Raw genomic sequence first — 144,179 nt, 5'->3', positions numbered from 1 at the left:
GCTAAAGATGCAAACCCGAGGGGCAGCAGAATGGATGTTAATCCCCTCATGAGTTTCTATTCTTAACCGTTCAGCAAATGGGGGCAGAATGTGTTGTTTCCAACAATGAAAGAGTAATGAGCTGGAAAAACAGATGGCTGAAGGCCTGACAGGCCTGACAGGGTTAACCCAGCCCATGGCTGCAAGAGGGAACGGTGCCATCTCCGGCTGAGTTTTATTCGCAAACTCCAAGTAGAACTCATTCTTTTTTTCTGGGGAGAAAAAAAAAGGCCTCTTCTGGGAAGAAAGATTAAAATCTGGAAACACTAACAAAAAAGGGAGAAATACTGAGCTCTGTTACGGGTGGAAAAACGGATCGGTGCCAGTTCGGATTTCGATTAAATGCCCGGTGTGGCTGCTTTCCTCCAGGGAGGGAGTGGAATTTAAAGAAAACCCTAGGCTGCACTACCCTTCGTGGGCTGCACTATCCAGGATGCAAATTCTCACCAGACCTCTCTCCTCTTTCTAATGACCTTTGTGTGCAGAATTTGGCATATATAATTAATTCATCCTCTGTGAACATCTAGGTCCTCTATAAAATGTTAATGGGAACTAAATACCCCGAGGAAAGGAGGACTTCCCCCCATGAACACTGGAACTTTGGAGACAAAACTGGAAACTGGAGGAAATGGCTGGGACTGATCTGTCCTTTTGCCTCCTGAATGTCATTTTAACAACACACAGGGAACACAATACTAACAATAGCTAGCATTTTAAGGTTTGCAAAATACTCTCCAATCATTATGTCATTTGATCCGTGTAACCATTGGAAGTAGATGCTGTTATGTCCTTTTCACACATGAGGAAACTGAGGCAAAGTGACTTGATCAAGGTCACACACTAGTGAGTGTCGGAGGCCAGATCTGAACTCAAATCTTCCTGACCACAGGGTCAGCACTCCATCCACTGGGATGCCTACCTGCCTATAGAGCTGGAGGAGATATCAGAGAGATGTCTCTGATACATGTATAAACCAAAAAATAAATTTTTTGCTGAGAAATTCCAGTGAACCAAAATCTAAGGCTAAAAAGACCCATTTGGTTCAGGAATGTCAGCAAAAGATAAGACACAAATTAATGAGTCCAGCTTCACATTACACTCAGCACTCCATCCATTGGGATGCCTAGATGCCCACAGAGCTGGAGGAGCCATCAGAAAGACAGTCTCTGATGACACGGTCTGAATGGTGTCTTAGATAAAGACTGTTACCAAGAATAGATAGATTGAGGGAGAATAGGAGAGAATAAATTGAACAGATCTGGGTTAGGATTAAATGCTTGGCACTCCTTGAACCTACAATATAGTAAGTATTTATTAAGTGCCTACTACGTCCAAACGTACTGTACTTGGTACGGATATATAAAAAAGTGAAAGGCTCATTCCTGAATTAATGAATGAATGAGAGAATGAATGAATGAATAAATGAACGAACAAGCATTTATTAATCTCTTAGTGTAAAATACTGTGCTTACCTTCTATTTAGGGAATGTTATCTACAAAAAAGAAAATACAAAGTAATTTCAAAAGAGAGAAAACAATAAGTGGGATGGAGTTGGGAGTGGGGAAGAGGAAAGGCCTCATGTAGAAGACCTGACCTATATTTTGCCGGAAACTTGGGGATCTAGAAGGAAGAGGTAAGGAAGGAGTACCTTTGGCTCTAGAATAAACCAAATGCTTCTACAAATCCCTGTGTCGATAATGGCTGATTTATATAATGCTTTAAGGCTTGCAAAGTGCTTTGCCAATATTATCTCATTTAACCCTCACAACAATGCTGGGAGGTCAGTGCTATTACAGATGAGAAAACATTCTAGACCTGTTTTGAAAAAGCAGTTGTGTTTCTTGAAGTCCTGGTAGGGAGGCTTCTGCTGAAGGCTGCTTTGTGGAGGCCAATGGGGCTGTAAATTTTTCAGGTGTTTCCAGCCCCCAAGTTTTATCAGTGAATCTCAACTTTCATCTCTGTGATATACATATCACCAGTGACTGCACGCTCTTTACACCTCCTTATTGGGAATTTCCAGTGAATCGCAGCTACCCAGAGAAGGAGTTACTACACAGAGACAAGGCAAGGATACCTTTCGTACTCTTTAAAGCAAGCTGGCCTATGATGGCCATGTTTGTCTTTCTTCTCTCAGTTCTGGAGAACGTTCTTTCCTTTATCACTTATGGGAAGTGCATCTATGAATACCTCGAGTACTGTCTATACCTCTAGTACTTGAAGAAACAGAAGGAACTCTGATGAAATTAACTAGGCTACAGCTTCTGAGGATTAGCAGGGGAAGGTTACCTTCCTCCATTTTTACTCCGATGAGTTTATAATCTCAACAACACAGACATTCACTATACAAGAGCGGACAGCGGTTCTTTTGTACCTTCTCACGCTCCAATTTTTGTCCACGTCTGTTTCTAACCATACCATGCTTCTGACTGAGCAGTCATATTCTTAAATATAAGCCTCTATTAGCTTGTAGGATCGCAGATTTAGAGCTGGAAGGGTGCCTAGAGGCCATTCTGAGGCAGGATTTGAATCCAAGTCTTTGTGATTCCAAGTCCAACATCCTATCCTCTACACCTACCTCTGCCTTTCTCTAGTGACTGAAATGACAACCCGATTCAGCCCACAATTTGTTTAGCCATTCTGTATGTACAAACCAAAAATTAACCTAAGATTTTTGCTGAGAAATTCCAGTGAACCAAAACCTAAAACTAAAAAGATCCATTTGGGTCAGGAATGTCAGCAAAAGATAAGACACAAATGAATGAGTCCAACTTCACATTACATATGGCTACTATTGTCTAGAACTATTAGTGTCTATTAGCTATTAGTGTCTAGAATATTGTACCTAGAACATCTAGAACACTAACAGTTTACTCAATAGAACAGACAGCCACTCAGCTGGACATGTGGAGATAATGTCTACCAGAAACAGCTACTGTATCTTTAGCTAAAGAGGAGGAATAACTACCACCACCACCACTACTACTACACCTATGATACCTACTGCTACTACTACCACTACTACTACTACTACTACCACTACAACTACTACCACTACTACTACTGCTAGTATTACTACTACTACTACAACTACTACTACTACAACGACTACTACTGCTACTACTACCACTATTGCTACACCTACCGGACCTACGACTGCTAGAAAGTAAGAGTGTTACTCAGAAGATGAAGGGAAGAAAAAGGACAACTGCATCATTAGGACTTAAAAACAGACATAAGGCTCTTCCTGAAGAGAAGGAAGCTGAAGGTTCCAAGGAAGAGGATACTGTTTTTCCTTCAAAGAATGACATATAAAAACTCTCAGGTAAAAGATTAGCCAGTAAGAGTCAGAAGAGTCAGAAGAGTCAGAGTCAGAAAAAGAAGAAGAAGAAGAAGAAGAAGAAGAAGAAGAAGAAGAAGAAGAAGAAGAAGAAGAAGAAGAAGAAGAAGAAGAAGAAGAAGAAGAAAGTAGTGGTAGTTCATCAATTAGTCAGTCAATTAGCATTTATGAAGTGCCAACTCTGCCCAGTACTGTGTTGTGCTATGTATGTGCTGGAGATACAACGAAAGGAGGAGAAAAAAAAATAATAAAACAGTTCTCATTCTCAAGGAGCTCAGAGCCTAGTGGGGGACACAGCAAAGAAGTAGTTACATATAAACAAGACATAGACAGGACAGTTTGAGGGCAGTCCCAGAGGAGTAAGATTAAGACAGGCTGGGAAGGGCTTTTTGCACAAGGTGAGACTGTTAGCTGGTGATTCCCTGCTTAGGGCTACCAAAACAAGTGTTTATATACCTGATGACAATAATAGAGAGTCTATTGTCTTCCTGAGGCATGCATCCAAGACATAAGAGGGAAATTCCCAAGACTTATCTAATTGCTCTGATAACTATCCAATTGTGGTGATTCACACGGGCACAAATGATACTTCCCAAAGGAACCTACAAAATATTGCCAATAATCACAAAATCTTGGGCAAGCAACACAGACCACAGAAGCACAAGCTGCATTTTCTTGACCACTGCCTATTGAAGGCAAAGGACCCAGAAAAAAAAATTCACTTTGAAAGTGAATAACTGACTGAGAGGAAGGGGATTTCTGTTTCATTATTTAAAATACAGAGATGACCAACTCCTTACCAGAGATGGAGTATACTTAACAAAAGTGGTTAAAAATGTATTTTCTGGCTGTCTTGCAAAATTGATAAAGAAAACTTCAAACTAAAATGAATGGGGAAGGAAAAGACTACGTGTATATGTGTATACATATATTTGCCGATATGAATATATACATAGACACACTGCACATATAATACAAGTATACATGATATGTGCATGTTTGGGGTGTGTATGATATATGTATATACATATGAGATATATGCATTTATTGTGTAATTTATGAGAGTATATTATATGTACTCTGTGATATCTAACTTGGATGACATATATATGTATGTGTGTGTACACACACACACACACACACATATAATATATATATATATATACATATATATATATATTTAACTTGGGTGAGATATAGGGATGTGTATTTACACACCCCTATATCACCCAAGTTAAAACACCATAGGGAGTAGTTAGAGAGGGGGAAGAATTTGACCCCACAGGTATAACGGAGACTTTATGGCATAAAACTCGTGATGGTGCCACAGCTTGGGATGATTGTATGTTATTGAGACATTCGGAAACTGTTTAACACTCAACCTTAAGAAGAAACGTATACACTTAACAGTAGTATGGAAAGAATACTGAGCAAGGATATAGCCCTAGTTCAGGTAAATGCAAGCCTCTGCCCTAGCGCCACCCATACAGAAGGGCTTCTGGTCAGAAAGATGTATTGGGTCAGAAGACTCGTGATTCACACAGTAGTGGAACATCTATCAAGTGTGAAAGGCACTGAGTCCTCATGGGCTGGCCTTTTTATACCCTAGGCAACAAGAAAAACATCAAGTACACTATCAGACACACTTTTTTTCTTTCCAGAAATTTTATTTCATTTTTAAAATTTATCTCATTTGTTTTAATTTGCATTTCTCTAATCAATAATGATTTAAAACATTTTAATATGACTATAAGTTGTTTTGATTTCTTCATTGGAAAAGTGCCTGTTCGTATCCTTTAACCATTTATCAATTGTGGAATGACTCATATTTTTATAGATTAGACAAAGTTCTTTATATATTTGAGATATGAGACCTTCATCTGAGAAACTGTTCATAAAAATTTTCCCTAATTTTCTGCTTTCCTTTTGATCTTGGCTACATTTGCTTTATTTGTGCAAAACCTTTTAATTTAATGTAATCAAAATTATCTGTCACCTCTAACTTTTCTATCTCCTGTTTATTCATAAATTGTTCACCTATCCATAAGTCTGATAAGTAATGTGTTCTATGTTCTTCTAATTTTCTTGTAATCTCTTTATATCCAGGTCATGTACCCATTTTGACCTTATCTTGGTGAATGGTGTAAGATATTGGTCTACGTCCATTTGCTACCATACTACTTTCTACTTTTCCCAACAACTTTTACCAAATAATGAATTCTTATCCCCAAATCTTAAGTCTTTACATTTGCCAAATACAAGGTTATTATATTTATTTGATGCTGCAAATTGTATGTCTACTCTATTCCATTGATTTGCCTTTATTTTTCTTAGCCAGTACCAGATTGGTTCAATAATCACTGCCTTATAATAGAGTTTAAGATCTGGTACTGCTAAAACTCCTTCCTTTACATTTTTTTTTCATTGTTTCCTTTGATATTCTTGACTTTTTGTTCTTCCAAATGAATTGTGTTACTACTCCTTTTTCTAATTCGGTAAAATAATTTTTTGGTAATCTAATTGGGATGGCATTGAATATATAAATTAGTTTGGGTAAAATCATCATTTTTATTATACTGACCCTGCCTACCCATGAACAATTAATCTTTCTCCAATTATTTAAATCTGATTTTATTTGTATAAAAAGTTACTGGTGTTTATACACACACATATATGTATGTATGTACATACATACATACATACATGCATACATACATACAGTTCCTAGGTTTGTTTTGGCAAGTGTACTTCCAGGCATTTTATAGCAGATGCACTCTTACCACACCATTGAAAAGATGAAGAAGGTCCAGAGGAGAGCAGCAAGGGTAGTGAAGGCCCTCAGGTGTTTGTGCAGTGAGGATCCATGAAAGAAATCAGGGTTGTTTAGGATAGAGAAATAGATGACTTCGCTCAGGAGCAGCGGAGTAGGGTTAGGAGGAGCGCCTAATGCTATGTATATGCAGGCACTGAAAAACTATCATATGGAAAATGGTTTGGACTTGTTCTGGTTGGTCCCACAAGACAGAACTGGGAGCAATGGATAGACATTGGGAAGAGTAAGGTCTAGGCTTGATGTAAAGAAAGACTTCCTGATAAGGAAGTAGATCCCTTCTACGGTGAATTAAGGCAAACACAGTTAAGTGACTTGCTCAGGGTGGCACAGCTAGTGTCTGAGGCTAGATTGGAACTCATGTCTCCCTGACTCCAAACTGAGTGCTCTATCCACTGAGCCACCAAGCTGCCTCCTTCCTAATAAGCAGAGCAGTACTAGAACAGAAGACACTCTCTAGGTCTTTCCTCTTACTTGAGGTCTTTGAGCAACAGGCTTCATGACCATTTGTTAGGCTGCTCCTGGTGGAGGGCATTCTCACTCAAGAACAGTGAACTGGGCATCTTCTGATTCTGTGATTGGGAGTAATCTGGGTAGTATAGTCATTTTTACTGTAGCAATGCCATCTAACTATGAACATTGAGTGAGTCACCAACTACTCTAGTCTTCTTTTACTGCCACAAAAATCTATTTTACCTACTCATTAATTCTACCATGGCCTTACCTCCTATTCTTCAAAAGATCTAAGATTTTATTGTTGTGAATGACCCTGCATTGGATCTTGCAGTCATAGCATATCTTCCTTAGGAGAAAGAGGATTGATGCATTTCTCAAAGTTGATCACCTGATGGCCAATCTGTCTGGTGATGACGTTGTTCTCTACTTTTAATGGAGCTTATCCTTGAACAATGAAGACATAGTCTGTCAGTAGGCCTAAACCTGATGTTTTTAATCCCAGAAGTACTTGCCAATCCTAATCCTAGTGAAGGGCTATATACAGTATGCTTCATGAGAGGCTTCATGGGAGACTGCTGGAATTGGAATCACAGGACCTTGGTTCAAGTCATTTAATCTCTTTGGGCCTCAGCTCCCCACACGTGGAAGGAGAAGATTGGACTAAACACTTTTTAAGATCCCTTCTCAAGTCATGATCCTATGATCTATAGAAAATACTCTATCTATATAAGTTTACTATGACTTTATCCCAAGTTTTTCACAACATTTCTATCATACATGAGAATGTAAGATGTAATACTTTTTAGTTGTTTTTTTTTCTCTGTGGACTTCAGAAAATGACAAATGAAAAGCCCAGCACCACAAGGTGGGGACATTAAATAGGCAGGATGGTGGCAAAGGTGATGGACCAATGGCCTTAGCACCAGTAAGAGCTGAGTTCAAATCCTATGACACTCACTTAGAAGCTATGAACCCTGGGCAAGTCTTGTAACTTCACTTAGCCTTAATTTCTTCATTTGTAAAGTAGGAATAATACTGCCAAGGTAACCAATGGTTCCACATAAGGATAGTGCACTCCCATGGAGGTCAGAAGAAGTGGTACAAGGATACTCTCAAGCTCTCCCTGAAGAACTGTGGAATTGATTGTGAGACACACACAGGACTGCCCAGCATGGCATGCCCACATCAAAGAAGGCACTGCGCTCTATGCGCAAAGCAGAACTGTAGCAGCCCAAAAGAAACCTGATATGTACAAATTTAGAGACATCTCTACTCCAAAAGTTCATATGGACTATTCATGCATGACCTCTACTATGGTAGAGTCTTCTGAGCGTGTGTTGGTCTCATCAGCCATGGTTAGACACACTGTACCTTCACCTCAATATAGTGATGTCATTCTGGTCTTCTTCAAGCACAAATGACAACAACCAACCTCATAAAGTTGTCAAACGAGATGATATATGTTAAGTGTTTGGCAAACCTTAAGGTGTTGTAAAGATGGTGAGCTATTATTATGACTGTCATTATCTCTGTGATCATTATTAGTTCCAATGCTTTAGGAATCCATGATTTTCTCGATGCATGCACTCAACACTCAGGGTATAATCAGGGGTGTGCTGGAGCTAGCTCCTACCAGCTTTTGAGAACAGATTGTTAAATTTTCAGTGGGAACATTTACACCTCAGAAATCCGCAAATGCTACACATCAGGGCTTGATTTATTGTTTTGCTGATTGTCTAGACTTAAGAAAGTGACAGCAAAAATGTTAACAATGCAGAATAAATTTAAGCATCGCATGTCTACATTTTTTCTAAGGGAGTTGGTTGCTAAATGTTTACCAGCATACCCATGGGTATAATCTCTAAGAATAGTTGTGGCCTAAATATTCATCAGCTCTCTGGCCAACCTGGTGGTGAGCCTCTCCACACTGAGTTTAGCTGGTCATTGGATAACAGATAGAAAGTCCATGAATTTATCCTAAACCTTTCCCATCAAAGCTTGCCCTCCACTAACATAGCCTTTGGGAACCAAATGTTACATCTATCTCATGATAAGCCACTTGAGAAAGACTCTAGCGGGGACACAGCCTCCACTCTGGTGCAGGCCCTCATCACCTCACACTTGGATGACTGCAATAGCTGCTGGAGGGGCTGGAGTCACTAGTATGATTTTCCTAAAACAAAGGTCTGAGCATCTCACCCTCCTACCTCCATCACCTCCAGGAGCAAATACAGAATGCTCTCCCTGGTATTCAAAGCCCTTCCTAACCTAGCCCCCTCCTACCTTTCCAGTCTGCTTGCACCTTACTCCCTGATACATATTGATCCAGGGACACTGACTTCTTGGATGTTCCCTGAACAAGACCCTACACCTCTCAGCTCCAGGAATTCTCTCTGATTATCCCCCAGGCCTGGAATGTTCTCCCTCCTCCATTCTGACTACTGACCTCCCTGGCTTCCTTTAAGTTCTTCCTAAAATCCTACTTCCTACAGAGAAGCCTTCCCCAACCTCTCTTAATTCCAGTGCCTTCCCTCTGTTAATTATTTCCTATTTATCCTCTACATAGCTTGCTTTGTTTATATGTGTTTTCATGTTGTCCCTCCCCTATTAGATTGTAGGCTCCTTGAGGGCAGGGACTATCTTTTGCCCCTTCTTGCATCCCCAGATCTTAATATAATGCCTGGCACATAGTAGGCATTTCATAAACGTTTATTGAATTGAATCTCTAATAATTAAAGATTATTATATCAACTATATACTCAAAACCTCAAATGGATCTGTGATCTCATCAATTTGGTTACTCCTTTTGACAAGCAGATCACAACCCCTCCATGCCTGCCCATCCTGCATTTCTTTTGTCCTGCCATAAGTTCCCCACAGACTGTCCACCCAATGTGCTGGAGAATACCAATGGACCACTGGCTGTCCTTCTGTTCTTCACTCTAGCCCATCTTCTCTTCCCACCATAGGTTTCCCTGATGACACCTTTTTAGTCCTGTTTTTTCTCAGAGTTCCTCACTGGTTATTTGTTGCTATCTATACACAGCCCCTCATAGGCCTCTCCATTACTTCTGTGTGATGCTCATTTTGAACTCATCACAGTGCGTAGTATACCAGGTCTCATAGTTAGCCACACTCTGAGAGTGTTGGCATAAAAAGCTGGACTTCTGTTTCCAGGGGAAGCTTGGGGCCATTAAAAGAACTTTGCTATGTCTTAAAGCAACCCAAAACCAAACTAAGATGATACCCAAATTAAATAGGCAGTTAGGAAGATATCTAACTCTCATCCCTTTCCTCCATCTTACCCTCTACCTCCATGAGTTATTCCCTAGATAGCTGCCGCCTTGGTAAGCCCTAGTCACAGCTCTTCTTCCAGGGTATATCCTGGAATCGAGGTATCAGTTAGTATACATTCACTCCTAAATTTTAGAATGTCTACATTCCTCAAACTTCATAATAAATAGCACAATTCTAAAGCACCTTGTAAATCATCTAAAATTCAGGTTTAGCGTTGTAAATATTTACTAAGTCAGCTAAGTGGCATGAAGAGTATTAGACTTGGAGTAAGGAAGACCTGAGTTCTAATCTCATCTCAGACACTCAGGTAACCTTGTTTCCTTTGGGTAAGTCACTTAAATTCTCTCTGCCTCAGTTTCCTCACTTGTAAAAATGGAGAATATAGCTCCTACTTCCCAGGGTTGTTGTGAGGATCAGGTGATGCTATAGGCCAAGTGTTTTGCAAATCATAAAGAGTTATATAAATGTTAGCTATCATTATATTCTTGTGTATTCCAATTATTTGAAATATAGTTATCTATGCATAGCCTAATTAACATTTATCAATATTCAAAGTTCGTGAGTCTATCAGGGGAGGTGGTCCCTCCACACACACAATTTGCAACCCATCTAAGCCTTAGTAGATGGTCTTCCTTGAGTGACAGCAAAGAAAAAATTCCATTACCCAATGGTCAAACTTGGGATGAGTCTCTGAATTCAGCACCACTTGATTAGTTCTACAGCATTAAAAGTTCATGATTACTTTACAATTTTCTATTTGGTTCTGTTGTTTATCCTTCATTCTTGGAGACAACCAATGACATTACGAAGGTGATGCCTTGACTTCTGTGTGAACTGAATTTAAGTACGAGCTATGCAAAGTCATCAGCCTCACTCTTCTCCAGAGTCACAGAAGTCCTGTGGCAACACAAACATCATGGCCTATCATGCAGTGGATCACCTTGGCCTTTCTAAATAAAGGTCTTTCCCAGGCCTCAGTTTGTATGATTTATAGCTTGGACTAGTCCAGCTTCATTGGTAATTGGTCTCTAGCCCTGACATAATTTGGAATGAAGGATTAGCAAAGTGACTCAGTCCCTGTGCGGGTCACCTATTAGACTACTGTCCAAGGTGACATAACACCAGGTGGGTGGGGTAGGGTTGAATATTCAAGGTTTTAGATGGTTTCTAGTACCATGAGTCAGCAAAAGTCAGTAGGACTGAACCAATCAACTTTTAGCACTACCAAGTAATTCAATCCTAAGCCAAAAGGAGTGTGTTCTAATCATAGACAAGCATTACAGGATTCTCCAAGAGGGTAGGGTCTCAAATAGGAGTGTGTTCTCAGAGATATGTTAAAAGCAGGCCAGGGCATAACACACATCCTCTGCCTTGAGGTGGGGGTGGGAAGGGAAGGAGGACTCATCTGGATCCAATATAGCCCAAGAAAGAAGCCATTCCAGGGACTGACAGGGCAAATAATCCTTAGTGGCTAAATGCTAGATAAATCAGGGGAAAAAAGCCATGCTATAGGCCACAAAGACCTTCAATGATCAAGTCCTCTGGATTGCTACAAACTAAAAATGGCTTAAAATCATTTAGATATTTGTAATGCATGAAATACCTTTCCAATGTGGAGTTAATTATAGTTTTAGTTCTGTGTCTCTCTCCATTTGCTCCACCTACCTACCCCTCAGCCTGTTTCTCTGCCTGGCCTCCAAATCATTAATGGTATTCTTCACACATCTAGGATCGTAAAGCTACATTTGCTTTCTCTTTAAAGCCATCTCTGCCTTTACAACCAACGTGACTTTCAATAGACATTAAAGGTTTAAACTTGGATACAAAATGAGTAGATGCATTGTTCTGGTCTCTGTTAAGCTCTGTAATCACAGGGGAGAAATTCTGCCAAGATGAGGATAAATAGCTCTGAGAGGGATAGAGAGAGAGAGGGAGAGAGAGAGAGACACAGAGAGAGAGAGAGAGAGAGAGAGAGAGAGAGAGAGAGTGAGACAGGATGGGAGAGACAGAGAAAGAGGGAGAGAGAGAAAGAGAGCGAGACAGAGACACAGAGAGAGAGAGACAGAGGGAGAGGAGGGGAGGGGAGAAGAGGGGAGGGGAAAGGAGGAGAGGAGAGGGAAGGGGAGGACAGGAGAGGGGAGGGGCGGGAAGGGGAGGACAAGCGAGGGGAAGGGAGGGAAGGGGAGAATGAAAATGACTTAGCCAAAATGATCCTTAAAAGCCTACAGAAGAGAATGAAATGATCAAAACTGCTGTTGTTGACTTGGCAACTGTACAATGACAACCTCTTCCATGCCCGATGTTGGAACATAGCATACACTGATTATAGAGGGGCAGTATTCTATTTCTAGGATTTCCCAAATCTGGACCAATCTCCTTTTCAGAGAGAAGCTTCAGTCCTTCAAAATGCCCCAGATCTATTTGGTAAACAAAACCCCTTTATGTGTTTGTTTTGACATTTTTTGTCTCATAAAATTAGGACCAATCTTCATATCTCTTTATATTGGAGACATGGATTTCATATTGAATGCATGCATTTTGGGGAATTATTGGCCATCTGTCTTTGTAAGCATCTGCGTACATGTATTCAATTTTCTGACTCTATATAGAGAAGGAATTCTTAACCTTTTGTGTGTCCAAAACCTCTCTGCAAGTCTATGAAGCCTATGGACCCTTTCTCAGAATCGCATTTTTAAATATATAAAGTGTTTATATTTACAAAAGAAGTCAATTATATTGAAGTACAGTGATCAAAATATTTAAAAAAAAACAAATTTACAGACCTCAGATTGAGAACTCCTGATCTTGAAGTGTTCATTTCCATAAAGTCCTACTCTAATGTTTCATGGTATCATGGAAGCAACCCTGGGCTACATTATTGGAACCCAGTCTTTTGGAGGTTATACCATCCCAGGAAGGCTTCTGTAGAATCTTGGCAACAGACTGAATCTGTTTTGCCAAGGGCCAGTGTAACTGAGTATGGAGAGACTCATCACCAGCCTGGTCACTCGATGATGGTTTCTTTGGCCACGGCAACTCAAAAAATAAAGGAAAAATGTAAAATCCAAGCAATCCTATGTGGCGCACTCCTTCTTCTATAGTACTAGAATTATGGGAAGGGCAAAAGGTGCTAAGAATCCCACAGTTTTTAGACCATCAATTTCCTTTTTCTCTTGGCACTCTAAATGTGAGGTCCTTGCCTGATGACTAGTGAGTAGACATACTACTGGAGGGAATAATTTGTATCAATCTTGATATTCTTGCTATAAACAAAAGCAGAAGAAAGAGTGCAGCTGAACATAATGAAAGGGTGTCTCCTAGCTTCTTCTTGGATAGGAAATAGAGAAACTGCATGAGTTGCTTTTATTGTACACCCAAAGGCAACAAGACACAACATTTCATGAAAAGTTTGGTGATCTCATGTTGCATTGTTCATGATAATTATTGGCAAAAAAAAAATCATGAAAATAATTGCAGATCATGAACCAGTGCCTGCTGCACAGGATGAAGATGAAGAGAAATTCTACCCCCAAAATTGATAAAATTCTCCAAATTAAATCAACATAATAGTAATGAGAAAAATACTAGTGAGAAATTATGATCCCTATCACTGCAAAAAACAGAGAGAGAGAGGAGTGGAGGATTAGACTATTTCAAAGAAAGCCTTGAGAGAGAACCAAATAAGTAAGCAAATTCAACCTGAGGGCATGTAAGGATGAAGTGAAAATAGAACAAAGGCCAAGACGCAGAAGAGTGAAAAAGATGTACAAAAATTTTAATAGCACACTTTTTTTTTTCTTCACCAAGGACAGTGGAACCACTTGGATCCTGACATCGCAATACCAAATATGTTTACAGAGGAGCTAGGACTAGCACTACAGAGAATAAAGATGAGAAAAGTGACCGGATTAGACCAAATGTGTGTAGAGATTTGTGCTGGAGGCAATTATGAGACCAATGAGGAATCGATTCCCAGGGCATCTGAAGGAAGGAAAGAAAGCAAAATTTCAGAGTTTATTAATGCTTACAAAGGCAATTAAGATAACATCAATTCCTAAACCCTATGCCTACTTTCCCATCAATATAACTTTTGATAAGAATCATCTTCATATACATCAAAGGTATTTATTCATAGGGGATAGACATGCAGTCACAAGCAATATTCCACCATAGACCACATCTTTAACAACCCACAGTTGGCTGAAATATGTAAAGAATACAAGATCCCACTGTTATTAATGAAAACACACACACACACATGCACACGCATGCACGCACGCACACAATCCTGTACAGCAAAAGGCCAACTTATAGGCTCTTTTCCAATATGGTGTCCCCTCTGCACATGTTAATATTATTCGCGATTCCTTGAAAGACATAACAGAGATAAATAATATTATCCAATGACACTCTGGTAAATAGCAGGCAACACAAAACAACAACAACAGCAAAACAACAACAGGGAGGAATGTACTTGCCAAAGGCATTGCCACTATCATGGAAGGCATCCAACCGGAATCCGAGTTATCCCAGGTACATGGTGAGATCCTCCTGATGCCTTTCTTGTAGACAACATTATGCAGATTGCATCAAGACTTGTAACACTGGGAGGGGATCTGAAACCACTCAAAAAAATGTGACCTGACCATCCACACAGGAAAAGAAAGGGGTAAATAATATCTATGGCCCAGATTATGCCATTATGACATCCATTTAGGTGTACAAACTGTAGAGTGTATATGTGATATGTATGGGTGCGTGCATACACACATACATGTATGTATATATGTGTTTGATATTCATATGGGCGAGACAGTACAAATGGACAAGTTGGGCCCAGAATTTAACAGAAGGAAAGCAGGATGAATAGCTTTCAGAAAATTCAAAACTCCTCAAACATCTTCCAGAAAAAAGGCTTTGTCTCTTAAGCATCAATATGCTACTGCTTGTTACATGGCTATGAGTCCTGGAAAACTAGTCTCTAAAGAATTTAAAATGAGTTCCATGTAAGAGACAATGAATAGACATATCTTAGATGAAAGTTGGCTGCAGCATGTAACAAACGCCTAGTATGCAGTAAGTGATTAATAAGTGCTTGTTGATGACTTCCTTGGTGACAAGGAACTCTGAGGATATAAGGTAAAGGATATGATCCCGCAAAAGCATAATTGAAAAAAGAATATGAACTGGCCCTAGAGCCAGAGGGAGGTGCACGGGTTGGGAGTTCTACTGGTAGCCTCTTTTTTATTGATAAAAAGCATTTATCTAAAACCATAAGCAAGTATTATTTGGTATACTCTTGATGTCAAGAGCAAGTAATGTTGGGTGAGGCCCCTGTCATAGAATTATGGGGGAACGTGGACAGGTTCACTCAGGACTGAGCGGTATGGATGAGTTGCGATCTGTACCATTGGAGGGAACATCAACTCAAAATCACAGATCCATTTGCTTACGTAGAGGTCAAGGTAAAGCCAGATCAAAATACTCATGATCAATTCTATCCACGTAACTAGCTAGCTAGACAGGTACACAGAGAAGAGATAAACAAATGGACATAAAAAGACAGTTGTAGTCTATATAGATACAGATAAAATATAAAAAGATAGTAGATATAGATAATATAGACAGATATAAATCAATAGATATAGAACAATGATGGTTTATAGAAAATAACAGATTATTTGTAGACATAGATTGATAGTGATATATGATAGAAAAATAGATGCAGACTAACAGAAATAGATGATAGAGTTATAGACAGATAGATGCATAGAAAGAGAGGGAGGGAGGGAGGAAGGAAAGAAGGAAGGAAGGAAAGAAGGGAGGAAGGAAGGAAGAAAAGAGCAAGGAAGGAAGGAAGGAAGGGAGAGAGGAAGGAAGGAAAGGAGGAAGGGAAGGATATAAGCTAAATAGGTATCAAATTAAAAAAAAAAATTTTCTTGTCTCTCTAGAGCAAGAGTGTGAGGTATTATGTGTAAAATAAGCTATTAAGCACCTACAAGTGCTTTAGATAGATTGACCAAGGTAAGTACTAGAGATATAAATACAAGTAAACAAGATTATCACTGCCCTTAAATTCTAATGGGGGGAAGACAATACACAAAAGGGGAACTGGAAATGGGTGGAGGAAGGGTATGGTATGGTGTGGAGCTGGTTCTGGGCAAGATAAGATAAAAGCTCTACTCTCAGAGCTATGAAACCTGGGGATGGAATCTCAAATTTCAAGGGAAGGAGAGGGGGGAGGAGAGGGAGAAGTGAGACAGAGCAGTGAGGAGATACCAGCAAAGGTGAACATCTAGAGGTTAGCAAATTACATATCAAGGAGTCACCCTTCAGATGCGAATTTCCAGTGCAATCAATTGTGATAATATGAATTGGAATCTCCAAGTGTTTTCTAATCATTTTTCCAGGCAGGATAGATATTTATGTCCCAGTGTAACTCTGAGAACCTATCTAGACTACAAGAACCATTTTACTGAAGGGCCAGGTTCAGCATAGATTCTTTTTGCTTCACTAGGTTTGTTAGCTAGGTGGCCCAATGGATCCAGAGTTCAAATCTAGCCTCAGATACTTCCTACCTGTATGACACTGGGCAAGTCATTTAAACTCTGCTTCAGTTTCTCAAACTGTAAAATTAAGATAACAATAGCACCTACCTTCTGGGGCTGTTTCAAGGATCAAATGAGGAAAATATTTTTAAGATGCTAGCCTGACACACAGTAGGTACTTAATAAATGCTTGTTTCTTTCCTTGTTTCCTTCCTTCTTTATTGATGTAAGTATTCCTTTTATCAGTACATAGCTCGTGGCACTGAGGAATGTGATGGAGCTTGCTCAGACCAGTTCTCAAGAAGTGATTATTAAATTTTCAAAAACCCCGTGATTCTCCGTTTCATCATCAGACACAGAGTGGCCCCAGAAATAGCCTGGTAGTAGTATCATCCACACCCACCCCTTCACCCAAGTTCAGTCATTCCCAGGAGAGCCCATTGTATGATTGGGAAACACCCTCCACATGACAGATCAGGGAAAAGCAGTGATTCAGATATTGAACAGACAATCAAGCAGGCATCAAGACTTACCTAGATTCTAGGACTACACATATAACCACCAGAGATGAGAGCAGTAAAATAATAATCATAAAAATATAAACAGGCAGTAGATAAACAACAAAGAGTGGAGGGAAGCAAGCAGATGGCCATAGGGATGTATCTGGATGAAATGAACCAAGGGAACCAAGCCATATGGGGGAGTGAACCCACATAAGACACCAGTGTCCATCAAATGTAAAGTCAATTCCTCTCCCAGCCTTAGGCTTCTTATATATTACTTACTGGAGTGCAGAATAATCCCAAGGATTTGATTTTCCTAATGTCTGTAGGTGGAAGCAGGGAGATTATTGCACTAGGCTAGAATATAGAAAAATAAGAGCAGATTATGACAAATACCCTCTACTTGGATACCATTCATCAGGAAATACCTATGGACAACAGGCCCGAGACACTGACGGCATTCCAGTTTGTTGTACATTTATCCCTCCACATCATAGGGGTTACAATGCTGTGCACCTGCGATCTGAAAAATCCATGTAAAATGTTTTGGCCCTCCCTTCCTACCAGAGAATGAGTCTGAATTTTTTCTTTATCTTTTATGAGGTGTTTAAAATTCCTTATTGTAAAATTTGGGTTAAGTATTTGGTCATAGTCCCTGTGTCTTCTGCTGGCTTTTGCGTATCTGCGGCTTCTGCAAAACTCCCCCAAAATTTCCACTTCATTTCATATGCCGACCTGCAATATATCAAAGCTGCGAAACCGCAGTGCGGAAAGTCATACTGAGAAAGGGATAAAAGTACCGTATCATTCTTTTCCCAAACTCACCTCTCTTTAGCCCCCAAAGCCCAGTTGCTTTGCATTCTCATTGGGATGATTTCACATTTAGAGTGCTTATCGCAGTTTTACAAAGCACTGTCTTCATGTCACGAATTAGCTAGGGCACCATTTTACAGATGAGGAAATTGGGATGCACAAAGGTCTAATGACTTGGCCAGGATCACAGCAAGGAAGTTAATTAGGTTGCCGTGCACTGCGACATGGACCAGGACTCCCTGACAACACATCTGTGATGCGGGGTAGTTTAGCCCTGGATCCATGGGATCTGTGGTTCAAAAACAAGAATAAGAGTTTTTCATGGTCATAGACTCAATTCTTTCTACTTATGTAGGAGGACTTGTTTCCTTTGGGAAAATGGAGAATATGTCTCCTTTTCCCTACCACCAATAGAATGGGATCCTTCTTAAAAAACTGGGCTTGCAGTGAACTGCTGATTTTAACACTTCAAAACAATGGGGTTAGATTCTCAATTCTAATAACTATGGGAACTGAGTAGAATTATGAAGTGTTTCTTTTTTTTCCATCATACAATTTCACAGACGAAAAATCAAAAGGCAAAAATGAATACAAGCTAACATTGAATGAAAACTGCCCAAGAAGTCCAAAGTCAAGGCTAGAATAATCATGAATAGAAGAATGTTGACCTTGTTCTCAGTCTCTGTAGACTTGTTTCATCACCATTTCAAATCAAATCTGAACTCATCTTCATCTTTAAAATTTCCCCACATTCAGCTGCCTAAATACTGAAGAAGGCATTACCATTGCCCCAAGCACAGAAACTTGGAATTGTTTCTGATTACTCACTCTTCTCTCCCCACAGCTCCTCCTCCTCCCCTCCCCCTTCCTCCACCCCATCCCTAGCATCTAAAAGATCTTTCTGTAATTTAATCAAGAGTCCAGACCTAAGCAAAGATTATAACCTCTCAGATACCCTGGTCACACTTCTTTAATTCTATTACTGGCTGATTTTTAAACTCCTCCTCTGACCAACCCTATGTAACAGTATCTGGTTCATTCCTGAAATGTTCATACGTCATGTTCTCTAGTATAGTTTAAAAAGAAAGAGAAAAAAAAAACCACAATACTGGATCTGAAGTTAAGAAACCTGGGCTCACACATTGGCCCTGAACCATAACAGCTTTGTGATCTTCAAATCACTTATCACTTTCCTTGTTTATGAAATCAGTTGATGCTACTTGCCCTCCTCACCTCACAGAGTGGCTGGAAAAACATTTTGTGAATCATAATGTACTATCAGGCTATGGCTGTTGTTGTTACGATAGACTTTTAGATTTTGATGTTATTTTGGATTGCGGACTGATCTTGACCCTTTTCCCTCAGGCTATCCTCCAAGTTTAGAATTATTCTCTTTGATAGGTCAACAGAAGGAATTCTTTTTTCTGAAGACTAAAGTTGTAGTTAATTGTCAAGACTTTTTGCCTAACTTGGGACCACAGTATCCCTTACAAAGCCATCCCATTGAGGGTGTCTTTTATAGAAATGGCTTTTTCCCCAAGTCCTTAAATTGTTCGAAGTGATCCAGAAATGGAAAAAACTTGAATTATATTTGCTATGTAATACCAATTTATGCTAATTATAAAACAACTTTAAATAGTTTATATACATATGATAAATATGTTCATTATATTACATTTATAGTATTATATTATATTGTTTATAAATATTGTTATATTTATATTATGTATGCATATGTTAAATGTGTTTTACATACGTAAGTATGTGTATATGTATATACATATGCATATATATCACACTGAGAGGTAGCATGGTATGGTGGAAAGACACTGCATTTGGAGACAGAAGACTTTGTATCAAATCCCAAGCCTGAAGGTGAAGGGCTGACATTAGCACAAGGAACTTAACCTATCTGGACCTCAGTTTCCTCATCTGTAAAATGAGGGGATGAAATTAAAACAACCTCGAGATATCATTTTACGCTGACTAGATTGGCTAAAGTGACTGAAGTGGAAAGCAAAAAATGTTGGAGGGGATTTAAAAGAAAAATTGGGATACTGATTCATTATTGGTGGAATTGTGAACTGATGCAAAAACCACTTTGGAGAACAATCCGGAATTATGTCCAAATTGTTGTTAAACTACCTATACTCTAGAGAAAAAGGAAAAGAACCTAAATCACTACTAAGAGAAATGTAAATGAAAACAACTCTGAGGTTTGTTTCACTTTGCACCTGGAAAACTGAGAAAGATGACAAGAAACAAAAATTGTCACTGCTGAGAGGTTGTTGAACCAGAGGCACCTAATGTACTATGGTGAAGGTGTAAAGTGATTCAGCTTGTCTGGAAGGAAATTTGAAATCATGAGGAGAAGAAAGTGACTAAAATGTCTAGAACAGGCCTCCTCCTCCAACCCTGTTCTCTTATCCCTGACCTTCCCCCTCAACACAGGAGGTCAATGAAAAAAGAAAAGTACCATTTACTCCCAAATATTTATGGTGGTACTTTAAGAGTAGCTAAATAAGCTATTAGAATATTACTATTTTGTAAGAAACAATGAATATGATAAATTCAGAGAAATATGGGGAGATACAGTATATGGATTGATATGAAAAAGAACCAGGAAAACAGTATACACATGAAAATGGAAAGAGTAGCAAAACAATCAAAACTATATTCTAGGAAACTGAAATTACTAAGCTAGGTGTCAAAAAAAAGTTTTTAAAAATATATTTTGTTAAATATTTCCCAATTACATATAAAGATTTTAAAACATCAATCTTTTTAAATTTTGAGTTATCATTTCTGTCCTTTCCTCTCACCCCTCTCCCATCAAGAAGGCAAACAATATACTGATTATACATGTGAAGTCATGCATATTCCCATGTCACAAAAGAAAACACACAAAAGAAAAAAATATTTTTCTTTAAAGTTTGCTTTAATCTTACTGAGAGTTAATCAGTTTTCTCTCTAGAAGTGAATAGCATTTTCCATCCTGGGTCCTTTGGAATTGTCTTGGATTATTAGCATAATCACAGTAGCAAAGTTTTTTACAGCTGATCATCCTTAAATTATTGTTGCTGCTATTCTGGTTCTGCTCACTTCACTTTGCATCAGTTCATAGAAGTCTTCTCAAGTTTTTCTGATACCATCCTGTTCACCCTTTCTTATAGCACAATAGTATTGCATCACAATCATATATCACAGCTTGTTCAAACATTCCTGTTGATGGGCATGCTCTCAATTTCCAATTCTTTGCCATCACAAAAAAGAGCTGCTGAAACTATTTTTGTATAAATAAATCTCTTTCCCTTTTCTTTGATCTCTTTGGGGCACAGACCTAGTAGTGGTATTGTTGGCTCAATGGGTATAAATAGTTTTATAGCCCTTCGGTGTAGCTCCAACTTGTTGTCCAGAATGGTTAAACCAGTTCACAACTCCACTAATAGTTCATTAGTGTCCCAATTTTCTATTTTGGTCTTTAATTGAGGATTTTAAATTTGTTCTTTTTTTCTAGTTTTTTTTTTTTAAGTTCCATGCCCAATTCATTGACCTGCTGTTTCTTTTATTAACGTATGCATTTGGAGATATAAATTTTCCCCTAAGTATTGCTTTGGTTGCATCCTACCTATTTTGGTGTTTTTTCTCATTGTTGTCATTCTCTTTAATAAAAGTATTGGTTGTTTCTATTTCTTCTTTGAGTCACTCATTCGTTAGGTACAGTTAAGTTTCCAATAAATATTTAGTCTATTCTCTACTGCCATTTATTAAATATAATTTTATTGCATTACAGTCTGGAAAAGATACATTTAATATTACTCCTTTTTATATTTGGTTATGAGGTTTTTATGCCCTCATACAGGGTCAATTTTTGTGAAGGTGCTATGTACAGCTGAGAAAAAAAGATATACTCCTTTCTATTCCCATTCAATTTTCTCTGGAGTTCTATCACATTTAAGATTTATCCATCTCCTTAAGTTCCTTTTATTTATTTTATAACTAAATTTCTCTAGCTCTTAAAGGGAACCAAGTTGAGGTCCCTCACTAGTATGATTTTACTATTTCCTCCTGTAATTCATTTAACTTTTCCTTTAAGAATTTGAGTGCTGGAAGAAATTAAAGATATCTACAGGCATATGAAAAAACGCTCTAAATCACTATTGATTAGAGAAATGCAAATCAAAACAACTCTTAGGCACCACATCTCTCCTGTCAGATTGACTAACATGACAAAATAGGAAAATGATAAATGCTGGAGAGGATGTGGGAAAACTGGAACATTAATACATTACTGGTGGAGTTGTGAACAGATCTAGCCATTCTGGAGAGCAATTTGGAACTATGCCCAAAGAGCTATAAAAATGTGCGTACCCTTTGACCCAGCAATACCACTCCTAGGGCTATATCCCAAAGAGATCACACAAGTGGGAAAGGGGCCTGTAAGTACAAAATTATTTATAGCAGCTCTTTCTGTGATAGCAAAGAATTGGAAACCAAGGGGATGACCATCAATTGGGGAATGGCTGAACAAGTTGTTGTATATGAATGTAATGGAATACTATTGTCCTGTAAGAAATGGGGAAGATATGGACTTCATAATAACCTAGAAAGATCTACATGATATGATGCAGAGAGGAGCAGAACCAGGAGAACATTGTACACAACCACAGACCTATTGATTTCTGTGATGACTAACTTTGATAGACTTGGCTCTTCTCAGCAATACAAGGCTCAAAGACAACTCCAAAGGACTCAGGATGGAAAAAGCTATCTACATCCAGAGAAAGAACTATGGAGTCTGAATGCAGATTGAGGCAAACTATTTGCTCTCTTCATTTTTGGTTTTGTTTCTTCTCTCTCACGATTCATTCCATAATTCTTTACAACTTGACTATTGTGCAAATAAGTTTAATGTAAAGGTATATATAGAACCTACATCAGACTACATGCTGTCTTTGGGGGGGGGGGGGAATAGGAAGGGGAGGAGAGGGAAGAAAATTTGAAACCCAAGATCATGTAGAACTGAGTGTTGTAAACTAAAAATAAAAAAAAAAAACCTAATAAAAAAGAATTTGGGTGCTATGCCATTTGGTGCATATGTGTTTAGTATTGATATTACTTCACTGTCTATGGTTCCTTTTAGCAAGATGTAGTTTCCCTGTCTTTCCCTTTTAATTAGGTCTATTTTTGCTTCTTCATCTGAGATGATTACTACCCTTGCCATTTTTACTTCTGAAGCATAAGAGTCTGTTCTAACCCCGTATTTTAACTCTGTGTGTCTGTTACAAGCATGTTTCTTATAAACTATTGTTGGATTCTGATTTCTAATCCATTCTGCTATTGACTTCCATTTTATGGATGAGTTTACGTCATTCACATTCACAGTTATGATTACTAACCGTGCATTTCCCTCTATTCTATTTTCTTCTGTTTATCATTTTCTCTTTTTAAACTGTCCCTACTCTAAAGTTTGTTTTGCTTCTGACCACTGCCTTCTACCCGCTTCCTCTCCTGCTTCCTTGTGGGGTAAGATAGATATCTATTACCAATTGAGTGTGTGTGAGGTTCAAGCACTGCCTCTCTCCTCCCACCATTTTCCCCTCCCCTGTAAAAGCTCTTCCTTGTGTGCCTCTTTTATGAAATTATTTTCTTCTTCCCTGTTTCCCCTTCTCTCAAGCCATGCCTTTCTCACCTATCCATATTTTTTTCATATCATGCCAACATAATTGACTCATCTCACATCCCCTATGTAGAATCCTTTTAATAGCCCTAATAATGACATAGTTCTAAGAAGAAACACATATCATCTTCCATATAGAAAGGTAAACAGATAAACCTTTATGACTCCTTTACGATTTCTCTTTCATATTTGTCTTTTTATGCTTCTCTTGAATCTTGTATTTGAAAGTTAAATTTTCTATTCAGTTCTGGTCTTTTCATCAATACTTGAAAGTCCTCTATTTCATTATATATCCCTTTTTTCCCTCAAAGAACTATACTCAGTTTTGCTGGGTAGGTGTATTGGGAATCAAGATGGGCTCTTAGCACTTATTCAACCAAGTGCCCTTGAAGAGTTTGGCCTTTGTTTCCTTGATTAAATTAAGAGTCTTCGATGACCTCCTTGCCTCAGGTGAAAGCCTAGTTTACATGGGTTTGAGTGACATGTTTGTGACATCAGAGGCTTTTAGATCATGTGGGTTTAAGTCGCATTTTTGTGACAATTTTAGGTCACATGGGTGAGTCGCATGTGTGACTCACCTTTGACCCCGAACAAGATATATAAAATCAGAGGTTGGCTTTCTTTTTTCAGAGCTCTGAGCTGCAGCAGTAGTGACACGTTACTCTGAGTCAGTCTGAGCCAGCCATTGTCGAGCTCCCGGCTGAACTCAGATGTTGGTAACTATGAATTGTATTTGGTCTGTTTATAAATGTATGTTTGTAATTAGTTTGTATTTGCTCTGAAGTTCAGGGTGCTGGCTTTTTCCCCTGAACTAAGTGAATGATATTTGTATGCTGGATTAAAGTAAGATTGTTAACCCTTTAATGTTGCTTTCCTTAGTAAAGCAGATCAAAAGAACCTGGGCTTGCAGTGTTCTGTGAGCTGGTTGTTGTTGGTTTTACACCCCCCACAGCAGCTGCTAGCCAGATTGTTGAAACAGCAGGTCATTCTTGGCTGTAATCCCAACTCTTTTGCCTTCTGGAATATCATATTCCAACCCCTCTGTTCTTTGTAACATGGTAGCTGCTAAATCTTGTGTGATGCTGACTTGTGTGATGGCTCCATGGTATTTGAATGGTTTCTTTCTGGCTGCTTGAAATATTTTCTCTTTGACTTGGGAGCTCTGGAATTTGGCTATAAAATGCCTGAGAACTATCATTTTTGGATCTCTTTCATGTGGTGATTGGTGGATTAATTTCTATTTTACATCTAGATCTTAGATATCAGGGTGGCTTTCCTTTATAATTTCTTGAAATATGATGTGTAGATTCTTTTGTAGATCACTGCTTTCTGGTAGTTCAATAATTTTTAAATTACCTCTCATCTATTTTTCAGATCAGTTACTTTTCTGATGAGATATTTGATATTTTCTTCTATTTTTTTCATTCTTTTGACTTCATTTTATTGTTTTGTGATGTCTCATGGATTATTAGCTTCTATTTGTCCAATTCTAATTTTTAAGGTATTATTTTCTTCAGTGCACTTTTATAACTCTTTTACCATTTGAGTATTTCTCCTTTGCAAGGAGTTATTTTCATCAATGAAGTTTTTTGTACCTTTTCTTTCCATTTGTTCAATTGTTTTTTAAGGTGTTTTCTTTAGGTTTTTTGTGCCTGTTTTACAAATTGCTTTTCATAATCTTCCTTTGCCAATCAAAACTCTTTTACCTAATTTTTCCTCTACCACTAATTTGGAATGTTTTTTTTTAACCTCTTCCAAGAATTCTTGTTGGGTTTGTGTCCTATTCACATTTTTTCCTTTGAGGCTTTGCTTCTGGTTGTTTTGACTTTGTTATCTTCTTCTGAGCTTTTCTTAATCTTCCCTGTTACCACAGTAATTTTCGTAATGGCCACGTTCTTTTTGTTTGCTTATTTTTCCACTCTAGTTCTTGATTTTGAACTTTGTTAATGTTGGGTTCTGTTCTCTCCATGGGAAGGGAAGGGGCACTGTCCCAAGCCTCAGGCTTTTTTCACACTACTGTTTTCAGAGATAGTTCTGGAAGTTTAGAAGTTTTTTCATTGCTTCCAAGGTGGTGTGAGCTGCAGAGGCATGGTCACTGCTCTCCTGTTCCTTACCCAGAAAGGGCCCCTGATCCCTTGAGATTGCAAATGATACTGTTCTTCAAAGCCCCTGCCAACTTGGGACTGGAAGTGATACTGCTCTTCAGCATCCTTGTATCCCAGTATCCCTGATCCCTTGTTACCCAGTGATGCTGTTCCTCAGGGGCCCCTGCTCCTTCTTGATCCTTGAATTGTGACCCAGAAGTGGACATAGGCAGTGGAGTTGCCAAACAGTGTCCAGTCCTATGTTCTGTCTTAAAACAGGGGTCACTTGTAATCTCTTTCTGACCAGCTACCAAGTCCCCTTACTGGCCCTGGCTTGAGATGTCCCAAAGCTGCTTTTGTTTGTTGCTGCCCCTTCGTCCCACTTTGTGTTTCTCCCACATGGGCTCTGAGCCAGTTTTCACACCCACACCCACCTCCTGTATAACAGATCTCCCCTTCCAAACCTCCTAAAAGTTGTCTTGGGCATGAATAATGTCTCAGTCTGACCTTTTTATTGGTTCTGCCACTCCAGAATTCCATTTGAGCCATTATTTTAAAGTTGTTTGTAGGGGAATTTTGAGAGCTCAGTTCAGTGCTTTCTCCGCTCTGCTGTCTTGGCTTTCTCTCCACCTCAAAAATAAAACATCAAAAGGGAATTCCCCTGCATTTTTTGAAAAGGTAAGGGACCACTACTGGTATTGAATGCTGCATATTTCAGCCTTTTATGATGCGTTGATTAATTTTGCTAAATTTTAAAGAAAAAAATTAACAAGGGATGCTTTTCTGGGAGGAAGAAGGGCATACGTTTGAAAATGTAGGTGATGTAAAAATGAAATATACCAAAAAAATTAAAAGATAAAATGCATAGTTTGAACCAGATGATCTATAAAATCCATTCTAGTTCTAATAGTATGATCTTATGAGGCTATGGATCTTTAGGAAGATGATATTTAAAAAATTATAGATTAATTTCTTATCAATTTACATTGAGTAAATCCATTAATTATAAATCTCAAAGGAAATATCCTGCTAGTTTCATGGTGACTTCTGACAAATACTGTTCTGTATTGGTTGGTGTGCTATAAGGAGGCAAGGGGGAGGGAGTAAAGGACATGATAAAAAGGGTTCAGCAATTATCCAATGAGGAATAAAAAGACAAAAATACTATGTAGAAGAGAAATTATCATGGCTTGGCATCAATCATATATTCTGGATTTAAAGTGACCATACTTCTTTGTCCATCAGAAATCCATACGTATCTTATTTGAATCCCTGTAATTATGGAATAGCAGTACAGATGATCAGATAAAGCCTAGAATGAACAATAGAGCTCCTTTAAGAAATTATTAGAAAGGCAGGAACCCTATTTCAATTGCCTTTTTCAATATCGATTTCTTCGTCTCTAATCTTCCCATTCAAAAATCATGTAGTTATTCTGGAATTTAAAATGCATAGTTTAAACATACATTGTAGAGAACTTCATACTTCATTCTTAAGTTGGCCTAAAATGTGAAATGAAAACAGTACAATGTTCACTGCAAAGCAAATATATTTATTATGTACTTTCATATACATAAGGATTTTGCTTAATATAATACAAGGAATAAAATAAAAAATTTTACAATGTGAAATTCAATGTACATTATAGGCTATTTACAACCCAAAGCCAGGGATAAAAAAAAAAAAAACAATAGTTTGAAAACTAAATTTGCTGAAAAGTGTGAGTGGAGGACCTTAAACATAAACAAACAACATTTGCATAGCAGAAACAATATTGTGAAAAGTAATAGCTTGATCTTTTGAGTGAACAATAATACTTTCAGTAAGAACTTAGGAGAGAGAAGACTAAAGGCATCTTTACTGTCCTTTGCTACTATTTTTGTTTTGATATGTTTTCCTCCAAAACCTTTCTCGAGGTGCATACAGATGTTAAACGTTTTCTATACATCCTTTACAGGTTCCCAAAGAAGTGGGATGATGGAGAAGCAACTGCAGAGATAAGTCTTGAAAGATTCAAATTTCAAGAACATCAGAACACTCTGAAACAACTGTTTTTGTTTGTTTTGTTAGGCAGAATAAAGGCCCCAGTGACCATGCCATTCAGTCACACAAATATACACCCTTCACAGAGCAGTTAACGTCTCACTGCAGAAAGAGAATTTACACAAAACATCTGTAGGAAAATTCACTTTTGGAAAATCATACCTTCCAACAGGTCTTTTTTGGTTGTTTTTCGGTTACTGACTTTGTGAAGTTCCTACCAAGTTTCAAGTGTAAATGGTATGGATATGGAAACATTCAACTCTGAAAAACAAGCCTTCGTGAAATTAATCATATTCTTTGCCCTTTGGCCACAAGGTGCATTTTTTTGTAACAAATACAATAAAATTAAATAAATAGAATCCAAACAACTCAAGGTTAATAGAAAACTGGCAGCTTTCACGGTTCTCTTTCTAAAGAAAAATACACCTAATGAGTAGAGCTTAATCTAAAACATTGTAAATGTACTAAGCTTGAGGAGTCAAGTCTGTGCTAATACTAGAATGTGTCCATATTTACTTAAGGAACCATTAACACTCTTAAGGCTATTTTGCAAGAGTTTTATTTTATAAATGTCCCATAGGGACAAGAAATTCAGTACTTGAAACATTCACATTAGAGTTATCAATATTGCCATGTCACCTTAACAAATTTTAAAACTTATCCTGCATTTCTGATTATTTTAGATTTATAACTGATGTCATAAGTAATGAGCTGCACTGATTTAAAAGTGAATTTTAAAATAAGATTAAATGGAAAATAGTAACCAATTAAACCTTTCCATGGCCTTGAATATTCAACATATCACATGTACGTGTATGAAGATGACCCTGCTGATCTCCTGTAAGTAAAACGGACTTTGTTTTCATGGTAGTGGTGATGGATTTGTGCTAGCTCATCCATACTCTTACCTGTCTGGTCAGTGGCCAACAAACAGCACACATCTCGACAAATGGAAAGCCAAAGGTTGAAGTTTGTGGTCAAAAAAGTATTTCTTTGTGCAAGGCTAGGTAGCCCATACCAGGATCAAAATCATGCACCTGGCTTTAACCATGACCATGTTCTAACTAGTTAAGCTAAATGTCACCAAGAAAAAATATACACACACACATCAGTTAACTCGATAGGCTTAAGGTACTGCTACGCAATCAGCCAAAGTTGTAGGTTTTAAACTCACAGTGTCTGATTACCTTTCCTTTATTTCATGATCACACAGTGATCTTGGCAGCTGTCTCAGGAAAGTACAAAGAAATGGGAAAAGTTCATGGAAGTGTATCAAAACTACCAGCCAAAGAACTGCCACACAGCTCTAATGTTGGTCCGTCTGCAGTACCGTCTATGGAGGATGGCATACATCACATTCATCTCAACACAGCCTAGTAAATAGGGCCCTGGATCTGCAGTCAGGAAGATCTAGGTTCTAATTCTACTTCAGACACCAAACTAGCTGTGTGACCTAAAGCAAGTCACTTAACCTCTATGGGCCCCTGATTCCTCAGCTGGAATATGACAGGTTGAACTTAATGAATTGTAAGGTCCCTGCCAGCTCTAATTCTATGATCCTATGATTTCAAGAATATTCACTCAACCAATTAAAAGTCAATACAAAAAAATGTTTTTAGGAAGCTATGTGGTTGCATACTGAATTATAGGATAGAAATAGCTGAGATACATGACTTTAGAATTAACATTGTGGGGGGAAAATATTTAATTTGGAAAGAATAAATATGATAGTGGTCAATGAACTGTCTGTTCTACACGTGTAGTTTCCATTTTACAGACAGATGCCTTTCATACTCCACACAGACACCTGAAGCATGGATTTGGCCCTGAGAATTTTCATGCCTTAAGAAGAATGGTATACGTCATTGGGGGTGGAATGACCAGAGGAAGGTTAAAGTGCGACTCAATGAATGAAACGGCACCCTGATCTGCTTGCTTTCTTGTTTTCTGATGCCCTTAAACACAGATGAGAGGAACTGTCAGGGAAAATTCATACTTAATTATTTAAAACAGTTCCTTTGATTGCTTAAGGATAATTAAATAATTCCTTATCAGTGAAGTTTTTTTTTCTTTTTCTTTACCTACCCTGTGGCATTTTAAGTGTAATCTTGATTTTATCCAATGAGCAATAAAGTACAGAGAACATGAGGTGACTTATCAAATAATGTAAAATTTGCTTTTCTTGGAAAAAAAAATTAATGACAGGAGAAATAAACCATACACTACAACAATGCAAATGTTATTTGATATGTATGTCTAGTTTCTTTTGCCACAAAAAGAAAAATAAATACAAGGAACACTTGACTGTGGCACATGCACATATATCAAATCTTCTTGAACTATTAACTCAAAATTGTTTACTCAAATTTTTTTCAGCTTGTGTCAGGGAAATGCAGTCAATATGTATCTGCATTTAAGAAAAAAAGTGCTTATTCTGTGTAGTGAATACAAAGTACACAAAATAAAATTCTGAAGCACAGAAGATTACACTGAGAAGGCAGCCTTAAAATGTAGGCACGTTACAGTAATGAAGGTAACTGTACTGCAGAGATCACAGTCTTCATTTCTCCAGCCGTTCAACAGGCATTATATGCTTTTGTCCCAGGCAGCCGATGAACCATGCTAGTGACAAATGTCTCTGTTTCACAGAAATGGGAACTGGTGCAAACATCAAAAAAAAAAAGTATAGATAATTAATTTGGATATTTAAAAAGCACATTAACATTTACTATCATACAAAGATAATATTATGAAAGCAAAAACAGGGCTAAACAGGTAAAATTGCTGAATTGGCCAACTGATCTTTAGCAGAAACTTACATTAGATCCTCAGATCAGTCCATAAATATTCTGCATCTTGAAACACTGACTACATTTGCAAAGGAGGCTCTAAATAGTGGAAAGAATTTATCATTGGATTTCAACTCTGTTCAAAAGCCTTGTTAAACATCCCTTAACACTACACCTAAGTAGGAGAGAGGACTACCTTCTGCTGGAAGTTGTGAACACCCAATTAGAACAACCTTCCCCCAGCCCCACTGAGCAGCCTGAATTCCGATGACAGTATAAAAGGACTTCAGCACTCAAGACTGAGTAAAAAGTGAGATGGAATCGGGGTGCGGGAAAAAGGATAAAAGTGATGAGAACAAAATATCCTTGGTGAAAAGTAAATTTTTCAAGAACTACATACTAGACTTTATACAAAGAACACTTGTTCTTAATGTAAAACTATGTTGATAAACTCTTGCCCCCCTTCTCCCCAGTTACAATTAATAAACATTCATATGGGGGGAAACAGGTTTTTATTTGGTAGATTGGCTGACCTTAACCATACTTTTTAAGACACCTGCTGATCCCTGAATTTCTCCCCTTTGCCAATCCATAAATACATTTTCATATGCCCTCAGCCACTACACATTTTGCTCCTTTTCCTTCCACTCACAGAAATTTTTTAATGGCATTTAATTTTCTGTCATCTTTAAGTGAAACTATCTAAGTTAGCTTGGAAACTAAAGGCAATTTCCTTTCTAAGTCTTTTTTTGCATTCTCCCTTTTTCTTCTTCTCATCCCTGGATGCTCACAGATATGCAACAAAGAAAGTTTATATACATACATACATACATACTTGTGTGTATGTGTATATATGTATATATGTGTGTGTATATGTATACACATATATATACACACATATATATGTTTAATACATGGTCTGTTTTCCTACTATCTGAATGGAATTGTAGCCCCTATTTTTTTTAAATCTATAACATGGTTAGATTACATGATCTCTAATACCCCAATAAATTGTAGGAATAAAATTCAATTGAAGGAATACCTAAGCAGTATTAACTATATAACAGACTTAGTCTCTCTGAAGAACATGCTTGTCTTCTGGCGAGTTTCAATTTAGCTCAACAAACATTTCTTAGACAACACAGGCCTACATTATGTACTCCATTAAGCACTGGGGATCTATAAGACCCAAATGAAATAGCCAATGCCTTCAAACAATTTATATTCTATTGTTTGGGGGGAACTGTAGAAGGGAGATGCAACATACAGGAAAAGTCCCCATGGTCCCTTCCTCTGTGTGGTCAGTTCTTAGAACGTCCATTTCAAGGAGGGGCCTGGGCCCAGGCAATCTCTGCTCACTCTTCCACCAAGAGGACTTGAGTATGACTCTCGGATCTAACACTTATTCACTATTTGGCCTTATACAAATCACTTAAAGGCTCTCTGTATCTAAGTTTCCTCCAATCAATAGAGGGAACCCAGTGAGGTGACTGCTGCACAAGTCCAGGAGAGAGATGACGAGAGGCTGAAAGAAGATGGCTGTGATGTGAAAGATGAAATAGAAAGATGTGAGAAATATTGTAGAGACAGAACTGACAGCATTTTGTAATTGTTTGGATGTGGGGGGGTGGGGCACGGTAAGTAGAAGAACTGAGGATGAGTTTTATGCCGCAAACCTGGATGACTGAAAACTGTGATGTCCAAGACAGAAACAAGGAGCTCTGGGTGACTTGGGGGCAAAGATAATGAGTTAGGTTCACGACATGTTGAATTAGAGATTCTGACTAGGTATCTATGTGAAGATCTCCAACAGGCAGGTGCAGATAAAGGGGCCAAAGATCTGAAATAAGATGAGGGATGGAAGTGATTCAGGACTCGTCTGAAGAGGAACAACAGTCAAGCACACAGGAGTTACTGAGGTCAAAAGTGAAAGCTCAGGGAGAAACAGAGGCCCAGGACCAACTGTGACACACTGCCACATGGGAGGCAGAATACCAAAAAGGACCCTGCAAAGAAGATACTTTCACTAGCTCTTCTCTCATGAAATGTGTTGTAAAATGATCCTTCAACAATTTCAGGAAGGCAAAATGACTGACATTGTCAGCAATTCCATCAAAAATTCAGAATGAGTAGCCATGAGAACCCAGAAGATGATTTAGATCCAGAACTGGCAGGAGGCCAATGAAGAAAGAAAAGCAAACAGTTGTGTTCTATAATGATCTACTTTCATTATCAGCGACAACAAATCTTCACATTTGGATGCTGATATGACTGAGGTTTCAACGCACCTCTTGTAGGACCAGGAGCCAAAAGGAATGTCACAGGCTAACCCCCCTCACCATTTGGGCTCAGGAAACTCAAGGGCCTCGTCGAGGTCATACAGACAGTATTTGCTGTCGTGCCAAAGAAACTGAAATAGTATTTAGAAGATCCAGTGGCTGGACTATAATGCATACTCATGGGGGAAAATACATTCTGAAGGCATTATAATCTTGAGAGAGTTGAAGAAATGTTTATCAAAATATCACAGGGAGGAAAGAATAACAAAAGGACTAACCATACAATTAACAACTATCTGTTGTGTGCCAGACACTGTGCTAGACCCTAGGGATACAAAGAATGAAACCATCCTTACTATATCCTAAAAAGGTAATAATATTTATTTACAATAAGTAAATCTATAAGTATACATAGATATAAAAAGATCAATACAAATAAATACAAACCAATTAAACACAAGGTAGTTTAAAAGGTAGGGGCCTAGCAGCTAGAGGGACCAGGAAAAGCACCATATACAAGGCAGTATTGAGCTGCATAGTCTTTGAGGCAGAAAGAAAAGAGCACATTTTAGGCACCAGTGTGGCCAGCAAAAAGCAGGAAGGTGAAAGATGGAGTGTCCTGTGAAAAACAGAGAAGGCCAACTCTGCCGGGCTTCTGGCGGAGGATGGGCCAGGTGGGAAAGGGCTATAAAAGCTCAACAGAAGAGTTTTTATTTGATCCTAGAGGCAATAGGGAAGCAATGATCAGCTGAGTAGGGGAGTGACACGGTCAAACTTGAACTTAATGAAAATCACTTTGGCAAAGTGTGGAAGATGGACTGGAGGCAGAGAGACCAATTGGGAGGCCGTGGCAAGAATCTGGAGAAGTGATGACCAGCTGAATGAATGTTAAGTAGAGAAAATGGGATGGATCTAAGACTTACTGTAGAGATATAAATGGTAAGATGTGACAACTGATTGAGCAAATAGAAGGAAGGGTCAAGAATAATGTCAATGTTACAATTCTGGAAGAATGGCAGCACCTTGAGCGGAAACGGAAGTTTGGTAGAGGTAAAGATTCACAGAGGAAGAGTTTGGTGTTAGGTATGCTGGGTATACTTAGTCTTTGAGACATCCAATGTGAAATTTCCAATAAGCAACTGGGGATAGGAGAATGAAGCTCGAGTGACTGATGGGGGCTGAATCTGTAGACCTGGGAAGTAGCTGCACAGCACTGAAGCAATGGAAGCTGATGGGGTCAACAAGAAAGAAAGAAGGCCTAGGACAGAGCCCTGTGGTACACGGACACAAAGTAGGTAGAACACAGAAGATGATCCTGCAAAGGAGCCTGAGAGGGAGGGTTCAGATAGGTGGAAGAACCAGAAGACAGCAATGTCATGAAAACCCAGAGAGATGAGCATATCTAGGACGCAAAGGCAGTCAACAGTGTCAAATACAAGCAAGAGGTCAAGGTTTAAGAAAAAAAAATCAGAATAGGGCAAAAGTCACAGATGGTATTAATACTCTCAAGAGGACATGAATAACAACCAACTCATCTGGCTACACACATATCAATGTAAGTGCTTATTGAATTGTTGCTAAGTTGTCGTCCAGTCGTGTCCGACTCTTCGTGACTCCATTTGGGATTTTCTTGGCAGAGATCCTGGAGTGGATTACCCTTTCCTTCTCCACCTCACTTTTACAGATGAAGAAACTGAGGCAAACATGGTGAAGTATTTTACCCAGGGTCACATTAAGTATCTGAAGCCAGATTCAAAATCGGGAAGGTGAGTCTTCCTGACTCCAGGCCCAGCATTTTATCTAATGGCTGATTAAAAGATGCAGAGAACAAAAGAGCCCTAAAAGTTCTTCTCCAAAAAAAGCCATTCTCTTAGGCATGCATGAGAATATACAGGATTTTTGGACAAATTAAACCACAGAGAAAACTTAAATGTCCTTTGGTTTTTAACCTTAAGTGAGGCAAAGAATCAGGGAGATTTATTTCGTCAAAGATATTTGCCACTGTCAGGGAGGATGTCTTAGATTTCAAAAAAAAAGCAATTATCTCTTAGGCAAGACACTGAGAAAAAAGATTCCTTTTAGATGGTGAAATCCTCCACATGCTCTTATTCTTACATTCATGCAATCATTTGGTAAACTTTTAGTTAACACCTATGTGCCAGGCACTGTGTTAAGCATTGGCGATACAAAAAAGGCAAAAGATAGTCCCTTCCCTCAAAGAGCTTACAATCTAATGGGAGAAACAACATACAACAAATATATACAAAGTAAGCTATGTACAGGATAAATAGGAAATAATTAAAATAGGGAAAGTACTGGAATTAAGAAGGGTAGAGGAAGGCTTCCTGTAGAATGTGAGATTTTAGTTGGGACTTAAAGGAAGACAGGAAGGTCAGCCATCAGAGTGGGGAAGTAAGAACACTTAAGGGATGGGGAACAGCCAGAGAGAATGACCAAAGCCGAGAGATGATATGTTCCACTCACAGAATAGCCAGATAAGATTTCATCAAGTCTCAAAACATTACAGGGCCTTCATAATAAATACCATAAGTTCATAAGATGCCTGATTCAAAAGGAATAGGCTAAATAATCTAGGCATGAAACACTACTTGGATGAAAAGTATATGCTGTCCAGACAGTGGTATGCTTGTTATGTTTAACGTACATGCATCTGGGGCAGGAATTACAGATGGACAATGATGCCCAGGAATGCATAGCTGGAAGAAAATGAGTAATACTGATTTAGTGCTTCTAATGATCCAAAACTATACTGTAATACACACACACACACACACGCACATACATGTGTGGACACATACAGACACATACATTTTTTAACATGTTGTGCATCTAGGAATACAAGTCTCCAATGAGTCACTGTTGTACCTGACCTAAAGAACAATGGAGAGATGCATGGTGAGCATATATAGACTGCAATATACTTTAAACAGAGACTCATATGCTATAAAGTGGTACAAGGAATAAAATGAAGCAGATGCACAGTAAGAAAAGGAAGTAGCCCAGTCACTAAGTGAGAGACTAAGAATAACAGATGAATGGTCTAAGTGCTATAATAGCATTTACTTCATCAAACAGAGCTAGATGAAGTCCTCCATTAGTCTGGGTATAGCCTCTACCAGGGATGCATAAGAGAACACGGAGAAGAATTGCAAGATGAGAAGGCGTCCCTAGGGATGATCAGATCTAGTTAATAGTTACCTGCCCAAAGCTCGCACTATTACTAACTGATTCTAAGTCCAACACTCCATCCAATACACCACACTGCCTTCTAACATCTCTTGAATTACTTTTCTTCTTTCTATTCCCAATGCTTTCACCATAGTACAGGGACTCATACATTACCCTGCAACAGCCTAAGTAGCCTGTTTCTAGTTTCTTTTCCCTCCAATTCACCCTTCAATTGTTTTGCAGTGGCCCTCCATATTAGAAATCTGATCATGTCAATTCTATGCACAAAATTCTTTGACTATTCCTTACTGCCAACCATCTATCACCTGACCCTGAAATTCAAGGTCCTGCTGCCTCATAACCTTTCTAGCCTTACAGTAGACACAGCTAGCTTACCATCCCTTATCTGTCTCCTGGTCCCTACTTCTATGCTTTTGTGGAAACCATCCCTTATCTACAGAGTACTATATATTTATGTATGTGTCAAAACCTAGAACACCAAACTGAGAAAATAAATATGAATATGCCATTTTTATTTAATCACTGGACTCACATCCTAGGAAAAACACAGAAAAATATCTATTCATCACAGATGTAGGAGATAAAATGGTACCCTAACAATATTACAGTGATACTGAATGTTTCTTTGTATTGTGGTTAAGGTATATTTACTTTCATAAGACCAGAGATTTGGAGATCAAGAAAGACATTAGGAATCATAGTCAAAGCCTCTAATTTTACAAATGGTGAAACTGAGACACTGAGAGACTAAGTGAATTGTCCAAGTAATGAATCAAGCAGACCTGGGATTTAAACATGAGTGTGTGAATTCTTGATCCCATGCTTTTTCCATGATTCTATTCAGCCTCTGCAAGATTAAGGATGATTCTTTCAAGATACCATTAACACCCTTTATTTTCAAGAGATGGAAAAAACTAAAAATGTGAAGGGGGGATGGGGGAGAAACATTGCAATTAATGTTTATGTGTAAAAACCAGTGCCTCAGAAACTAGAACAAATATTGTGGTCTTTAAAAAATTCTACTTTTTTGCATTAATAACTGCAACCCTGCAACCTACAAAAGATATGTAGATGAATCAAGACTTAAGAATAAAATTAATCTTCACCAACATAAAATAGTAATTAGATTAGAAAACTGGCTTAAAAATATTTTATGTTAATGCATTTCATAAAGACTTCTGTTTTTTAGAATATTCTTTTAGGAATTCAGTCACATAAATTATTTTACTTCTTAAATTCTGTTTTTCATAACCCCCGCAAAAGCCTTTTAAGACTAGAGGATTATGCTGAACCTAAAAAGCCAAAACATTTTTCTTTGAAACCTCCTTGAAGTACTGCTGTACATAAGACAACTAATAAATAGGTTACATAATACACAGTATCTTATCATATAGTTTTTAAAGTCTTAAAAACTATATAAAGCCTTTTAAAAAGTAAAATGTCCATCCTATAATATATACACATTTCCTTGAGGAATTTGATAAATATGCACCTCTCCAAATATAGAATACACTCAAAGTAATGAAAACTGTCATAGTATTTTTGTAGACATCTTTAAATTAAAAAACCCTGAAAATTATTATATTTTACTTATTATAATGTAAAGAATTTGTAATTTCATGTGTCGATATTCAACTCCTTTTATTAAGGCAGGCTGAAAGGTCTTCGTGACTAAGTAGATGAATTTCATTTGTCACCAAGGCCAAAAATTTCATGACTATAACTACAACTGTCATACCTGTGAGCCCTTCTGAACTTAGCTTAGTTGGTCCTTTGGACAACAGACACAGTTCATCACCAGGTTTGCATTCAAAAATTTTGTAGCTTTGCATACGTTTTCTGAGTTTATGCTAATGTTGGTATAACCTATGAGAACCCACAGTCACCTCTATGTCATAATGAGGCTTCATGGTAGGACATTAGTAGAGGAATTACTTATATTCAACACTGAAGCTAACAGAGCAGAGACTTATGATTAAATAGTATCGAAAAAGATTTAAAAGTCTCTGGGCAAATCACTTAACTTCCAGATACTCCAAGGATGTTCCAAAGATTCTATAAGATGAAGAACGGCTGAGGATTGATGTGCCTTGGGTGGATGGACTATCACATTGGGCACTTTCTATGCTGATAAAATCACAGAACCAAATCCATGGTGCCTTCCCAAAATGCTTAGGCTTATAAATATTTGAACACGCAGTAATGAATGCACCTGAATGCCAAAGTATACTTTTTCAGTCACTAAAAATAACTTTATCTGTTTCACAGCATACTTATAGATGGCCCCATTAAGCCAACTTATTCTAACAGCTATTTAACTATATTACAACTCAAACCAAAAATGTCAAAGTATAAACCCTGTTGTAACACATAATGTGGCCTCTCCACATCAGGATCAGAACAGGTCCCACTGAATGTTTTCAGAGACCTTTTTCATTTAGAATCATGTTGGTATTGATGAAAATTTACCTTTTATAAGGGTGTTTCCTTTTTGTAGTTGAAACTTGGATCAGAACCATCAATCTGAAGCTTCAGGGCTTGTTTAAGGCTTAACTCTGTCTCTGCAGAAGGATAGCCTTCTAGAACTTCCTGATGCCCTCTGTCCTGTATTGTTCGTGGGACTGAAACCCTACCAAGGAAAACCTGATTGTTTTGTAGGTGGTAATTTGGATTCGTCATTATTCCGTTTCTCTTCTTCTGTTCACCACTTTGTTGATGAATTAGGAACTGCTGTTGAGATCGTCCAACTTCCTGCTGAGCTGGAGGAACCATAATTTTACACTGGGATTCTGTTGGCATCTGCTTAAGTGGTGTACTAGTCCCAGATTTGGCAACAGGTATCCTTTTATCAAACTGAGTCATTTCATATTCTAAAACTTTTGGCTGTGAAGAATTGCTAAGTTTAGGTTTCCTCCCAGCAGAACTAGATTTGCTAGAATTTTCTGATTTCCCCCCCTTATTTGCTTTAGTTGATTTCAAACTGGGCTTTACTTGACTCCACTCAAACTCACTACTTGGTGAATTATGACTCTGTCCTAAGGATTGCGTTGTAGAAGATGGGGAAACAATTGACTGTCTACTTCGGCTTCGTGGTAATGAATGCTGCTGTATCTGCTCTGTAAAAGACATATTGTGGAAGCTATCAATGGGGACTGTCTGAGCAGTTGCTGTAGAGGAAGTAGTTCTTAAAGAAGAATTTTTGGAACTTTTAAGGGAATTATTTGACAGTGATGATTTCTGGCGATCAACTGTGGAATCTGGAGATTCTGAAGGAGAGCTGAATGCATGAGTGGGTCCGTTAGATAAGCTACGCAATGTAGGCTGCATATCTCCTCCACCAGTACTCCCAGAACTATTTGATTTTATTGTTAAAGATTGCATTTTTGAGGATACTGACTGCAGGGGCTTTTGCTCCATTGTGTGAACAGGAGATGGCGAGCAACCATTCAAACTAGATGCACCGTATTTTTCTAATAATTTAATTATCTGAGAATGTCCATTTTTGGCGGCCACCCGCATAGCAGTACGTCCAAATTGATCCGCATGGTTTGGGTCAGCACCGTGTTCTAGCAATATCTGCACAGCATCAATGTGTCCTTCTTGAGCAGCAATGCAGAGAGCAGTGGCACCTTGGTTACATGTGTGGTCAACTACAGCCCCATGTTCAATCAAAACCTGAACCACCTTTACATGGCCCTGCCAGGCTGCAGACTGCAGAGCAGAACGCTTTTCATTGTCTGCAGCATTAATATCGGCATGGTATGTCATCAGAAGCTGCACCATTTCCAAATGGCCCTGCCAGCAGGAAACATGCAGTGCCGTCCTCCCTTCTGCATCACTCGCTTCCACATTTGCACCATTTTCTAAAAAGTACTCCGCCATCGTCAGCTGGTTTTCAAGAGCCAGGATGTAAAGCGTGGGGCGGCCGTCAGCGTCTTTATAGTCAACATCAGCTCCATGGCTGAAAAGTAGTTCAACAATGTCCCTGTGACCCTCTAAAGCAGCAACCCGCAAGGAATTCCTTCCATCATATCCTCTTTGATCAATGTTAGATTTATTTTCCAATAATATCTGTACGCAATCATAATGTCCCTCTTGGGAAGCTAAAATGAAAGGTATACGGCCATCATTATCTATTTCATTTGTTCTGGCTCCTTGCTCAATGAGCGCTTCACAAATTAACCTGTGACCTTCAAAAGCTGCCATGTGCAATGGCGTCCATCCTGCGTCATCTCGGTGATTTTCATCTAACCCTCTGTCCAGCAGAGTTCGTACCACCTCAACGTTTCCTTGTGCTGAAGCTATGCTGAGAACTGTCCTACCTTCACTATCGATGCTATCAATAGCAGCACCCCAGAATAAAAGCGTGTTTACTACTGAAGCATGACCCATAGAAGCTGCTGCTAAAAGGGGCGTTCGACCATTGTTATCTGTATGATCCACATCTGCTCCCCCTTCTAGAAGCAAGTCAACAACATCTACATGTCCTTCATAGGCAGCTACCAACAAGGGAGTCATGCCATCTTTATCACAGTGATCCACTTCAGCACCACGATCAATTAAGAGACTAACTACTGATGCATGCCCTTTACTGGCAGGAACACAAAGTGCAGCCACAGACAGTGCAGTCCTCCCATCCACATCCTCATGATTCACTTCTGCCCCATGGTCCAGCAAGTGCTCCACAATCTCTCTGTGTCCCATGTATGCTGCAGCTATCAGAGCAGTACGCCCTTCGTTATCGGCTTTGTTAACTTCAGCACCATGCTGAAGTAAGTTCAGCACAATATCTTCATGCCCTCCCCAGGCTGCTGCTCTCAAGGCTGTTCGACTATCAGCATCTGCACAATCAACTTTGACTCCAGCATAAAGAAGAGCAGAGACGACCTCAGTGTGACCTCCCCAAGCAGCAGATCGTAATGCTGTCCAGCCATCGTGATCATTGTGATTAATATTAGCTCCACAGCCAATCAAACAGTTAACCACCTTGGTATGCCCCTGTCGAGCAGCTAGAGTCAGTGCTGTCTGTCCATGAGCATCTTCAATCTCCAAATCTGCTCCCCTGGAAATGAGTAAATTAACAACATCGAGATTACCACTATATGCAGCATTAGCCAACAAAGTTCTGCCATTTGAATCACACTGGTTTACAGAAGCTCCATTATCTAATAAGGTTCGAATAGAATCTTCCCTTTCTAAAGCTTGCCGGATGATACAAGACGTACGATCATCTTCACTGTGGACATGGGCACCTGCTTTAACCAGCAACTGCAGGACTTCTTGTTCTTTGGGGATTAAAGTAGACAAAGAATCTCTGACAGGTGTACCATTCCAAATCATCCAGAGAGCTAACTCAGAAGTCTCTAATTGTAAGTTTGAATTAATCAAATGTAATGCAAATTCTTGAGCTTCTAAAGGAGTTAAATCTTTTGCCTGACAGGTATAACTCATTGCAAGCATTCTGTGTCCCTCCGCCGCATTACATAAATATTTTTGTGTGCAATGTTTGACATCCAGTAGCCACTCTGCAAAACTATAATGAAACAATATTTTAGTATTTCCTAGTCCATCAACAAGAAGTTTTGAGAGTACATCTAGTTTGCGCTGGAAGTCTTCTATGGTCAATGACATGTTTTTGGTCCATACTGCATGATATAATTCTGTTATGGTTAGTGGTCGACATGCTGCAAGAATTACATTCAGAATAGGCTGAACTTTTGCAAACTGTTTCCTCACAAAAAGTCTCTGACAGAGCCAGAGGTATAGCCCATTGAGGGTTCCAGGGATATCACGGATTTCTCTTAGCATAATAAAATTTTCCACAACTCCATCTAGAACTCGTTCTAGATAAAGAAAACATCCGCTGCTTTTGATATGAAGCTGATTCAACATTTCTGCAGTTTCCTTTGTGAGATGCTGTCTCAAGGCTTCTTCTTGATCTAGACGATGCAGAATGTACTGTTGAACATCCTTGACAATGTAAGCCTTCCGAAGATCATCGAGACTTATTTTTCGAAAGCCTAGAGAAAAGAAAGAGAGATGTGTCAAAGAATACTTTCTCAAGCCTGAACAATCATCAAGGTATCAGAGAAGCATTGGCAAAGGGATATAAATCCTATACAAAAGCAAATTAACTGCTTTAATGAAGAAAAACAAGTTAGAAAGTTGTGAACTTCACTCAAGACAAAAGCTGAAAATGAAGAGCATTGATGTATAAGTACATCAACTTTAATTGCCTTTAAATTAACCATATTTAATTGGACAATCAAATCAAAATCCCTGTCTTTCAGAGAGCAAAATTAACCATGTAAAATTTAACTTACTCTAATTACATTAACATAATTCCCATATTTATTAATAAATCTAAACTGATAGAAGAGCATGCCCACTAATGAAAGCACAGCTCCATGAGAATTCTAAAATAAGTATGTCTTATTAAATTATGAATCAACAAACTTAAAATATATCATTTCCAATTCCTCTTTTTCTAAACAGTCTTAAAAAAAAACAATACTTTTTCCCCCCTAAGGTCAAAACAATGGTAAATAATAGACATGGCTAAATAAAACTATCAGATAGCATGTGCTATAAAGAAAAAAAAAAGCTGGCATTCTATACTTAAAATCAATAATGTTTTTCAGCATTCACTGTATGAAAGTGTTTTCATAGTGTTATGAACTGATTTTTCTTTTTAAGGTTTATTATCTTTTGGTTTTAGACCACAGTCAATTTTCCCTTAACTACTGCCCAATAAGGCTTCCTTGTAACAAAGAAATTTAAGTAAAAAATATTTAAGTAAAAATCCAAAAGTATTTACTCAAAAATCATTATGTCACAATACACAAAGCCAGTCTTGCATGCCTCAACTGACAGGACGGAGGTATGTTTATTCCATCATCAGTTAAGTAGGACTAGGAATGGTAACCAGAATTAATCAGCATTTAACTTCCTTGTAGTATCATTTTCCTTCACATTATAGTCATTGTGTATATGATTCTCCTGGTTCTTCTTACTTCATTCTCTATCTGTCCACACAAGTCTTCCCTCATTTCTCTGAATTAGTTTCTTAAAACATAATAGGAATATTTTCCTCCATCCATGTTGTTAGCTACTATATTCCCCAACTTTGTTTCAAATTTATAATTACCCACCAAACTTTTAAAAAATGAATGTTAAAGATAAACAGCTAAATAATTAAACAAATAAATAAAAAAGTTTATAGCTATCACAAAGTGCCATTAAAAATGTTTTGATCTCGACTGGACCCTAAATGCAGCCTGGCCACTGCTCCCTCTGGGGCTGCAGCCAGAGCAGAAGAGAAAGTTGTTACCCCCAAAGTCCCTGGCAAACGGTTCAATATCAGAAACTGACAGGATTTCATTAGTGTAGATGGAATGAAGGAAAAAGGCTTTTCACTAGCTGCTTTGCTGCAGCAGCACCTTAAGTAACATAAGACCTTTCTATCTGACTTGCAGCAGACACCTATATGTCTTGTCTCCTTCAGTGGAGAGTTAGTCAATACACACTTATTAATGGCCAACTATGGGCCAGGCACCAGGCTAAGGGCTGGAGGACAGAAAGAAAGGTGACAGACAGTCTTTGCTATTGATCTCATCCATGATCTAATGGGAGAGACAATGCACAAATAGTTATATACAAACACTGATATACGAGATAAACTGATCTGCTCCGCAGAGAGAAGGCCCTGGAAGGTAAGCTCCTCACTACAAGGACTTCAAAGCTTGTTCTCTCGGTTTAAGCCAGCACTTGGTCCCCAAAATTAGCTTTGCACATGCTAATCTGAATCAAGTATTCACCCATGGTACTTGGCACATAATAAAAGGCTTAATAAATGCTTCATTCATTAATTCACCTCAATAACAGAACTAACAGAGTAATAGAATCATCGCACTATGTGTGGTGTCTTTAAGTGGTATTATTGTCAAGCTTAATTAGACGACTTTACTTTTTCCTTGTCTGAAAATGTCATTAAAACACTTATTCTTTTGACATCACCTGACACAAACTATTACAGCTCCTCATTCATCCCACATGCTATTATTGTTAGGTTTGTTCTCTCTGTTTAAGCCAGCCCTTGGTCCCCAAAATTAGCTTCACATATGCTAATTTGAATTAAGTATTCACAGTACCATCCCTCATCTCCACCCAAGCTTCTAGTCTCATCACTACTTATTAGAACTTGAAGCATATGCTCCTTCTCCTCTTTGCTTGTTAATGCCCAAATGAGAATAGAATACAGCATCTTTCATGCCCCCAAATCCCATCAACTTTCAAAGTCAATTCCATTCTAGTACCACTAATGAAATGATAATATACTTCAGCTCCATTCTTCTTTCTCTATTAATTTCTGAAATTTCATCACCATTCTCAGGCTATTCACTTATTTTTTCCCTTTATTCTTTCTATACTGTTCATATGAAATAAGGCCTTCTGGGATGGGGGGGAAAAACCAGCTCAGTTCAGTTCTCTTCTGTCTCATTATCAGCACAGTCAGAAATGACAACCAGCCCTCCCTTTAACATTTTCTCCAGGGTCTTTATTTGATAAGCCTCATTCCCCCAAATCGAATTCATGAAGGACTCACTGGATATACTGATAGACACTCTCATTCCAAAATCATAAGGCCCTGATTTAATTCCAGGTCCCTACATACATTGTTTAGCTATCCTAGGAGCAATATATGTTAACTCTGGACTTATGACTCATTAACCACCCTGGACACTGGTTGCCCCCTGGGATGGGATAGAGGTTTCCTGAAATACCTACCTAAGCAAAACTTTGGGAATCCTACTATTAAGCATCTATTAAGCATTAAGTGCCAAGTCCTGGAGATAAAAAGAAAAATTGTAACAGTCCTTGCCCTCGGGAGGTTTATATTCTATTGGGAGATAATCTACACACAGTCAACACAAATATGACAGGACCCAGCCCACTCCAAGGCAGACTCCAAGGGTCACCTCTCTGACTCCTTGTTCCTACCTGGAGTTACTCTAGGAATACCCAACACACTTGGGATAGAGGTTGTGTTTACACCAAATATGGCCAGAGGAGGCCCCTTTCCGTGTATATTTAATAGGGACATAAGGGAGCATATACATCTTGGGTACAGAATAGCCTTTATTTTAGCCTACAGAAAAGTACTAAATGCAAAGGGAGTCACAGCAACCAATAAACAGAAATTACAAAATGTACACAAATGGATTAACAGTCCTGGACTAAAGTCATGGAAAAGGGGACTCGGAGGCTCAGACAACCCTTTGGATGTTCCTATGAGCTCCTCTTTTTGAGAGCCTCACCCTAACACTAGTCATATCCACTCTGGAGTTTGCCCTTCCCCCAAGCCCCCAAACTAAGCATATTTGGGGGACTGCTGGACAAGCCATGCCCTCTCCTACCAGACCTATACTGTTCAAGTAAGTAAGGGCTTTGTTCTCCAGGTGGATAAAATGAAGTAACAGTATGTGTTCTATCTACTTCTTTCTCCAAAGAGGTTGGTTAATTAGGAAAGCCCTTTTTCTCTCCATCTTGGGAAATCTTGAGACTGGTTGTTTCCCATAAGGAGGTAACGCTCAGGATATCTCAATTCTCTGGCTACAAGGCTAGATTCCAGGCTGACACTACATAGGGAATTAAAAGTCCCATCCCCCACCCCCTACGCCCACCCCTCCTCTCCACAGTAGGTTAGGATTTGGAACTACTCTCTCAGGCTACATGTAAGCACATGTCTATCTCTGCCATGTGTTTCTGCCACAAGTTGACATTCCTAGAGTAGGAGGGGGATGGAGGAGATGCCCTTCCAGAAAACCCTTACTGAAATCCAGAAGATGGTATACAAGGACAGGAAAAATATTAAGAGCTCATTTTCCTAGATCACTAAAAGGACAGCTTGAAGCCAATCTACCTGAGTTCAAATGTCTTTTTTAGAAGCATCTCCAAACAAAGAAGTATTCTGTATCCACTAAGGTGGAAAGGGGTCCCAAATGGAGGTGCTGCTCAGATGTCTTCAAAGGTCCTAAACTCATTAGGATGAGTAGGGAGCTCATGAAATTGGTCAGTTAAACATTAGCAATTGTTCATTAGGCACAGTTTTTAAGACAATCCAAATTAATGGTTTTTCATGAGAGCACAAACATTCCATAGCAGGTGGGCCTGAAGATTACATTCACCTCCAAACACATAATTAAACAAATTCGACAAGTAAAGTTTTACCAAGTTCCTATGGCTCACATCTGCTTTGCTGCTTGTAAGGGCCTGTCCCAACACAAAATAGTTATGAAAGTGCTTTCATGTTCTATCCCCAACCCCCAACCTAGGATGAGTGAGACATTCCTCCAACTACTTTATGTCATATGCCTTCCCTCCAATGCTCTTTCCATACCATTCCATATTCCCCCAGAGATGACAGATCACTTCTCCCTCTCCTCTCCAAGTCAGGCTGAGGAGAACTGCAACTATGACTTCTTCCTATCAGTTGTTTTTTCTTCTTCTCACCCAGTCCTTTACCGCCCCCCCCCACACACACTTATGAGGTAGTATCAATTTTTTTTATCCAGAAAATGTTAATTCAGTTTTTTATTTCCTCCTTCTTCTGACTCTTTTGTACCATTCATATTTAGTTCCTTGCTATTACTAACCACCCACCCCCATATCTGTTTGTTTGCTATTAACCAATGTAAGGATTTTTTTTTCTCTTTAAGGAATAAAAGCCTTGCCTTTTCCAGATGACTGAAAGAGTAGAGTTCTTGGTTTAGGTTTTTTTTTTTTTTAACTGTACTTATATGGAACTTTCTTGTGTTTGTCCCACATGAAACATCTGCATGTTTGATACAAGGGTTTTATTTTTCTACTTTAATGGGAAGGGAGGGGAGATGTAGGGACAAAGTAAGGGAAGGAGGGAGGGAAGGAAGGAAAGAAGGAAGGGAGGAAGAGAGGAAAGGTTTATTGCAGAATTAAAAATATATAAAACACACTGAAAAGAAACCTAGAAAGAATCACAAGAAGGGCATATTTGAAAGTGACATTGAATATTTAAATTTAAAAGGAAAACAACTCTACATAATAGTGATTTGCAGTTTCATTAATAACCCTTTGTCTATTCTATTATGTATATAAAAATATCCATTTTATTTAGTATTTGTTAAGATTGGAATTTTTCTTAAATTTTGATATTTCAAAAACAATGCATCTATAGCTCACCTGCTTTTTTAATATCCATGTTATTAGGCACTAGAATTTTACAGATTTATATAATTGTTCCTTCTAATTTCATGAAGGCAATTCCAGGGGAACACAAGGGCTGACCCTCATCCCCTCATGCCTGTGCTGCTTGGTCTTCCTGCCTCAAGTCCTTCTCCACTCCAGTCCATCCTCCGTTCAGTTTTTCAAGGGATTTTCCTAAAGTACAGATCTGACCATGTCAGCCCACCCTACTCAATAAACTCCAGTGGCTCCCTATCACTTCCAAGATTAAATAGAAAATTCTATATTTGACATTCAAAGCCCTTTACAACCTGGCCCCCTCCTAGCTTTCCAGCCTTTTTGTATCTTTCTCTCCCCCACATACTCTTTGGTTCAGGAACACTGGCCTCCGGGCAGTGGGGGAGTTGGAATACTCATTGTTCTCCAGGGCCACTTGCAGAAGAGAAGGGCCATGACAGAGACCTGAGGAACACCCACCTTCTACGAGAATCACCTAAAGATCCATTAGTAACCTTATATTTTATAGGGAGAAAAAACCATGAATAACATGCATACTGTTTCATATATAAAAAGAAAGCACATATCCAATATATTCAGGAAAACTACAAGACAATTAATAAATACTAAATAAAAGCTTAACTAAAACAAATAAAAAATGTCAGTGACCCAAAAAAGTCAGGCTAAGAAGCATTATATATCATCTCCAATGAATCTTATATTCAAGTGTTTTTTTTTCACCTTATCATGAGATTAAGTATCATTTTTCTGCACATAGCTTACTCATCTACATGCTGCTCCCTATCTTTTCTGAGCTCAGTTCTGCATAACCCACTACCTGACTGCTGAACAATGTCACAAAGATACTCCCCAGTCATCTCAAACTGAATGTCTGTCCAAATCAGAACTCATTCTCACAACCTCCCTCCCTTCCTCCATACCCATTATTCTTCCTATCTTCCCCATTTCTATCAGGGGCATCTTTCAAACCATCCAGGTTTACAACTTCCAAGTCAATTCTGACTCTTCCTTCCCCTTCACCCTTCATTAGTACCAAGTTTTATGAGCTCCATGTCCACATGTCTTGCTGCATCTCTTCTATGTTTACTCCACAACCACTCTTGGTCATATTCTCATCATCTCTTGTATAGACTACCACAACAATTCAACTAAATGGCTGTGCATCCATTCTCTGTCCTCTCCATGTAGTTGTCAAATTGATTTTCCTAAAACACATGTCTGACCATGTCACTGTCCAATTCAAGCAACACCTATGACTCTCTGTTGCCTTCAAAACAAAGGCACAGGATACATTACACGATCCTACAGCATTTAAAGCCCTTCGTAAACTGTCCCTGTATTGGTAATTAAGGTGGGACTTTTTTTTTTACTGTTTTCTCTTTTAGAAGTGCTAAAGTAATCAAAGGCCTTTGATTAAGCCTTACTAGGTACTAAGCTCCAGGCTCACACCCTTTTGCTGATTAGGTAGGAATCCTTTGGGCCCTGAACAGGGTATTAAAAACCCAAAGGTTAGCATTTTGTCTGGGGCTTGCTCATGGAGGAGTGTTGATGTGGAAACTCTGGGCAGCCACTGTTAAGAGCCCCCTGACTTTGAAGAAACCTAGATGTTTTGTTTGGGGGCTCTCACTCACTGGAAGAGTGACACGTGACTCTGAGCAAGCCATTGTAACTGCCCCCCACCCCAGCTTTGCTAACCCAGATATTGGTTTGTATTTAGTCTGTTTATAATGTATGTTTGTAATTTGTTGTATTGGGTGCTGGCTTTTCCTCCTGAACTAAGTAAGTTATATTTGTATGTTTAATTAAAGTGAGATTGTTAACCCCTTAAAGTTACTTTCCTTAGTAAAGCAGATCAAAAGAACCTGTGTTAGCAGCCTTTTGTGTGCTAGTTGTTGTTGGTTTTACACAGTCACAGTAGCTGCTAGCAAGATTGTTTCTACAGTCCCCACACTGATTATCCCACTTGGCCAACACACACACACACACACACACACACACACACACACACACACACACACATACTCTTTTAGTCCAACTGGCTTATTTGCTATTTTCTATAATGGACACTCCTTTCTCCAAATCCATGCCTGTCCAGACTGTCCCTCACGCCTGAAATGTTTTCCTTCCTCACTCCCCCAGCTTGGAAGGTTGAGCCCACATGCCACCTCCTCCTCCATAAGGGTCTTTCTCTATTCCCCCAATTGTTAAGTGTTCTCTGTCCTTCCCCTCCTCTTCTCTCCCACTATTCCTTTTTCTTTACTTAACATTTATTTTGCATTTACTTGTTTAAATTCATTTTACTCCTCACCCTCAGAATACTGCAAGCTCCTTGAGTGGAAGGACTATCCCATTTCTGTCTCTGTAGCCTCAGTCACTGGCACACCGCCTGGCAAAGGGCAGGAACTTAATAAATCCTTATTGAAGATGAACTTCTAAAACAAGCTGAAGTTAGTAACAGCATAAACACAAATAAAAAACCTTTGTTTAGTATTCTCAGACTTTCAAGATACTTTCATATCATTGTGCCTTACTTTATAGTAAGAGGCAGCTGCCACAAACATAAGCATCATTAACATCTCCATCACACATGCAGCAACAAGACCAAGTCATTTGCAAAATGAGCAAGTGAGACAAGCTAATGGGGTCACAGATCTAGAGCTGGGAGGGATCTTGGAGCCAATCTAATCCAACCCCCTCATTTCAGAGATGAGGAAAACAGGGAGAAGTTAAAAGACTTGCCCAAGATCACTCAGTGGAAGAGCTGGCAGTGCAACCCCGGTCGCCAAACTCCAAAACCACTGTATGAGAATATTTACCTTCCAGCTCTCAATCGACGATCTCAAGACAATTAGATTTCCTTAGATTATAAAGCTAGCGGCAGGTCAGGGCCTAGAATTGAGTAATCTGACCCTCAAACCATCATCATGCTGCCAGGCAAATCTAGTATAGTATTAAATATTACATGGGAGAAGTTTCAGAAATATGTAAATAAACCTTACAGGAGATATTTGCCTTTGGTGACTAAATTTATGGTAGAAAATCTGTTATTTATCAAAGTCAATAACATGCAACATATAGGAAAGTTAGGTTTATTTCTTGCCATACGGACAAGAAGAATCTAACTAAGGCCTCAGTGGGAGGGTGTATTTAGGCAGGGGAGTTTTGGTAAAAACTCACTGGGAACAGTAAGAAGGTAAATTGAGCTTCACTCTGTACAATGTTTGATCTGAGAACACATATTTATGCTACTAACATACATGGCTTTTGTTTTCTTACTTTCATCACTAACCTGGTATATGTTGGTTGTTTAAGGACCATGGATTTAGGACTAGAAGAGACCTTAGAAAATATGTAGTCTTCCTATATATACTGTGTTACTACTATTCCATTTTCCTTTCCTTCAGAAGCCTAACAAAGGGCAGGATCTCCCAATTTCACCCAGGCTAGAAGTGCAATAAGCCAGCTAGGTGGTGCAGTGGATAGAGCACTGAGCTTGGAATCAGGAAGACTCTTCTTCTGAGTTCAAATCCAGTCTCAGACACTTACTAACTGTAACTCTGTGCAAGTCACTTAACCCTGTTTGCCTCAGCTTCCTCATTTGTCAAATGAGCTGGAGAAGGAAATGGCAAACCACTCCAGGATCTTTGCCAAGAAAAGCCCAAATGGGGTCATGAAGAGTTAGACATTAACTGAACAACAATAGAAGTTCAATGGCCACTACCAGGTCCAACCCCAAAGCTGATGATCCAGCTTTATGAAACTTCCCTGTTTTATTGACCAAGGCAGGCTCATCATTCCTTCAGCAGTTTGGTGGTCTTCTCTTCCCATAGGCTCACCATATTTGTGCTACACTTAGTGCAGACACCTGAAAGGCTTTTAAACCCACTGCAGTCGAAAACTCCTGACCTCAAGAGGTTCCTGGCTACCAATCCTGTAGCAGTGATTCCAGATATGCTACACCAATCTCAGTCCCAGCTGCCTTATTACCAGTTTTTATATTTTTCTCCTGTAGTATCTCTCCTCCTCTGTTAGTACCACATAAATTTTTTTCTGTAATCAAGTCAAGTGAATTAATAATGATTTGACACTGTCCACTATGTTTCCAAGGTAAAGTGTGAAGATAATCATTGATCAAGTGAGTTTCCTGAGAGGAACAGTGAGATTCCACTGAGACAGTGGAATCAATAAGGAAAATTGATCCAATGAGTTGTGTAAGGGGAGAGGGTCTAAAATATTCCCCCAAGTGGATGGGGCCAGGGGATTTATCTTTTACCACTAAAAAAATTACCATTACTTTTTAGTTCTCACTAGGTATGGCTATAAACAAAACCTTTTAAGTAGAATCAAATGAAATCCAATTTAAGTAACTGCTTCTGTGAAAAGCACATTTGAAATCAATATCAAAATAGCACAGGATGGTTTCTTCTACTTAACACTTTACTATGTCATAGCAGAAAGGAAAAAGCCAAAAGGAAAGATGGTAATAGATGAAAGAAGCCGAATATCCTTTACATGGATGGGCACAAAGGAGCAATGGATTTCTTGAGTTGTTAAAGGGCTTTATGAACTTGGGATAAGCATTGACCCTGTAGGTAGGAAAGCTCACACTGGAAGCAAGAGGGCTTATGAGGAGAATCAGACCTCAGCCAAAGGGGTTCCATCTGCCTTGGGTGTACACCCAAGGAGACCAGAGCAGAACATGATTGTCAATCAATATAAATACACAGAATGGAGGACTAATTGAATGGAAAAACACTTGTTAGGCTCTTATTAGATGCCAAGACTATATCAAGCTCTTGGGAAGCAAAGTCAAGATGCAAGACAATTTCTGTTCTTAAGCAGCTCCTACTTCAATGCTTGGTGACTACACTGCTGATATCCCCATATCAGTTCAATTAAACAAGAGGGGCAAAAATACTTTTATTAACCTAGCCCTCTCCTCCAGCTCTGCACTGTTTTTTTTTTTAATTTGACACAGATATTTCCTACCCAATAGAAATTTTCTAGGAGCTCAGTAAACAAATCCATCCCAAATGCAGTTTCTTCTATCCCAAAAAATTTTTTGGATCATTCAAGAAACAACTCTAGTTACCTACCATTAGCTTACTCTGACATAGTGCTTTACATTTTAGAAAGGACTTTCTTCATCTCAAGTTGTCAAGTTTGTAGCATATATATTACAATGAAACATTTAAAAGTAAACAGCTACTAACCTTAATAGATGTTTACTATTAAATTTATAGTAAATTTAACAAAAGTGAAAAGGAAACAAAAAGATGTACAGGGATAAGAAAGCAATCCTAAAAGTCGGTAATTACTGATATTCTTGGATTGTCTTTTTGGGAAAGGATACCATCTGGTTTTTTTTGTTTGTTTTGTTTCTTCCCCAATCATTTAGTATCTTCCCTCCATCAGATATTTTGAAAATAAATCAATTCTTCAATGCCTTCAAAATGGTCACTTCCACTATGAAGTTTTGCCATGTCTGTCTGGCCTTGATGTTTGTCCTATACTCATATTCCTCAGCACCATGGCCACCTCTAGAATCTGATGGGCTAAGTTCTTTGATATTCTCTTCTCACTAGATTTTCATATCCTGCTTCTCCTCCTCCCTATCAGTCCACTGCTCAGTTTCCATTGGTTTGTCTTCATCTAAACCTTGCCTAGTAAAGGTGGGTTTTCTTCTCTTCTCCCTCTATACTACTTCACTTGGGGAGCTCATCAGGTCTCATGAACTCAATCATCATCTCTATGCTGATGAGTCTCAATTCTACTTAAGCAGCCCTAACCTCTCTGCTGGCCTCCAGTCCTGCATCTCCAACTGCTTATCGGACATCTTAAACTCAACATGTCTAAAAGAGAAATCATTACCTTTCCCCCAAAACCTTCCCTTCTTCCTAACTTCTTGACTATTGTTGAGAATGCCAGCATTCTCCTAGTCACACAGCCTCACATCACAGGTGTCATCTTCATCTCCACACTCTCTCTCACTCTCCATACATACAAACACTGGAGAAGTCCTATAGGTTTTACCTTCACAAAATTTCTCACGTTATCTTCCCTTCTCTCCTTTGGACACTGCAAACACCCTGGTACAGACCCTCAAGAGCTTGCAGTTCGGTCTTCCTGGTCCGAGTCCCTTCCTACTCAAGTCCTATCTATCTGATCACTACTTTTCAAGTCTCTTTTGCTGCACCATCTTCATCGTCATCATCTTCATCCACATCCCACACCCTAATTGTATGCAACCTAAGGCTCTGCTCTGGGCCTTTTTCTCCACTCTCATTACAGTCTCTTTCAGGGAACTCATCAGTTCCCATGGATTCAATTATCTCCAGGAGATGGCTTTCAGCTCTGTGTATCCAGCCAATCTTTACTGATTTCCAATCTCTTGTCATCAAATGCCCACTGGACATTTAAAAATAGAGATCCCATAGGCAGAGATTTGCAAGCTCAGAGTCACAGCCAAGTCCTCACCTTCCCTCACCACACATTTACTATCAGTCACCAAGTCTTCTTTGACCATCATCTCTAACATTCATCTCCTTGTATCCCTTTGCACAACCAAGACCATGTTACCTCTCACACAGACACTGAAAAAGTTCTCTAATTTGTCTCCTTGCCCAATTAGTATTCCTGAAGTACAGATACAACTATGTCACTTCTCTGCTCAATAAATTCCAGTGCCCACCTACTTACCACCTCGAGGGTCAAATACAATTGTCTGTTCATTCAAAGCCCTTCACAATCTGGCACCAACCTACCTTTCTGGCTTATAAATTATTCCCCTTTGCATGGCCAACACCTCAGCCAAACTTGTCTTCTTGCTGGCTGGCAATGTTCCTCATATACATTCCATTTCCCATTTCTATTCCTTTGCAGACTGCACCAAAGCCAAAATGTACCTCCTACTTATCTCCCACCCCAACAAACTCCTAGCTTCCTTTAAAGTCCACCTAAAACACCATGTCCTACATGAAGCTTTTCCTGATTTCCTGCAGCTAGCTGCTAGTGCCTCTCCTCCCAACTGTCTGTATTCATAACTTATATGTTGTTTCCCTGACGGAACATCCTTGAGGACAAGGATGATGTTATTTTGTTCTTGGCACACTCAGAGTCTTGCACCGTGCCTGGTATACAGACAGCAGGCACTTAAAAAGCCTTGTTGATTGATCAAAGACCAAATTCCTTACTTTACGATGAGTAAAACCAACTCCAGAGAAGTTAAATGTCTTGTCTAAGTTCACACAAACAGCAAGTAATGTAAGTAGGATTTGAATTCAGTCTCCTGATTGGATTACAAAATAGGACTTTTTCCACTAGACCAACTACAAGGTAAAGTCCCAGGGAAAAGAGAGAGAGAGAGTGAGAGAAGCAGACAATGACATAGTTCTGGAAGGTTACAATGAAATATTATTCTCCATATCTAATCAGAGAATACCTGGGCTGGAGAACACTACGGCTAATTTTGTTATCCAATTATAAAATGTATGATGATAATACTGTGGTTTTAGTGATTAAGAGAAGAATACAAAGTCTATTCAAGACTCACTCTTGGAAAGAAACAAATAAAAGCACATACTAATGGTAAGAATGACTACTGCTCATCAGAAGTAAATGGATATGGGATAATAAAGCATTACTTTCTGTTTACTAAAATTGCACCCAACATCTTTGTACAGTACCACTCAACTGGAACAGGTAAAATATACATAAAAAGGGAATAATCACTGGCACCAGACTCCGGGGCCAGGAATCCTTGGTCTCAAGTAAACTTTATGTCCCTTGCCATGTGAACTCTCCTGGACAACTCTTAGTATGTGTTACGATTGAATAGCTGCCACTCAGATAGTGATTTTCTTTTTTTTTTCCTAATTCAATTTTATTTTATTTTCAGTTTCAAATCCCTTCCCATCTCCACCAATAAGAAAGAAATAAAACCAGTTACAAACGTAAAAATTTCCACACTGGCCATGCCAAAAAACAAACAAAACAACATTCAAACTGTACTCTTGAGTCTATCAGCCTTCTATCTGGATATAGATAATAGCATGCTTCATCCTAAGTTCTCTGGAATTGTGGTTGGTCAATATGCTGATCAGAGTTTTAAGTCAGAGACTTAGAGTCTTTCAAAGTTGTTTGTCTTTACAATACTGTTGTCATTGGATAAATTATTCTCCCGATTCTGTTCATTTCATTCTGTTCATACAAGTCTCATCAGGCTTCTGTGAATCCTCCCTTTCATCATGTCTTACCTCACAACAGTATTCCACCACATTCATAAACCATAACTTGTTCAGCCATTCCCCAACTGATGGGCATGCCGTCAGTTTCCAATTCTTTGCCACTACACAGGTCTTTTTCCCCCCTCTTTGAACTCTTTGTGGTACAGAACCAATAGCAGTAATGCTGGGTCTAAGGATATGCATGATTTAATAAGTCTGAGGGCATAATTACAAATTCCTTTCCAAAAAGGCTGGGCCAGTTCACAGTTCCACCAGCAGTCCATGCACCTATTGTAACCTGTAGCTGGGTTGCTAGTACCTGCCCCCCTACCTGACCCCCCTTGTGGGAGCACAGCCCCTCCAGCATTTGTCATTTTCCTTTTTATCATCTCTGACAATTTGATGAGTGTGGTGAGGTGGAACCTCAGAGTTGTCTTAACTTGCATTTCATTAATTATTAGTGATTTGAAGCATTTTTTTTCACATGGCTGTTGATAGTTGAATTTTTTCTTTTAAAAACTGCTATTCATATCCCTTGACCATTTATCAATTGTGGAATACCTCTTATTCTTTTCTTTTTAATTTTTTATTTTTAGTTTACAGTACTCAGTTCCACAAATTTTTGAGTTCCAAATTTTCTTCCCCTCCCTCCCCTCCCCCTCCCTCCCAAGATGGCATGGAATCTGATATATGTTCTGCATAGACTATTGCGTTAAACTTATTTACACAATAGTCAAGTAGTAAGGAAGAATTATGACCAATGGAATGAATCATGAGAAAGAAGAAACAAAGCCAAAAAAGAAGAGGAAAAAAAAATGGGAGAGCAAACAGTTTGCCTCAATCTGCATTCAGATTCCATAATTCTTTCTCTGGATGTAGATAGCTCTTTCCATCATGAATCCTTTGGAGCTGTCTTTGAACCTTGTATTGCTGAGAAGAGATATCAAGATATCTCTTGATATTCAAAGTTAGTCATCACAGAATCAATAGGTCTGTGGCTGTATACAGTGTTCTCCTGGTTCTACCCCTCACTCAGCATCAGATCATGTAGGTCTTTCCAGGTTATTATGAAGTCCATATCTTCCTCATTTCTTATAGCACAATAGTATACCATTACATTCATATACCACAACTTGTTCAGCCATTCCCCAACTGATGGGCATCCCCTTCATTTCCAATTCTTTGCTACTACAAAAGGAGCTGCTATAACTATTTTTGTACATAAAGGCCCCTTTCCCACTTGTGTGATCTCTTTGGGATATAGCCCTAGAAGTGGTATTTCTGGGTCAAAGAGTATGCACATTTTTGTAGCCCTTTGGGCATAGTTCCAAATTGCTCTCCAGAATGGCTGGATCAGTTCACAAATCTACTAACAATGTAACAGTGTTCCAATTTTCCCACATTCTCTCCAGCATTTATCATTTTCCTATTTTGTCATGTTAGCCAATCTGACAGGAGAGATGTAGTACCTAAGAGTAGTTATGATTTGCATTTCTCTAATCAATAGTAATTTAGCGCATTTTTTCATATGCCTATAGATATTTTTAATTTCTTCCTCTGAAAACTGCCTGTTCATGTCCTTTGACCATTTCGCAAGGAATACCTCTTATTCTTATACATTTGAATTAATTTCTTATATAATTTTAGAAATGACACATTTATTAGAGAAACTTGGGGCAAAGATATTTCCCCCTAAATTTCCTACTTCTAATTTTATCTAAAATGGTATTGTTTGCCTACAAACTTTTTAATTTCATGTAATTGAAATTGTTCACTTTACTTCCTCTGATTCTTTCTATCGGGCACTTCCCTTGTCTACAGATCTGATAAGTAGTTTCTTCAATGCTCTTTTTTGTCTGTTTTACAACGTCACTTTACATCTAAAAAATGTACATATTTGGAGGGTGTCTTGGTACTCAGTGTGAGATGTTGGTCTATACTTTGTTTCGGCCAGATTGCTTTCCAGTTTTCCCAACATTTTTGTTGAAAAATGAGTTCTTTATCCAAAAGCTGAGATATTATACAAAGCTACAATGTTCATTTGCTTCTGTATATTGGGTAACTAATCTGTTCCATCAAACAACTTCTCTATTCCTTATCCAGTACCAAACTGTTTTGATGATTATGGTTCTGCACTATAGTTTGAAATCTGGTGTTGTGAGACCCCCTTCTATCCCACTTTATTTTCCCATTTAATCTCTTGATATTCTTAATGTTTTGTTCCTCCAGATGAATTCTCTTTTTTTTATCTTATTATTTTATTTTATTTATTATTTTGTCTAGCTCTACAAAATAATCCTTTGATAGTCTGACTGGCAAAACACTGAATAAGTAAGGTAATTTAGGAGGTATTATCATTTTTATTATATTGGTTTGGCCTAGCCATGAACAATTAATATTTCTCCAATTATTTAAATGTTATATATGTAGAATGTTTTTGTAACTGTCTTCATACAATTCTCGTGTGTGTCTTGGCAAGACGACTCCAATTATACTATCAGCTGTTATTTTAAGTGGAATTTTTCTTTCTATCTCTTCCTACCAGATTTTCTTGTTAATATACAGAACTGTTGATTATTTGTATGGATTTATTTTATTGTCTGCAACTTTGCTCAAGATAATAATTATTTCAATTTTTTTTTAGTTTACACTTTGGGGTCATTAAGTAAACTATCTTATCATTTGCACAGAGTTATCAATTATTTCCTCTTTTCCTATATTTATTTCCTAAATTTCCTTCTCTTCTATTATTGCTACAATTAGTATTCCTACCACTATATAAATAGTACTAGTGAAAATGAACATCCTTTATTTTACTCCTGACCTATCTGGTAAGGCCTCACGTTTATTTATCCTCATTATAGATAAGGATGGCATTTGGTTTTAGATAACTTTTCATATTAATGAAAGCTCCATTTATTCCTATGCTTTCTAGTGTTTGGGGGGGGCAGGGTTAAGTGACTTGCCCAAGGTCACACAGCTAGTACCTGTGTCAAGTGTCTGAATCTGGATTTGAACTCAGGTCCTCCTGACTCCAGGGCCAGTGCTCTACTCACTGCACCACCTAGCTGCCCCCTTTTTTTTTCTTTTAAAACAGCAATAAGTGCTGTAGAAAGATGGTGATTTTATCAAAGAGGTTTTCCTAGATGAAAACACTGAATTTGGGATCAGAAGACCTGAATTAAAATAAAGATTCTTCATGCTATATGACTTTGGTCAAGTCACTTCCACTCAACCTATGCACTGCATTTCCTTTCCTAATGAGGTGACTGGGTCAGATTATTTCTTAGGTCCCACTCAACTTAGTCCTATCATCTCACATGTCGAAGAATAGTTAGCACTTTCCTTGGGAACAGCAACCAATGAACTTTATTAAATTTGCATTGTACCGCCCTTAGCATAGTGCCTGCGGCAGAGAGGTGCTTAATAAATGCTTACTGACTGACTACTTCGAAAGGTATTATGAACAAGTGATACGATATGATTTCCTGCCCTCATTAGCCAGTCAACAAGCATTTCCTAAGTGCCTGCTATATTCCAGGTACTATTCTAAGTGCTGCAGATGCCAAAAAAAAAAAAAAAAGGCAAAACAAAAAAAAAAAAACTAGTCCCTGATCTTAGAGGGTTCACAGTCTAATTCCTCAAAACCCCCAAAAGAACACATGATGAATTAGTAAGGTTTTATGCCTTCCATAACCAACTAGACTGGGGGACTTTTGTCTTAGAACTCTGCATCCTCGACAGCACAAATAACAGCCATTCAACAAATGCTGGTTGATTTCTTCTTGTCTCTGGTACAGCTAAAAGTTGTATGAGACAGAAATGACAGCTGATCATAGCCTGAACAGCAGACCATTTTTGAACATGTACTTGCCTCTATGAAAGAGGCATTCATTGTGGGTTAACATCAATATGGATACCATGGATAGCTATGACTAAGTACCTACGTGCTCATTTCATATAAAAATTGTTAGTACTTTTAAGGGACACTTTAACAGTTTTCATAGTCTCTCCATCAATGCAAATCACAAACTCCTCTACTATCATCTTCAAGAATTATTGAGGATGAAAAGTACATTCTTCATTATTTGAAAATATATATTTATAGTTGAAATGGACCTGAGAGATGATAGCGTCCAACCTCCTCATTTGATAAAAGAGAGAAGAGAGGCCCAAAGGTCATAGGGGGAGTAATTAAGTTGGAGGATGATTAACATCAACACTGACTTCAATTCCAGTACTCTCCCCATTCCCCCTACACTATGCTGTCCTGTGACTCAACTGGCAATAAAACCCTAGGAAGTTAGCCAGCTTGGGACCATGAAGCTCCTCCACCCTGCTAAGATCTAGCAAAGCTTCTGTTCTTCTCATACAGTCTTCGGGAATCCAAGGTCATCCTTCCATGCCAGGTAAGGCACCAGAGGATAATTTTGGGATCAACAAAATACGTAATAAATCAGTGTTTATACTCTGAATTCAAATTATTAAGAAATTAAGACACATATGATAACTACAAATCAAAATACATCGACTCACCTGTAAACATTTTGGTAACAGCCTTACTCTGTTTGCGAGCAGAGCAGAGAAGCAGCAGCCAAGGCGGGAAGAATTCATGGTGACCAGCTAACAGCTCTGCCACAGTCCCAGATAAGCCTGAAGCCTGTTCACCTTCAGCAATATTACAGCCTTCATCCACAGAATCAACAAGCAGATACAGACTCTGTTGGGGAGGTTTCATTCCCAAAAGAGGAAGGAGAACACACCTATAAAAGACATGACATACACCTATGAGCTTTTTTTGTTAACACATCATTCAATTAAAGCAAAGCTAATATTATGCAATTATTACCATGAAATAAATTATAAAATGAAGAAAATAAAGATTTTAAGAATGAATACTTTCTACAAAAATCTGTGTTCTAGCTAAAATAAGTGTTTCGTATTTCCAAAAACAACCATTTCAACAATAAAATTCAACATAACAAAGAGGACAGTCAGTATAGAACACAGGATGTAAGAACAGATAAAATCCACTATATCCCCTTCCACTATCAATATTCTAGGATCCCATATATGAAGAGCCTGAATTAGAAAATAATTTTCAAAAGAAATGCAGTTTTAATGCTTTTAAGTACATACTGCAATCTAAACTAAGTTCAGGAAATGGCAACTAGAGCATGAGCTGAACTAGTTTATCCTGCCTTACACACTTGTCAGTTGCTATTGACCTTGGAAGCCTCGTTTTCTCCATCTGTAGAATGGGGACAATGATACTTGCAGTAGTAACAAAGTGGCTATGATAGAAAGTATTTCGGAAACTTTAAAATGTTATATAGATATGAAATGTTATTACTAAAAGTAGTGCTTAGCAGAAACTCTGAGGACCCGCTTTAATGAAATACTATTTTGTAATTGCATCCATTACACACACACACACACACACAGATAAGTAAGGTAGCTGTCAAAACCAAGGTATTCCGTGCCAGGGCTGGCTCATAACAGTCTGAGCTCAGATTTAGAAACCATTTGTTCTTTGTTCAAGAATACCATGGAAAAGACATTTAGTAAAGCCGCAGCACTGGTTCATTTGGGCACAGCACCTCCGTATTTGCCATAACGGCCCACTTGGTTAGATGGGTATGCTGAATTCAACAGCAAAGGAAGTGGATTGAAGCTCAGAAGCCCTGACTGCGCGTGGATTTGGTTTTTATGACTTCGGAAGTTATCCCAACAGCTTGAGTCTTACTCCCTTGGACCACTTCAGTCCTTTTAAAAAATAGATCTTTAATTAAATATTTCTCAACTACACATAAAAAAATTAACATTAATTTTTTAAAAATTTGAGCTCCAAATTATCTCCCTCCCTCCTGCCTCACTCCCTCCTTGAAAAGTCAAGTAATTTGATATTGATTATACATGTGAAGTAATGAAAAACCTATTTCCATATTGGCTGCGTTGCAAAAGAAAACACAGATGAAAAAACTAAAAAAAAAATAAAGTTAAAAACATATGCTTCAATCTTCACTGAGAGTTCATCACCTCTCTCTCTGTAAGTGGAAAGCATTTGTCATCATGGGTCCTTTGGAATTGTCTTGGGTCACTGTTTTGATCAGAGTAGCTAAATCCTTCACAATTGATCATCCTTACAATATTGCTCTTATTGTATACAATGTGCTCCTGGTTCTGCTCACTTTACTTTGCGTAAGTCCATGTATGTCTTTCCAGGTTTTTTTAAAGTCTGCCTGCTCATCATTTCTTATAGCATGATAGTATTCCATCAATCATATACCACAATTTGTTCAGCCACTTCCCAATTAATGGGCATCCCCTCAATTTCCAATTCTTTACCATCACAAAAGGAGCTGCTACAAATATTTCTGTACAAACAGGTCCTTTTGGTGGTGTGATGCGGGAGGCCCACAGCTAAAGCCTAATGATACAAGGTGAGGATGTCACCCAGAAGGCTGGTCATAGGGTACGGATATACCATTTGGGGTTGGGGAGATTTCAAAGTGGTACAGAGCCAACCCACCAGACCTATCTCTTCTGTCAATTTTGCTGGATCTTCACCCTGGTCAAGTACACTAACTGTGGATATCCCCCCAAAGCTCTATCCCGGGCCCTCTTTTCTTTTCTCTCTATATAAGCTCTCTTTTCTATTTATATCCCCCTGGTCCAGCACCATTGCAGGCACTTGGCTTAACGTAAGCTTCTTCATTCATTCAACCCATTACCACTTCTAGAATCCTGCCTCATTAACCCTTCTTTGTAGCACCTTCCACCTTCCTTCTCTAGATCTAACTTAAAAAAAAAAAAAGTTCATTTCCTGATCTGGTAACTGAGCCATTTCTCACCTTCCTTCACTATCAGGTCTTGAAAAGGCAGCAATTCCAAGCACTTAGCTCCCCAGCCCCTAGTAAGCTGGCTTCTGAAACACTGGCATAGCTCATCCTCTATATATTTAAAGACTATTGTAAAGCTGCCCTTCAGCATCCTCTCTTTTGTGATAATCAATCTGGTTTTTTTTTTTGAAGTTTACCTTAAAATATTTTCCAGCCCATCAATCACATAAATAGTTCTTCTCTGAAACCTTTCCAGATTTTTTTCTACATCTCACTTTAATTGTGCCTTCAGGGTTTTATCAGGGCTCAATGGAAATAGGAAAATTGGCAATTTATCTATTTCTACCTATCTAAACATTCTCTATTTCAGTTCTGTGCAATATTTTCGAAAATTTACTACTCTGCATTTATTGAATTTGATTCCATTTGTTTTGGGTCTTTTTCAATGAATCTGAATTTTAAAATAATATCCAACATGTTCTGGCATCTATTGAATCTTAATGTTGTCTCCAAACTTAAGTTATCATTTTAGTTGTAAGGAGCAGTCCCAGAAAGTCAAATAGGAGGTTTGAGTACATTAAGTGCAGAAAATCCAAGATATGTCAAATCCTCTCTAAAAAGAAATCCTCAGGAGATCATAAAACACTAGGCGGGGTGAATGCATAAGAATTTAGAGACATAAGAAAGAAGAAACTTAGCTTTTAGGTGGTGGGGACAGTGAGGAGAGGTTAAAGGCCAAAGGCTTCCAGTGGGATATTCCTGAGGCAATTCAGAACTTGCAGAAAACTTCTAAAAAAGATAGCAAGAGAAAACGAGGCAGGAATCTAAGGCAATAGACCCAAAAGTCTAGGGAATGAAGTTCCAGAGAGGAGATGCAGTGGGGAGAGCCCAAACAGTGCCAGAGACTCCTCCTAATGCTGGTAAACTTTATGTGTGGGGTTTTAAACTGAACCATTATGGGGAAAAAGAAGACCCGGGTCCAAGTGGAAAGCCAGAATGCCAAGTTGGAAAGAGCAAGCCAATTTAGATGGCACTGAGTGGAGTGTGTGAAGGAGAATGATGCGAGATAAGCCGGCTGGACTGCAAAGAGTTTGAAAGGCCAGGCTGAGGCAACGAGAGGCCTGAAGATTCGGAGCCAGAACCAGCCCCACTTGTGTAAGCTAAAGGAAGATTGCTTTGGCAGCTCTGTAAAGGCCCGACTGGAGTGGAAATGTCAATTAGGAAGCTAGTGCAATGATTCAGGGGAAGGGGAATTCAGGAGAGATTTTACTCAAATCACCTGTTTGACCTTTGGAGTCTGCTTCCTCCAACTAAAATGAAAACTAAGCTTGGAGACAACATTAAGCTTCAATAGATGCCAGAACGTCTTTGATAGAATATTAAAATTCAAATTGTTAATTGAAAAAGGCCCCAAATAAATGGAATCAAGCTCAAAAAGGCAGAGTAGCAAATTTTAGAAAGTAAAAAATTGATCAAACACAAAACAGAGAATGATTGAATAGGTAAAAATATATAAATTGCCAATTTTCCTATTTCTAGCACTTTCTTCTCCCCTCCTCCTCCCGTGTTCCTACCAATGTCCCCTTTCCCACTGACCCCTTACTGCCTGGACACAGACACTCCTCTTCCCCCAATCCCTAGCCCCGCTTGAGAAAACCCAGCATCTGCATTCCACTGAGACCCTCTGGTCCTCTTCCAAAGGGTGAGAGGCTAGAAGCCTGCAGAGTGAATACAGATGTCACATTGCTTAAATGAGCAGAGAATCACCAAATCTAATCCCTCCAGGGAAGTGGAGGATCACATGGCAGCTAAGTGGCAGAGGATGGGCTTGGGGTCCAAAAAATATCAATTCCTGCCTCAGATATTTAAATGTCTCTATGACTCTGGGAAGGTCACTTAACTGTCCTCAGGCTCATTTCCTCACCTGTAAAAATAACAACACCTACCTCAGAATTGTTGTGAGGACCAAAAGACAATATCCTTAAAGTGCTATATAAATGATGCCTAGCCATTGTCACTGCCACCACCACCGTCATCATTGTCACCAGACTTTACTATCTGCACCACACTCTCCATTTCCCCAGGGAACTGTCATATGACCTACCAATGCACTCTAATGGGCCTTGCCATATTCTCACTTCCAAGTCCTTCCAAACTTTCTAAAGGTGAGCCTTCCTATATGTGTTCTCTCCTCAGTTAGAGTGTTCACTCCTTGAGAGCAGAGGTTGTCTCATGTTAAAATTTCTATCTTTAGTCCTTAGCACGGCACTGGTCATATGGTAAAGTAGACAATAAATGATTTTCAGTTCATTCAATTGCCTTTAGGAAATCATCAATCTGGAAACTTCAATTTCCAAAATCAAGTTTATCTTTTCTCCAAAACTTGCTCTACCTTCTGACCTCATATTTTTGGTCTATGGTATCACCTTTCAACAATCTCTCAGATTTGAAACTCTGGTTTTCACATTTTCTTCTTTTTCCAACCTTACCTTTCCTATCAAGCCAGCATTCTACTTCTCAATTCTATCCCATCCCCACCCTGCAGAAATTCTGTCCAGCTCAAATATCACTGTGTCCTTGAAGCCTTCCTTGATCTCACCATTCACTAATGATCATTCCCTCTTCAGAAGTCATGCTTATAACTTTATTTTGTACTTCAATGGATCCATGGTCTGACTGATGCAGGGATTCCTTCTTTCCAATGGTGTAAATCACAAGTTACAACCACCCATTGTCATGCAGTGTGATTTCTGTTTAATATCCTCCTTGAGACTCTCCAAAGATGATTGACTTAAAACACTGGAGGCTTTCCCTGGTTTCCTTTAACATTTCACAGGTACCAGTGCAGCAACCCTGGATGATGATAAAATAAGTAGGCTGTCATCCCTCTCATTGACTTTGTCTGCACTTGGGATGATACATAGAATTAGAGTGGGAAGAGATCTGGAGGTCACTGAGGCCAACATTCATTTTACAGATAAGGAAGCTGAGGCTTGGGGAAGATCAGTGACTTGCCCAAGGCCACACAACTAGCAAATGTTAGAGGCAAAAATCTGAACTCAGTTCTTTTTGACTAAAAGTCCAGCACTTTCACCAGTGTACCACACTGCCTCCCAATGCTGCAGAGTAAAAAGATATGTGCAATCTTCCCTTCCTATGATACAACTGACCACTAGTGTTAAAAAGCCCCAATTCTGTGCTCAGAACATCAAGGCATTATTTTAAGAATTTAAGTAACTAATTTCTCATTGCCTGTATTCTACACTCTTCTGCCTGCCATTCAAAGTTTTCTATAGTCTGAGAAGTCCATTTATACAACTTAATCTGTTATACCTCTCTGAACACAAACCCACCTTCCTACACAGACCTGTCCATTCACTGCCCTAAACATGCCTTTTACTAAACATCACTTTACTAATCCCTTTCCCTCTAACAACGTCCTCCTACTTTCAGAATCAAGGAGGTAGTGATAAGAGGCTAGAGTATGGTAGCAGCAAGAATAGAACAGAAAGCTACCAGAAAGAAAGAATCTTTGGGATTCAGTGCGTGGTTATAAAATATGGGAAAGAAAAGAAGAATGAATTTAATGGGCTATAAATAATTTCCAAGGATTTTATGTTAAAGTACTAAATATGTGGATTACATATAATAGTTTAAGTGAGAATAAAACTGTAAATTAGAAAGTAAAAGCCTACACTAGAGAATACTCAGGATAAAGATGACAGATGTGTGTTGATTCCCCTACAAATTAGCAGTACTCTCTAAACAAAGCCAACAGAGGGCAATAAATAAATCCCTAAATTCATAAATTACCTTGTAATATAATTATTAAAACTAAACACCCACAAGTCAGGAGAAGTTTGACAACTCTGGATTTCCTCTATACTTCTAAACTCCCCCAAACGAATTTTGTCTCTGAATGTACTTTATTAATCAACAAGCATTTTTTATAATATGCCAGGCACTGCATATTCCTACCAAGTATACAAAGACAAAAAGGAAATGATCCTTGCTTCCAGAGAGCTTATATTCAATAGAATACAAAATGCATGCACAAAATATATCTAAAATAAATCCGAGGTAACTGGAAGGGGGGAAACTCCCACTAGCAGAGGGAAAAACTGAAATTTATCATATAGAAGGTGGGGTGCTTGAGCCGCCTTCAAGAAACAAAGGATTCTCCGAGACTGAAGAGAGGCACAAGTACACGCTAAACATGGGGGCCAGTCTGTGTGAAGACAAAGAGATGGGACAGGGACTGCTGTGTGGGAGAAACAACAGGAAGGTCAGTCTGAATAGTGTACAGTGTGTGAAGGAGGATAATCTAGATTAAGACTGGGAACGGAGGCTGGGGCTAGGTTGTAAAGTTTCTTAAAAGGCAAGGAGATGTTTATATTTATCCTAATGGCAACAGGAAGCCAATGAAGTTTACTGAGTAGGAGAGAGTCACAGTTGGCCACTGTGTGGAGGATGGAGTGGGAGTGGGAAGAGACTTGAGGCAGGGAGACCAAACAGGAGCTTCTGGCAAGAGGCAGAGAGGTGATGAGGCCCAGAAGTCAGGTGGCCAAGTGGGAGATGGCAGATCTGAGAGAGGCTGTGGAGATAATCATGCTAAGTAAGATCTATGATTAATTATACATGCAGAGTGAGGGAAGATAAGGAGCAGAAATTATGTACGATGGGAAACTCAGAGATGTGTTTAATGTTGATAAAATATTAATCAAATATGGGCAAGACAGAAGTGCTGCTAAAAGAAAAAAATCAGCAAAATTTTCCTTGTTACTATTTACACACACACACCCCTTTACTGCAAGTACCCACCACTTAGTAATCCTATAATAAATGCTTGTTGATGCTATGGCCCTACTTCTGGGCCGGGACAGAGAAGTACATCACTTGCTAGATATGGGGAAAAGACTGTCTAGTTCTCAAAACCCTCACCTGTCAATACTTCCAGGTGTGAAGCCCCTGTCCTCGAATAATCAGGTACATTCTCATTTTTGTATATTAAGAATCACTTGTAAAAATATAGGATACAATATCCTAAAAGGGAATATTTGAGAACTTTGACATGCTTGGTAGAGAGACATTCTAAAATATTTCATTTCTAGCTATACTGACACAAGAGTGACAAAAACGTTTCACTAGTAAAGATTAGACCAAAGTTATTATCACCATGAACAAAAACAGAAGCAGCATGCAGCAGTGTCTTATTTTCTAAGTCTGAATGCAAAAGTATTTTACGTTTGCTTGCTTTAATATTTTCTTTTTTCAAAAGTAACAACTGTATATTTCATCCTAAAGTTTCTTATTATTCATTAAAAGCATGGGCCTGGATCCCATAGAAATGCACCTCCCTCTTTCCCCTTTGTTCAAAATCCTCTTAAATATAAGAACACTGCCAATATTCTTCCAGAGCAGCTGTCCCTTTAGTTAGCAGGCAGAAAGGCAGCTGCAAGCCTATTAGAGTAATTTTAAAATAAAAGCCATCCACTGTTGTTTTTTTTTTTTTACACATAATAAGTCTACTTAATGCCTCTTGCTTAGGAAGTCAATTTTCCTTTTAAAGTGCCATAAAACTTAAAATACTATGCAAATTTTTGTTCTGGTTAAGATGGCTCTGAAAATCTTCCCAGATTAACTTGTTAGTCAAAAATTCCTCACCCTCTAGTCATTCTAAACAGTAGGTGCCAAACATTCTTTCACTTTTCAATCTAAATCATGGCATGTTACTCATAGAATAAGGGCAGTTTAACATCAGTAATCATAATTTTGCATTTTAACTACATATTGTAACTTTTCATAGTATTTTCATATAGTTTATCTTCACATTTAATTTATATATCTAGTATATTTAGAGACTAATAAAATTGGATTAAAGGTTCATGTATCCAGAACCAGAAGGAATAATTTTAAATTTAAGCTCATGAAAATATAAGTTTCTTGCAAACAAGTGTAATTATAAACCAACTAATATAATAAGCAAGCTTGTTCAGGTTAGTTGTCAGCATGTACCAATGGAACCAGACACTGAACATATATCCCTGGGGTTGCCTAGTTTGCCACTTTTGCCACACAATACAGAACGGAAAGCAGCATTAGGAGGTTGCTAGGTGTGGTCCCTGAAGCATGGTATCATTTATTAACTGAATGCCCAATCACTTAACCCCTATGCACATCAGACTCCTCATTTGGAAAATGAGAAGGCTGGACGAGGCAAGCCCCAAAGTCCCTTTTGGCTCTAAATTCATGATCTTATGAACTTTTGAAAATCTAATTACACAGTGGTCAAAGCTAGTCATGACAGTTCACAACTCTTTTAAACTGCTCTGATCCTTAATCCTCCCGAGGCTCTGTTCAGAATGAGTTAGCCACAGCAACTCACCACACAGGAACAGTGATCAAAGCAATACTGCTCCAATCATTGGCCCTTAAGTCAAAGGCTGCCTACACTGAATTCGAAATAATGCAATCAGAAACAGGTAGCAGCATTCTTCACACACTCTTTCCCCACCAAAAGAAATATTTGGGAGGGTAACTGGAGCAGGAAATTGGGTCATTAAAAAAAGAAAGGGGAAAAAAGTCAGCAAGTCAAAATATGCCCATATACTTGAAACCAGAAGATATGACAAATTCCCCATCCTCCAAAGCTGGCAAGTCAATATTTTTAACTCCTCCTAACTCAAAATTATGCTTAAAATTTCTCTGTACTCATCTACAAATAGTTGATAGTTGAAATATGTCTGGAAAACGTTATTAACAGGTAGATCATGACACATGAAATAGTTTTTTTTTTGTTTTTTTAAAGTAAGTTTCCTTAATGTCAGCTTGGGAGCATAATTAACATTTGTTTCTGAAATTCGACATGTGTATGGTTTCTCCCATTCATTCTAATTCTTCTATGCAACATGACTAATACGAAAATGTGTTTAATAGGAATGTATGTGTAGGGCCCATACCAGATTGCACACTGTCTTGGGGAGGGAGAGGGGAGAAAGGGGGAGGAAATTTAAAACTTATGGAAGTGAATGTTGAAAACTAAAAATAAATAAAAAAGAAATTCAATGTGTATTTGAAATGTGCTATTCAGTTCTAAGGATTATAGATTCAGAGCTGTAAAGAATCTTAAAATAATTCTATTCCTACTCCATTTCAGAAAGTGAAGTAACTTTTTCCAGGGAGGAGTAAAGACGAACTTGAAACCAAGACCCCTAACTCCAAATCCAGTGCTCTTTTCAATGCAAAATGCCAGGAACCAATTCAATCCTTTTTAAGACACTTAATGGGGGGGGGGGGGGGGCGCGGAGCCAAGATGGTGGCTGGAAAGCAGGGACTAGCATGAGCTCCCTGCCAAGTCCCTCCAAAAACCTATTAAAAAATTGGCTCTGAACCAATTCTAGAACTGCAGAACCCACAAAACAGCAGAGGGAAGCAGGGCTCCAGCCCAGGACAGCCTGGATGGTCTCTGGGTGAGGTCTATCCCACACGGAGCTGGCAGCAGAGCAGAGCCCAGCACGGGCAGCATGGACCAACCAGACCAGGAGTTGGGTGGAGTGTGCCCTAGCGCCCTGAATCAGTGAGCTGCAGCAGTTACCAGACTTCTCAACCCACAAACACCAAAGACAACAGAGAAGGTTAGTGGGAAAAGCTGCTGGGGACAGAGTGAAAAAAGGAGTTCACGGTTTGGCCACCGGCCCCGGGGCAGCAGAGGTGGGGCAGCTACAGAACTACAGATGCAGTTGCTTCCGGCCCCAGGCCCACCTGGTAGGAGGAATTAAGGGGCAGATCAGAGCAGGAGTGAAGAGCCTGCTGAAGATCTAAGTCCAGTCTGGGTTGGGGGTTCTTGGGGAAGGAGGAGTGCTGGTGTGGCAGAGCTGGCGCATCCCCCCAAGCTTGGAACATAGTTCTCTTAACTCTACAAGCAGTCATACCCCACTGAAAAACTCAAGGGTCAAGTTAGTTGGCTGGGAATACGGCCAGGCAGCGAAAACACCCCCAGATTCAGTCTCAGACTTTGGAAGCTTTCTTTGGTGACAAAGAAGACCAAAACATACAAACAGAAGAAGTCAACAAAGTCAAAGAGCCTACAACAAAAGCCTCCAAGAAAAACATGAACTGGTCTCAGGCCATGGAAGAGCTCAAAAAGGATTTGGAAAAGCAAGTTAGAGAAGTAGAGGAAAAATTGGGAACAGAAATGAGAAGGATGCGAGAAAACCATGAAAAACAAGTCAATGACTTGCTAAAGGAGACCCAAAAAAATACTGAAAAATACACTGAAGAAAACAACACCTTAAAAAATAGACTAACTCAAATGGCAAAAGAGCTGCAAAAAGCCAATGAGGAGAAGAATGCCTTGAAAGACAGAATTAGCCAAATGGAAAAGGAGGTCCAAAAGACCACTGAAGAAAACACTACCTTAAAAATGACATTGGAGCAAGTGGAAGCTAGTGACTTGATGAGAAATCAAGATATTATAAAACAGAACCAAAGGAATGAAAAATTGGAAGACAATGTGAAATATCTCCTTGGAAAAACCACTGACCTGGAAAAGAGATCCAGGAGAGATAATTTAAAATTATTCGACTACCTGAAAGCCATGATCAAAAAAAGAGCCTGGATATCATCTTTCATGAAATTATCAAGGAGAACTGCCCTGATATTCTAGAGCCACAGGGCAAAATAGAAATTGAAAGAATCCATCAATCGCCTCCTCAAATAGATCCCAAAAAGAAATCTCCTAGGAATATTGTTGCCAAATTCCAGAGCTCCCAGATCAAGGAGAAAATACTGCAAGCAGCCAGAAAGAAACAATTTGAGTATTGTGGAAACAATCAGAATAACCCAAGATCTAGCAGCTTCTACATTAAGAGATCGAAAGGCTTGGAATATGATATTCCGGAGGTCCATGGAGCTAGGATTAAAACCAAGAACCACCTACCTGTAACCAGAATGGCCTTTGTTTTCTTTGAATGACTCAGCTTACCTCATCGAGCCTCTGGATGCTGTGGCTTGCTCTTCCGGGGCAGGAAGCCCAGAGAGCATGTCAGGAAGCAGAAAACTTCCTGTGTGATGAGTCATGGGGCTGGCTGAGGGGAGGTGTTAATGTCTACACTAGGGGGAGGGGCCAAGTCAAGAACCAATCGGCCCTGGTCATTCAGGCGGTTCTTGATGATGTCAAAAACCCTATAAGAGGGGAGAGAACAGCTTGAAGAGCTCTCTTTCCTGTTCTGGTTGGTGTGGGAGCAGCAGCAAGCAAGCGTGACTCTGGGCCAGCCCTTGCTCTCAGGCCGAGCCCAGATGTGGTAACTATGAATTGTGTTGGGTCTGTCTGTTGATATTTGTAATTTGTTTGTATTTTGGTTTTGAGGTTCGGGGTGCTGGTTTGTTTTTCCCCTGAACTAAATGAATGTTTTGAACCTCAGGGTGCTGGTTTTTTCCCCTGAAGTAAGTCAATGAATCTGTATTTGGTTTGTCTCTTGATGCTTGTCTGTATGCTCCCCTGAACTAACTGAATGCTAACTGAATGCTGGATTAAAGTAAGCTGGTCAACCCCTTCACCGTGCTTTCCTTGTTTAAGCAGATAAAAAGAACCTGTGCTTTCCCGGCAGCCTCCTGGGTCCCAGCAGCCCCCTGGTGCCGGCTGTGGGGGAGGGATCTTACTCCTCCAGAGAAGCTGCTAGATGGGTTGTTAAAACACTACCCAGCAAAACTGAGTATCATACTCCAAGGCAAAATATGGACTTTCAATAAAATAGAGGACTTTCAAGCTTTCTCACTGAAAAGACCAGAACTGAATAGAAAATTTGACTTTCAAATACAAGAATCAAGAGAAGCATGAAAAGGTAATCAAGAAAAAGAACAAGAAAAAGAAATTGCAAGGGACTTACTAAAGTTGAACTGCGTTGTTTACATTCCTACATGGAAAGATGATGTGTATGATTCATGAGACCTCAGTATTAGGGTAGCTGAAGGGAATATGCATATATATCTTTATGTATATATATGTATATGTGAGTGTGTATGTATGTATATATATGTATATGTGAGTGTGTATGTATGTATATATGTGTGTATATATAGAGAGAGAGAGGGAGAGAGTGGGCACAGGATGAGTTGAAGATGAAGGGAAGCTATCTAAAAGAAATAAAATCAAATTAAGGGATGAGAGAGGAATATATTGAGAGAGGAAGATAGGGAGAGAAAGAATGGGGTAAATTATCTCACATTAAAGTGGCAAGAAAAAGCAGTTCTGCAGGAAGAGAAGAGAAGGCAGGTGAGGGGGAATGAGTGAATCTTGCTCTCATCAGATTTGACCTGAGGAGGGAATACCATACATACTCAATTGGGTATCTTACCCCACAGGAAAAAAGGAGGAAGAAGATTTAAAAAAGGGGGGATGATAGAAGGGAGGGCAGATAGAGGTGGAGGTAATCAAAAACAAACCCTTTCAAAAGGGGACAGGGTCAAGGGAGAAAATTCAATAAAGGTGGATAGGTTAGGAAGGAGTAAAATATAGTTAGTCTCTCACAACATGAGTATTGTGGAAGGGTTATACATAATGATACGCATGTGGCATACGTTGAATTGCTTGACTTCTTAGGGAGGGTGGGTGGGAAGGAAAGAGGGGAGAGAATTTGGAACTCAAAGTTTTAAAAACTGATGTTCAAAAACAAAAAAAAAAGTTTTCTCATGCAACTAGAAAATAAGATACACAGGCAATGGGGCGTAGAAATTTATCTTGCCCTACAAGAAAGGAAGGGAAAAGGGGATGGGAGGGGAGTGGGGTGACAGAAGGGAGGGCTGACTGGGGAACAGGGCAACCAGAATATACGCCATCTTGGAGTGGGGGGGAGGGTAGAAATGGGGAGAAAATTTGTAATTCAAACTCTTGTGTAAATCAATGCTGAAAACTAAATATATTAAATTAAAAAAACCTAGAATTAAAAAAAGACACTTAATGTGTTAATATTAAAGTGAAAACAAAATACAGAAGACCTGGTGTTCACTTTTAAATAATATTATTAGACCAACTTGACTAAATTAGATTAGAGAATATCAAAAATAAGTGCAAGACTATTCAGAATCATTCTTCATAAAAGTGGAGAAGATATCATTGACAAAATTTTCCAAACACAAAATAACTGAAACTTTTATTTGCTTGGACTACTAGAAAAGCAAATTGTTTTTAGATCTGCCTCAGTCCAGGATTTGGAAAATTGGCCCCTTGTATTTTCTGAAACTTCATTCTGTATCTATTTTAGCTACTTTAAAGAGTCTGTCATTTTAGTCCCTGGGTCCAGTTCACCAATAATCACCAAGGTGGTCCACAAAGGATCTGCTGGTGATTTTCTAAGACACTGTAGTTATACTCTATTGGATATGTGAAGATTGTCTCCATGTGTTTCAGTATAGTGTTTTGGTTAACCATTGTTCTCCTGAGCCATCATCTCCTGAGTTCATAAGTTGTTGGCAAGAACTGTCTGCTCACTAACAGTGTTCAATTAAGTTCTGTGTTTTGATATTTGAGCAACTGATTTATTGATTTTCTATTCTACATTAGGAACCTATATTTTCTCCAGTGTTAGGGGCGCTCTGGACCTGGGCCCCCCGAGAGGGTAGTGAGACGCCAGGGAGTCTGGACCTGCTGACGCAGCGGTGCCTGTGTGGCTTCCACCATGTCAGTACCGGGGCGGCTCTTACTGGAGGGGCTCCACCCTCGGGGAGGAACTGGGGAGGAGCCAACCCGAAACACCCAATATAAGGCGCTCCCCAGAGAGGGTCAGTGGGATTTGTGTGAGATTTCTGGTACGCCATGCAATAAAGCTGCTTGTTGACTCCGGGGTACTGCCTGGTGATTCTCCTCTCGCATCCCCCGAGAGGAGCCTGAGACGTCCGAAGACCCGAGGGCAGGGTGAGTGATAGGCGGTAGTCGGGGAGTACAGGGTGCCAAAGTGGGGCACATCCCGTCCGGCCGCCGACACTCCAGTATCTGTCAATTTTAATAACAAAATTAATGATTTTTTTAAAAGCTTGGGCAAAAGGGTTAATTCTAAAAAGTTGGTTTTTTCCAATATTAAGTTGGATTTGTTATTAAACAATTGATAACTGAAAGAATTTTATCTGTCAGTCACTTAATCATACCTGAAATGCCCACACATGTCAGTCTTTAAAAGAAAAAAGTAGTTCATATTTTTTAAATTTGTTTAGGGTTTTGAGATGTGAAAAGTAGAGAGGCAAAGAATAAGCAAAAACTTCTGAAGAAAATTACCTCTTCATTAAACAACATAAAATACAGCAAATATCCAGAAATGTTAGTCTTCAACCACATATAATCTACTTTACCCAGATGGGAAAAATTCAATGATTCTAACTGGCATTAAAAATGAGGCAAGGCCTTGATAAGTCTGTGGACTAGCCAAAGCAGTACTCCCTTCCCTGACAGGAGTGGCAGTGTGTGCCATGGGAAGTCCTGGATTTGGATTTAGAATTCTGGGATCAAAGCCTGGCTCTACTTCCTACTTATCTGCCTGATGGCCTCAGGCATCATATTTAACCACAGGGGCCTGTGCTTCTTAATCTGTAAAATGGGGGAGCTACACTAGATGATCTCTTCCAGCTTCTAGACCTATGATCCATCTCCTCCATTTCTGGGAGCCCTACTGGTTGTTCTTCACCCTAGCCCCACATCTACTACCCCCTAAAAAAAACACTATTATTAGGTAATAAAACCTCAGTATAAATAAATTGCTCCTCCCAGGACCCCAGAGAAAGAAGCAAGCTTAATCTAAAGGTATTATACCATATGTGTAGAATTTCAAGGTTCAGTGGAAAAGGGGGATTAATAGAGGAGAAGGGGCTTTCCTCAGTCCCTCTTCTGACTCTCAAAAAACACTGCCCCAGTGACTGCCTAAGGCTGACCTGTTAAAAACTGAACACTTCAAGGAGTGACACTGAAACTTGGCTTGCCAGTTAAAGCCTAAACAAAGCTCCTTTTAATTAGATATAAGTGAACTTAAAGATTTTTTTTTAAAACATATAAGTGGGTTGGTCTAGATGATCTCTAAGGTCCCTCTTCTCACTGTAAATCGATGAATAATACTAATCTCCAGACTAAACATTTTCAATTCCTTCCAAAAGTCCCCAACATGGCATAGTCTTAGGTCCTTATCACTATTTGGATGCCCTCCCCGGGCACTCTTTTATCTGAAATTGTCCTTCCTAAAATGCAGCTCTTAAAACTGAACCAAACATTCCAGATGTGGTCCAATACGGCAGAGTCCAGGGAGCCTAGCCTTTCCCTTCCCCCATTCAGTATGGACACTATGCCTCTCAATACACACCAGGATCACATGGGCTTTTGGATTGAGCTGTCACACAGTTTACTTACATTGCACTGGTAGTTCAATAAAATTCCCAAATCTTTTCTTCAGAAAAACTGCTGCCTACCCATACCTCCCCTTCTTCTATTTGTGACCTGGATTTCTTTTGACCCAAGCATATTTACCTGTATTAAATTTCAATTTATCAGATCCAACCCATAATTCTAACCTGACAGGATCTCTTTTGGATTAGAAGTCTGTCAATTCATTTTAAAGTATTGACAAATGTATGGATCAAAAAATAGGTTATGAAATGTTAAAAAGCAACATCTGTCACACTATGTACACTTTTTAAAAAAATGCAAAACTAAAACAAAAAAAATGAAGAGTGGTACTTTGTATTTAAATGTCGCTGTAAGGTTAGCAAAAACACATGACATACACACATACATATATACAACATTATGTCATTTGGACCTCATGACAACCCTGTGGAGTGGGTTCCACAAGTATCAGTCTTACCATTTTGCAAATGAGAAAATGGGGCACAAGGTGATGTGCCTTGTCCACAGCCACAAAGCTAGTGACCACAGAGGCAGGACTTGATGCTGGCCTTTCCTGACTAGTTCTGTGGCTCTTTCTTCTACACCATGTTTCTATGCGGCTTTCAGGTCCGGGGCCGGAAATATTGCAACATTCAACAAAATTCAACGAACACTTATTGAACACCAATGACCTGCTGGAGATACAAAGGCAACAAACCTTTGCCCTCAAGGATACGGAAATCTAATAAGGGAAAATAACGCATACACAAACAAGCAGATTTATTTTTTTATACCAGACCTATGATTTCATCAGCGTACCTCAGTTTTGGTAAGCAGCTTCCTCTACTAGTGCCGATGTCAATCTCTACCTTCTACCCTTTATATATTGTTAGGAAGCATCCTGGGCACTGAGAAGCTAATCGTTGTTCCCAGAACCATACAGCCAGTGTGTATCGGGGTGGAACTTGAACCCAGCTTTTTCTGGCTCCTGAGGCCAGTTCTTTATCCCTTCTTATCCTGGCTCTAATGATTTTGTTTGTGCAATGTCTTTTCAATTCCATATAACCAAAAGTATCTATTTTATCTTTTGGAATCCACTCTCTTTCTTTACATATGTGTGTGTATGTGTGTGTATATATATATATATATATATATATATATATATATATAATATATATATGTATATATGTATATGTATGTATATATGTATATGTATATATATGTATATATACGTATGTATATATGTATATATGTGTGAATTTTGGGGTATACACACACACACACACACACACACACACACACGTAATTTTGAGGAAAAAGAAGAACATCTGGGGGGAATCACAAAAAGCTTGTTATTCCACAAGGTGGTATGCACATATACATGTGTAAATACCTGTACATATGTAGAGATATAAGAAGCTTGCTGATGAAAGCAAATGTGTAAGGATATAATAAGTTAAATACCCCATGAGTAAAAAATAAATAAAATTCTAAGAGCTAATGGCATAAACTAAAGATTTCTACATAATAAAAGCTAACTTTTGATTTCATGAAAATACATGAAAGAGGGGAAAATTTAGTCAGGAGCATTTATAGGCTTAAACATACCATTCAGTTATAAAAGGGAAATTAATAATAATGACAACTTATACACCATAACACCTATCATCTCCAAACAAGATTTAATATTAAATTTTAAAAGCATTTACATACACACACACACACATATACACACATGCTTAAGTATCTTAAGTATCTTCCTTGAAAGAAATGACTGATAAATTTTCCTTGGATGTAAGATGATATTTCATGAAATAAAAATATTTAAAACAGTTTGATGCCTTACTTTAAAAGTGACCATACAGAAGCATTTTCTTCTACCAAATCAAATGGTTTTTCATAATGAACAAACAATAAGGACAATGAGATTTTATATTCTCTACAACTTTCAGTTAAATTATGAGATGGTATAGATGTGATCCACTGTTAAATATTGCTCCTAAAAGCTTCCTTGGTCCCTACCAATGCCCTTGACTTGTGTACAGGTAATTTTCATGATTTTGTATAGATGGGAGAGTAGAGATATAGGCTGGTAGTTACTGATGTTCTTTCAGCTCACCCCACCCCTTTTTTTTTCTATTAACAGGGTCTGATTTCTTTTCCATGTCTTTAGTAAACTGGTCCCTCCATGGCCTCACAAGTTTATCGCCTGCAGCATGGTTCCCTGGCAACTGGTCCTATCTGGTTCTCCTTTGTGACATTTGTCTCCTCTAGAAGCACCTAAGGTCCAAGGTTGATGGGTGATCACTATCCCTGATGGAGAAAAGAGTCTACTGAAATGCTTTGAATAAGTCTTTTCCATTTTTCTTCTGTTTGTCGTGATCCATTTCCATCTTCGAATGTTCTTGGCATGGTTTTGCTTAGTTTGAAGTTTTACAAAGCTTTCTTTAGTTTTATCCTCCACCCCTTCTCTCTGGGTTATGTTTACAACTGTTCAGCATTTTTGTTTGTAAGAGTTTACCAATGAGGTCTGTAAAATAGTTTTAATTCAACACCATATCTTTTCCCCCCTTCTCTTTCTAAAAACAAATCATTGTCTCCCATCCACACATCAAGATAATTTCAGGATTCTTTGGGAAATGTAATGACAGAAAAAACCCTGGCAAGTGAGTCTCTGCTAATAAACATTGGAGGAGAGGTAAAACCAAGAATCGCACACTCTTCTCCAGAGGTATATGTCACTGTGGTGATGGAGGAAATCCAGTTCAGTCCAGATTGACAACGAATGACCTGTGGATACCGATGTACTCTCGATGTTCCTGTTTAGGGAGGGCACTGTGTTCATCCAAGATGTTGTGTAGCTTTCAAGAAGAGGTCTCTAATCATCATATAACCAAAGGAGTTTGATCAGTGTATCCACAGAGGAAAGACCAAGATGGATGTAGAATACCTATTGCCCAGATTTCAATGTAAACTTAAAATGACATCCTACACAACTTTCCTATAGCATGTATATTTGGGACATAGTACAAAGTGTAAGGTTAATGGTGAATAAGATCTTCCCTGCCCATCAATAGGCCTTAGGTGGAGCCCATTAAGGGAAGCTTGCTTGTAGGAAGGCTTACACACCTTTCGTTAATTTCTAATTAGGCACTGAGCCTACTAGCTGAAAGAGTATATATTCTGAGAGGCAAGCTTTTGCTTTGAGGGTTTGCTTATGAAAAAGATCTTGTGATTCCCTAGTAGAGACTGAGTGGCCCATATATTAGGAGTTCCCGGATTGCTCAGAGGTAAATGCTCTCTCGATCCAGTAGTGAATGTAAAGTGTGTGTGTATACACACACACACACACACACATATACACAGTTCGTTCGTTCGTTTGTTTATTTATTTATTTATTTATTTATAGCAGTTTGGCTTTGATTCAGGCAATAGAGCCCTGTCTGTTGGTCTTTACTTCTTTTCTCTGTATTTTTTCCGTTAAATTAAAGAAGACTGTTGACCCCTGAAACAGCTATCTTTCCTAGTAAAGCAGATAAAAGAACCTGCACTAACAGCCATCCTGAATATGCCAGTGTGGCTGCCATTACAATAAGCTAGGCCCAGAGGTGGACTGGACTGCTTTCAGGAAATTACAAAGCTCTATTAACTGACTCCAAGCTTCCCATAAAAGCAAAGATCCAACTTTCCAATAATAACATTATACCATCATCATTAACTAGCTAGGTGACCCTAGGTAAGTCACAGTTTCTATCTGCTTCAGCTTCTTCAGCTGTAAAATGGAAATAACAGCAGCTACCTCCCACGGTTGTTGTGGGATCTAAAGAAATCGAATGAGAAAATCTTTGTGAAGTGCCTAGCACAGTGCCTGTCACACTTAAGGGCTTAATAAGTGACATGGCAACAAGATGTAGAACCAAACTGCCTTTAATGAACTAAAGATGAGTATAACATCGAGTACAGTGAAGAGGCACATGAAGAGTACGATTTGGCTGCAATATATGACAAAACAAGGAACACTGAAGGATAGGAGTAAAGATGTAATTAAAGAACTTTACAACAGGAAAAGAAACTGGCCTGATCCCAAGGCAACAGGGAGGGATGACAGGTGGACAGCTAGTGTGCCTGGTATTCTTAAGATGTCAAGAGAAATCCAGGAAGGCCTCTGACACATTGGGTAGGCCCCCGTTTTGTATTTTTGGGAGAACAGGACAAGAGTCCCAAAGGACAGGTAGCTGTCTAACGTCATCTGGCCTTCTAATTTAAATCATCCTGTATCACCGCCCTGGTAACCTAAGAGCAATGGCAAAAACAAGTGACATTAATATATAACTTCATTTTGTTGTACTAGCACAGGAAGTATTATTTTAAAACACTTTAAAAAGAGCAATGGGACACCACCAACAAAAAACAAATTTTCTACTTTGAAATAAACTCAAGTTTGTTGGGATAAACTTCTGATCCTAGTAGAGTTGAATGGTCTCATAAATAGAATGCGAAATCAGAACTGAAAACTATGTAGTTATCCATGCAAGTTAATCACTATCAATCAACTAACAAGGATTGAGAGTCAATCAGTACAGGGGTATTTATTAAGTGCTTATTATATGCCCTAGCTATGCTACAAAATAAAGATAAAGAAAAAGACAAAAGTCCCTGCTTTCAAAGCATTTATAATAACAACAGTATCATTTTTTCTGGAAAAGGTATATCAATTTATTTTGCTATCGACTCATTTGCCATCCCTACAAGAAAACTCCCTGTCCTGGACACACAGGTGTCATATTCCCCCATTAAAATATAAGCTCTATAAGGACAATGGCTGCCTCAGTTTTTATTTTTATATTCCCAGGGCTGAGAGTGCAGTGTCTGGAACACAGGGTGTGCTTAATATTTTTTTTTCCATCCATCCAGTCATTCATTCATTCATTCATTCATTCAAGAACCAGGCTGACCTAGGTTACTACCTCTATGAGGCATTCAGCAACTTCTCTCCTTCCTCAAAATTCTACAGCAATTTAAAAAAAAAATACTATCTATAGGCCACTTACTTTTACACTGCCTTGTACTAGAGTCAATTATTAAGTACTACATGTCTAATCTTCCTCACTAAAACATATGTTCCGTGAGGGCTAGCATGGTGGGATAGCTCTCTGTAGAACTAACAAGGCCAACCACCTGATAAGCACTAGATGAAACTGAACTAGCAATCACAGCATGTTCAGAGAATAAAAAGAAAAATAATTCAGCAGAATTAATCTCCCCCTCACCCAGCACTCTTACAGTACTTTTACATGCACCTTTGTTACTCAGCTATGTCTCATCTTCCCTACAAAAGACAGAATAAGGATGAAGATGTTCCATCACAGGCGGCCCCATAGAACATAGCGTACTGGCCCAGAGTCAAGAAAACCTGAGTTCGAATCAAGCCTCAGACACTTACTAGCTGTGTGACCTTGGGCAAAATCTTTAAACTCTGTTTACTTCAGTTTCTTCAACTGCAAAATCAGGATAATAATAGGTTTATTATGAGAATCCATAGCAGGTGCTATGTAAGTGCTAGTTATCACTGTTATTACAATTATTAGCTATCGCTGAATTCTCCATGGTGCATAAAGTTGGAGGTAGGAAGAGTAGCTAGCAAAAGTAAAGAGAAGGTAGGATCTAAAAACCATAAAATGAAGACCTGGCCTATATACCATATTTTCCCAAGACTCACCCTTTTTCAAATAAATTGTGATCTAAAAACTGGGTGTATCTTACTCAGTGGTTGTAGATGTTTTTACTTGCATGTCCCCCTTTTTCGCGCTTGTTGTCTTTGCACTCGTTGTTTTGTATTTGTTACTGGTATATTAGGTTACATTTTGCCACGTTCTACCCAGAAATAGTTCAGAAAAGATTTTCGTACAGTGCTGAATTCAAGTTAAAAGTGATCCAGTTTGCGAAAGTGAATGGAAATCGTGCTGCTGAACGTTAAGTCTGGTCCTCCTCCAACTGAGAAAACAATCCAAGACTGGCTACTGGAAGAAGAAATCCTACTGAAAACACCACAGCAGAAGAAAGCCATGGGAGGCGAGTCAGCAAAATGACCTGATTTAGAGAGGGAACTGAAGATATGGATTTAAGAGCAAAGGGCAATTGGAATTCCTGCGTCCACAAAGATGGTTCAGCATGACACAAGAAGAATTGCTGATGAAAAAGAATTTACTGATTTCAAAGGAGGGCACAATTGGTGTTTCAGGTTCATGAAACGGAATGGACTAAGCATGCCTACACACACCAGAGTTGCCCAAAAGATGCCTGACAGCTATGAGCATATGAATAAAACTTGAGTTCAATAACTTTATGTAATACATTTTTTTTTCAAATTTCAGGCCCCAAAATTAAGGTGCATCTTATACATGAGGAAATACGGTAATTTCTAAGCTCCTGACAACTCTAAGACTCTAGAACTACCAAAAAAACTAAATTAGCAGAAAGTCAGGAGGGTCATGGACTCAAGATCCTGATTAGAGCAACAATGGAGATAACCATGAAGTACAGTAGGGTGGAAAGGAAATCTTTTGTAGCTAGAAATAAGCTAACTGGCTAAAAGAAGTGGGAGCAGTTTAAGTGACTGAAGATTTTGGTCAGAAGCAACAAAATATTTTTCATTATAAAACATTTCAAGTAAAAGACAAGTGTAGAAAGCAATCCTAAGTATACAGTTTGTGCATAATATAGCTAATGCAAGGGGGAAACGTGCCCTTAAATGAAATCACAACGGGGCAGCCAGGTGGTACAGTGAGTAGAGAGAGCACTGGCCCTGGAGTCAGGAGGAGCTGAGTTCAAATTTGACCTCAGACATTTGACACACTAGCTACATGACCTTGGACAAGTCACTTAAGCCCAATTGCCCTGCCTTCCCCCCTCCAAAAAAAAAAAAAAGGATAAACTAAATGAAATCACAACTAAGGGCAAGATAGTAGTACATTTTCCAGATTCATTCTATTTTTAGCTTCTTTGATTTTTGGGGGGAGGGAGGGGAGGGGAGGAAAATTCCAAGAGGATACAGACAAATGATCTGGATTAAAACCATATTCATTCAGGCTTAAAAGTTAATAAGAAGGTTAATAAATTAATAACTATAACCATACTAAGTCTGGTCTGAATGTAAAAGTGGGAGTTAGTGGCCTAATATTTCCATCTTAAACATTAAGATCAAGAAGTTCTCCCATTATTAGATAAAGTTACTTTAAGGAAGGAGGACTATGCCCATGTAAAATAAAGAAAAACATGTTAAAATCTATATTTAAATCCATTCCTTTCCACAGAAACAGTAAATATCAGAACCTCATCTCCTCCTGTGTCCAAAAAACCACACTACAAGGTAATAAATGACAACAAGAATCAATACTAGAAAATAAAGTAGAAAATAGGTTTCTTAACACTTAGATACTCCCCATAATCCTTCTCTAAACATGGTGCCTTTCACCATTAACACATATGTTCACTTCATTGAAACTGTTCTCAATTCATAGCCTTTTCTCAATCTATGATCTCTCAAAAGCGTATTTCATTGTTGACTCCTCTACTCTGGGTTTTTGTGATACTGAGAATCTTGGTAGGTCCCCTAACTGTCTGACCACTCCTTCTCAGGTTCCTTTCTGAACTATTATCACACTCGTCCCAAAATCCTAACTGCGGGTGTATGCACACCTCAAGGCTCTGTTCAGGACCCTCTTTTTTCTTCTCTCTACACTCTTTCACTCAGAGACTAACAAGCTCTCAGGATTTCAAGTGTCATCTACACAAATGACTCATGTACATATAAGTTCTTGTCCTTCTCCCAAGCTCTCATCCCACATCTCCAGTGTTGATTAGACATTTCAAACCAAATGGCCAGGAGGCATCTCAAGTGCAATACAGCCAGCATGAATACGCATTCTCCTCAATACACAAACCTAAAAAATCCATCCCAACCTGCCCCATTTCCAGTCTTATTAAATGCTACTGTCCTCCATGTTCCAGTCATACTGACAGAAGAGAGGAGAGAAAGGGGGAATATTAAATGAGAAGAAAGGATGTGAGTAAGAAAGAAATCCAGGCAGGGTGAATTGGATCACTTTAAAAAAAAGATACACACAACTGAAGGAACATAATGCTGTGTTTACAGAACAAAAAGAAAACAAACTGAAAAGCTTTGCATAGACAACATTAATGCATCCAGAATAAGAAGATAAATGGTAGGAGGGGAAAAAAAGCTTTACATCAAATTTCTCTGATAAGGCTTTGCATCCAAGATACAAAAAACAACTAATAAACATATATATGTGTGTATGTGTGTGTGTGTACATATAGATAGATATAGATATAGATATATAGACTATTAGCCATTCATGGTCAAAGATATGAACAAACAGTTCTCAAAAGAAGAACTTCAAAGTATTCACAACTACATTTTTAAAAAAAAGGTCCAAATCACTAATGAGAAGAGAAATGCAAATCAAAAGATTCTGAGATTTTACCGCACCCGCTGCAAATTGGTGAAAATGACAAAAAAGGGCAACAGTCAATGCTGGAGGAATAGTGAAAAGATAAGTACACTAATACATTGGTAGTGAAGCTTGAAATGGTACAACCATTCTGGAAGGCAATTTGGAATTATGCAAATAACGTGACTAAAATGTACATACCCTTTGAACTTGAGATTCTATTACTGGGCTTATACCCCAAAGAAGCCACTGATGTGAAAAAAGTTCCCAAATAAACCAAAATATTTACAGGAGCACTTTTTGTGAGAGCTAAAAATGAGAAACAAAGTAGACACGCGTCAATTGGGAAATGGTTAAATAAAATTGCGGTACATGAATGTAATGGACTATTACTATTGCAAAAAATGTGTGCAAAGAATACATAGAAGCTTGGAAAGATCTCTGTCAACTGATGCACAGTGAAGTCAGCAGAACCAAGAAAATAATCTACACAGTGACTACAACAATGTAAATGGAAAGAATGGCATGAAAAAAAATCAAAGGGAAATGTAACAAAATCATAAAGATCAAGCGGGATTCAAATGAAGAGATGAGAAGACACCTCCAGCCCATCCCTTCATGAAGATGAACGTGCACAGGTATTACACATTACACATGTCATTTTCTCAATATATTGACAGGCTGTGCTTTTTTTTAATCTCACTTTTTTCCTCTCCAATACTATGTCATATGAGATGGCTCTCTGGGAGGCAGAATGGGAAGTAGAGGGTTATATGGGATACTACGGTCAGGTAAGAAACAAATATCAGTAAAAATAATCTTAACATAACACACTCCCTCTCAAATAAAGAAAGAATGAATAAGGGAATTGACAGCTTGTCACAATAGGTAGAAAACCTTGCCCAAGCAAGAAAGTCCCTGAAACTCAGAATACAGAAGCCAATGACCCTATAAGCAACATGAAATATTAAAATAAAATAAAAAGGCTGGAAAAAAATGAAAAACACATAAAGTATCTCAAAACAAAACAAACAAAAAACTGACCTGGAAAGCTGTTCAAGGAGAAAAAAAGTTTAAGAACACTGGACTACCTCAACACTATAACTGAAAAAAAAAAGACATCATATTTCAAGATATCTTGAAGAAAATGCCCAGATCTCTTAGAACTAGGAACAATGCGGAAAAAGACTCTACCCAATCAACTCCTGAAAGAAAACCGAAATAAAAATGCCAAAGAACATTACAGCCAAAAATCCAGGGCTTTCAGGTCAAAGAAAAAATACTGCAAACAGAAAGAAAGAATTCCAAGTAGTGAGGAGCTAGTCATGATCAAACATGATTTAGCAGCAACCACTATAAAGGAGCAAAGAACTTGGAATATGATTTTCCAGAAGGCAAAGGATATATTTTCTGCCTACAGCACAGAATAACTTATTCAGCAAAACTGAGAATAATCCTTCAAGGGAAAAACTAAACTTTTAATGAAATAGAGGACTTTCAAACATCCTGCTGAAAGGACCAGAGCTGCAGAGAAACTCTGAGGTTCAAACACAAGAGTAAAGAGCAATATAAAAAGGTAAATAACAATGAACAATAATAAAAGACTAAACAAGGATAAAGTGCTTTTGTACAATGTCTCCCCAAACCCTATCATATCAGGGTTCATAGAGGGCACCCAATTAGACAAGGCCTGGGAGTGTTTCTGTTACATACTGATTTTAAGAATAGAAAGAGAGGTGGGAGTAGGAATATACTAGGTAGGAGAGGAAAAAAGTTAAGGGGAAATCATCTCAAAATCAGGGACAGGTTGATATCTATACAACCAAGGAGGAAGGGGATGGGGAAGAGGCTAACACTTGAAACTCCTTCTCATCTAAACTGGTCAACAGAAAGAACACACACATACACATATATGCATACACAACTGGAGACATACAGACATTTCACTACACAGGGAAAAAGGAAGGTGGGTATTAGGAAAGTAATTTGAGGGATTAGTCCTAAGCAAAACAAACTCTAAGGATGTAGGTCTTCTTGAGGTGGCAAAGGATGGGAACTGAAGGAGTGCCCCCAAATTAAGGACTAGCTGAACAAGTTGTGGTATATAAATGTGACAGAATACTATCTTAATCAGCATTAAGACCAACCAGGATTCCAGAGGACTAATAAGGAAACATGTTTCCCACTTCCTGATAGAGGTAAAAAAATGAATATAAAAAGTCATATCACAAAACAAACTTTTTCCTGCAACCCCCTCCCCCATAAACACACACACACACACACACACACACACACAAGTTAACCAGATGAGGTGTCTTCTTTCCTTGCTAATAACACTTTAAAAGTGTACGTCCAACAGTGGACTTTCCAGGCCAAAGACTGTGATTACCTTGTATGTTGTGTGAGAAAGAGTGTGGACCATAGAGTGAGAAAAAGAGTAATGTACAATATGGCTAGGAAGGTGGACTGTAGGTTGTAAAGTGCTTTGAATACCAAAGAGGAAAGTTTCTATTTGATCCTGGATGCAACAGGGAGACAAAAGCTGCACAGACAGAGGTGAGATTCAATGTCACTTTTAATTTGCATTGTTCAGCTGCGTTCAGGAGTAGTACAATGGAAAGATCACTGGATCTGGCGTCTGCAGTAGTGGGATCAGATGCAAACTATGACACCTGACCAACATGACCTTGGGTAAGTCTTGCCACTTCTGGGGTCCTTAGTTTCCTCAGATGTAAAATCTCAAGGTCTGGACTAGATAATCTCCAAGGTCCCCTCTCAGTTCTGGCTCTACAATCCTAATAAAGTTTATATGCTTGGGGGAGAGAAAACTATCAACATTTTGCAAGAAATATGGCAGAAGGAATACCAACACAGATGAAACCATAAATCAAAGTTCAAACTGGGAAAACAGATGCAAAGTGACATCAAATTCTATAAACATATAATCAAACTCTTTGTAGCACAGCACATACTTAAGAGGAAACAGAATCCATTTAACTCATATCCTATTTTAACTTTCATTTGATTAAATGAGAAACAAAGGTAGGGTTTTCGGGTTGATCCTGGGATTCGTTAACAGTAGGGTACCAGTCAGGTAGAACAGCAAAGCTGTCCAGGAACAAAGACTAGGTTTTCTCTAACTGCAAAAGTGAAGAGATCATGAAGTGATTAGCTCCCTTTGTCAACCAGGAAACAGTACTGATCTTAGTTTCACAAACAATAAATAATGCTCATCTTATTTTCTGACAGTGACTAGCAACTACAAATCATATAGGAAAAAAATAGAAAATAGAGGGGCAACTAGGTGGCCCAGTAATAGAGTACCAGCCCTGGAGTCAGAAGGACCTGAGTTCAAATCTGATCTCAGACACTTGACATTTACTAGCTGCATACCCTTGGGCGAGTCACTTAAGTCCAATTGCCTTGCCTTCCCCCCTCAAAATAATACAAAACAGAACCTCTGAATGGCAACATCAAGAAATAATTTTTGAAGATATAATCGACCAGACATTAATGATCAAAATATCTGTACGATGATGTTATAGCTGCTTTAAAACCTAAAAAATCAACAATAAGAAAACAACACCAAGGCGCCAAATATTTTTATAATTACTCTTAAGTTCCTATGTTTTTCCAGACTGTCTATAGATTCAATCAATAAGCATGTTAAGTACTTACTATATGCCTGACCAGATTCCAATGACATAAACTTAGTTACTTCAACAGACCAGTAGCTTCAGAAAAAGTTCAAAGACAAAGGAACTGTCAAAATTAGACAAAAAATAAGTCACTTGAAAAATTAAACTTTAATTTTAGAGAATACTGAACAGAAGAGTTGGCCATGTCAATATCTTATTCAAATTATATTTTTTAAAATCAAAACTGAACTTTTAATTTCTGGCTTAATCTTTCCTTTACAGGTTTTCTTCACTGATTTTAGAACCAGATTACAACTTGTTTACTCTGGGTGTGGCCACCAGCCAAATAATGCCAGTCTGCCCTGATTTTTAATGTGCTGTACTTTACAAATGAAAAGTCTAAAACTAACAAGTTTTAAATCTTGTGAATTCAAGGCCATAGTATGATATTAAATTGATTTGTGTAACAGCTAATATTTATAAAGTTGCTCTCAGGTTTGTGGAGTACTTTACATGTATTATCTCTCATGAACTTCATAATAACCTTGTGAGGTAAGTTTTACCAATGAAGTCAATACTGACACTGAGAGGTTAAGGACTTACAGCTAGGATGTGTCTGAGTTTGGGTATAGACGCAGGTATTCTAGACTCCAATCCCAGCCCAGCACTTTATCCACTACACCACCACCAGGCTTTCTGTTACGTACTGACATATACTTAGACTTCAAGATAGATATGTCTGTCTCTCCTCTTCCTCTGTCCCAGTGTCTGTCTATCTGTCTCTGTCTCTTTCTCTCTCTCACACACACACACCCTCTTTATGCTATCCCAATGACTGACCCATAACCCAATTCTTCAGCTAAACCCTAGTGAACTCTAGTCATCTCAGGATACTATCCTACACATTTTTCATTCCAAAACACTAGTTCTCTTCCACTTCCAAGACAACTCCATCATAAACTGGCCTAGGCCCTTCTTCAAACCCCTCCAGATTGCTTGTCCCATTCCTTTCTTACCTGGGGGTACTTCTGACCTATGAACTATCAGAACACTGTTCCCTACACTTTCCTATTACATGTTCTGTCCTTACAATATGTATAGCATAGCTTCAAAGGTTATACTTACACTTACACACACACACACACACACACACACACACACACAGAGTTATCTCCTCCTATGGCCTATGTACTATGACAAAAATGCACAGTAATAATAATAAAAAGTGCACAGAAGCTTTTTCAAAACCTTAATCTTCTTGGTGGAGTAGGAAGAATGATGGATTTGCAGTATGGAAAGCTGGCTTTGAAATCCTGCAACCTATGCTTACTAATTGTGTGTTCATTAGTCTGGTTTCCTAATCTACAAAAAAAAGGCGAAGGTGGGGGGATAAACTAGAACCCACTCCACAGGACTGCTATGAGGATCAAATGCTGCTGTATTTGTCAAGCACTTTGCAGACCTTACAAGAGCAGGTTAGAAAGCAAGTTAGAAAGTTAGCAAGTTAGAAAGGCCTATTGCTGTTTTCATTACCATTTGTAGTATTATTAGAAGCTGACTTCTAGGACAACGCACAGAACCTGTCTCTGCCCAGCAGCCCCTGTTAGCAGAGAACCAACAGTTCATTTAGAACATCTGATCTTTGCTCACTATGGCTCCTTCACTCCCAGTAACAAATATGTGCAGACATTCCCTATCCTTAAAAACCTTTCACTCGATTCTATCATCCCCTCAAGTTATTATCCTATAGGACTCTCCCCACCTTTTATAGCTAAACTAGAAAAGCTGGTCACACTCAATGCCGCCTCTTCCCTCATCCACTTGTAGTATGGCTTTGCATCTCATTGCTCTCCAAAATGACCAATGAAGTTTCAGTTGCCAAAACCAAGGGCCTTTTCCTCCTGCTGTTGAGCTCCCACCAGGCAGCCACTCTTCCCTCCTACCTGCCTTGTGGATCCTTTTGCTGAATCATCATCCACCACCAGCCCCAGTGGGCAGATGCACCTAGGATTGTCCTAGGACTTTTCTTTGCTCTCTCTACACACTCTCTTGGGGAATTACCAGCTTTCACAGTTTCAACTTTTGTCAGCTTCCAGATCTCTATATCCCAGCCTCTCTTCTGAACTCCAGCACCACATCACCAACTGTCCTTTGACATCTCCCTCTGGATGTCCTGTAGGCAGTTCAAATGCGACAGGGAGATCTCTTTGAACCCAAATCCTATCTTCTTCCTGCCTGTCTGTTGAAGATGCCACATTCTTTCCAGTAAACTAGGCTCCCAAAGGCTCAGTGGCATTCAGTATTTAAGTTTTATCCACTCTAGTTAACAAGCAAGTATTTGAGTATATGCCCAACATGCTCAGTGCATCTTGCCTCTATCACCCTTTGTCTATTCACAAGACAAGATGCCTAGTCCATACCCTCATCCATCCCCTCTCCCCTGGACTGCTGCCTCTAGTCTCTTCTCTCTTTAATCCATTCTCCACACAGCTGCCCAACTGTATTCCTAAAGTGGGGGTCTGACCAGGTCACTCTCCAGCTCAAGAAGTTCAAGTGGCTCCCTAGTGTCCAGATGCTCTCTACAGATGAAATACAAAATCCCATTCAACATTTAAAGCGCTTCTACGCTCCTTCATGATGCCCTATCATCTTTGGCCTGTGCACTGTATTCTGTGTCTCATTATCACAACTTTGCAAAGGCTACTCCCCCTGCTCCCATGCCTGGAGTATTCCCCCCTTTCTCACAGACTACAAGGCCATGCCTGCCATCAACCATGATGGAGGCAGCCCAAGACACTGAACACAAAAGCCTTGGGGAAATAGCTGCATCCCCCAGACCAGCAGCCCTGCTTCCAGCCCAGCCACCACAGCCACGATTGAGGGTGGAAATGGCTCACCTGCCTCATCACCACCAGCAATGACTGAGGACCAACTGCTCCCAACAGGAACCCGGGGAGGGGCAGAGCCCAGGCCCCCAGTCTTGCTTCCAGGACAGCTTTCACAGCCACTGGGTAAGTAACTCCTGTGAAGAATGGGTCACCCATCCTCACCAACGGCCAGCCTACTGCCACTCACTGGGCAAGGCCAGCTGAGCTGAAGCTGCCCCCAGGGGAGGCAGGAGGCAGCATGTACCTGGTGAGTCAGACCATCACCACCACCACTGTCACCACCACCATGTCCCTTCAGACTCTGATGGGAACAGCCCTGAATCCAAGGGCCTTGGGAACAGCAGCGCTTCCAGCCCAGAGCCCTTAGCCAGCCTCCATGGGAGCAGCCCCTGGAGATCGAGAAAAGAAAGATCTGTCCACCAAAGTCCTTGACACTTCAAATGGCTCAACATCAGAAACTGACAGGATTTTATCAGTGGAAATGACATTGAAGAAGTACTTAAAAATGCTTGCTCATTCATTCATTCACTCCTACCTCATGGAATCCTTGTCTTTCTTCAAGAAAGTAAGACTTCACAAAATCAGGTGCTAGCACCTTTACAGGAAGGTTACAGGGACACCAAGCTCCCACCCTACCACTCCACTTATCTATTCTGCATACAATTGGTGTCTCAGTTTCTGTAAGGCAGTGTGGCAGAGGGGAATGGAGAGAGCCGGCCTTAGGGCAAAGACTACTTGGGGACCTATGTGACCCCAGGCAAACCGCCTAACCTCTCAGTTCTCCACGCCAAAAGGGTCAAATATATCCCCCTCAACACTCCCCAAAGTGGCCCAAACCAGATTAATACGTACTTGGGAAATGTTTAACAAATGAAAACATAGTCAAGCAGAGATAAAAGTACATTTTAAAATTAAGTCGCTAGGCAGCCTGCAGGGCTTAGGTACCGTTCCGTGCTTTTCCATTTGTGTTTGACACCACAGCCCTAAGCAACTCCAAGACTCGAAGAGGCCCACTGGTATTAAGAGCAGGACTTTCCAATGAAAACTCAGTTCCCATCCTAACTATCTATCTACATGTATGGAAAGTAAGCTACTTAAAGGCAAGGACTGGATTTGGGAGGTTTTGTCTTCCTATCTCCAGTACTTAGCATAGTGGCTACCACATAATAGGTGAGTAATAAATGCCAGCAGAATTAATTAACAATGGATGCCAATAAAACCAATCTCAAGTCAAACAAAAGAGGAAAGTCAAAGAGGGGTAGGGCAGCCTTTTTAAAGAATTTTAAGGTGTCCTTTTTTTTTTTTTGCTTTTGCTGTGAACATTCAATATCTGAAGTTGTTTCCAAACTTTACCTGAAAAGAAACTTCTTTATTTGAATAACTTAACTTGGCCAAGTACAATTTAAACGTTCATTATTTGGGGCTAAACTACAGTCATCAAAAGTGATCTTGGCTGACTATATGGCAACCCCAAAGTTTCCTGCACTTCCACCCACTGGACAACGAAGCACAATGAGCACACACGTAAGAGATCTTACTTTACCACTTAAACAACGGGGTTAGAACCCCAAATACACAAAGAGTGAATACCTTTCTTCAGGTTCCCAACAGTCAGCATTCTCATTAAAGAGAACTCAACTCCTTAAAAGGATGATAGTTAAAACAAACAATAAATGTACTCTCCCAGAAAACCCGTTTCCGTCTCGCTCCCTTCTTCTCGGCGGTAGAACACTGCCCTTTCTAAACCAAAGGTTCTCATGAAAAATTTTAAGTTCAAGGAATGTTCTTCCTTAAGTTTCTGGTGGGCTTCGTGATCTTACACTAAATCAGCTTCAACTAAAATGCAGCCCAACTCGCACTTTGTCATCAGTAGGCTGTTTAAGCAAATAAAAGCTGAAAGATTAAGCGTCATTCATTATTTTAATAACTTTTTTTAAAATACCACGTATCGATTGAAGTGTAGTTAATAATCGTACCCCTTTCTTCTATTAGACTAAGGCACGCGTGTTTTCCGAATGAGAACCCCCAAACACGCGAACCCTCTTCGGCATTACCTCTTAAAGGCTTCGGCCGGGTTCCTCTCGCATTCCCCTGGCTGTAGGAGGCTCTGGACCGCCGGCTCCCGCAGCTTGTCCTCGTAGCCCTGGATCAGGCCGCTGTGGCGGATCTGGGCCACCAGACCCCGCACAAAGCCTCCCACGCACAGGGTGTCCGAGTCCTGGGCTTTGCAAAAATGAAAGGCCAGGGCTTGCCGGTGCAGCCCCCTCTGCACACTGGCGGGTGAGCTCGGCCACAGGAGCTCGGTGCAGAGCGCCGTCTTGCCGCTGCCCGGTCCCCCCACCAACAGCACCCCCCAAGCTGCCGCTTTGCCTGCACTATTCGCGGGGTTCGCGAGGGCCGGGCTGCTGCCGGCGCCGCTACAGCAGTTCGTCTTCTCCTGGAGGCAGTGCTGGAGCTTGTGGAAAACCCACTCGCGACAGTAGAACTGCTTCCCCCGCAGCAGGCTGGTCTGGGCCATGGTACCGGTTCGCTCCTCCCGGGGGCTGCTCATCGCGAACGGCCCTCGCTCCGCATCTGCAGGGAATCCGAGGGGGACGGAAGCGGACCTGGGGCCCCTCTGGGCGGCACCCCCCGCGGCGAGGCTCCCGGAGACCCCCCGCTGAGCGTTCCTTGCAGAGCTACGGGGCCCGGAGCTCCGTCTACGGCCGGTTCATCTCACGTCCGTCCTTTGTCTGGCCCCGGATCGCGGATCAGTTCAATGGTGGGTCCGAGGAGAGGCCGCCGTGCCCTAACGCTCTTCCTCTGGCTCAGGGGTCATTCGGCTCCGCGGGCCCATCGGGAATGGGCAGCAATGGTGGCCGCTCCGAGCGCGGGGCCGAGACGATACAAGCGGTGTGTGCCGGGGGCGAGCTGGGGTCTCCTGGGGACTCCGGGTGCGAATCCTGCCCGGGTAGCCCATGCAGGGGGACCGCGGCCGAGCGCTTTCTCTGGGGACAAATGACAGCTTCAGGGCTCGGCTCGGGGCCCCCTCGAGCTCGGGGCCGCGGCAGATTCGGGCACGGCCAGGGCTCCCCGAGGGACCCCCATGGCGGCGTCTCGGGGCAGGGGCGCGGCGCGACTCCGGGGAGAAGGGCCCGGGGCCGGGGGCTCTGCCCGTGCCTGCTCCGGGGCTGGGGGCGGCGACGTCCGGCCCGTTACATCTTCCAGCCGAGGCTGAGGCACAACAAAGAGCCCGGCGGGACCGGGCCAGGGCTCGGGGCGCCCCACAAAGGGCGGGCCCCGGGGACCCGCCCGGCTCCCGCCCCGACGCTGCCTCGGGCTCGGGGACGCTGGCAGGCTCCGGTCGAGGGCGTCGGGCTGCGGGGCCCCGGTGCTGCTTTGGCCGCGGGAGGCGAGGGCCCGGGCGGGCCCGCGGGGGGAGCGGGAGGGAGGCCTCCTCCTTCCGCGATTACCGCCGCCGCCTCAGCAGGCGCACGCCCAGACGCTGCGGCCTCCTTGCCGCCGCCAGCATGCCTCTGCCCGCGTCCCCGGCCCGGCCCGGCTCCGCTAGCCCTCGTCCCGCCGCCACCGCCCGGCCTCCGACTGCTAGCCTCCAGCCGCCCCGGAGCGCGAGACCTGCCCCGCCCCCGCGCGCGCCGCCGCGCCGGGCCCCGCCCCCCAGCGCGTCCCTCGCGGCCGGGCCCCGCCCCTCCGCGCCTCGCCTCAGCCGGACCCCGCCCCTCCGAGGAGCCAAACCCGGCCCACCGCGTCTCTTCACCTACCCTCGCGCCCCTCACTTTCGCCCTTCTCCACCCAAGCCGAGTCCTCCTCCTCCTCCCCCGCCCCACCCCACCTCTCTGGAGCCACACCTTCCCGGTCCGCAGCCCGGCCCCGTCTCTTCTACGCTCCCAGAGACCCCCGCCAAGTTCCACCTTGTAGTCACCGCCTCCTTCCCCTGGGCTCCTCCCATACCCTCAAACCCCGCCCCTTCCCGCCCCCACAGGAGCCCCGCCCCCTATTCCCACCCTCCTCTCCCCTCCCACTCCAAAACCCCGCCCTCTTCCTGGGAGCTCCTCCCGTCCCCCTCCCGTTTCTAGGCCCCGCCCCCAGCCAGCCCCTCCCGCCCCGGGGATCCTTTCTTCCACCCAGACAGACCCTTCTCCAGTCCCTCCCTTTCTGGGCTCCCCGGGCTTCCCACCCTCCCCTGTCTGGTCCGCCCCGCCCCAGCTGGGGCTGCCCCGCCTTACCACCCCCCCGCCTCCCCGCAAGTGCTCAGCTAAAGCTCCGAGGATTCACACCGGGCCGGGGCCGCAGGCCCCTCTTTGTTCCATTGGCCCAGGGAGGGCCGAGGAAGGGGAGGACGGAGCCCTGCCTAGAAGCGCCTCCCAGACCCTCCAGACCCCTTCCACGTGACTACCCTCTGCTCCCCTCTAGAGCCCCCCAACTGCGCCTCCTAGCATCCCTCTAGACTCCCCAACCGTGGCTCCCCCTTAGCGTCCCTCCAAACTCCCCCCACCGTGGCTCCCCCTCAGCATCCCTCCAGACCCCGCCGACTATGGCTCCCCCCAGCTCCCCCCTAGACCCTCTCAGGGTGACTTTCCCAGCGCCTCTCCAGGCAGCACCATCACCCCCCATCTCCAACAAGTTCTAAAGACTGGAGTCAGAGAACTTGGGTCAGAATCCCTTCTGCTCACCCATTGTGACCTTGGGCAAATCTTTCAAGCTCCCAAGCTTGTTACCTCACCAATCTCCAAGCATTCCTTAAGCACCGGAAATGCACCAGGCACGAAGTGACAAGATGTATGTGTATATAATATTATAACATATGGCATATGTTATTATACATAACATTCATAGATATTCCAAGATACACACAGGTATGCACCTATATTCATCTACGATATGTAAGTAGCTAACATTCTAGCAGGGAAATGCGTATACATATATACACATACATGCATGCTATGTGTACATATAGGATAGATAGCAAAAAAATACAAGAATCCGCATAGTTTGTGAGGAAGCTCACCAACCTCTGTGGGGAGAGGAGGTGGGGGCTGCAAAGGTCTCAGGTAGATGGTCTTGTTGTGGAGTTTTGAAGGAAATCTGAGATTCCAAGAAGCCTCAATGAGGAGGAAATGCATTCCAAAATGGATGACAGGGGAAAGAGTCAGAACATTCTGTGTAGAATGAGGAGAAGGCCACTAAGGCTGGACTTTCCAGTAATGGGAAGGGAGAACTGTATAAGAAAAGTGGAAAACTGGGAAGAGGCCAGGTTGTGAAGATCTTTAAAAAGACTTTTTTATTTAATCCTAAAGGTTAGGAGACAAACACTGGGGTTTTTTGAGGAGAGGGAGATTTGCCCACTTTGGGAAAAGCACTTTGCTGGCATCATGAAGGATGAATTGGAGTGAGAGAGACAAGCTAGAGAGTAAAATGAAGGTGTTAGATGAGCTGACCTCTGGTGTCCATTCCAAACCTAAATCTGTTTCATTTTTGTTTGTTTGTTTATATCCCACCGTGCCTGACACAATAATAAGTAAGCCCTCAATAAATGTTTGTTGCTCAATTAATTCATTGAATTTGGAGGGATATAAGTTTGTTGTGGAGGGTGTGGATAAGAAGTTAGAGAACCTGGGTGGAAATATAATAAAGAAGTACAAAATAAAGAAGTCTGGAGGGGGGGGGTGATTAGGAAGGGTCAAGGGATAGAAATAATAAGTCTGTTTTGGACATGTACTCAAAATGTCTATGGGATATCCAGTTGAGTAACTTCAAAAGGTAGTTGGTAATGTGAACATGAACTCATCAGAGGAAACACAGGTGCTCCATCAGCCACCACCATACCATGAATACATGGAACCATCAATTACAGCAGATGGAGAAGTTCTGTGGATAAGTTCACTTACCTTGGTAGCATGCTTTCCAGGGGTGTACACACTGATAATGAGGTTGAAGCACGAATTGCCAGAGCTAGCTCAATGCTTGGCTGGCTCCAAAGGAAAATATGAGAAAGAAGAGGTATTAGACCGATTACCAAACCGAAGCTGTGGTGCTGTGGTGCTGACCTCATTGTTGTATACCTGTGAAACCTGGACACTCTACCAGCGCCATGCCAGGAAATTGAATCTCTTCCATTTGAATTGTCTTGGGAAGATTCTGAAGATTGCCTGGCAGGATAAAGTACCAGACATTGAGGACCTTACTCGAACTAAACTGCCAATCCTACAAACTCTGCTTCAGAGATCACAACTCAGATGGGATGGCCACATTGTACAAATGCAAAATGTATGCTTGCTAATAAGACTATTCTATGGAGAATTCACACAAGGCAAGCCTTCACCTGGTGGTCAGAAGAAATGATACAAGGACACTCTCAAGGTCTCTCTCTAGAACTTTGGAATTGATCGTGTGACATGGGAGACACTGGCACAGGACTTCTCATCATGGCGTGCCCACATCAGAGAAGGTGCTGTGCTCTTTGATAAAAGCAGAATTAAAACAGCTCAAAGGGAATGCAGGATGCGAAAGTTTGGAGTATCCACCCCAAATGTTCACACGGACTATTTGTGCCCGATCTGTGGTAGAGCATTCTGAACTCGTATTGGCCTGATCAGCCACAGTTGGACACGTTGAATCTTGACTCAAGCACTGTGATGTCATATCTCCAGGCTACAACCATACATTTATATTTATAAGGGACAGAACAGGAATGGTCAACCAGCCTGAAAAGGAGCAGTTCAGACATACTGAAGGAGAATGAGGAAAGGATAATATTAGGAAAACCCTGGGAAGACAAAGTACCTAGTAGAACAGAGTGCTGACTATTGTCAAAGCTGCCCATCATCTTGACTTTTGTCTTGCCACTGGACTTTGATGTGTCTGGAAGAGAGAGTGAGGCCTATGACTTTGCACAACTCTGCCTCGCTTAAATCCAGTTCACAAGCAAGTCAAGATATCACCCATGATGTCATTGGGCCTCTCCAAGAAGGAAGGAGAAACAACAAGAATTCAAGGATGAGAACTGAGACCAGACCATTAGATTTAGTGGTGGGATCAGTGAACAGACAGCTAGCAAAGGGCTTGAGGATAAGATAGAGGATAAGAGAGGGACAGCAGCCAGAGCAGATGACTTCAGACATACAATATATATAGATATACAATAGTGATAAGATGATGAGCTTAAGTGAGGTAGGTATTCAAATGAATGTCTGTGATGGGGAATCTCAGATCCCGCTTGTCGAGGACCTGACTGATCTGAATAAGCTAGGCTGATTCATAAGAATGTGAGCCAGAAGGAAACTTAGAGAAAGTCTAACCTCCTTCTACAGATGAAGAAGCTGAAGTTTGAGAGGGTAGGTGGCAGGACCACAATTTAAACCCAGCTCCTCTGACACTGAATTTAGAGCTCTTTCCATTAAGCCACACCCATGTAATGGAGTACTGATGACTTCAGGGCTTGGGCTCTGAGAAAAGAGGCAGTTTTCTGTAAACTGAGGAAATTAAATTAGACCCCCTCAGTAAGGTCCCATCTAGGTTTAAAAATTATTATATTCAGGGGCATAGTGGATAGAGTAGATAGAGCACAAGCCTTGTAGTCAGGGCTTGTCGAAGCCCATTTTAAGGGCTTTGAATATAGACTTTTGTATGTTATCCTAAGGGCAAGACGGAGCCACTGGAGTTTCTTGGGTGAGGGTGATTTCTAGCAGTCCTGCCTTTCCAAGCAGGCCAAGATCTCATTAGCTTTCTTGACTGATTCCTACTGAGCTTCTAACAGTCCACTGAAATCACGTGTTCATTTTAAAACATGTTTTTCCAGCTTATCTTCATGGAGCACACATTTACCTTTTCAAATCCTCTCTGCTCAGAAAGCAGTTGAGAAGAACTAGAAACAAAAACGTGCTCTCACCTACAAGAGGTCTTTTAACTATTCAAAAAGAAAACATGACGTTCTGTGGCGTCTACTTGAAAAACCTACTTCTGTTTGTTAGCCCTTTCTCAGGTCAAAGAGATGAAAGGGCAGCCACACCCTCCTCTCTGAGTCCTAATCACTGAAAGGTTCAAAGATCACAGTGGCTGGAAGGATCAATAATCCCAGAGATTGCTATTATTCTTCCATATTGTTTATTACTGACCTGTCAATGGCGTTTGATGTTGTTGACTTTAAGATTAAAAAGTGTTGTAACTAAGAACTTTCCCCTGCAAGCTCTGAGCCCTTAGGTTATCCCTAGGTGATAAAAGTAAAAAAGTCATGTTAAACCCAATTTAGATCCTTCAGTTTTCGTGGGATCAGGGACTTAAAGGGAAAAGAGGAAGCTAGGAATAAAGTGAAGGGAAGAAAAAAAACACACCTGACTGTGATTCCTATGATTTAGAGTTATCAGGGCAATTGAAATCATCTGATCCAACCCTTTCATCTTCTAGATAAGGAAAGCAAGAGACGTAAAAGTTAGGTGACTCATTCAAGATTATACAAGTAGCAAGTAGGAGAGCCAGAAAGTGACCTAATATCCTCTGACTTCAGATTCAACACAGTCCCAGTGTACCATGCTGCAGCCAATAAAAGAGACGTAGCGTTTATTTCATCATGCAGCTTTATAGTCAAAACCTTAAAGGGCCATATAAATGTTAGTTCATTCTTTTTATTGGGTCATTTCAATCGTGTTCAACTCTTCATGACCCCATTTGGGGTTTTCTTGGCAAAGATGCTGGAGTGGTTTGCCATTTCCTTCTCCAGCTCATTTGACAGATGAGGAAACTGAGGCAAACAGGATTAAGTGACTTGCCCAGGGTCACACAGCCAGTAAGTGTCTGAGGCCAGAGTTAAACTCAGGAAGATGAGTCTTCCCGACTCCAGGACCAGCATTCTCACTACTTTGCCACCTAGCCGCCCACTTTCTTGTTATTACGTCTATTGTTCATATTCCATTAAAAATGACACAACAGATTCCTTACTAATTTAGCATTTTTAATTTTATTTTACTATTTGCCATGAAGTATCCTCCCTGAGCCTATACTCTCCTACTCTTCTGGTGGGCAGCTGCCTCCAGGATCTCTGATTCCCTACTCTTTTGAAATAGGATGAATGGTATTTCTAAGTACAAATCCCCACAGTTTACATCCATCATAAAGTCCCCATCTCCCATCATAAAAGCTCTCTCCTCCCCAATAGGAGCATTCTTTGGTGGGATCCCCCTCCCTCCAGTGAGAAAAGATTTCCCCTTTTCTTTCCCCTGTTTCAGTCCTCACCCCTGCCTCCACACCCATTCTCTTGTTGGCCTTCTTCTTCCTGAGAAACTACAGAAGTTAATTTCCCCTCATTGTTAACCTTCAACTTGATGGACCTTCAATGAAAGAAAGGCATTGAGAAATTCCCGGGGAAAAATGAGGTAAGCAGAACATTCAATTTGAAAATATCCCCCTAGATATAGAAATAAGAAAAGCAAGTGAGTACAATTGTCAAGAAAAGACTAAATAATGCAATAAATTCTTTCTTCTTTATTGGCTTCGGGCTGATGGTTTAGAGAAAATGAACTAAGGAGTAAAACAAAACAAAACAAAAAAAGGTTCAATCAAGGGACAGAAACTATCCAAAGGGCTAAAGATTTATGACTACAGAATTAGGAAGAGAGAAGATGGAAGATGAATTAATATTACATGAACTAAACCCTGTGATCCCCTATAAAGGAATCATTATATTTCTGAGAGGGGGAACAGTAAGAAGATCTGGGAATGGGGTGGGGCAGAATGGACAAAGGGGAGCTTGAGATTTTCGCCTGCCCGATCCAAAGGTGGACAGAGTAGTTTCACAAATCTCAGCCGTGGGACAAAAACAGGATTGGGAAGGAAGAAGGAAAAGAGGGTTCTTACCCCAAAAGGAGAAAAGAAAGAGTACTACTAAAGAATGTTTATTCTTATGGATGGGGTGAGGTGGGTGCTCATGGCAAGAGACAGGGATTTCTAATGTATTTTGTCTGGGGGGAATTTGTACATTGGGAGATCAGCTCCTCTAAGAAAGTGTAGGGGGGAAATGGAAGTAGAGAGGTAGGGTTATCTGACCTTATGATCCTTAGGAATAGAGAGTGATTATTGTAAAAGCCCTAAATAGAAACTCACCTTGTGACTCAGGATGTCATTATAAGTGAGAAGCAAGGAGTTTGAGTTTGTGCCAGTATGAGCAAGAATAAATTGTTTGTGATATGAATCAATAGAGGGAACTTTCAAATAAAGAAAAACTCAAATCCATTTGAGCATTTGAAAAATTCACCTTTCTTCTTCCAACATTCTCAAACTTAGCTAGAAACCCAAATTCATGAAGCAAGGCAGAGGAATAATAAGATATGTGTTTGAAAAAAAAGGTCTGAGAAAAGATGTAATGCATTGAAAAATATTTATAGAGTTCCAGACTCAAGTATTAGAAAAATACAAATATTTCACCGTGAAGTGTTTATTTGGCAAGTGCTACCAATTGCAGACCCAAAAATGTCCAAAACCCTTTACCCCAAAAGACTGCATATGCCAATGCTTTCTCATAAGCACCACTATAATCCAATAATAAATACATTAAACACCGCAAGAAAATAGCATGCATGCAGTTAGAGTTATGTATTGCCAGCCTCCACATGCCATCCAGGTTTCTTGCCAAGATGACTATGGCAAATCCTAGACACATTCCTTTGAACTCCTACAATTCAGAATAAAATGGAAAAGGACGTTTCCAAAATGTATCAAAGTGGCTATGCACATATCTTTTGGCAATATCTAAAATTGATGTTACATTTATTTAGAATGTAATGTTACATTAATTATCTGTGCTCTAGCACATGTTCTATATTTGTGAAGGTATTAAGTAGTGCTGAGAAATGTGTACATTTCTTTAATACAAATTCATTAAGTAAAAATTAACTGAATTGGAATAAAATAGCAACACAAAAATTGTAGGAGACTCTAATGTTCTTCTCTCATTGTTAGACAAGTATAATAAAAAATTAAAAGGAAAATATAGAGCCAAACAAAATGTTAAAGTTGAACAAGCTATGGTATCTTCTGAATGGGAACACTAAAGTATGTTTCTTGTTATCATAAGGTACCTTTACAAAAATAGATCATGCCATGTGCAGGGTTGTGATCCACAGTTTAAGAAGCTCTGAAAGGGTTGAAATTGGAAAAAAGTTCAAGAACCCCTGTAGTAGAGTATAGAGAAATTATAACTGCTGATAAAAGCACCCACTAGACATTCTTTTCAGACAATAACATGATGAAAATTGTCAAGAATATGGGGAATACAAGCAAAACAGACCTAAATGAAGAGAATTAATCATGATATCCTGAATAATGAGGAGAAAGAACAAATTATAGAAGAAAATTAATAACTATGTTAAGATAATAATAATGATGAGACAATATATCCAAATTTCTGAGATACACCTAAAACAGTCCTCAAAGGCAGGGGGAACATATCACTGCATACATTAACAAAATAGAAAATGAGAGAATTGTGAGACTAAATAGTCAGTGAGCATAATTAGATAATCAGCAGACCAACCAAAATAAATATTAAAGAAATCTTTAATATTAGATTTTTTAGATTAAGATTAGATTTTTTAAAAAATTTAAAAGGCAGTGGTATTTAGAAAAAAAGACTTAAAAGCTAGTTCTGTGAAAGTACTAGCAAAATTTATGAACCTTTAACTGAAATGATCAAAAAAGAGAGAAAAACAAAATTACACAAAAGGGTGAAAAAATGACCAGAACCTAATAGCAATAATTATATACTTATACAATGCATTTCTAAATTAAATATTAGGTACAAAATTTAAAATACCCAAATTAATAGAACTTGAAATAGAGATCTTTAACAACCCTGTTTCAGAAACCGAAACTGAACAGGCCATAAAAGAATTGCCAATGGGAAGTAGGGAGGCTATGAACCAGACAGATTTACAGGTGAATTCTATCAGGCATTTAAAAGATAATTAGTACCTGTCATACCCAAATTATTCTCAAACATCGAGAATGACAATACTTTACCAAACTTCTTGTGTGAAACTTCTATGGTCCTAAACAAAAGAGGTAAAGCAAAGAAAGAGAAATATAGGCCAATATCACTAATTAATATAAATCTAAAACTTTGAAATGGAAAACAGCAGAAACTCAACAGTTATAAGTCCCAAAAATTATTCAATCTGATCATGTTGGATTTATCCCAGAGATACAGCAGCCCTCTTCAAATATACTTAAATAAAATCTCTAGCAACATCTGGAATTCAGATCCTAGCCTGACTGATCTTTGTTGAGGAAGGCCATATAGTGTGGCAGAATGAATGTTGGATTAGAAGCCAGATTTTGATGTTAACTTTGCTACTTGTAGGACCTTAGGCAAGTCACTTCAGCTCTATGGATCTCAGTTTACTTGTCTGTAAAATGAAAGGAACCTTTAAGACCTTCTTGCCTTTAAGAATATTCCCAGGCATACCGCTTAAGACTCTAAAAATATCTAGACTCCTACTGGCCTCTATGCATTCTTCAGAGGTTTAGAGAATAAATGCCTAAAGGAACCACCCAGTGTTCATCACTTCTCCAACCTTGCACACCACCCTTCCATTTGACCCCTCCTCATGATAAATTTGTTCCTTGAAGCTGGATCTGAAACATCTGAATACAGTTCAGATTGACATGGAGATATGGCAGCTCTGTCTCTAGCCCCGAACAGTCATGGGTGATAATAGCAATAATTATATATAATTACAGTAAATGTGATAATAATTTGCAACTAATGTTAAATGTCATCTGTCAGGGTGAATATCCCTAACTAAATTCTGCCTACATTGCATTCTTTGCATAAGCCTCATAGTCAGTAAAACAACAGATGAATTAAGCCTCTGATTTAATGCATATAAATCATTAAATTGATTATGTCCCAAGAATGAGAGAAAGGTGTTTTCAATTAGTTGTCTTCAGGCTCTGGGCTCTTACTGGAACCACACCTTCTTTTGTTCACTTGTAATTTTTCCATTACTTGCCAGGCAAGCCTGCCTTTGCAAAGACAGTCTCAAGAAGGCAGATGGGATTACTGTGGAAGATCAATATGACACATAGGAAGGCTTAAAAAAAACCTCGATATTTCTATTCTATTCTGTTTCATCTACTTCAGTTCAACAGGTATTTATTACCACCTACTATTTGCCAGGTGTTATATTAGGCACTGGGATACAAAGACAGAAACACTCTAGAATAGGGCTGCCCAACCTAAGGTTTTTATTGAAACAATAGACAATATATTTTGATTAGCCACTTCATTTTACTTTATTTTATTTGGAGGGGGGAAGGCAGGGAAATTGGGTTAAGTGACTTGCCCAAGGTCACATAGCTAGTAAATGTGTTTAGTATCCGAGGCGGAATTTGAACTCAGGTCCTCCTGACTCCAGGGCCAGCGAGCTACTCACTGTGTCACCTAGTTGTGCCTTGATTTGCCATTTTAGTGAGAGCTCCACAGTAGCTTGGCTTCATTTACTAAAGCATTTATGTAAATTTCTATGCTTGTAGGCAGCCACATGCACTGCTGGCCACATTTTGGACAGCCGTGCTCTAAAGTAATGAGAGAACCAACTCATCTCAAAAGAGCAAGCAATGAGTGAAAAGGTGACTGTGCATGTAATGAACATACCCTAGTTATGGTGTAGGAGACAAGGAAAAAAAGATGTAGAAGAAAATCTGTGCTGAGGACAAGAAAATGTATCCTCTGGCATATACAAAGTGAGGAAAGCAGAGTTAGGTGAGCAAGTATCTAACTATAAGTATATGTGCATATACATACATGTATGTATATATGTATATGTAACAGGCTCAATTCCATGAAACATGCATTCTGGCTACAGCAGATAGAATAAGTGCTTGCCTATGTGATGAGCCTGAGATTGAACTTCCAAGTTCCAGTTACCTCTCCTTTGTCTCTTCACCTGAGCCCAGGCTGAGGACAGCAATAGTGGGAGATGGGTGTTTCTGTGCGTGCTTTGGCAGCACATATACTAAAATTGGAATGATACAGAGAAGATTAACATGGCCCCTGCGCAAGGATGACATGCAAATTTGTGAAGCATTACACATTTTTTTCTTTCTCATGCTTCATTCCATTGGTCATAATTCTTCTTTACAACTTGACTATTGTGTAAATAAGTTCAATGTGAAGTTATATGTAAAAGATATATCAGGTTCCATGCAGTCTTGCGGAAGGAGGGGGCGAGGGAGGAAGAAAATCTGGAACTCAAAATCATGTGGAACTGAGTGTTGTAAACTAAAAATAAAAAATCTTAATTATAAAAAAAGAGATGGGTGTTTCTAGCTTTGGTGGCAAACTTATGGGATCAGGAGTTTCTGGGTCCAGGTGCTTGTTGCCCTTTAGGAGGTGATTTCCTCAGTAGCTTCTCTGAGAAGATCACCATCACCAACAGGACTGCACAATAAAAAACAACATCTTGAAAACTCTGAAGGAGAAATCAAATATAATCTTTAGAAATCTAGATATGTACCTAGAAATTTGGCATATTTATTAAGTGGAACATATGGTCAACTAGGTCACTATAATTTGGTTTGAATGTGTCCAATCACTAGGATAGCTGTATTTCAACGTAAGGCAACAGTACCATTCTAAACATTTATATCCCTTTAAATCCAATACAGTCATACAAAGGCATTGAACTAATATCCAGTGGAGAATTCCAGTCCATATGAGATTGCTACAAAAGGCTGGAATTCTACAAAAAATTAATAAAATTATATGAGGACATAGATCCACTACCCAGTGGAATATTGCGGTTCATATAAGATTTCTACCAATACCTAGAATCTTGAGAACCAGGACTCCAGTATCCAAGAGAGACCTTCCTCCGCCCCAACCAGTTCTTGTTCCATTGATATCCATAGAAGCAATCTTTAACATTTTCAACTGTGGAGGTCTGACTTTACTTATGAAGGAGAGGGATTGACCCTCAGATACAGAAGCCTGGCTTGTCCTGGAAAAGGGGATGTTTAGACCCTGGACATCTCACCCAGATTGAGGAAGTAGGAATAGATAACCTTGGATAATTGTTGCAACCCTATATCTGAGAATATTTAATTCTATGGCCTTGGATGAGGCACTTGGACCTTAATTTTCTCTTTTTTTTCAATATATCTTCATATTTTATTATTTAATATTTTAGTTTTTAACATTGATTTCCACAAGATTTTGAGTTACAAATTTTCTCCTCATTTCTACCCTCCCCCCACTCCAAGATGGCATGTATCTGATTGCCCCATTCCCCAGTCAGCGCTCCCTTCTGTCACCCCACTCCTCCCCCCATCCCCTTTCCCCTTACTTTCTTGTAGGGCAGGATAGATTTCTATGCCCCATTCCCTATATATCTTATTTTCCAGTTGCATGCAAAAACAAATTTTTAGTTCAGCATCTACTTTTAAAACTTCCAAATTCTCTCCCCTCTTCCCTTCCCATCCACCCTCCCAAGCAATTCAACACAGGGCATACATGTATCATTATGCAAAACATTTCTACAATAATCATGCTGTGAAAGACTAACTGTATTTCCCTCTATCCTATCCTGTCCCCCTTTTTTTCAATTTTCTCCATTGATCCTGTCCCTTTTCAAAAGTATTTGATTTTGACTACCTCTTCCCCTTATCTGCCCTCTCTTCTATCATCCCCCCTTTTTATCCCCTTCCCCCTACTTTCCTGTAGGGTAAGATATCCAATTGAGTGTGTGTGTTATTCCCTCCTCAAGCCAATTCTGATGAGAGCAAGATTCACTCATTCCCCCTCATCTGCCCCTTCTTCCCTTCCAATGAACTGCTTTTTCTTGCCACTTTTATGTGAGATAGTTTACCCCATTCTATCTCTTCCTTTATCCCTATCTCAATATCCTCTCTCACTCCTTAACTTTATTTTTTTTAGATATCATCCCTTCATATTCAACTCACCTGGTCCCTCTGTCTATATACATACATATGTGTATATATATATATATATATATATATATATATATATATATACACACACAAACACACACACACACACACACACACACACACACACACACATATATATATATATTCACACAGATATGTATATTCCCTTCAAGTACCCTAATACTGAGAAAGGTCTCATGAATTACACACATCATCTTCCCATGTAGGAATGTAAACCAAACAGTTCAACTTTAGTAAGTCCCTTATGATTTCTCTTTCTTGTTTACCTTTTCATGCTTCTCTTCATTCTTGTACTTGAAAGTCAAATTTTCTATTCAGCTCTGGTCTTTTCATTGAGAAAGCTTCAAAGTGCTCTATTTTATTGAAAACCCATATTTTGCCTTGGAGCATAATACTCAGTTTTGCTGGGTAGGTGATTCTTGGTTTTAATCCTAGTTTCTTTGACCTCTGGAATATCATATTCCAAGCCCTTCGATCCCTCAGTGTAGAAGCTGCTAGATCTTGTATTAACCTGATTATGTTTCCACAATACTCAAATTGTTTCTTTCTGGTTGCTTGTAGTATTTTCTCCTTGACCTGGGAACTCTGGAATTTGGCAACAATATTCCTAGGAGTTTTCTTTTTGGGATCTGTTTCAGGAGGCAATTGATGGATTCTTTCAATTTCTATTTTACCCTCTAGTTCTAGAATATCAGGGCAGTTTTCCTTGATAATTTCTTGAAAGATGATGTCTAGGCTCTTTTTTTGATCATGGCTTTCAGGTAGTCCAATAATTTTTAAATTATCTCTCCTGGATCTGTTTTCCAGGTCAGTGATTTTTCCAATGAGATATATTACATTGTCCTCCATTTTTTCATTCCTTTGGTTCTGTTTTATAATATCTTGATTTCTCATAAAGTCACTAGCTTTCATTTGATCCAATATAATTTTTTTTTGGAGGGGGGAAGGCAGGGCAATTGGGATTAAGTGACTTGCCCAAGGTCACACAGCTAGTAAGTATGTCTGAGGCTGGATTTGAACTCAGGTCCTCCTGACTCCAGGGCCAATGCTCTACTCACTGTGCCACCTAGCTGCCCCCAATCTAATTTTTACAGTGGTATTTTCTTCAGTGGTCTTTTGGACCCCCTTTTCCATTTGGCTGATTCTGCCTTTCAAGGCATTCTTCTCTTCATTGGCTTTTGGGAGCTCTTTTGACATTTGGGTTAGTCTATTTTTAAGGTGTTATTTTCTTCAGTATTTTTGGGGTTTCCCTTAGCAAGTTGTTGACTTGTTTGTCATGGTTTTCTTGCATCACTCTTATTTCCTTCTCAGTTTTTCCTCTACTTCTCTTACTTGCTTTTCCAAATCCTTTTTGAGCTCCTCCATGGCCTGAGACCAATTCATATTTTTCTTGGAGGCTTTTGATGTAGACTTTTTGACTTTGTTGACTTCTTCTGGTTGCATGTATTGATCTTCTTTGTCACCAAAAATGATTCAATAGTCTGAGTTCATTTTCACTGTCTGTTCATGTTCCCAGCCACCTACTTGACCCTTGAGCTTTTTGTCAGCATATAACTGCTTGTAGGGTAGAGAGTACTTTGTCCCAAGCTTCAGGGCCTTGCACTGCTCTTTTCAGAGCTAATTCTACTCCAACATCACTGCAAGCTCTGCCACAGCAGCACTTCTCCTCCCCCCAGAACTGCCAACCAGGATCATAAACCAGATCCAAGCAGGACAAAGCAAGAGAATTCGCCTGTGTGCCAGCAAAGCACTCTTTGTACTCCAGCTCTGATCTGCTGCTTGATTCCTCCCGCTGTGGGAGCCAGGGACTTGGGAAGTAGCTGATGCTGGAACTCTGGAAGCAGCTGCAGGAGCTTCCTGCTGCTGCCCCCACTGCTGTGCCACCTCTGCCACCCCCAGGGCTGGGGCCCGACCACCCTTACCTTGATCCAGCAGCTTTCCCAATAACCTGCTCCGTGGTCTCTGGTGTTTGTGGGTTGAGAAGTCTGGTAACTGCCACAGCTCAATGATTCATGGCCCTCAGACCTGCTCAGCCTGACTCCCAGTCTGGTTGGACCTGGAGCAGCCCACGCTGGGCTGTGCTCTGCTTCCAGCACCATGCAATAGACCTTTCCCAGCAACCATCCAGGCTGTCCTGGGCTGGAGACCTGCTTCCCTCTGCTATTTCATGGGTTCTGCCCCTCTAGAATTTGTTCAGAGCCATTTTTTACAGGTGTTTGGAGGGATTTGGGGGAAAGTAAGCAAGTCCCTGCTTTCCAGCCACCATCTTGGCTCTACCTAACTTAATTTTCTCTTTTGTGTAATGAGAGAAGAGAAAAGTATACAAGATAACCTTAAAATTCCGTGGAAGCTCCAAATCTGTGAACCTTCAAGCAGAGAACTTTCTCTTTGGCTATAGTAGGGAAACATTTCTCTCAGAGGTGCTGGGCATGTGAAGGAAAGGTAGGGGAGAGCCAATGCAGTGACAGTAGCAGTAGCAGCAGGGGCACTAGCATGCATAATGACGGACATCTCGGTCTAGTTTACTTGAATTTTTTAGATTGGATGTATCTTGTGTCTCTTTGCATGTGAGCTGATTCATTCATTCTTTATTGGAGTGTTTTAGATAGATAAATGCCTTAGTAATCTTTGAAAATCTTAGAGCATTTTATTACCATGACTTATGATTACTATTAGCATTATTATTAATCTACCAATACACAGATCATCTTTTTAGTTATTTTTCATTCAGTGTTAATTAGGCTCCTTCCATGCTTAGGGATCCCATAAAGTGTAATATTACTGACAGTTTTGAAATCATGGAAAAGGCTTTTTTTCCCCCTGGAGGTAAGCAGGGAGAAATTCAAAATTTTAGGAAAATTTAAATGTAATACATTAAAAAAAGAAAAATTTATGATAAATATTTAATTGCTATAACTATAAGGATTTCAAGAATGTCTTTGGAAGTTGAATGATAAATGAAAATCACTTAGTAAGATGGATTATTTCAATTTCTACCTTGCCTATAAATCTATGAGACCAGCAAGTATGTTTTCTCCATATTTTATACATGTAGTAAAAAGAGTACCACTGCTATACAGGTTTCAATGGATAGCAGCACAGGTATGCAGCCTCAATCTGTGTGGCTCACAGTTCCCTTACTCCCTATGAAATGAGGGTATTCTCTGAATTGCCTAGTAAGAAATGAAGGATGAAGTTCAGGGAGCTAGGAAAATTAACTCTACCTGTGCCACAGCATAAAAGCAGCTTGGGAAGTTGGGAGAGACACCCAGTCTCTGGCTTGATTCAGCCTTAGAATATGGGAAACCTAGGGCTGGGGGTGAACTAGTCAAGTCAGGTTTTACCAGCTTATAGTCCACCCTTCAGAATGATGAATGTGATGTTCTGAGCAAGTATGTGAATAAACCAATTTTTGTTGTTAGGAAAAAAAACAACAACAGGTCATCTGGCTGCAACATTGAATGCTTTGTCATGGCTTTATAGGTTCCACCTATTGAATACAACACCCAGGAAAATATTTTCTTCCAAAAAAGTATATTATGAAAAAAGAACAAAATTTAGCAGATCGGTTTTTGTGACCTTCTACTTACTGATAATTTGAGCTCAGATCTGTGATTTCCTGTATGTAGGGAACTCCTGGTGAGGAAAAACCTTCTACCAAAACTCTTCTGCCAAGCAAGGTCTTAGGGCAGGGGTGGGATTTGTTCTGTGAAGGTTGGATTCAGTTGAAGGGCTGCACTTGAGGACCTAGATCGGCCTCAAAACTGCAGGTCCCCCCATCCCCCGCCACCCCACCCCTGTCTAGGGACAGGGGTCGTGTAATCTGTAGGCGTTAGAGGCGAAAGTTGGACCCCTCTTTTCCTGACTCCAAGGTCGACCCTTTATCTACTACACCAGGCTGCCATTTACCTGATGAATATGCCTAAAGTAAATGAGAAATCTGGCAGTGTTCTGGGAATGCTAAGGCCTACTTTTCTTGATGCCTTTCTTCTAAGTCATTTGGAACATCTTGTAGGAAAGCATAACAAAATTTTATAATTTTCTTATATCTCACAATCCCCTCCCCTCACCAGTTAGATAAAAAATTGGCCAGATGAGATAATGTTAAAGGTTAAGTGTAAGCTCTTTGAAGGCAGGCATTGTTTTTGTTTCATCTTCGTATCTCCAATATTGAACATAATGCCTTGCCCATAGCGGGCAGGATAAATGGTTATTGGATTGTTTTGATTTCAATTGAGTGGACTGGATTGAACAAAATAAATTAGTAATCAAGCCTGGCCAAATGTTTAAATCTTTAGCCATGTTCCCAATAGATACAACACTCCATTAGCCTTTAGCTAAAAAGAGTTTCCAGACTTGGATTTACTATACATCTATATGTTTCCAATTGTTATGGAAACATCTGGTTGAAGTATGTTGCCTCCTAATAATTGAGGATCCAAACTTAACTTATGGTAGGGGGAAGGGGAAGTCTCAAAATTAGAAGCATATTATCTCAGTACTATGGGCTTTGAATTATTGATAGCTTCTGTTTGTAACCGTTTGATAACTGCAGAACATTTCTTTGTTCCACATTTAATCTTAAAAAAATCGTTCTGTTTAATTTGTTTCTCTTCACCTGGGAGATACTATATCTTGGCCCATGTTGTCAAGAAAATGAGAATCCTAATGATTTAAATTTGGAAAGCATAGGAGGTGAATCAACTTAATTCTTAATTCAAACTACATCCTCGAAAGTAGAACATTTATGAATTTCTGTGAAAATGTAGCCATGTATTGGTAGCCAAGGTCCATGGAAAGCATAATATTTTTTTTGCTTTTGCTTGTCCATGATTGAATAGAGAGAGTGAAGGATTATGAGAGGAGAAATTCATGCACCTTTCATTCATGTAATCTTTCAGACTTTTCTTATAGTTTTAGAGAAAAAACAAAACAAAACAAAACAAAAACAACTCTACTTCTCTTCAGCCCCTGATACCAATAAGGGCTACAAAAATAAAGTGGTGTCCCAGAGCACCAATATTTTGTTCTATGTACACATGTAATCATACCAGTCAAAGACCAAACTCAGAAAAAAGTTATAACATCTAAAACAATGAATCTGGCAAGCTTATTTTGAATTCAGAAATAATTGAACTAAATTTTCACATAAAATAGAAATATTGGGCAGGAAAAAAATGATATGATTAAGGTCCTAGGGACTTGACTGACTCTTCCATGGTGTAACACCAGTAGGTGTTAGAAGCAAAAGTTGGAGCCTTCTTTTCCTGACTCCGAGGCCGAACCTTTATCCACTGTATCAGGCTGCTGTTTACCTGATGAATATGCCTAATGTAAATTAGAAATTTGGAACTTTAAATTAAATTTAAATTAGAAAAGTGAGTTAGAGAAAAGATACATCTCTACCTTTTCTCGGTCAATAGAATACCAGCTTCTTGAGGACAGGGGTTATTTTTTTTTGTCAGAATCCCCAGTGACTAGCACAGTGTTGGGCATATAACATGTACTTAATAAATACTGTTTTAAAAAATTGGATTTATTTAAACTCAATTTGGAAGACCAACTATCGTGTTCTCTCACAAGATCCCCTTTATGCTGTTGTCAGATAGTAAAGATTCATCTGGCTGAACTATCATGGTTCTGACCCTAGGTCTGACTCAGGATTGCATGTCTTGCATACTTATGATTTTTCTATAATATTTAGTCACTTAAATCTTGATGCCAGAGAAGAAATGAGGAAGTGTATCTATCCTTTTGTTTGGAAAGTTAGGAAGCTGACTACAAGGGTAGAATACTGATTTTGTTGTTAAACTCAGTCACTGAGTTGACTGATTACATCACAAGGAAAGACTGAGTGAGGTATAAAGAGAAGAAAAGAGAACTTATTTCCTAAGAGAACTCTCTTGCCAATTGTCTCCTGAAGAAACAAAGAGAATTCTTGGGAAACTTTAAAAACCATCTTGAGAGTGCTGAATTTGGCGACTGTGTTTTCAGAATTGAGAAACAGTTTTAGTGATAGTTAAAGGTAAGTTTGACTATAAGGGTTTTCACAGATAATATATAATAAATTGTTTATATCTTGGTTTTATTGTTTGTTATATTGTTAATAAAAAACACACCCAGCAACACTGATGTTTATTAAAAATCCAAGAGATTAGAGGGAGAAATAAGTAAAAGTTTATGAGAAAATAATTTTATATAGCTCATTAGATACTAATATTTAATAAACTGGAATGGTGACTCATAGCTAATCATTAATGAGAGAGATGTTTCAATTTTAGCAATTAATATGGAAATATCAGAGCATACCTCTCAATTACTTTAGATGAGGAGGAAGAAGGAAAGTAGCCCAATAGCAAATAGAGGTGGCTACCCCATGTAGGACATAGGTGAGGGTGATCAACATCTAAAACCCTGTTATATATACAAACACAATGAAATTGCTTTACTAGGTTTTAAAGTCAACACTAAGATAAAACTTTCTATTATCAAGATTACTCCTAAAAGTCTCCTAAATCAACCATAAAGTGCCATATAGTGTCTTTAAGCTGATATATTTGGAAAGGGGCTAATATCTCTTTAGAAGAAGGCAGTTTATGATAGAAAATTTATGATCTAAGGTGCTTGCTATGGAATCAATTAAATGCAAATTTTGCTTTAATTTTAACTACACAAAACTAAACCGTTGAGTGTAACACAGATAGGACGTAGGTCTTCTTAAGTACAAGGTAAAAACTTAACTGGCAGAAAAACTGATGGTTAGGGGGAAAACAATCTTGAAAGGATGTCACAGGTGAGTGTGATTATATTAAAATGTGATACCACTAAAGACCTGCTTCTTATTCATGCTTCAATAGAAGTTTTTTTTTTTTAAGAGGAAGGGGAAATATAAGAAAATCAAAATAGAAAATAACATGGACTTTCTAGTCATACACACACACACACACACACACACACACGAACACACACACACTGTCTGTTATGTATAGGAAAATATACAAGGCACTGGGAAAACCAAAACATATGATACAGTCTCTGAACTTAAAACGCTTCATTCTAGTTGAGAATCATAGGATCATAGATTTAGAGGTTGATGGGACCCCAGAGGCCATGTTTTCCAACTGCTTTATTTTAGAGAGGAGAAAAGAAGTTCAGAAAGGGGCAGTGACTTGCCTCCAAAATTCATATATTAGAAGATAACTGTCAACACAAGGTAGCATATACTGAGTGCCAAATAAGTAGCATGTGCAGTTGTCACAGGTATTCAGAAGAGGAAGTTATTAATCAGTGTGAGCAGGGCTGTCATCTTGGAGGAAGAAGAACTTGAGATAACCATGAATGAAGAGGAAGGCAGTAAAGGCAGATATAGACTAACTAGATGAGTCTTCCAGGCAAAGTAGAAAAAAACTCGGTGGTGGGAATATATAGGGTACATTCAGGGGTGTGAGAGTAAATGTTTACCTACAGGCTCTTTAAAGAAAAAAAAAAGCTATCTATGACACACTTTTAAGTTTAATCTGCATTGTTAACATATTTTCTATCACTTTATTAAGTCTAGACCAACAACAAAGCAATCCAATCCAGATACGTAGCATTTAACAATCTGCATTCATGAATTGGCTCTAGCATACCTGTGGGTACACTCAAAGTAAGCTGTAAAGGAAGGATTCATATACCCCACACAACCTCAGTGGCAATCTAGTCCCACTTGCACCTGCACAAAAATCCCTTCTACAGTAAATTGGACAAGTGGTCATTTAGTCTTAGCTTTAAGATGTCTAGTGAAAGTGAATTATTTCCTCCTGAGGCAGCACATTCCACTTTTGGATAGTTCTAATTTTTCGGAAGCATTTTTTTTCTTTCTGTAAGGGGGAAAAACCCATTTCAGACTTTGGCAAGTTATAGGGTGGAGGAGCAAGGACAGATACAGGGTAAGAATTTAAATTGCTTTTGGACTACAGTTAAAATAGCAGAGACAATGGAACTTGCCTCTGGGTCATAGACTGCTGAGCCCTTGGTTTCCTAGCTGCTAAGATTCATAAAACCAATAGGAGAAACAAAAACAAAACAAAAACTGGAGAACCCTGAATGCCAGAATTATTTGGTGATTATTGGACAAATGGCTACAGTCTACAGAGAATAAGGTTGGAAAATACATTGCATAATCAAGTTAAAAGTCAATTCAGGAAATCAGGAACTCATCTTCTGGGAGAAAGTTGTTATGTCATACTTGGGTTCCACAAGGTTCCCCTTACCCCCATGATGACTTTCGATTCCACCTCCCAACCCCCTACAGCAATCCATTTATTCTCTGAAGTCTTTCCTAGAGTTACCTTGTCCCAAATACTAATTGGGGACAGAATGGTTCAGTTTTATAGTGTACCAATGTCCATTTGGAAAGAAGTTTCCAGTAGAGTACCCAGTAATCTGTTATTGGTTTGGTGCTAGTTAACATTTTTATAAGTTGGAAAAAAAAATCGATGGCATGCTCATCAAATAGATAATCTGTATGAAAGATTTTGCATGACAAAAGATGCAGAGATAACATTTTCTCAGGAGCTAAGCTGCTTTATATTTGTCACTCAACAAATGTTTATTAAGTGCCTACTGTGTCAGGTACTGTTAAGCACTCAGGATATATAATGTGGCTGTCTTTATGTGGCTCCCAGGGAGGGAAGAATAGAATTATTTAGCATCTCCTTCCTCCATTCTTCTCCAAGTGAGACTTTGATTCCTTCCTGCAAGGGAAACAGGAGGTTAGAGCCAGAGCCTGACTCCTCTGTTCTCACAGAGAGGGGGTATTAGACTAGAATTATAGCTATTACCCCTTAAGTACTCTTAGTCTAGGGGCAAGGTTCAAGCCAAACTCCTGATCATGGTTCATTAATTGCACCAAATGTTCCATAATGAACATATATGGTAAATAACAAAGAAAGCAATTTATCCAAGTCAATAGCAAGACAAAAGTCAGAGCAAGTATATATATATGATAATATATACTAGATGACATAGACTGAAGGAGTTCTTCCATTGAGAGCTAGATAACCCAACTCAACTAAAGGAGGAAGTTCAAGATCTCACCCAAAGGGAAATTTCCCTGAAGTCTCTAGTGTAGCAAGCTGTAGATAGAGACATGATGGAGACTGACAGGTCCTCTCGTGTCAGCTTCTTCCTGGAGTCTTTCTCTCCCTTCAGCAACATGAAGAAAGTATGGAATAGTCCACTTTTTCTCTCAAAGCTGGAAGCAAGAAGAGCCCAAAGAGAATGAAAAGAATCCATCTCTTTTTTTCCTGCTCTCACCAACTCTGCCCCATCCCTCACACAAGCCTAAAGCATTCGATTTCTACCAGTGAGCAGAGCGCCTATACCCATAGCTTTCAGGCTTGGGTTACTGACACAAAGAAAAGCAAAAGACAATGCCTGACTTCAAGGAGCTCACTATCTAATGAAGGAGACAACATGAAAACAACTTTAAATAAAGAAAATATACAAAAGATAAATTAGAGATGATCAACAGAAAGAAGAGACTAGGATGAAAGAGGATCAGGAAAGGCTTCCTTAAGGTAGGATTTTAGCTAGAACTTGAAGGAAGCCAGGGAAACCAAGAGAAGAGGAAGGAAAGAATTCTGGGCATGGAGGATAACTTATGAAAATGTCTAGAGTCTGGAGATGGGGTGTTTTATCCAAGAACATCAAGGAGGCCAGGGAATCTTATTCATTCTTAAACCCTTTTTATCAAGGAAAGAGGGCAGATATTATCACCATTTTACAGATGGAGAAAACAAGGCTGTATTTACATGACACCAAAATCATCCAGATAAAAAGTGAAAATTCAGTCCAGAATCCAAACTTCTTGTCTGGATGGAGCCATGAAAGGCGAGTTCAAATCCTGTTTCAGAGAAGTAGCTATGAAGTAGCTCAGCTATCCAGGTGACTAGGATTCTGGACAAATCCCTTAACCTCTTTAGGTCCCAGTTTCTTTATTTGTAAAATGGGAATAATAATTCCATTTTCATCACAGTGATATTGTGTGGCTCAAATAAGATCGGGTATGAGGAAAGTTCATGAATCTTAATGTGCTGCACAACAGATTGCAATTATTTTTACTGCTGTTTGTCTCATTCTTCTCATCTTTTTATTCTGTAGAATTCAGATTCAAAACCTCAATGGATAAGTTGCCATACTGATATTACTGTTTTTCATATAGTGTTCTGTGGTCTATTGCACGTAAGGATAAAATAATTACTTTTTAAAAAATATTAAATCAGCATGTTGGAATGTAAGACTATTCTAGGAAGTCTCACTGGAAGCATCCTAGATACAACTTTAATAGACAAGATGACAGGGAGGACATATACTTCATTCTGTTCCTACATGATTTAATTTTATTCTATCTAGTTTGTGGCTTATGAATATTTGGTATGTAAACATGTATTAAAAACATGGTTCTCAATATTTTTTATGAATCAGTCTTTTGTCTGAGTGATAACAGTTCTGTTGTAATTATAGTTTGGTTTATGTTACAACTTATTTGTTGAATTTTCAAGAATATTTTAATGACTATATTTGTTTCAAAGAGACTTGTCATTTGTTAGTGTATAAGATAAAAAAGCTTCTGATGTATATCCTAACTACCAGGTCATATCTTGCTATATATTTGGTAGGTTCTAGGTTTTTTCCAACCTTTAGTAATATATTGTATAGTTCCTACTGTTTCCTTTCATAATTTACACTGATCAATAAATCCCAGCTCCTTAAAGATAATCTTGCTGTAATTTTCAGCTAAAATTACCTGGTTCCAAATCACCATTATAAAGATAATCTTTCTGTAATTTTCAGCTGACATTACCTGGTTCTGATCACCATTACAAACTCCTTTATTTCCACAAAGAAATCTTCATGACTTAGTCATTTGATAATTCTTTGTCAATGAATTGTTGGCTAAGGTTATGTGGATGTTGCCTATGGAGGGCCTTTGGATTCTGCTCTTGGATCTTAGCTATAGTATAGGATCCCCCCAGAAGCAAATAATTTTCTGTTAAATTCAAGTAAGCTAAAGGCATATTGTCTTTTGTCAACCTTTACCATTGCTTGACGAAGTAGTTGGATTCTTTCAAAGAAATTTGTAAAAAAAAAAAAAAAGTTTTTAAGCTATTTGTCGTTTGCTCTGAGAACATCTATCAATTTTCTTCTTCTTTTTGGAGATGAAAGTGCTAATATTTCTTTTGCTACCTCATGGTGATAGACTCTGTGTTCCATTAATACTTCTGGGTTTTTGTCAGTCTTCCTCCCAAATTCATTAAGATCAATTTTATAGTTCCAAAAGTATATGTTGAGACTGATATTGGTTCTTAAACATTGACTTTTGATTTCAGTTTGCAGATACATCTCAACAGGTAAAGCCACAACTTTTTCCTTGTATATATATGCTTCATTAGTCTGTCAGGAAGAGACCAAGTTATTTATTTGCATGCATTGCCTCTGATCCAGTAGCTTGATTTGATTTTTAATTTCAAACATGGAGCCTTAAATCTGTTTCTTTCCTTGGTATATATTAAGAATTTTAAAGTTATTGTATCCACAAATTTTGATATCAATGGAAAAATATTCCCCAAATGGGGAAGCTGATTAGTGTATTTTTCATTAGTGTCTTCCATTAACATCAAATGATTAATTAGATATTTTGGTAGAGCTCCCTCACTAACTTGGAAGTCATACTCTCTTCTGTTTAGTAGAGATGGTAATAGATTTAAAATTAGGCAGAACCATAGGAGCTTTAAATGTCTCCTTGAAAGATGCCACTTCTTATTTTAATTATTTTTTGACATTATCTTGGTCACATGATTTACATAGTGAAGAGTTGCATGTATATGTGTGCCTAATGTGGACACAAAATACTCATGTTCTCATGATACTTGGATTTATTTTATGTTTTTTCAGTATGTGAATAATCCATGAATGAAGAACTGATTCAAAGCCTTAGAATAGCCAGTAAAGGCAATATAAATGTTATAACACTTATTTAGAAAATGGACTATAAGTTTCTTTTTACAATGAACCTACTGGGAATAGATGAGACTCTTTGTTTTCCATTTTGTATTTAAAGGGAACTTAGCCCAAAGTTGTCAGATGACACTTTTGGTTCTCTTCTGCCCAGTGGGAGAATGGGTAAAGGAAAGACAAGCCAACTGTTGCCCATTCTCTGACGCTGGTCAAAAGTTAACACTACCTAAGCTTTTGTTTTCCTGGTAACCTTTCTATCTGCACTATTTTAATTGTCAGATACCTGGTAGCCAACTACGTAATTAATGTGGCAATTTTTTTATATGGTGTCAGCCTGGGAATAGAAGCTTTTTTCCCTCAAAGAGACAAGAAATCTTTCCTCCTTTAGTAAAAGCTAGGGTAGAACTGGGAGAAGGGGTGGGGGAGAAGAAGAGGGGGAGGGGGGAGAAGGGGGAGGAAGAGGTGCAGACACAGGGACACAGTAAGACAGAGACAGAGACACACAGAGAGAAAGAACAAGGCATAGAGAGAGACAGAGATACACAGAGAGGTAGCATATAAATCTGGATTATCCCCTGGACATAGAGAGACAGAGAGACCCATAAGGAAAAGTGAACTGAGGAAAAGCGTATTTAGGGTGAGGGCTGGAGCATTGGTGTCACAGCTACGGAGGGCTCAAAGGCTGCTGGGCTTTCTTATTGCTGCGCTTAGCCAATTAGTTTGAAGCTGCTACTAGCCTTACTTGTTGTCAGAATTAATCAACCATCAAATACAAATACCCCCACCCCCCATAAAACTGAGGATATGTTACACTAGACACATCATATATATAGTAGTTCATCCTCTGAATTGCTTTGTAAAGGTCATTTTCTGTCTCCTGTGGAGATTTTTTTTTATTCTACTGAAACATTTCAACAACTCCCTCTTTGAAATTTTAATCTATTGTCTCTGTTGAACAGAATATTAAACTAGCTTGCTTAATATTGTTTTTTTAAAGAATTTTTCATTTAAAAAAAACCTATTTATCCACAGAAATTTTTTATGTTCTCAATCTGAGGAAAATTCTGCCATCTAAATTTATTTGGTCTTGTTATGTTTCATTCTGTCAGTGACAAGTCTTTCTTCTGTAATCTGTCTGTTACAGTCATGGAGCAATTGTGAATGCAGAATGCTTTTTTGTTGATGCTACTACCACATTATGCATGTTGGGATGAGATTATGTGCATGTGCAATTGATTTGGATTTATTGTACGCTGTTGCCTAGATATACACCAGTTGTTCGTATATGAATGCAATGATTTTTTAACTGTCACATTGCTGCTACTTGACATATCTGCTTTATTCTTTAGTTCACCAGCATTCATGTTATATAACATTGCTTAATTGTGTTATTTTCATATAATATTGAATGCTTAGTGTTTCTGCTAACAATAGTGGTTATCGTGAAGCAATCTCCTGAAAAATGGGAGCAGACTTGATTGCAACATGTTGTTTTATGTTTATGGAGACCCATAAAGGCCTCCTGGTATTAGGAGAAAATACAGAGTGTAAGACCAAGAATAGTATATGTATATACTTTATTTATATACTATCCTTAGCATATAGAAAGGGTGTCCAAAAGAGCTAATACACACACACCCTCTCTCTTTCTCTTTCTCTTCTCTGTCTCTCCCTCCACACACATACATCCAATATTGGATTTTTGTGTATACACATACACAATATACACTATATATGTAAATATATCATACATTTGTGTACATACATACATATAACAGCTAGCTGGTACAGTGGATAAGAACATTGGAACTGGAGTCAGGAAGACTTGAGGTCAAATGTGCCTTCCAACACTTCCTACCGTGTTACCCTTGTCAAGTCACTTAAACTCTCTCTGTCTCAGTTTCCTCATCTGTAAAATGGGAGTACCTCTTACCTTCTAGGGTTGTTGTGAGAATCAAATGAGATAATAATTATAAAGTTCTTAGCATAGTATTTGGCACATAGTAAATGCTGTATAAATGTTATTTGTTATTGTTGTTATTATTAATTATCCCCATCATCATAGATACACATTAAGGACAGTATGTATGTATACATATATATACACACACACACACACACACTACACACACATAATACACACATATATATATATATATCCTATCCTACTTGACCTATACAAATATGTATGTAAACGTATCTATACAGAGTAAACACAAATATATACACATATGTTATACATGCACATATATTCTATTCTTAGGGTTATGTGTGCATGTCACATGTGTGAATATGTACATCCTCTCCTTGGTACATATATGTGTGTGTGTGTGTGTGTGTGTGTGTGTATGAGCTTCAGAAAAAAGGTGTAAAATTTTGGAGGATTGCAGAGTCATTGCTTGCAAGGTTAAGCAAGGGGAAGTCACTCAGAAAAGGTCTCCATGAATTACCAGACCCATCTGATCATTCAAAAAATTGCTGAAACACCGGTAGTAGAATATACCTGAGAATTAATCTTCAGGCCACTGTCTGAGGAGAAGGAACAGCTTAAAACAGTTGAAATCTAATAATCAGTCAAAGCCTGCCAAATGGGAAAAGAGAGTCAGGTTTATGTCAGGAAAAGACATTTCCCCTGATCATAAGGCAGAAAGTTCAGCCTCGTATGTCAGAAGACTAGAGACCCAAGGACATGTTGAGGCAGTAGTTCCCAGCTGGTTAGTTGATCATTGTGATGGGGCTGCGGGGGGTGGAGGTGATAGAGAATGGTACCAAAGAGTATTAATGTTGGTGATTGGTGATCAGGGATGACATTTATACATCATTTACTATGTGACAGGCACTATGCTAAAATATAATATATAATTATTATCTTCTTCGATCCTCACGACCGCCCTGAGAGGTAAGCTATTGTTATCCCCATTTAATAGATGAGGAAACTGAAGCAAACAGAGGTTAGGTCACTTAACCAGAGTCATACAGCTAGTAAGTTTCTAAGGCCATATTTGAATTCATGAAGTTGAGTCTTTCTGATTCCAGGCCCAGGGCTCTATCCATTATGCCACCTACCTGTCCCCAGAGTCTTATGATAATTAATTTAACATGGAAGGCAAACATTCCGATAGCAAAAAAAAGACACATTGAAACAAATCAGAAATGTCAATACCCCCACCTGTTGAAAATTCATCAGTTAAAGCGGTGTGGACCTCTCTCAAAGTCACACGCATCATTTTCCAGCTCTAAACATATGATCCTATGTGTCTGATCAAATATGTGGTCTTTTATTCCAATTTAACATATTAAATTCACTCTATATTTATCAATTCAGATGGCATGTAAACCATGTTAAATTTCTAAATCAATATCCCCATGTAAATGCTGGGCCCTGATTGGAGTTGAGTAGCTTAAAATCTGATCTGATTTAAATTCGGTGAGATTTAAATCAATGTACCATTAGAGGATCCCATGGGATACTCTATCCCATAACAGTCTGAGACATTCCAATGCCCCCCAAACAAATACATACATACGGTGTATGCCACTTGATAGACTAAATGAGAAGGACAGTAGCAGGATGGAATAGGTCATGACCAAATGTCAAATTGTCTTCATTTTCTCTTGGCTCTCCATAGAACATAGTATTTGGGTATCTTTGGTTTGTTGTTGTTGTTTTTAAAGTATGTGTTTTATATCTGTTTGAGTGTGAAAAGCTGCTAAGATTTCTCCTTCTATCCATTCCTATTCCTGACATCCAATACATGCCCCCGAACAACAAGAGTTTCTTTCTTTCTCTTAGAATAGTCATTCTTTTTGCAAAAAGATGCAGAAGAATTTTTCCTGGAGGAAGCTTCAGAAGAGGTTACAAGGTATATTCTAGAGAGTTAAAGAAAGGAAGTCCCCAATTCTTGTATACAATGTTGCCTGACTTGTAACATAGATAAAATAAATTCAAACAAACTTCCTCAAACAGTAAGGAAAGAACTGAGTAGCTGAAGTTCAGTAGTTACTGGCCAGCTTGCTGATTACGGCCATCTGGAGTCCTTGGGGCGTTTCTTGCCTTTGCACTCTGGACACACAATCCACCAAGTTCTCTTCTGTGCACGGTATGGATATTTCTGAAATGTGATGACTTAACTCCAGATCCTTTCATTGAGGAAAAATTGAGTAGCAATGTGCTCCAGATGGCAACGGAGAGCAGAGCGCTTGCGACTCACTCAAATGGCATCAGAAAGAATCTCACCCCCTACCCGAGGCACTGAATTGGAAGCCATAGCTCTGGTCAGAGCTCAGGTGAGTTTCACCAACCTGACCTACTTGCATTTTTCCATACATGATATTCCATGTCCTTTTCTCTTGTGTCCTATGCCTGGCTTTGGCCATCCATGCTTTGTTGGTCCTTCAAACAGGGCAGATAGGTGGCTCAGTGGATAGAGTGCTGTGCTTGGAGTCAGGGAGACCTGAGTTCAAATTCAGCCTCAGAAACTTCCTAGCTATATGATCTTGGGCAAGTCACTTAGCCTTTGTTTGCCTCTGCTCCTTATCTATAAAATGAGCTGGAGAAGAAAATGGCAAACCACTCTAGTATTTTTGCCAAGAAAACCCCATGGACAGTTGTCCATGGGATCCCACAAGTCAGACACCACTGAAACAACTGAACAACAACCAAGGTCTTTCAAGGTTCACCTCCAGAGCTGTGTCCTACATGATGCCTTTCCTGCATCCCTCAGTTGGTAGTGAATCCTTTCCTGCCCACTACTTCTCAATTACTTTGTATTTATTTGTATATATTTTATGGGTTTTGTGGTATAATAGATGGAGAACTAGCTTTGCAGGCAGGAAGAGTCTGGCTCCAAATCTTGTGCTTTTTCTTTTTTTCAGAGTAGAATCATAGGATCGAACTAGAGGCTTGGTGGAATGGATAAAGATTGGTCTCGAAGCCAAGACTAGTTGCCTGTTATATACTGTGCCTGCTATATACTGGCTGTGTGAACAAATCACATAATCTCTCAGTGCTCTACAAAATACCATAAGACGTACAGAAGTTGCTCACCTGGATTCTCTTCCCATGAAATTCTAATCCTATCATTCTATTTTATATTAATTTATATGCCTACCTGGTGCGCCCCGCCACCCCTGGTAGAATGTAAAGTCCTTGAGAGTTGGAGCTGCTTTGTTTTGATCTTTAAATGCCAGCATAGTAGCTGGCTTAATTGAATATGAAGAAGAGGAAGTGAGGGAAGAAGGAAGGAAGGAAGGAAGTAGGGAGCAATGGAGATATGGTTATTATATAAATAGAGAAGAAAGGGAGAAAGAGAGAGAAGGAGAACAGGAAGGAAAAAGGGAAGAAGGGAGGGAGGGAGGAAAAGAGGGAAGAAAGGAGACAAAGGGAGGGGTAGATGGTATAAAGCAATGGAGGGAGGAGGGGTTGGAAGAAGAGATGGAGAAAGAAAAGAGGAAAGCAGGAAGAAAAAGGAGAGAAGAAAGAGGAGAGGAGAGGAGGGGAGGGAGGGGAGAGGAGAGGAAGAAGAAATGTCTGTAAATAGCTTTAGACAAGCTCATAATCGTATTTTTTTTCTAAAATAGAACTCCCTTCTTATGTTATGTTCAGAGAACAATATCTCAATGAGTGTGGCTGTGTCCATAGAGAGCTGGCTGAGGTATCAGGAAGAGCTGTATAAAAATCTCCTCTACACCATACTGCCTATGTAACCTCAGTGAAACCAGTTATTCACTCCTCTATGGCTTCACATAACTTTCTAGGGTGACAAATTGCAGGAAAGGTGCCACTCTGCACTGGAAGGGGAAGTTCCTCATTAGAAGCTTTCTACACCCAGGAAATCTCATATCCAGTTTAAAAAACAAAAACAAAAATACTGAAAGCACATATATAAAATAGGCTTTGGTGTTGGAGGTGGGAGTGGGGGGTGGTTTGAAACCTGAAGGGGGACTTCCTTTAAGCAGTTTCCGTTTTTAGTGAAATAAATTCCTTTTATTTGTGTGGTAGGAGAAATTTCTCATGAGGCCCTACACTTAGGTGTTAGTGCCCTCCACCCCCAAAGTGCAGGAAGCTGGCCCTCAGACTTGATTGGTTTAAGGACTAAGACTGGACCAGTTGCAATGACTTCTTAATAGAACACCACTAGCCCAAGAGAAGCCGGCTTCCTTTGGACTTGACAAATGCATTGCCTTGTGAGTCAAGAACACACCCACTGACCATCCAGGTGTAGATAATGGGGACCATGTTTACCTGAACCAGCACCGTGTCCTAGCTAAATATCCTTTCCATGCTGTAGCCAAATAAAGGCCCTTTCATTAACATTCAGTTGGTGCATGTATGAGTGTCTCATTTTGTTCCAATCCTGGACCAGCCTGACTGAGGCCTGGCTCAGAACAATTAAGAACACAGTTCTCCATGACAACCTCTGTTTACAAGAAGAGCCCAATCAACTTGACAGAGAAGAATAGACATGTGACACCAGATTAAATTGTCAAAAATTCATCCCAGTGACAGGATACTGTCACTCTTTTTCCTTGTCTTCTGCTTCATCTTTATAAAATATTTAAACTGTCTGTCAATATAATTGCATAGACGCTTAAACTCAGGACAGAGAGAATTGGAAAGATCACAGTCACCTGATGAAAAGTTGTCAATCAGCATAGTAGTAATTGACACTTCCCTAACACTTCACATACATTATCTCATACAATCTTTACCACAACCCTGGGAACTAAATGTTGTGGAAATCATCTTATCTACACTGGTTCAATGTTTATGCATGTCTCTAGGTGCAAGGGTCATAGCATTTTAGTTTCTAATTTTCTAGGACAGTTCTGATCTTCATCAAGCTGCCACTACCATCTTGGAGGCTAATCCCTTTTGTGTTAAGACTTTATAAAAACACTGCTACCCATATTTATTTTGAATGAGATTCTCATCCCCACTGTCTCCCCTCCTTCCATTCCTCATGTTTCAAACTTAAGATAATCATGTTTGTTCAGAAGAACAAGAAGGATCATAATTGGAAAAGCATGGCAAAGTAGATAGAGGACCTCAGGGGAGTGAGGCATGGGGTGGGGGGAGATCGGGGGAAGGAAAGGGAACAACTTTATTAAGTGCTTATTAAGGCCAAGTGCTGCAGTAAGAACTTGATGGACATTATTTCATTTGATCTTCACTACAACCCTTGGAGGTAGATGCTGTTATGATCCTCATTTTACAATTGAGAAAACTGAGGCAGGCAGAGGTTAAGTGACTTTCACAGGGGCATACAGCTAGCAGACATCTAGGGTCAGATTTGAACTCAGCTACTCCTGACTCCAGGCCCGGGGCTCTGTCCACTGCATCAAATCCTGCTTCACACACTAATTCTGAACCTCAGTTTCCCTATCTGGAGAATAGAATGATGATAGCACAGGACTATTGTGAGGGTCAAATGAGATAATATATCTAAGCCTCTGGCAAATCTTAAAGTATGATACCAATGTCTGCTACTATTATGCCTAACATATATCATGTATATTACCTTGTCCATAGAGGAGAGCATATGATAATCAACACATTTTCTTTTTCCTCTTTTTGAATGTTTTATTATTTTCTTTATTTTTTTGCATCACTGTTACTTCTCAGTGACTCATCTCTACCTTCTTGCCTTATACATACAGCCCAGACCCTCACAAGTCAAATACATTAGCCGTGTCTAGAAAGAAATGCCACATTCTGTCCATACCCCTTCTCTAGCAAGAGGTAGGTGGTATGCTTCATTGGCAGTCCTCGCATTCCTAATGGCCAAGGAGATCCCTTCCAATCCTTGAATCTGGTGCTTTTGTGAGTTGTGTTGTTGGGAACCACTAGGTGGCACAGCCCTTGAATCAGGAAGACCTGAGTTCAAATTGGGCCTCAGAGATTTGCTAGCTGTGTGACCCTGGGTAAATCATTTAATCCTGTTTGCCTCAGTTTCCTCATCGATAAAATGAGCTGGAGAAATGGCAAACCTCTTCAGCATCTTTGCCAAGAAAATCCCAAAGGGGTCATGAAGATTCCTGTATTTCTGTGATTCTTCTTGTTCTCTTCATGACTCCACTTGGATTACTTCTGTGATATGCTAACACAAAGATATTTTCTAAGGGTGTTTTCCAGGGGTATGCTGGTAAATGCTTTACAACTTGCTCGCTCTGGAAAAAATGTTCACAACACACTTTTGAGTTTAAACTGTATTTATTAATACTTTCCCCACTACTTTCTTATGTCTAGACGATCAATAAACAATAAATCAAGCCCTGATTCATAGTGTTTGCATACTAAAATTTAAAAACCAGCTCTTGTGAGCCAGTTTGAGCTGACTCTTAACATTTCCAAATAACTGATATCTAGACTATCTTGTCAAAGCTTTTTTTTCTCCCCCTTTTTATTATGCATTAGGATCATATTGATTAGGTGAATAAATATTGGTAATATGATATGACCAAATCCCCCCCAAAATGAAACAAGATGTTTATTATCTCAACGTTAATGTCTCCTTTTATGTACTGGTGGGAAAGAAAAAAGAACAACAGATACTCATTTTTTACTAAGTAAATTAGAGCATAAGCTATACCAAATGACATCATTGAAGGAAAGATAAATATGTTATATATATTTTTAAAAGTCTAATTTGAAGAAATAATTTTGGAAATGTAATCATCTTTTATGTGGAGTTCAGGAAATAGAATACTAGATAAAATGTATGTAAGAATTTGTTCAAATTTACTTTTTATTAATGAGTACACTTCCCCATTGCTTGAAATTGGATTTCACAGAATTATTGTAAAGCATTTGTCAATGTCCATAATTCTCATATCTAGAAACAACATTGATCAAAACTACAACCCATGAGTCATTCAATAAAAGAGATAGCTTGATGCAGTGGAAAAACCCTCAAGACTAGGTGTCAGGAGACCTATGCTCTAATACTTGCTCTGTTACTAAGCCCTGGGCAAATTACTTAGACTTTCTGGATCTGTTTACTTGTATTTAAAATGAGACATTTGGATTTATTGGTCTCAAAGGTCCTTTCTAGCTTCAAAAATTCTGGGATATTAATTTTAGTGTTTACTATGTGCAGAGTCCTTCACCAATGACCTTCTCTGATGCTTTAGCCAATCAAAAAAGATGACACGTCTTATAAATGCCTGGTACCAGGTACTATGGTTATAACTAAGGACAAAAAGACAGAAAAGATACCCTCAATTACAGTCTCCTGGAGAAAATAGCACATATAAAGCTGAGTAAATTCAAGTGAGAAGTAGAGTTGAAAGAGTGAGAATTTACATGGAGGCTAGTGAATTTACTGTAAATCTCTTCCAGGTCTTTGACCTCTGGTTTATATCAGTCTGTCACGTCTAAGAAGATTATAGAATCTTAGAGATGGAATAGAGGTTCAGAGGACATCTGTTGTTGTTCATCCTTCATTTTTGAAGAGGACTAATGACATCATGGGGTAATGTCTTGACTTGCACAAGAATTGGATTTAAGTGAGGCAGAGTTGCGCAAAGTCCTCAGCCACACTCTGTCTTGCAGAATCAACAAAGTCCAGCTGCAAGAAAAAAGTCAGGATGACTAGTGATGGCTCAGGATGTAGCAAATGACTTGGGCATCTTCAATGTTTGATTAAGCTCTAAGTGCTCCGTTAATGCCTGTTTCAGCAGCCCTCGGGGCTATAGCAAAAAACTGTTATCCGTTCATTCCACCAGGGAAAGTCTTCACATGCTTGGAGCAGACATCCCAATAACTCACTGATGGGTTTGAGGACTGTCAGTTACCCTCCACCTGGTTTAGCCCATCTGCCAAGATGGCTTTACCAGGGTGTAGCCAGAATGGACTTTGTTTTCTTTGAATGACTCAGCTTGCCTCGTTGAGCTTCCCTGGACGCTGGGGCTTGCTCTTCCGGGGCAGGACCAGAGCTTCCTGTGTGATGAGTCGTGGCGCTGGCTGAGGGGAGGTGTGTTAACGTGGTCTACGCTGGGGGAGGGGCCAAGTCAAGAACCAATCGGCCCTGGTCGTTCAGGCGGCGCTTGATGATGTCAAAAACTCTATAAGAGGGGAGAGGACGGCTTGAAGATCCTCCTTTCCTTTTCCGGTTGGAGCCAGAGACGCCTACAGCCGAAGCTGAGCTGCCGGTAGCAGAGCTGACTAGAGGCTAGTGGGTAATCTTCTTACCGTAGAGGGGAAGCATGTATATGATTTTGCCTTATACCATCTCGCTTCTCTGTGGCCTCCTAGTTACTCTTGTGAGGCGGACTTATTGGGCCTGGAAGCTTTTGATGAAAATATCAAAATGGGGACGCTGGTTTGTGGGATTGTTACTGTGGAGTGTAAATACATGCTTTAGTTCTCCTGCCTTCTGCCTAGAGAATTCCTTGTATCCTGCGGTTCCGGACCTTTTAGGCACATATGAGATTCTCTTTGAAATCATAAATTCTGCCTTCCTAATATATTTGGCGACGAGGTGGATGGGATCGCTAGATATAAGATCTCTGTTCAGAAGCAGAAGAACTTCAGAGAAAGAGATGAATATCCCAGGGTGGGAGGATCCATTTTATTCCTCCTTAGCAAAGGAATTGGCTAAAAAAGCCGGACCCTGTGAAAACTGGGAACCAAGGCTACAGAGAGGAGATCCTAAGGATTTGGAAAGGTGTTTACAAGAGGTTGGGATTCAGTCAGGGGCATCACTATCTAGGCAAAGCTGGATAGTGTTATCAGCCTACCGGCTAGTATATGAAAGATTGAGATTAAGTGAAAGAGATGGGGGCACTCCTACCCCACAGCAAGAACGGGAATCTCAGATAGCAGGAGAACAAATTGCTGCTCAAGAACCCACTGACTCAGATGAGAACTTTTCTATTAATGTGGCTAGGAGCAACAGGAGGCCAAATAAGCCAAGAGTGCATCCCAACTCAGCCCAGACCAAGCCTGACTGCCTGCTTTGTCCTTGCCATGGTGGCAGGGGAAGCGAGTGGGGGGAAAATGAAACAGTGTTAGGGGCTGAGACAGAAAACGCTACTAGGGTTCAGGACATCCCTCGCACAGAGAATGGGAGATGGTTAAATACTCAGACAAGCGTTCGTCCTGTAGAGAGGAGGAGGACAGAAACCAGAGGTGGCAATTTAGTTACGAGGGAATTTCAGGAAGATTTCTCACCACAAGAGGTCACAGATATTTTGAGTAGATTCAGCCAAAGAGTAGGAGAACCATTAATATCTTGGATGGTAAGGCTCAGTGATCAAGGGGCCGGTGGAATATTAGTAGATAAGAGGGACTGTATGAGATTCATAGGTATCAGCCACGATCCTCTAGTTCAGCAAGCTTTTAGGGAACATCATCAGTGAGGAGATGATGCTAGCAGGACTACTCTGTTGGCATTAGCTGCTGCGGGATGCAATAAGAGATATACTAATGATTCTATGTGGCCCACTGAGCACAGACCCTGGTATTCACTTAAAGACTGTATCATGAGACTAAAGGAGGAGGTAATGAAGACTGCTATTATGACAGGAACTGCAGACAAATATTACAATGATCCCATAGGAATCCCTCATAGGAATTTAATAATTAGGACAGCTCCCCCTGCTTATAAACAACTAATTTTGAATCTGTTACTTGGGGAAGTAGGGAGCCATCTTACAGAGGTGATAAATAAGATTTTACAGTTACATGACTTAGGAGACTGGGGAAGGGACAGATCTCCTCGAGAGAGAAGGGTGAACAGCCAGCAAACTTGGTGCCAAAATGGAGTGACAAGAAAAGAAATGTTCACTGCTCTATTGAGAGCAGGGGTAGGTTTTGAAATGATAGATGGCATTCCAACCAATGAATTGTACAGGATGTACCGAGATAAAGGACTCGATAACAGGAGAGATAGGGAAATAAGAACTGCTCCTGCAAATGCTACAGATGGTGAACCTTCATACCCAAGTGAATCACATGGCAGGGAATACTAGGAAACAGGCCAGGCCCCAGCCCAAATTAAGGAAATACGTAAGCTGGATTGCAGACCTCACATTAACTTGACCATATATTGGAAAAATGGGTCAAGTACAGTAACTAGGGCATTAATAGATACTGGGGCCGAGGCCACCCTTATCTATGGGAATCCAGACAAATTCAGCCATGGAACTCCTATTACCATCACAGAACTAGGAGGGACTGAAATATCAGCCAGACAAGTTAAATTGATGATGAAAATTGGACAGTTGCCCAAGAAAGAATATAGTGTGGTTATTGTGCCTATTCCTGAATACATCATTGGAATAGACATTTTGAAGGGTATGACCTTAAATTTACCTGAAGGGAAATACCAATTTGCTGTGAGGAAAATAGGCATTAATGCAGTCTTAGTGGGGAAAATCAAGATGGATCCAATCACTTTGCCCGAACCTTCTGAAGTAATTACTTTGAGGCAATATCGTGTGCCAGGTGGGCAAGATGAAATTGCCAACACTATAAGAGAATATGTTGAGGCAGGAGTGTTAGTCCCTACAACTACTCAATGGAACAACCCTGTCTGGCCAGTCCGAAAGTCAGATGGGACATGGAGGATGACAGTAGATTATAGACAGCTGAACAAAGTGACTCCTCCCTTGTATGCTGCTGTTCCAGACACGATTACTTTAATAGAGAGAATACAAAAACATAAAGGGACTTGGTATGCAGTTATTGATTTGGCCAATGCCTTCTTTACGATCCCAATAGACCCCAAGCAATGGAACCAGTTTGCTTTTACTTGGCAAGGCCGACAGTATACATTTACACGCCTGCCACAAGGATATATTCATAGCCCAACTATTTGCCACAGGATTGTAGCTGAGCATTTGGATGAATTAAAGCTACCTGGTGTACAGCTTGCACATTACATAGATGACATCATGATACAGGGAAAGAATATAAAAGAAGTGGAGGAGAGTTTAGCATTATTAACTGACCATATGAAAAGCAAAGGATGGGAAATCAACCCCGCAAAGGTTCAGGGGCCAGCTCAAACTGTAAAATTCTTGGGGATACAGTGGAATAGAGGACTGCGAGAAATTCTCCCACAAGCTCGACAAAAAATTCAGGATTTTCCCACCCCTACTAATAAGAAAGAGGCCCAAAAGTTCATAGGGCTATTTGGTTATTGGAGACACCACATCCCACATTTGGGACAGATTTTAAAACCCTTGTATAAAGTCACCAGAAAGAAATATGAATTCGACTGGGGCCTTGAACAAAGTAGAGCTTTTGAGGAAGCAAAGGCTGCTATACAATTAGCTCTGGACTTATGGCCTATGCAAAATGGGCCAGTGGAGTTACAAGTGACTGTACAAGATGACTATGCAAATTGGAGTCTGTGGCAAAAACAACAGAGCCGAAGTGTACCTTTAGGCTTTTGGTCAAGGAAACTGCCCTCATCTGGAGTGCAGTATACACCTTTTGAGAAGCAGCTGTTAGCTGCATATTGGGCTTTAGTAGAAACTGAGCAACTAACCCTGGGCCATGAAGTGATATTAAGGCCTGGAATTCCAATTATGACTTGGGTAATGGGTACCCCAGCTTCTCACAGAATTGGACATGCAGAAGAGGCGAGCATAATCAAATGGAAGTGGTATATTCAGAATAGGTCCAGAGCAGGCAAAAGTGGAGTTTCTGCTTTACATGAATCGGTGGCGAACATTGGCACTGAGAGAAATGAAAAACCCATTGAATCTAAGCAACAGATGGTGCCATCCTTAGTGAAATGGAATAATGGGTATGATGGACTAAGTGTAGAACAGAAGAAAAACGCTTGGTTTACTGACGGGACAGCAAAATATTTAGGACAGAAGAGACATTGGAAAGCAGTAGCCTATAACCCCTGTACTAGGCGAACTCTGGAAAGTTCTGGGATAGGGGGAAGTAGCCAATATGCTGAACTGATGGCAGTACATCAGGCCATCAGAATGGAGAAGGGAGGACAGTGTCATATATTTACTGATTCATGGGCGGTAGCTAATGGATTAGCTACTTGGATGCCTATATGGAGGAATCAGAATTGGGAGATTCATGGCAAACAAGTTTGGGGTAAAGAGTTATGGGAAAATATATGGGACATGTCTTTGGTTACGGATTTGTCAGTTTTTCATGTTGATGCTCAAGCGACCCTGACCACACCAGAGCGTGAGTACAATGCACACGCGGATCGACTAGCAAAGATTGCCACTGAATGTATTGTCCCTACTCCAACTCCAACTGATGACTTAGCCTTAGCGAGATGGGTCCACCAGACCTCCGGCCATTTAGGGGTCCAGGCCACCCACCGATGGGCACAGGATCGAGGTATCAGTATCTCTCATGCGTTGTTAAAACAAATAACAGAGGGGTGTTGTATATGCCAATTAGAAAAAGAACGAACTCTTCCTAGGATAGTAACTGGAGAAATAGCAAGGGGAAAAGTTCCAGCCCAAATTTGGCAGATAGATTATATTGGCCCACTACCCCAGGATAAAGGATGTAAATATGTATGTACGTGTGTTGACACCTATTCAGGTGTCCTAGTGGCTTGTCCTTATAAGGATGCAACTCAGAAAAACACCTGTAAAACCCTAGATATTGTAAGTTTATACTATGGAACCCCAATGCAGATTCAAAGTGACAATGGGTCACATTTCAAGGGCAAAGAAGTGAAAAGATATTGTGTGTTGAATAATATAGAATGGATATATCATATTCCATATTACCCACAAGCATCTGGGCTGATTGAAAGAATGAATGGATTGTTGAAAGAACAGCTGAGAAAATTAAGCTCTAATAATTCATATCTACATTGGAAGGATAATTTGTCTATTGCCTTACGTAATTTGAACAATAGGCCCTTAGGGGGGAGTACACCTCTAGCCAGAATGATGACCCCAAATTTGCAGATTAGAAAACAGCAAACACGTGAGATCCAAAATATTGAATTTTGGACTGTGAGGGAAGATGTCCCCCTACCATGTCCAGGAACACCTGGTTCGGCAGGATATGATTTACATTGTATAGAGAATTTTAGGTTGAATAGGAAAGAGATAAGAAAAACCCCTACTGGAGTATGTATGAGAATCCCCAAGAATCATTTTGGACGGATATTACCTAAACCAGGATTAGCAGCTCAAGGAGTACATGTATTGGCTGGAGTGATAGATTCGAATTATCAAAAAGAAATTGTGACACTCCAGAATTTGGGTGAAAAACCTGTACAATTTGGTAGGAATGATAGGATAGTTCAAGTGATTATTATCCCCTGTGAAAAAATACCCTTTGTGAAAACTGACCCTCCTCCCAGAATAACTACTAGAGGGGCAAAAGGGGCTTGCTCCATTGATAGAATAAAGTTGGGAGCTAAGGTATGGGTAAAACGGAAACCAGATGATATTCCAAAGGCTGCAGAAGTCATAGCCCATGGGAAGAACAACACTGTAACAGTTGTCTATTCAGGGGAAGATAATTACCAAATCGTACCCCTGAACCATATATTTTACCGTGAATAGGGCTATAATATTAGATTCACGGACCCCACAGGTATGGCTAATGCTGGTAATTGACACAAGCCACTCAGAGGGAAGGTGACTTTGTGTGATTAACGGATAAAAGCTTGTACATCTGGGGAAAGTCTGGGAGGACAATCCTAGTCTATCTAGGATGGGATCCTCCTGGTTTCCCTTGTACATCTGGGGAAAGGCTGGGAGGACAATCCTAGTCTATCTAGGATGGGATCCTCCTGGTTTCCCTTGTACATCTGGGGAAAGGCTGGGAGGACAATCCTGGTCTCCATCTAGGTTGGGATCTTCTTGGCTTAGTTTCCTCATTGTGTTCCATTTAAAAAGAAACATTTCCCATCTGAGTTTGGCTCTGATACTGGATCTCTGCGTAACTGAAATTTCAACTAAACTGGAGATGATTTTATTTAAAGGATAATAGCCCATCTTGCCTACTCTTTTTGTTTTCTGTTTTAGTTAACCTTGTCGCTAGTTCTGTCTCCTGCAGGTTTAAGCACCCTGCAGTTTCCGGTGACTGCCTAAGTACATAGCATTCTTGGAATTCCTGCCAGCTCGCTAAAGAACTGAACTCTGGAATGGGACTCTTTGGGGCAGGGACACCTCTACATCCAATTTCAGCAAGAAGAAGCTATGGAAAATGAGACCTTCACCCATTACCCCAAGATTTTGAGCCCCAATTGTTTGAGGGGGGGAATGATGATAGTGTTCTGTGTACTTATTTTGTGTTATCCTTGCTATATTGTTTTATTGTTATGATATTATTGATCCTACGTAATGGATACAAAGATCTAGGGGTGGACATTTGAATTATTAATAATTATTTTGGGATGATTGATTGAAGAGATTATCTGGCTGGGATCTAGGGGTGGATTACATTTGAATCGTAAACCAATATTTGGGAATGTCACTGAATGATATGTTTTGCTTTATTGTGAATGATATGTTTTAGTTTCCTGCATAATTGGATCACAATGTTCTAGGATATATAATTTAATTTGAATTATGATTGGATTGTGCATCCTAGAACATTGTGAGGGGTGGAGTGTAGCCAGAATGGACTTTGTTTTCTTTGAATGACTCAGCTTGCCTCGTTGAGCTTCCCTGGACGCTGGGGCTTGCTCTTCCGGGGCAGGACCAGAGCTTCCTGTGTGATGAGTCATGGCGCTGGCTGAGGGGAGGTGTGTTAACGTGGTCTACGCTGGGGGAGGGGCCAAGTCAAGAACCAATCGGCCCTGGTCGTTCAGGCGGCGCTTGATGATGTCAAAAACTCTATAAGAGGGGAGAGGACGGCTTGAAGATCCTCCTTTCCTTTTCCGGTTGGAGCCAGAGACGCCTACAGCCGAAGCTGAGCTGCCGGAGCAGAGCTGACTAGAGGCTAGTGGGTAATCTTCTTACCGTAGAGGGGAAGCATGTATACGATTTTGCCTTATACCATCTCGCTTCTCTGTGGCCTCCTAGTTACTCTTGTGAGGCGGACTTATTGGGCCTGGAAGCTTTTGATGAAAATATCAAAATGGGGACGCTGGTTTGTGGGATTGTTACTGTGGAGTGTAAATACATGCTTTAGTTCTCCTGCCTTCTGCCTAGAGAATTCCTTGTATCCTGCGGTTCTGGACCTTTTAGGCACATATGAGATTCTCTTTGAAATCATAAATTCTGCCTTCCTAATATACAGGGTGTGGCCACTGTGCATGTTCGCCTGTGGCTCTGGAGTACATCTAGTCTAATCTTAAACCTGGTGCTGGAAACCCTTTTGAGCTTCTATGAGAAGTAGTTATCCATTGTCTCAGTCTGATTGTATCCAATGTTAGGGTACTCACTACCTCTCAAGGAAGCTCTTTCTACTGGTGAACTGATTTCTCAGGAGATCCTTTCCTATGCTAATCTAAATTCTAGTCATTGACTGTTTCTGCCTTTTGGGACTACACATTCTAAGTCCAATCTTTCACATTATAGCTCTTTACATAGTTGAAAAGAGCCATCTATTAGATTGTAAGCTCCTTGAGGGAAGGGACTTTTTGCCTCTTTGTATCCCCAACACTTAGCACAGTGCCTGGAACATAGAAGGCACTTAGTAAATGTTTATTTATAGACTGATCGATTGTAAGCTCTTTGAGGGCAGGGACTATGCCATTTAATTCCTATGTCAGTGCCTAGTACAATACTCTGCACATAGCAAGCCCTTAATAAATATTTTAATAGGTTGTTCAATGAATGAATACATGAATCAGTCTTTTCTGGGTTGAATATCCAATGTTTCACCAACAAGTCCATCCTCATTTGTCATGGTTCCCAGGCCTTTTACCATTCTCTTTATTCTACCATGGATTTACCCTAGCTTGTCAATATCTTTCCTAAAATGAAGTAGCCAAAAGTGAACACAACATCTTAGGTGGGGTCTGTCTGACTAGAGGAGAAGACATCATTGTGGCACAGAGGTGATCCCGCATTCATGAAGGTTCTGACAATGAATCATAGTTTCTAGTACGGCCTACCCAGCGATCACCCTAACAAGCTGCCCTTCAGTCTCAAGTCAGAGAGACTCATCATGAGTTTGGCCCCAGGGTGATGAATTTTACAGCCATGGTAATGCTCTAAACTCATATGGTAGGCAGGATAGCACATGGGAGAAGTGTGAGATATGGAATTGGGACCTTAGTTCAAAATCAGGCTCTGCTATTTACTTTCACTTTTATTTGTTTGTTCATTCATTTGTTTGTTTACTTACATGTTTATTTATTCACTTCTCTGTGATCCAGTTCTTTTCTATAAGAGAAGGGTTGGACCAGCTGATTTCTGTCTCTCTTAAAACACAGTTAATGTGACATGATCCTTAGGCCTTTCTAGATCTGAATTTTGGCTGGACTAGATGGCCTCTAAGGTCCCTATAGCTTTAAATCTGTGATATTATGATTTTATATAGTGACTAGTAGCCATGTTGCAACATATGGTAGTGGAATAGTAATAGTTAAGGGTGTTCAGGCATCTGGTTGAACTAGCTCATGAAAGCTGATTGTTAAATTTTTAATGTGGAATGGAAATTATCAAACATTACAAAACAGGTTTTGGTTTATTGTTTTGCTGATTGTCTTGATTTATGTAAGTGATAGAGAAAATGTTAATAATGCAGATTAAACTTAAAAATGTTTCCTGTGTAAAATCCTCCCCCCCACACACAGATACAGAGTTAGTTGTTAAACATTTGCCATCACACCATTGTCATGTGTCTTTGTGGTTTTGACATAAGCATAGAGAGTATTGTAAGTGTTTAGTATCCAGTCATAACCATTTTCCTTCTACCACATCCATACATCCTGGTGCTAAAATGTTTCTGAGATCCATTACCTGTGTGACCTTGGACAAGTCCTTTAACCTTGCATCATTTACTCATCTGTAAAATAAGAAAGTTGGCTTAGGTGCCCCCGAGGTCCTTTCTAGGCCTGAGATCCTGTGATCTTCAAAGTTGCCAGGGCCTACCCTCTTTAAAGTTACCCTGTATTTAATGTTGTCTATGTTTAGTATTTACTTGTATGTGTACATGTATTTTTTTCCTGAAATAGAATGCAAGTTGCTTGAGATTACACAACTAGAAAAATCCCTGGAACCTCATAGGTGCTTAATAAATGCTTTTGGAATGAATGATTGAACCCTTAATTACCCGTATTACCCTCCTAACTTGCCTCCTCACCCCAGGTCTTTTCCCACCTAACACATACTTCACTATTATGTCAGATTGACTTTCCTAAGAGCACAACTCTGATCAGGCTACTCCTAACTCTATTCGTTAAACATTTATCAAGTACTTACTGTATAGAAAACATCAAACCAGGAACTAGGGATACAAAGATGGGCAAGACATGATTTCTAGCCCCAAGTTGCTTAATGTCTGTCTGGGATGTTTGGGTAGAGTGATGATGTGTATACTGATGTGCTTATTCAGAGTGGGTCAAATGAGAGAGAAATGAGATTTCCTTGAGGTGAGGTACTCATTTGGGATCCCATCATTTGGGATGTATGGAGAGGAATCAAGGAAGTCTTAGTGGAGGAGGCATTAAATGGGACCTTAAAGGAAAAAAAAAGTAATTTTAATAAGGGGGGGATAAGGAAGTAACATGTTCCTATGAGATAGCCTGCCCAAATGCATAAAGATGAGAGATTCCAGTTTGAGAACAGGAAATAGCTAGCAGTATGATTTCATCATTCTGTTACTATGTGTTTGATTCATCTATGCTTGGCATTCCTTTGTGTGTAGGAAAAAACTTACCTGTGTCATGCCTTGATATTGTATATCGTTTTGTGCTTCCGTACTTTTGGGGAACCCTCAGGATTGAATGATAGTCATATTCACTATGATTAAAACCGTCCCTCAGATGTCAGGGTAGGTGACATGATGCACAAAGGAGTGAGAAAAGAGAGCCCCAATCTCATCAGAGGCCAAGGTCTTGAGGACTAAATGTGGTTCAAAATGCATCCCTGGACATAAGAACAGGGAATGGGCTCAGCATCCTCAACCCCTGTGATGACCCATTGGCTTCTCAGTGCTAGCAATAAATGAATGAATGAACACTATACTCTACATCAGCCAATGAAGCCCATGGTCACTTTTATAAAACCCTTTCTTAGTTAAAAAAAGTAACATCAATTTCGTTTTTGACAAGTGGGTATTTAATTATTCACTATAATTCCTCTAGAAATTTAAGCAACATGAATTGGGTGTATTAGGTGGAACCATTTTTAGTAGCTTTTAGGCATCCTGGGCAATGAAAAAATCATATTAACCTGTTTTTTGTCCACTGAAGAAGAACTCAATTCAGTGAAAGTTTAGTAAGTATCCTTTTTATGATTGGTATTATGCTAGGCATTTTGGATAAAGACCCCAAAATGAAACTCAACTTGTCCTTAGGAAATTTACATTCTATTTAATTTATTTTAAAATAAATTTGCATTGAATTTTAACTGAAATAGGAACACATTCTGAGGGAGAGAAAAAAGGCAGTGTAGGTCAGGTAAATCAAACCACTTCCGCTATCACCTTGACCACTATCTCCCCTCAGAACATGACAGGGATAGCCCAGAAACCTGAACTCCAGAGCCTTGGGAGTAGCAGTCCCCTCCACCACCCCAAAAATAAAACCCAACACCAGACCTGCTTCCAGTCCAACTGCCTACAGCCATAATTGAGGGGAGAAATCATTGTAAAGAAAGGACTTACTTTTCTCCTCACTACCAGCAACGACTATTGGCCAACTTCTACCACAGGCAGATGGGTACAGGAGCTCTAGAAATGACAGCATCTTCCCAGACAACCAGTCCTTGCTTTGAGCTCAGTTCTCACAGCTGTCACTAGGTACCGATCACTGCTCACAGAGCAGACAAGTCACTCTAGCTGATGCACCAAGGCATCCTGAGGGAAAAAAGAGAGGCACCATGTGCCAGGTTCTATTGTTACAACTGCTAAAGACCCAGAAAAGAAAATTCTTGTCCCCAAAGTCCTGGACACTGTCAAATGATTCAACATCAGAATATGATACAATGTTTTAATCAGTGGAATTGTCATTAAGGAAGAGGCATGACCATCTGCTCTGCCACTGCATCCTAAAGATCAAGGGCCCTTTACATCTGACTTGCAACTGAAACCCTCCCTATGTTTGTCTCCCCAGTTAGAATGTGGATTCTTTAAGAGCAGGGACATTCTTACTTTTCTATTTGTAGAATAGTGCTTTGCACATACTAAGCACTTAATAAATGCTTGCTTCATTCATTCATGGAAGAGGGGAGGACATGTACAGAGTGAAGGAAATAAACATTATAATCAAAGTAAATGAAAACTAAGAAGTGGAGTATGTGGAGACTAAGAGAAAGATCAGACTAAGAGGGGGATCCAAAAAATGAATAGTCTGAAAAGAGCTAGTAATTCCAAGATGCAGAGATGAGGAGGGGGCAAATCTGGCATTCCAAGCATGGGTAACAGGCTATGCAGGTGCTAGGAGGCTAGAGACTTATGTGACCTATTATTGCATTAAGTTAAACCTATCTTTCAGGGATTTGGAGATGATGTACCCTGTACTATTGCCCTGGTTGGACAATATTTGGAGTATTATGTCAGGTCTGGACACCAGGGTTTAACAAGGATGTTGCTAAGTGGGAGAGTTTCCAAAGGAGGGCAAACAGTTTGGTGAAGGACCTTGATTCCATGTCAAGAAACTGGATGTGTTTAGCCTGGAGAAGAGGAGACTGTTTAAGGGAAGGGCACATAGGAGCTATCTTCATGTATTTAAAGGGTTGTCATATGAAGTAGGGATGAGATTTGTTCTTGTTCTCTTGGTCCCTGGAGGGCAGGATCAAGCAGCAGGAACAACCAGGCAGAAGTTGCAAAGAGAACAATTCAGACTTGATGTCAGGAAAATAATTTCTAATTGTTGTATCATTTCAGTCATGTTTGGTTCTCCATGACTCCTTTGGGGTTTTCTTGACAAAGATACTGGAGTGGTTTGTCATTTCCTTCTCTAGCTCATTTGGCAAATGAGGAAACTGAGACAAACAGGGTTAAAGTGACTTGCCCAGGGTCACATAGCTAGTAAGTATCTGGGGCCATATTTAAACTCATAAAGATGAGTCTTTCTGATTCCAAATCCAGTGCTCTCTCTACTGTGCCACCATTGAGCTACTTTGGAAGGTGATGAGTTCCCCTCATTGAAATTCTTTGCATGGTGGCAATACCATTTTTCTCATATATTATTGTGTAAATTTCTTTTGGAGCTGGGTTGAGCTAAAGGGTTATTAAATTTCCTACCAACCCTAAAATTCAGTGGAGTATTAGGGTTTATAACATGAGTAATGGGAGGTAGGACCAGAAACCTTTGGCCCCAGGGCCAAATTGTGAAGGATGTTGAGTGTCAGGCTAAAGTGATTAGCCTTTGGTCAGTAGGAAGTGGGACCCACTGGAGGCCTACATGAATGAATTCTTGCAGTGTTAGGTTAGCTCCCTGTCCTTTTATGGGCATGTTTTGCATTTTACTGGAGCTTTTCCATTCAGAAAATATAAGTCAAGTGCCCCTTTTCCATTAAAAATCCCATTTTTCATTTTTTAAATGATTACAAACTTCTTCTGGTGTCCTTGGCAAAAGATTCGGGTGTGTGGATACTGAAGAGACCATTTTAACTGGGGATAATTAACATATTGTTCATTCTTTAAAACTTAATTATATTAATTTTATTTAAAATTCTGACTTTAGTTTCTAAAGTGGATGGTAGGAGGAACATAAATTTTATTACAATGGAAAACTAAAGCTTGTAATTTGAGAAGAAAAAGATTGATGGGAGTTATTAATTTCCTGAAAAATGCATGGGAGAGTTCTTTTATTTTTTTGCTACTAAGAAGATAAAATTCTATACAGAGAACATTGCAATGAAATTTACCCTTTTTTCTCCCAAGATAATTCATTTCTATTATGATGATTTATTTTTTTTCCAAAGGACATCAGCTCAAAAAGAGACACAATGGAACTGATTTCCTCTCTATATTCATACATTTTTGAGGGTATTGGGATGACCAGAGGTAGCTAGGTGGCACAGTGGAGAGACTGAAGATCTTGGAGTCAGGAAGACCCACCCCACTTACTCATTAGCTATATGACCTTGGGTAAGCCACAGAACCTCTCTTGGCCTCAATTTCTTCATCAGTAGAATTGGGATAATAATGTTATTCATTTCACCAGGTTATCATGAGGAGCAAATGAGACAATATCTAAATCTCAAATAGATAATATCTATTGTTTTAGATTTAATTTAATATTAATATTTAGATATCCAAATAACTAATAAAGTGCTTTGCAAGCCTTACAGTATGCTAATTAGATAATAAAATGCTAGATTTTGTTATTATGTCAAAATTTGTACACAGCTTCCCCTTCTATGAACGAAGATCCACTTGACATATCCTTTCCTTCTTCTTTTCCAAAGGCCACATATGTATATTTTCATAGAATATTCAGGGAATTAATATATTTGAGTTCTATGTTGAAAGGAAGGAAACTGCAATTCATTTGACCTCATGTTGCTAAAAGAAGAAAAAAATCCCTGTATTCATTATCTTGGGGTCATATATTATACACATTAGATCTAACCTCTATAATTCATGGTCCACACACCTGTCAAATTAACGTTTCTTGAGCATAGTTAAACAATCTCTCTCTCTCTCTCTCTCTCTCTCACACACACACACACACACACACACACACACACACACACACCCTTCCCAAGGAGCTTCAATGACTCACTATTGCCTCTAGGATAAAGTCCCGACTCCTCTTCATGATCTGGCTCCATCTATTTTTCCAGATTTTATTTTATATTGCTTCTGCTTATATTCCCAACATACTTTAAGCCCAAAGAATTTATCCCTTTTCACTCTTACCATATTAGATTCAGCCTAGTGTTGTACCTTGTCAAAGGATCTGTCATTCAGGATATTGGCCATTCGATCTACATGTGTCACTATGAATTAATCTATCTGCTAAGCCCCAAACGGTGTGCTTACAATCAATAAATCATATATATATATATATATATATATATACACATATATATAAATCATACACACACATATGTGTATGTGTGTGTGTATATATATATGTGTGTGAATGTGGGTATGCACATATATGTGTGTATATATATATATATCCACACACACGTGTGTGTGTATATGTATGTATGTATGTATGTAATAATAAAGGTCCTGCCTCTTTCTCATATCTCTTTGGGATACAGACCTAGTGGTTGGTCTTGCTGGGTCAAAGGGTATGCAATGTTTAAAACCCTTTAGTCATAGTTCCAAACTGTTCTCCAGAATGGTTGGACCAGTTCACTACTCTCCCAGCAGTTTATTAGTGTATCTATTTTCCCCTCATCCTCTCCAGCACTCGTCATTTCTGATAAGTGTGATGTGCTGTCTCAGAGATGTTTTAATTTGTATTTTTAATCAATAGTAATTTAGAGCATTTTTTATCTGACTATAGATAGCTTTGATTTCTTCTTCTGAAAACTGACTTTTTATATTGTTTAACCATTTATCAATTGAGGAATGGCTCTTATTTTTATAAATTTGACTCAGTTCTATACTCAGTATGTATTTGAGAAATGAAGCTTTTATCAGAGAAATTTGCTGTAATTTTTTAAAAATTTATTCATTGTCTATGGAACTTTTTAGTATAATGTAGTTTCAGCCAGGTGGCACAGTGGCTAGAACACTGGGTTTGGAGTTAAGAAGACCAGAGTGAGCTAAAATCTGGCCTCAGATACTTTCTAGCTGTGTGACCCTGGGCAAATCACTTCACTCTGTTTGCCTTAGTTTCCTTATCTGCAAAATGAACTGGAGAAGGAAATGGAAAACCACTCCATTATCTTTGCCAAGAACGTACCATGGACAACACTGGCAAGTTGTGGTCCACCAGGTCACAAAAAGTCAGGCAGGACTGAACAACTGAACAACAATAAATGTGTCAGGCACTGTGCTAAGCACTGGGGACTTAAAAGGAGGCAAAAGATAGTCCCTGACCTCAAGAAGTTTATAATCTAATGGGGGTGGGATGGCACAACAGGCAGATAAATATATACAAAGCAAGCTGTATATAGGACAAATAGGAAATAATTAGGGGAGAGAAGGCACAGGAACTAAGAGGGTTTAGGGAGATTCCTGTAGAAGGTAGCATTTTTATTAGGACCTAAAGATCAGTGGTCAGAGCAAAGGAGGAAGAACATTCCAGGATGCTGGACAGCCAGAGAAAATGTCCAGAGCCAAGGGATGGAGTGTCTTGTCCATGGAGCATCCAGGAAGCATGTGTTACTGGATGGAAGAGTATGTGTCTGGGAATGAGCTGTAAGAAGACTGGAAAGGCAGGAGGGGTCTAGTTTATCAAGGGCTTTGAATACCAAACAGAGCACTTTGGATGTGGTCCTGGAGGCAAGAGGTAGCCATGGGAGTTTATTGAGTAGAGGATGCTTACGTGATCATGCTTATACTTTAGGAAAATCACTTTTGAGGCTGAATGGAGGATGGATTAGAGTGGGGAGAGACTGGAGGCAGGCACACCCACCAGGATGGTAATAATCCAGGCAT

The 144,179-nt window shown here is 39.6% G+C and overlaps 1 protein-coding gene and 1 non-coding gene across 2 annotated transcripts; one reads left to right on the top strand and one right to left on the bottom strand.

The window, feature by feature from the left end:
• Window positions 1-27,137: 27,137 nt before the first annotated feature.
• ANKRD50 (ankyrin repeat domain 50) lies at window positions 27,138-93,205 on the bottom strand. The gene is made up of 4 exons (XM_036763136.1): window positions 92,632-93,205; window positions 59,909-60,135; window positions 38,379-41,929; window positions 27,138-30,289 (listed from the first exon to the last, which is right to left on the bottom strand). The coding sequence occupies exons 1-3, from the start codon at window positions 93,126-93,128 to the stop codon at window positions 38,382-38,384; spliced, it is 4,272 nt and encodes a 1,423-aa protein (XP_036619031.1). The 5' UTR covers window positions 93,129-93,205; the 3' UTR covers window positions 27,138-30,289; window positions 38,379-38,381.
• An 11,358-nt stretch (window positions 93,206-104,563) lies between these two features.
• Window positions 104,564-104,666, top strand: LOC118855604. The gene has a single exon (XR_005010774.1). It is a non-coding gene; the product is annotated as a U6 spliceosomal RNA (small nuclear RNA).
• Window positions 104,667-144,179: the final 39,513 nt, after the last annotated feature.

The sequence above is a fragment of the Trichosurus vulpecula genome, chromosome 6 (genome assembly GCF_011100635.1).
Source record: "Trichosurus vulpecula isolate mTriVul1 chromosome 6, mTriVul1.pri, whole genome shotgun sequence".
Classification (NCBI taxonomy): domain Eukaryota; kingdom Metazoa; phylum Chordata; class Mammalia; order Diprotodontia; family Phalangeridae; genus Trichosurus; species Trichosurus vulpecula.
This window is presented reverse-complemented; position numbering and strand designations above follow the sequence as displayed.

Excerpts from the sequence above, each read along its gene's own strand:
- ANKRD50 (XM_036763136.1), bottom strand. The coding sequence starts at position 93,128 with ATGAGCAGCCCCCGGGAGGAGCGAACCGGTACCATGGCCCAGACCAGC. Across the intron at positions 60,136-92,631 it reads CCGGCCGAAGCCTTTAAGAG|GTGTGTTCTCCTTCCTCTTT; the intron begins GTAATGCCGAAG and ends TGTCTTTTATAG. Across the intron at positions 41,930-59,908 it reads TGTTACCAAAATGTTTACAG|GCTTTCGAAAAATAAGTCTC; the intron begins GTGAGTCGATGT and ends TCTTTTCTCTAG.